The 144,179-nt window shown below is 38.9% G+C and overlaps 3 protein-coding genes across 7 annotated transcripts; all 3 read left to right on the top strand.

Annotated features, from left to right (window-relative positions):
* Positions 1-47,939: 47,939 nt before the first annotated feature.
* Positions 47,940-71,835, top strand: cpne1 (copine I). Of its 5 annotated transcripts, none has more exons than XM_017692852.2 (17): positions 48,022-48,071; positions 49,776-49,859; positions 59,920-60,051; positions 60,656-60,835; positions 61,075-61,149; positions 62,429-62,500; positions 62,953-63,036; positions 63,137-63,226; positions 63,919-64,017; positions 64,125-64,211; positions 66,754-66,813; positions 67,280-67,413; positions 67,774-67,828; positions 67,926-67,977; positions 68,325-68,458; positions 68,961-69,197; positions 69,811-71,835. In XM_017692852.2, exons 3-17 carry the CDS (start codon positions 59,920-59,922, stop codon positions 69,922-69,924), a joined length of 1,605 nt encoding a protein of 534 aa, XP_017548341.1. In that variant the 5' UTR covers positions 48,022-48,071; positions 49,776-49,859; the 3' UTR covers positions 69,925-71,835. The 5 variants fall into 5 exon arrangements, with proteins under 5 accessions (XP_017548339.1, XP_017548343.1, XP_017548341.1 ...); XM_017692853.2 differs by lacking the exons at positions 48,022-48,071; positions 49,776-49,859 and adding exons at positions 59,287-59,321; positions 59,762-59,815; XM_017692850.2 differs by lacking the exon at positions 49,776-49,859 and having other exon boundaries at positions 47,940-48,071.
* rbm12 (RNA binding motif protein 12) lies at positions 48,013-55,039 on the top strand. Its single transcript, XM_017692849.2, has 3 exons — positions 48,013-48,071; positions 49,776-49,859; positions 51,253-55,039. Exon 3 carries the CDS (start codon positions 51,275-51,277, stop codon positions 53,996-53,998), a length of 2,724 nt encoding a protein of 907 aa, XP_017548338.1. The 5' UTR covers positions 48,013-48,071; positions 49,776-49,859; positions 51,253-51,274; the 3' UTR covers positions 53,999-55,039.
* Positions 71,836-73,768: 1,933 nt separating the features above from the next.
* LOC108424672 (fer-1-like protein 4) lies at positions 73,769-143,441 on the top strand. Its single transcript, XM_017692848.2, has 46 exons — positions 73,769-74,112; positions 74,562-74,617; positions 78,501-78,589; positions 79,316-79,415; positions 82,068-82,162; positions 82,273-82,314; positions 82,610-82,774; positions 84,429-84,489; positions 85,120-85,251; positions 86,406-86,468; positions 86,563-86,647; positions 86,959-87,121; positions 88,398-88,581; positions 95,151-95,337; positions 96,147-96,425; positions 97,862-97,965; positions 98,682-98,790; positions 102,219-102,405; positions 104,268-104,388; positions 104,773-104,873; positions 104,980-105,067; positions 105,175-105,291; positions 105,497-105,649; positions 106,678-106,861; positions 108,582-108,706; positions 108,885-109,019; positions 109,555-109,728; positions 114,015-114,125; positions 116,485-116,646; positions 120,231-120,399; positions 120,899-121,011; positions 123,646-123,762; positions 125,144-125,183; positions 125,840-125,943; positions 126,856-126,990; positions 127,475-127,591; positions 127,998-128,125; positions 129,045-129,215; positions 131,947-132,101; positions 132,929-133,110; positions 133,607-133,692; positions 133,986-134,084; positions 134,757-134,998; positions 137,780-138,081; positions 140,726-140,826; positions 142,680-143,441. The coding sequence occupies exons 1-46, from the start codon at positions 74,034-74,036 to the stop codon at positions 142,858-142,860; spliced, it is 6,093 nt and encodes a 2,030-aa protein (XP_017548337.1). The 5' UTR covers positions 73,769-74,033; the 3' UTR covers positions 142,861-143,441.
* Positions 143,442-144,179: the final 738 nt, after the last annotated feature.

Genomic DNA, 144,179 nt, shown 5'->3' with positions numbered 1-144,179 from the left:
AGAGATTGGAAACCACCTACATAATTGAAGGAATTTGTTAAGAATAGTGGTGAGTTCCCCAGCCACAGGGTAAGAATGAGCCCTGGAATTCACTGAGACTGAAGGTAGTCTACCCTGATGTCTCTAGTATAAGGAAATTACAAAGCAAGGACATTCCTTTTGTGGATAGTTACAACACTTGTTTACGGACAAAACAAAACTCAAGTTTGTATTTGGAAAACTTTTAATCTCTAAGTGATATTGAGCACCTTATGCAAGGAAGGAATGTAGTACACTGCTCTTTTGTTCAGAAAGTAGAAACAGGCTATTTTGCTTATTAACCACAGGTGGCAGTATGTACCTTAGAGCAGAGCGAGTATGGAACAACATGGAGAGAGAGCTGTATTAGCGGGAGATTGAGCTTTGCAGTGGATGTGTGTGTAAATTGTCAAAAGACTAAAGATGCTTCAAGCTGCCCTCACTTTATTCTATTTAATGTGATGACTTCCAGAGCTGAGATTTTACAATCTGTATATGTTGTTTTTGGGCATCAGGGTAGTAGGTGGTACTGAGAGCCACTCTAAATGATGATCTCCATCCTCAGCATCTCCATTCTCCAGTCTCCTTCATCTTCCTAAATTTCGAGACTGGTGCTCTCTTCACACTGCTGGAGCACTGTTTGCCTGCACCAGCTGCATGGCATCAGGCGGAAAGGCCGCAGTCGACTGGTCAGCACTCTCTGCCCAATGGCTGCTGGAGGGGAGTTTGCTGAAGGATGGGAGATGAGGGAGGGGCAGGAGGAATCACTATAGCACGGCCAGAGCACATGACCTCCCCTTTTACTGTGACGTCCAGCGAGCTCTCTTGTAGTCTGCGCACAGGAGCTACAGCCTGGGACAACATTGACTTCATGGGCCTGGATCTGCTTGTTAGTGGATGGGGTTTCCTCAAAACAGCCTCATCATCCTCGCCTTGCTTTTGGGTAGTTAGCGCTACACCTACCACTTTCAGCACATGGGAGTCCACGGGACATTTTGTGCTGGTATTGATAGTGAAAAGAGTTTCTAACTTGCCCCTTCACAGGCAGCGGTGGAAACCTGATGGGACTTGAATAATTTGGAAGTCTTGTCATTGGTTTGGGTTATTTTTTCTGAATGTTTGGGGGAAAAAAGACACACTTCCACACACAATCACAGGGGATGTATGTCACCATCAGAGATTTCAGCAGCCGCCGTTTCCTCATTATTGGGGAAAAAAAAGTTGCATTCAGATGTACATGTTCTTTTCTATTCAATTCTTTTTTCAAAGCAAAGATGTGCAGGAATGAGCAGGGCCTATATTTATAACCTTGGGTTTCAGATGACGTCATCAACATGCCCATATTTGCATATCCTGTCTAACCTGCCAGTGACATCATAGTTAAATAGGCACAAGAAACAAAGCAGCACGTGATGAGTCACTGAACACACAGAGAGCAGTGATTTTACTCCAATTAACAGGTTTTTAAGGAATGAATCAAAATGAAGCAACACAAAATATGTATAGCCTAATTTTATTTTTATTTGTTTTTAATAATAATTATAGTAAGTAATTGTAAAGTCATTTTTACGCCAAGCAGTGTGTGTTAACATGCTTTGGCCTCCAAGCACTAAAACAGGCTAATGCAGTGATGTATGGTGGTTTGTGTTTATCCAGTATTTCACAGCTTTGGCTTTGATGATGGCTCAGCCAATCAGATTTACAACTGAAACTATCCTTTAATAACTTGTGGTAAAAACTTCACCCTGACATCATCGTATCTAATTTTTAGCTTAAATATTTACATAAGGTACATATGTATTTAGCTTATGAAGTTCTGTGAACAAAAGCGTTACAGCCAAGAGTTTAAACACAAAGCTGAAACTAGCTTGTTTTCTCCAGCTTCGTATTCATGCCACCTTAAATCGTCCATTCTGGTGCATGTTCCTGTAACGGTGCAACCTCCAAAAGAAGAGCCACCAGGATTTACGTGGGGCAAAGTTGGCAATGTGGGTGTGGATACGAGGAGGCAAGATTCCAAGTTCAAGTGATTATTTTATTGCACACAAAAACAAAAGAAAAACTGAATCAAACGGAAAGAAAACGAAAGATAAACTGGACAGTTACTTGAGGCTTCGCCGCAAGGCTAATCCTCATCACGCAAGTTATACCTTAGTGTTACATGCAGCTAACAGCTTCACACAGGGATTACACCGCTCCTCCCACAGGTGGCTGAGAAGACCTAGCTGACAGAACACTGAACGCTCTTATCATTGAAACCCCGCCCCGACTAAACTAATAAGACGCTCGGAGGGACGATGTCCCAAGGCTCTAATTTACATACATACACATACATATATACACACCCATCTACACAGCTGTTGACTAGTCATGACTAATATATACATATTACCGGTAAGTATTCATTTACTAATTAATTACTTCTATTGCAGGAAGCCTCGGTCCCCTTTACCTCCCATTTGCCCTCATCCCCTTCTACACAGGACATCAAGGTAGGTACATACAACATTACACAAATATTCCAATTGTTACTATTAATCTCACTGATGGGCATACACTGCACTTACGTCAGTCACTGTCCTCATGACGTGAGAGGTAGTCCGCTGTCACATTGTCCTGTCCCTTGCGGTAGCGAACCTGAAACCGAAAAGGTTGCAAGGACAAATACCAGCGAGTGATCCTGGCATTAGAGTTCCGCATCCGCCGCATCCACTGCAGCGCCCGATGATCAGTCTCCAAAACAAAGTCATGACCCATCAAATAATATTTCAAAGAGTCCAGAGCCCACTTAACTGTCAGAGCCTCCTTCTCAACTGTGGAATAGTTATGCTCCTGTGGAAAAAGCTTCCTGCTAATATACAGAATGGGCTTATGGTCCTTTTCCTCACCTTGGAGCAAAACCGCCCCCAGTCCATTTCCTGACGCATCAGTCTGCACAGTAAAGGGTTGGCTAAAATCAGGGCTTACTAAAATCGGGTCAGAACACAGAGTCTTTAAGGTCCTTAAAAGCCTTATCGCACTCCTCAGTCCATTTGACTCTTTGCGACTTGTCTTTACGGGTCAATTCTTTCAATGGGGCAGCACGGCTTGAAAAGGAATAAAACGGCGATACCAATCAGCCAATCCTAAAAACGACCTCACCCGTTTTTTTAGTAGTAGGTATCAGACTATTCCTAATGGCCTCTACCTTATCCACTTGCGGCCGGATAACGCCTCAAGCCGGCCCCGCGAATCCGCTTTAGCACTTCCCCCATGTGCTGTAGGTGGTCCTCCCAGGTTTCACTGAAGACCACCACATCATCTAACCATCAGCCTTTGGAATGTCGCTGCCGCTCCATGGAGACCGAACGGCATCGCCGTAAAATGGAATAAACCATTCGGCGCCCTGAATGGGGTCAACTCCTTCGCCTCCGGGCTGAGTGGCACTTGCCAGTAACCCTTACACAAGTCAAGAGTGGATAAAAATTAAGCTTTTCCCAACCTCTCGATGATTTCATCCATCCTTGGCATGGGGTATGGGCCGAAGACAGACACAGCATTCAACTTTGAAAAATCCACACAAAAGCGCAGTTCATCGTTCTTTTTCGGAACCAACACCACAGGGCTACACCATTGACTTCTTGATGGCTCAATGGTTCCTGCAGAAAGCATTTGTTCTACTTCAACCTTGAAGTCTGGAATCAGCCTAGCTGGCACTCGGAAACTGGTCTGTCTGATCGGCTCATCTTTCAGCAGACGGATGGAATGCTCAATCATTGTAGTCCGACCTGGCTCTCGTGTTCCATTGCAGGTTTTCCCCCTTTAGAACACTGAGGCCCCTCTCCCTCCCTGAAGGTGGATCGGTCCAACAGGGACAAGAAGCCTCGGTCCACTTCCCATTTGCCCTCATCCCCTTCTACACAGGACATCAAGGTAGGTACATACAACATTCACAAATATTCCAATTGTTGCTATTAATCTCAGTGATGGGCATACACTGCACCATCACAGTTCCATTTAAGATGGAACACAAAATTAGAATGAGAAGCTGTTGAAAAGGATTGCAATAGCCACATGAGTTAAAGCCAAAGTAAAAGTACTAATGTACTAAATACTGAAACACTGGAAAGCATCTCAAACCCGCACAAAGACACAGACACCCCATTTGACTTACACTGAGAACACCCTCGGAGAACGAGGTGGAACATCATGTACTAATATCTGTTGACGTAACAGTGACTGCAAAAACAGTCTGAATGATTTAAGCAGCTTGTTGTTGGTTCTGATATTTTCAGTGTATTAGATTTGTTTTTAATATAAGTTCTTTTGTTTTAATAATAAACATTTTATAAATGTTATAAATTTATTAAGAAAAACAAGATGAATTATCATTGTTTAATATTTTACTTTGCACGTGAAGGCCAGTGTAGAAGTGTATGTATTACATAATTTCATTCATAATTTCTTTGATGTGAAAAAAGGAAAAAAGGAAAAAGTCGAAATTCAAATGAAAAGACTGTAGAACTGACTAGAAAAAGCTCTTTTCATGACAACAGAGACATAAACACAATTAAGAGAACAGATTAATAACATGAAAAATCATCTCATCAGGTCAACACATCTGCATCAGAATAACATCTCCTATAAACACTCAACCAGAAGAAAAAAATATACAAATATACGTAAATAAATGAGACAAATAGTGAGAGTGAACAAGCAACACAAACGCTTTAATAATAATAATAATAATAATAATAGTAATAATGGGTTCAATGTATATAGTGCCTTTCACAAACCCAAAGGTGCTTTACATCATATATTTAAAAAAAAAATTAAGACTATAGAGAGGAAAAAGGAAGGTTTTTAGCAGGGATTTGAAGGAAGACAGAGAAGAGCAATTTTGAAGAGTGGAAGGTAGAGAATTCCAGAGTTTAAGAGCAGCAGCACTGAATGATCTGCCACCCATAGTAGAAAGTCTAGTTGAGGAACTGTGAGGAGTCCAGCATTAGAAGATTGGAGAGCACGAGAGGGACAATATAGAGAAATGAGATCAGAAAGATATGATGGAGCCAGACCATGTAAAGCCTTGAAGGTAAGAAGAAGGATTTTGTACTTAAGCATAGAACTAATAGGAAGCCAATGCAACTGTCGAAGAATAGGAGTGATATGAGCTGTGCGCTTGGTGGAGGTCAGAACCCTGGCTGCTGAATTTTGGACGTACTGAAGACGATTTGTTAGTTTAACTGGAAGGCCATAGAAAAGTGAGTTACAGTAATCGATGTGAGAGAAGATGAAGGCATTGATCAACATTTGAGCATCAGTGTCACTCAGCATATGGTGTAAGCGTGCAATGTTGCGCAGATGATGAAATGCAGTTTTAGTGACGAGCTTAATGTGAGACTCGAAAATAAGAATTAAGAAGACCGCCAAGGTTCTTAACCAATTGAGCTGGCTTAATATCGACACTATCAATGTTGACAGAAAAGTTCAATACCTGGGAAAGTTAGGTTTTAGATCCAACTAACAGAACCTCAGTTTTATCAGTGCTTAGTTTCAGATAATTAATTTGCAACCAAATGTTCAAATCTCTGACACAAGAACTGAAAGTCTGGGCGGAGGCAGAGAGGGAAGTAGTCCTGACATAAATTTGAATGTCATCAGCATAGCAGTGAAAGTTAAAACCATGGTTGTGGATGATCTGACTGAGTGGGGAGATGTAAATGATAAAGAGGAGAGGGTCAAGGACAGATCCTTGGGGTACACCATAGTCTACAGGAGCGATACCAGATTTGTGGGAGCCCATAGAAATGTATTGATGCCTATCAGCAAGGTATGACTGTAACCACTGAAGGGCAAGGCCGGTAATGCCAACAGATGACCGTCTAGATATAACAAGATTATGATTAACAGTGTCGAAAGCTGCTGTTAAATCTAAAAGAATCAGAATGTTAAGAAATCCAACATCTGTAGACAGCAGCAGGTCATTTACAACTTTTACAAGGGCAGACTCAGTACTGTGTAGGGTGCGGACTGAAAAGGCTCATAGAGGTTATTGGGGGATGGAAAGTCATGCAGCTGAGAGGCTACAACTCTTTCTATAATAGCTTTAATGGTTATTGGATTTTATTTGCCACAGTAGAGTGTTTTTTTGACTGAACTACTGTCTTGTGTACACAAAAACCAGAGTATTTATTCAATTTCCAGACCTCATACTCCACACACATAGTAAGGGGTCCATTTTTATTATAGAAGATGGGCAATGAATCATAAATTGATGCTTATGTATCAAGTTTTTATGTGGATACAATTGCTGAAATTGTTTGTGGTGATCAACAATCAAATGCTTTAAATATATTGTCATACCTAGAGTGAGAGAATGAAAAAACTATGTTCATTATTTGAAGTAACAAATTCCAGTTTTTGTTTCCTTCAGGAATAATGTCACCAAACAACAGTGGAATGTTTGTCACAAGACACAATATTTTAACAGAATTCAAACCAATGGCATTGCTAGTACTGTCCAAAATAATCTTTGTGGGATGCTTTTTTTGCTCTAAAAATCCATAATCAAAACTATAAATTCTGGAAAGTAAGTCCTGTTCAGAAATGAAGTGTTGTGTGAGATATTCAAAAAGTAATTTGACCTCGTACTGAGCCACACCCTCCAGAAATCATGCATTATATCAAATGAATAGTTATTGCAAACAACGAATTAAGTGAAGAATTTTTTTCAAACCGTATAGAGACTTCAATTGTGGACACTGGCAGTACATTTCAAACAAATCTTTGCCATGAAGGGTCACCTTCGGATCATCCTCACTGTATACCGTTCGAGAATTTCTTCTCAATCAAACAAAGGCAACAGAAATGACGACTAATAAACGACTCATTAATGCCAAGAACTGTGTGCATCCCTAGATTATCTCCAGTGATCTGTGAGATTGTACCATATACCGGTTCATCAGAAATGGAAGACTTAGCCTTTTGCTTTCAAGTATTTTCAAATCATTTACCAACGGTTCCCATACAACATCAAAACCATAGTTGTGCAGATCCTGTGTGTGAAAAAGTGATACCAAATGAATGTTCATCAAAACTGAATTCAATTTTAGGGCAAGTTTCTTACGACAAAATTAATAAAGCCAGTTTTGTGATTTCAACGTTTGGAGCCAAGAGGATTGGCTGTTTCAAAATCATCGTAGTAGAGCTGAATTTGCAATTCATGTCTTTTTGCTGTAAACAAAGGGTTACTTTTAAAATAACTTCCATCACAAATGTCTGGATCGGCATATATATAAAAGTATCCTTCACAGGTACTTGATCATAAGTACCACATTTCTGATTTCGCCTGCTGTCATATCTCAGTCCCAGTTTCTACACAGTAAAAATAGAAGTGTTACTTTAACACCTACAGAGTTGAATTTAACTCCATTTCAGGTAACATTTGGTCCCACTAAAGTTAACTGTTAAAGTTACTCTATGGACAGTGTCAAACTTTCAGAGTAAATTCTACTAAAAATGGTGTTAAAATTAACACCAAAATGTGTAAAAATATTTAACACTGGTTTAATCACACTTTTCAGAGTAATATAGTTACACTTTTCAGAGTTAACTCAAAACTAAAAAAATGCGTTGCATTTAACCCTGATGCACTTGCATTTAGTATTTTGTCTCTCTACAATGGTATTTTTAAATCTCAATTGCATGATAGTGTTACTGAATTACTGTAATGTAATTACTGTCAAAAGCAAACAAGCAGAATAACACAAGATGAAAGTACCAGTGTTTATTGTAAAGGTCATAACACTGAGCAAACGTTAACATGACCGATTCAATAACATGAACAATCTTGCTTATAATAGTAAGATCAATACATCAATGTCAAATGACAAATCACATGCTCACCAGAGAAATCAATATGGGATAATAAACAGAGCTGTTTCATTTGTTCCACATGACGTTTGTATGTCAAAAGGCCTATGATAATGCACGCTGTCGACATGAAAGAAAACAAAACCATGTTTTGACCTGGTCACTTCATATGCATGGAAATGTTCTTGAAAAGCTACTGTAACTAAAGGCACAGTGAGCAGCAACGGCTTTCCATGCATTATCAGAACAGAATCAATCTGATAGAACAGAGGCATTTCAGATTCAACTTTTAAAATTGGAACATACATGAATTTGTCTTGAACTACTACCTGATCATATGTCCCAGTGTTTTTGTTTCGTCTTATGTCAAATCTTGAGCCAATTACACATTCAACTGGTTCTACAGTTTCCCACTTGTCTGATAAAAATTTTGATCGCTTGTATTCAGAGTTTAAAACGGTGAAAGGATTCTCTAACTCCTCAGAACATTCCTCAACCTTCTTGCACATTTCGGTTTGTCTTTCCTCACAAAACACACGTTTAATGCCAGTTTCTTTAGCATGCTGATGGATATCTTGGACAATGTCCTCCATGGAAATCACAACAGAATTCACTACACTTTGACCTACACCTGCTGCCTTTAGATCAGCAATTACAGAAGCACAACTATTTACAATGTCTGGTAAAGACAGCTCTGACTCAGACTCTACATTTTCAGTTGACACTTCAACATGTGTGGCATTACAAGTATTGAGATTACTCTGAGGATTTGAAAAATAAACATCTTCTACAGAATCCAGTGAACTGCTTACATGGCACTTGTTAAGATGCTTTCTAAAACCAGAAAAGCTACCAAAAGAACGTGAACATCCCACTTGACCACATTTAAGATGAAGTGTCCTCCCTGTACAGAGTCCATGAATTACCTTAAGGTGCTTGACGAGGCTGTTTGGACTTCCATGGTCACTTTTGCAAAGAAAACATCTCATAGTTTCATCTCAACAGTTCTTCACTGACGCACCATTATTGCCCTTAGCTCTGCAACTCTGGGAGTTTCCTTGGTTTCCCCTATGTCAATCTTGTAGATAGTTGTTTGCACAAACATGAAAATGTTGTTCAAGCAAGAACTGTATGACGTACCAAAGACGAAATGGGCCTTAAAGAGTTAGTCAAAGGCTCCCACGGAACTTGTCGCCTTGCATGGAAGTGCATGCTGGTCAATCACAATGAAGTAGGAGTGAATGCTGCTCGTTGTGGATCCCAGGGCAAGAAGGTAGGGCTGACTGCTTTGGGTGATGGTATCTAGATGCTGCTGTACACTGGTTCCAACCTACAGGAGATATTTAACAGAAATATTTAGTGATTAACCTCTGATGATACATCACAACAACTCACACTGTGCAAGAGAGTGAGGTAATGCAACAGAGATTTCAGGCAACTGTTCAACATACCTTTTGAAAGCTGATCAGCTGATCTACTGCTTGAGACGCTGACATCTTTCCTGGCCTCTTTCGGCCTTGTGCAGAAGGTGGTTGCAGATGTAGCAGTAGCAAGATAGCAGACATGTCACTGTCCCAGCCTATTTAACAGTAAACCAATGTCAAGTTGACATAATACCACAATTACATTTAATTGAGAATTTGCACTATTACCAAAATGCATATTACGCACCTACATAAAACAGCAGTGACAAGATAAAACACACATACCATTCTCAACTTCAACAACTGATTCAGTGTTGCGCATCAAATCCAAGAGTTCTGTGGTGGGTTCAGTATTCACTCGTCCATGGCTTTCCTCCATTTTCTTTTAAAAGTTGTTGGCCACCTCTCCAGGAATTTGTTGCTTGTGACCTCACCAAACATAAGTCTGAAGTCTTGTTCTATCTTCAGTGCAACAAACAGACATGAAAAAGACAAAAAACACTATTCTCTTGAGTGATACCTCAGGCAGTATTGGGTATTTTGGTGATGTAGTGATTTAAAATGAAATACCAGTCCTGGTATGTCCAGAAATCATGGGAAGACCAAAACGACATCTGCTGATTTGTTTGCATCATTGACCATTGCTTGGCGATAAATGAAGGTAGTTTTCATCTTCGCACGGACAGTGTCTTCATCAGCAGAGTATCTCAAAACAGCAATGGCTGCTTCCACGTCCTCATTAGTTGGTACATCATCACTGGTGAAGGGTCGTCGTCCATGGCCTGGCCCACCAACTTAAGACAAAAGACAACTTGCACAGCTCATGATAATAATTGTTATATTAGTCAGTAATTTGTAATTGATGAGTGAACTTACCTTTGGGTGATTTGCTTCCTGAGGCACTTCTTTCCTCTGCAGTTTTTCTTTGTATGGTCTTCAATCGCCATGCCAGGTATCCAGACCCACTCTCTGGATCGTAGTAATGTTCCTACATATAAACATATACAAATACATCATATAAAGATTCCAAAGACTGAATGTGGGCCTAATGTTCCAATAACACATTTGCTTACATAGCCATGTTGTGAATATGGGTCTTCAAGATGAGGAAACAATGCAACTATCCCCTGTGCATACATCACCCTGACACTTTTTGGTGGGGATGTCCTAAGGAAGGTATATGAATTCAATGATGGTAAAATCATACTCATTTGCCATCAAACTACACAAAATTTAAATAATTGCTAACTGTAAAATACTAACATTATTTATTTACAACTTAATTATATGCTTAATGCTTACCCATGTGTTTCTGTCATCTCAGCAGTAAGGATGTTGATCATCTGTCTTCTGGTGGCATCTGTCAGAGTTTTGGTTTTTCCATACTCTTGTATAATCTGTTCACCACCAGGTTTTGATGTTAGGATTTTTTCAATCAACTTTAAGTGGAATAAAATTGTGCTATTAGTTATTTTAAAATCATATGTAAGAAGTAAAATAAAAAAAATAGCTCAAGAACACTCCCCATCATATGAAACAACATTCAGGCTACTACCTACCGTTTTTGCCTCATAGTTTATTCGGCATGGCCTTTTAGGTTGGCTTCCTTCACCAGTTTATTTATGAGACTTTTTAGAAAAGCAAAAACTTCTATTAAGAGTCTGAATGATTACCAAGTTCTTCATGGCACAGAGTGACCCTGAAGCTTCCAGGTGACACTTTTGCAATTTCTTCAAAAACCACTGAGTCAACTTCTGTGTCAGACTGGTCATACACCTTGATATCAGACTGTCTTTCTTCTGGTATGTTGAATTTTAGGAGCACTGGAAAAAGAAAAAAAAGCATATTGCACAAATAATGCGTTCTGTTCATTTAGTGGAGCATGTCTACTGCATATCAGTCAGGGCCACAACTTCACCAGCCACAGGCACCATTAAACATCTCACCCTGTTCCAAAGTTTGGATCGCTGTGCATTTCCTTCCCCAAAAAAATCAAAAGTCCACAATTGTTTTAGTTAGCCTCATGTCTTCACAAAATACTGATGAAAAATAAGAAGGCGTAACCCATCTTTATTTGATTTTATACTGCTATTTTTTGAAGATAGAAAACTCATATTAAAAATGAAAAACAATTGTGGAAAGTCACAGCAAACCAAACTTTGTAATATTGTTTTAAGCTAATGTACACTTCTTTCAAATAAGCATCAAATGTCAGCTCAGACAGCTTGACATACTTTTGCTCTCCCTCAAACTGAACTCGCAGCAACATGTTGCATCTGTTAATAAAATAATCATTAACAATCAAACCAGCTATCTCATCTTCACTCAGTACTTCTCTGCAAGGGAGAGACATCACAGTATTGTACAACGTCAGACGGACGTCTAGAATAGGCTATACTGGTTGAATGTGATTAAGTTATTCTGTGGAACTGTAACAAGAGCAAAGCAGCCACGTTGTCCCGTTAGGTGCCAACTGCCATTCATGTAGTTCACCCGGCACTTCTCATAATGTAGCTAGGTACTTAGCCATCCCTAACTATCTAAACTCTTGGCTCAACAAAGTTGATGTTGGCTTTAATGCTGGAGTTAAGCCATGTTAAACAAACCCATTATGCACTCAGTGAACTAGCTACACTACCCATTTACTTGCCATACTAACGTTACTATTATGAATGCCTCACTTTTGGGTGGAGACGCTAGCAACATAGCTAATCATGTTAGCTAAGAATAGCTAAAATTTCATCTACAGTGACCTACCATTTCAGTTCTTGCAGCCTTTTTACAAGTATTTGCTTATAACAAACTATGGTTAACTTACATATTCTTCGCTAAATATAACATTAGCAATACTGAGGTATTCGCAATAGCAGCTAGCTAGCATGCTAAATGGGCGTCGTGAGAGCCACAGTTGCGAGTTGAGCTGCTACCTAGCTAACATCAGTTAGCTAAAAACGATTTTCGTCACGTTAGCTAGCTACCAAGCTAAAGCTGTTTTAAGTGTCTACACTTTCTGTGTATACTAGCAGTCAACTCAAACGGACAAATGTTCACGTAAATTATGATAGCCAGCTGAGTTAGAACTAGCTAAGTTATTTGAACTGTTGCCGAAGATAATGTTAACTTGCAAGCACGCTATCTTAGCTAAAGGAAAGTCGTACCACCACATTGGAGTTCGGTAACATAAAACATAAACGTAACAATTATGACCCCAGTTAATATCAATACAATGCTAAAATGGTGTCAAGGTTAAAAAAATACTGTTTGCTGTTTACAACAAAGTAAGGTTAACTTAGTTACCAGACGGTGTCAGCACTTTGAAGCAGTTATACAAGATGGTGCATCAGCCAGCCTACATGCAGTGTGGTGCATATGTATCACTCTGTAGAGTAAAAATTTCACTGCATGTCTGCAGAATTTTACACTTTCTTTTAACTACGCCATTAGAGCCCGTTTACTCTCCACAGTGTTAAAAATACTCACTCTGGGTTTAAATAAGTCAACTCTGAAATATTAACACCCAGTTTTTTACTGTGTAGTGGCTCAACAACTCCACATTTTAAGTTAAAGTATTTATTTTTTTTTCATTCTGTATACAGATTTGTGAATGGGTTATCTAGTTTTTCAAAAGATTAATTTATCACAGATATGTTGGGGTCAATTGTTGGTAAAGGAGAAATAACGGTATGCTTTGCTTGTGAGTAAAACTCACCTGTTAGCTCCTCCAAATCACTGACAATTGAGGATACCGAACTGCTGGAAATCCCACTCCCCTGCAATTTCTTTGGTTGGAATTGTTGCTCTCAAAAGAAATACTAGAAGAGCTACTTTGACTTTGGGGATTAAATTGGTCCTCCAAAGCATGTGTCTGAGATGAAGTTGCAACTGGCTCATTAAAGGAACATACAACAGCTGAAGATGGAGCAATCTACTCAACACTGCTATTGAACACTATTTAGGTGCTTTCAAAAACTTGCATATGTTTAGAACTGATGCCTACAGCTTTGATGAGAATAAAACAATTTGAATTTAATCTATATTGCCAAAAGTATTCACTCGTCTGCCTTCACACAAATATGAACTTGAGTGGCATCCCATTCTTAATCCATACGGTTTAATATGATGTAGGCCCAAAGGTGTCCTATTGGGTTGAGGTCAGGAATCCCATGAAATGGAAACCCATTCCATGAAGCTCTCTATGCACTGTTCTTGAGCTAATCTGAAGGCCACATGAAATTTAGAGGTCTGTAGTGATTGACTCAGCAGAAACTTGGGGACCGCTTCACATTATGCTTCACACATCTGCTGATCCTGCTCTGTCATTTTTCATGGGCTACCACGTTGTGGCTGAGTTGCTGTTGTTCCCAATCGTTTTCTCTTTGTTATAATACCACTGACAGTTGACTGTAGAATATTTGGTAGCGAGGAAATTTCACAATTGGACTTGCACAGGTGGCATCCTATCATGGCACATTGCTGGAATTCACTGAGCTCCTGAGAGCAACCCACTCTTTCACAAATGTTTGTAGAAGCAGTCTGCATGCCTAGGTGCTTGGTCTTATACACCTGTGGCCATGGAAAAGATTGGAACACCTGAATTCAATGATTTGGATGATCATTGTGAGTGAATATTTTTGGCAATATAGTGTAGATCCAGGATGGTAACCATGTTCAACTCATAAATGTGAAATCAACTGTTGACTGCTGGGATAGAGTTTCTGACACAAAAAAATAGGTCAGCATTGTTATTGCCACTTACTCACAAAGAGAGAAGACTACTGGCTGGTTAAGGAGTCTGGTTCTCAAGTCTCTTCACTCTGGGTGACTCTTTCATTTTCCCCACATCAATGTTATACACAGCTGTCTGCAGAAATATGTAAAAATTCACAAGTGCACCATCATAAGCCAAATTCAACACAAAATGCACCTTAAAAAGTTCATCAATTGCCCTAAGGGAGCAGTTTGTCTGGCATGGAATGAGATGCTTTTCCATGGCGATGTAGAAGCTGGCAATCTCGCTCTTCTGACGCCCAACGGCGAGAAGGTACGGCTGCCGACCCTGCTGGGTGCAGAGATGCTCCTCCAAACTGCAGCATGATTAGAGTTGAGATAAGGACACTGGATCTTAGACAAAAGACTAATATGCAGCCACAGAAAAATGATAAAGTTATTGTTCAAACATCCTCTCACTGGCTAGTGAAAGACAGGAACACCTAATATGCCTTAATGTCATTCACTGTTTAACAAGCCATATGTACACATGTGCCTAAGAAGGGGACATGTGACAAATTATTAGAATTACTTTAATAATATAATTACCTTATGAAAGACTACAAGTCTCTCAACTGCATGACATGCGCTAATCTTTGGAGAAGTTGGCCTTCCTGGTGGTGGCAGAAGGAGATAACGGCAACAACAGGGAGGCCATGTCTTGGTCGTAGGCTGAGCACAACAGTCACAAGAATTAATTAACAAAAGCCCTTTAATTTTATTTTTCAACTTTCAGTGTGAACAGGGAACATTAAACAGTCATCCATCTACTGTTCATATTCATACAAAAAATCAAATCAACTTGCAGATATACACAGAATAAATGTAATAATTCCAGTAAAATCTGTCACAAGTGGTCTAATTCCTAATTCCTAATTCCTAATTTTAATCACATAAATGTTTATAAATAATTAATAAAGCAAGTGTAAATACAATTATAGCTTCTTCTTTCGGCTGCTCCCTTTAGGGGTCGCCACAGTGGATCATCTTGCCCTATCTACTGCCTCCTCTACTTTTACACCAACCATCTCCATGTCCACCTTCACTACATCCATAAACCTTCTCTGAGGTCTACCTCTTTTCCTTCTACCCGGCAGCTCCATCTCCAACATTCTTTGACCAATATATCCACTATTCCTCCTCAACACATGTCCAAACCATCTCAACCTGGCCTCTCTGGCTTTATCTCCAAACTGCTCCACCTTCACTGTCCCTCTGATCTGCTCATTTCTAATCTTGTCCATCCTTGTCACTCCCAACGAAAATCTCAGCATCTTCATCTCCGCCACCTCCAGCTCAGCCTCCTGTCTTTTAGACAGAGCCACAGTCTCCAAACCATACATCATAGCAGGACACACTACTGTCTTGTAAACCTTCCCTTTCACTCTTGCTGCTATCCTTCTGTCACACATCAGCCCTGACACCCGTCTCCACCCACTCCATCCTGCCTGCACCCTCTTCCTCACCTCTTTTCTACACTGTCCATTGCTCTGGATGGTTGACCCAAGATATTTGAAGTCATCCACCTTTACGACCTCTACTCCTTGCATCTTCACCTTTCCACCTGCCTCCCTCTCATTCACACACATGTATTCTGTCTTCTCTCTACTGACCTTCATTCCTCTCCTCTCCAGTGCAAACCTCCACCTCTCCAGATTCTCTTCCACCTGCTCTCTACTCTCACCACAGATTACAATATCATCTGCAAACATCATGATCCATGGAGCCTCCTGCCTGACCTCATCTGTCAACCTGTCCATCACCATTGCAAACAAGAAGGGGCTCAAAGCTGATCCCTGATGTAACCCTACCTTCACCTTGAAACCATTTATCACTCCAACTGCACACCTCACCACTGTCTCACTATCCTCATACATGTCCTGCACCACCCTAACATACTTTTCAGCTACACCTGACTTCCTCATACAGTACCACAGTTCCTTTCTTGGCACCCTATCATATGCCTTCTCTAGATCCACAAAGACACAATGTAGCTCCTTCTGACCTTCTCTGTACTTCTCTACCAACACTCTCAATGCAAAAATTGCATCTGTGGTACTCTTTCTGGGCATGAAGCCAAACTTCTGCTCACTGATCTGAACCTCTCGCCTTAGCCTTGCTTCAACAATTCTTTCCCATACCTTCATGGTGGGGCTCATCAACTTTATACCTCTGTAGTTACTGCAGCTCTGTACATCACCCTTGTTCTTAAAAATGGGGACCAGTACACTGCTTCTCCACTCATCAGGCATCCTCTCACTCTCCAGGATTTTGTTAAACAACCTGGTTAAAAGGTCCACTGCCTTTTCTCCTAAACATCTCCATACCTCCACAGGTATGTCATCTGGACCAACTGCCTTTCCATTCTTCATCCTTTTTAAAGCTGCCCTCACTTCCACCTTACTAATTCTCTGCACTTCCTGATCCACTATGTCTCCCCCATTGTTCTCCTCTCTCTCTCATTTTCCTCATTCATTAGTTCTTCAAAGTACTCCTTCCATCTACTCAACAATCTCTGTTCACTCACTAGTACATTTCCCTCTCTATCCTTTATCAGCCTAACCTGCTGTACATCCTTTCCAGCTCTATCTCTTTGTTTAGCCAAACGATACATGTCCTTTACTCCTTCTTTACTGTCCAGCCTCTCATACAGCTCATCATAGGCCTGAGCCTTTGCCACCATTCTTTTCGCTATGCGACTAGCCTCACAGTACTCCTGCCTACTTCCTTCATCTCTCTGGTTATCCCACTTTTTCTTAGCTGCCTTCTTCTTCTGAATACTCTCCTGGACTTCCTCATTCCACCACCAACTTTCCTTGTCTTCTTTCCTCTGACCAGATGAAACACCCAACACATTCTTGCCAGTTTCTCTCACCACCTTAGCTGTAGTTTCCCAGTCCTCAGGTAGCTCCTCACTGCCCCCAAGGGCCTGTTGCAATTTTTCCCTGAACTGCCTGCAACCATCCTCCTCCTTCAGCTTCCACCATCTAATCTTTGGCTCTGTCTTCACTCTCTTCCTCTTCTTTGTTTCTAATCTCATTCTACAGACAACCACCCTATGCTGCCTTGCTACACTTTCCCCTGGCATCACTTTACAATCTCCAATCTCCTTTAGGTGGCATCTCCTGCTAAGGATATAATCCACCTGTGTGCTCCTCCCTCCTTGTATGTCACCCTGTGTTCTTCCCTCTTCTGAAAATACGTGTTCACCACAGCCATTTCCATTCTCTTTGCAAAATCTACAACCATCTGACCTTCCGCATTTCTGTCTTTCACACCATACATACCCAGCACCTCTTCATCCCCTCTGTTCCCTTCACCAACATGTCCATTGAAGTCTGCACCAATCACTAATCTCTCCTCTCTAGGGACACCATCTACCACTTCATCCATCTTACTCCAAAATTCCTCTTTCTCCTCTAACTGACAACCAACCTGTGGTGCATATGAACTGACCACATTCAAAATTACACCATCAACCTCCAACTTCAGGCTCATGATCCTGTCTGACACTCTCTTTACATCCAGAACACTTTTCCCAAGCTGTTCCTTTAGGATTATCCCTACTCTCTACACCATGATAGAACAGTTTGAATCCACCTCCAATGTTCCTGGCCTTGCTTCCTTTCCATCTGGTCTCCTGAACACACAGAATATCTACCTTCCTTCTCTCCATCATGTCTGCAAGCTCTCTGCCTTTACCAGTCATTGTCCTTATGTTCAGAGTCCCTACTCTAACCTCCACACTCCTGCCTTTCCTTCTCTCTCGCTGCCTTCTAACCCGCCTTCCTCCTCTCCTCTTTGATGGTCTTCGACCTACAGTAGTCCAATTTCCACTGGCACCCTGCTGGTCAACAGCACCGGAGGCGGTCGTTGTTAACCCGGGCCTCGACCGATCCGGTATGGCAATAATATTTGTGATCCGCATGATAGCAAATACTTTAAAATAAGCAAAACAAACACACTTGTTGCCTCAAAATCGCTTCCTGGTGGACTTTCTGCTGACTGCAACAAGTGACGCAACTCTGGTGTAGAAGTGAGTGACATTTGGCTTGAAGAACACATCCCATTTCTGAAGCAGCCTGGAGGATGTCTCATCATCAAATAAGAGAGTGAGGTCTTGATCCTCCTTCAAGAAAGATGTTAAACTACTATTACTACAAGAAATACTTTCAAATTCAAGCCATTTTACACATCTCATTCCAAACCTTTTGTATCCAGGAATCTTGGGATGGTGGACAGGCTATCTGCACTTCTGCCTGGATCATTAACAAGCTTATGACTGTGCAGAAAGGTCTCTCTTCTAGAAAATCAGGGAATTGTCTGTGGCATGGTTGAGCAAAGACAGTGCTTCTTGGCAAGCATCCCCTTCAAGCTGCCTTTCAACATCGAGAGTCCCTTGGACATTTGGGCCTCCTGGAGAAAGGTCAATAACTATATTTGGTGGAAGTTCAGATCCTCTACGAATCTTCCTTTGGACTGTTTTTAGACACCAAGAAATGTACCCTGTGTTGCTTGCAGCATCATCGACATAAAATACTTTGTTAGAGACAAAAAAAATGTTTTAAGACGTTTAAGACAGAAATGTGTTAAGAAACTCATGAGAATCAAGCTTTGTTTGTTTGTGTCAAACCTGTTTAGCAGACATTAAATCTGGCGTATCCTCAGTTCTTTGACTAGGGACCTCATCTACAACTACAGTTGATGCAGTTGAGCTGAAGCTTGAGTCAGACATCTCAGAAGTGGAAGACAAGGAGCAATCAGAAAATTCTAAAGGAATAAAAACATAATTTTGTTGTGTAGGGTGTAGAGTGCTTAATTATACCTGCCTTTATATCTCTCACCACCTGTCAGCACCACATTGCCTTGTCCAACAAGCTCACTGAATGTTTCTGCATCAACTTCTGTTCCTGTTGCATCTTTGCATATAACTTTTCATGAGGCGACAGACAAAATATGTCCATGACTGGAAAAGATAGTAAGATAAAACTGAATGTGCTAGTCATCGTTTTTGGCCTCACAGCAAATGACTTCGCGTTAAATTCATTCATTCACTGCTGTATAATCATTAAATAGGCCTAGAGCATTTTTACCTCACAAAACTCATTGCCTCTCAAGCCCAATTTGACAGTTTGTGACTGGCTTAAAAATGACTGCTGACATGGAAAGACATCAGATTCAGTATTATGGAGCTTGCAGAATGAGGTTTTAAAAGAATATGGGTGTATTTTTTAACCTACCTAAACTTATCATGAGCCTAGTAAAAGTAAAATGAAACAAACCTTTTTCATGGAACTCCAGAAAGTCAAATTGTCCAAAAACCTCATCCAACTTCACATTCTTCTGCTGCTGGCTGCACTTCACCTGGACCAGCATTTTTACTGAGACATGCAAGAAATTTTAACGAAGTGAATTAACATTTAAGGAGTAGTGGCCGCTATGGGCAAAACTTTATATCACAGCATAATTAACATCACTGACGGTTTGCATATATATCACAGTACAGTGTACAGTACTGTGTGAAAGTCTTAGGCACCCAAGACATTTTCAAAATCTATTTATTTGTGTGGTATGTGTTTATTTGCTGAGAAAAGTTTTAATATTTGAATAAACAAAATTATAGAATAGTAATTCATGTTTATATATATATATATATATATATATATATATATATATATATATATATATATAGTGATTTCATGGATGTTAGTGTGTTTGTTTAACAATTTTCAAACCTCTCCTCGAGGAAGCCCAGTATTATATGTAGTTAAAAAGCTACTCCTGGTTTGACCTGGTTTTATTCTAATGTATATTGTGATAAACTCACTGCTGCGGTAAATTGTTTAAAAATTTGCTTAGATGCCTAAAACTTTCGCACAGTACTGTATTTATGCATGTTGTTTCAAATTAAAGCAATTTGAATGCTTAAGTAAATCATTCTCTAGATTAATAATGGCATATTAATAAAAATGAAGAGATCTTAAGAATAAGAGTCACATTTAAAACATTGAAGTAAATCTAGAATACTTTTACTGGGTAAAGGTTTTATTGCATTTTTAAGTACACACTCGGTTTAATATTACTACTTACCGTCTGATAAGGTGGTTCAAGCTATCAGAATATCCTAATTAATCTATTAATACTAGTAACATTTTCAGATAAGGACATTCTCCAGCTTCTTGTTCAAATTGTCCTGTTCCACCTTAAATGGAGCAGCAGACGCTGGTGCCTCAGGCCTTATAACAGTAACTGCAGAATCATTTAAGGTGGAACGGCAAAATTCAAATAAACTAACTTCAGCTTTCACTCCACTACATTTCAAAGTCAAATATCTGACTTTTTACTCCATTTCATTTTGAGAAATCTGTCGTTCCTTTTGGTTTTTGTGTGTATAAAAATGTAACATGAATAGACCACAATATAGAAATATGTACACATATGCAGTCGTGACTGGCATGTTTCTTTTTTTTCTGAATTCATACAAACACTTTCATAGTGAATTAGTTACGGTCAGTTTATGTTTATAAACAGAGACTTGCAGATCTCTACTGTGAAGGAAAACTTATTTGTGATCCTGAGTTTAATGCAAGTTTTTATTCAACTTGTAACTAATTTACAAAGTAATCTTAAACTGAAACTTTGTTTGTTTGTAAAAGTGATTTCAGAGCCACTCGGTTCTGCCTGATGGAAACTGTTTACCTTCAGTGTTTTGTGTTTATGATCATTTTAATCGACATCAGCGTCACTAATTAATGACATTCTATTAATAAACTGGTTTACCAAGAGAGACACTGGAGGATTTTCACCTAAAATGAGTTCATTAAGCGAGTCTTGTCACAAAAATGATAATAGGACATTACAGTCATAATTAATCTTTTAGAACTTTTACTTTTGATACTTAAGTACATTTGAAGGCAAATACTTTTGTACTTTTACTCAAGTTGAGGTCTAGAGGAAGGACTTCTACTTTTACTGGAGTAATATTTTACCTTGGGTATCTCTACTTTAACTCAAATACATGATTTGAGTACTTCATCCACCTCTGCTGCAGAGACACTGGAATTTCACCTAAATATTACTAAAATGTTTCAGAATCAAATCTTTACCATGCTCAAATAGGACCTCTTTCCACACCAACATTACACGTATGAATTTACTATAAAACTGGTATTGGAAAAAAATATCTAAATATACTTGGATTTTGGCTTACTTCCTTACTTACGCACAAAATAACATCACCATGTGTGGCTAAAGGATTTTTTCACATTCATATTTACACTTATGAGATTTAACATGGAAACAGCTGTGTTCTACACGGTGGCCTACTCTGGAGTGTAGCCATATATTGGCCAGTTAAATCCTTAGCCTACACATACTGATCACAGGCCTACCCAATCACATGGGAAAGAATATTTTTTTAGAGAATTACTTTAGTAAACATGTTGGTTTTATGTAATGACAAAAACACTGAATTCAAAACAGGCTGTTTTTGCAGCTTAGTTTCTATATGTGGACTGTAAGGACTGGGGAGTGAGGGATATGTCTTTTATTTCAAAAGATACAAGTTTTCTGTTATTTGAACCCTTAAAAAGCAAATGAATGCACAATTCAGTCAGAGTTTATTGCCTGTGCTTTTTAAATGATACTTTAATCAACAAATCCAATTCCAAAAACATGGGATTGTATGTGGAATGCCAATAGAAACAGAAAGCAGGAATTAATAAATTCGGATTGATCTGTTTTAAATTAAAAACAGCACAAAAACATCACATTGGATGTTTAACTTAATGACCACCTTTTGCTTTTTTTCTGTAAATATACACTCATTTCACATATGATGCCAGCATCTTTTCCCCAAAATAGTTGGCACAGGAGCATGTTTACTACTGTGTTACATCATCTGTCCTTTAAACAGCACTTAAATATTTGGAGACTGAAGACACTAAATGAACTAGTTTTAAAAGTGGATTTTTTGTCTTTCTTCAGTTATACAGATATATTAATATTATGAGCTTGAGTCCAGAGAAGCTACTGGACATTTCTGGACGTTGTTGACACATGGACTCCACCGTGCATCAGTCTTAACTTACATTACTAGATGCAGTGGCAGTGTTTATGTCAACGATTTGTCCAGGTATTCCTGAGGCCATGTGGTGAAATCCATCACAGAAGCACGATGATTTTTAATGCAGTGTCGTCTGAGAGGTCACAGTTAACAGGCACTCAGTCAAGGTTTTTGGCAGACAGTTATGTTGATAAGCTAAAACGCTAATTATATTGTCTTTGTGCTGTTGCTGTTTAAATACAGGTCAAAGTGAATTTACAAATCACTGCTCTGTTCTTACTCGCATTTTACTTATTGTCTCAATATTTTTGGAACTGGGTTTGCGAACTACGTGGCCTGTTAGCTGTGGATGTGGTGAAATGCTGTAGCCCGATGTTGCAGATTATTGTGCATCTCTTTTGTGCTCTTTTTCCTCTCTCTGCTCTTCCTGTTGCAGCTCACTGAGGACCTCCAGCATTTCATCATAGATTTGCTGTAACCTACAAATAAACACACATTCAGGTCATAATGTACATGCTGGAGCTCCTTGACACCACACTTCAACACGACAGGTTGAGATTCATATTACATATTACATAGTCAAGCTAAGTGATAAAACTATTTACATGGGAAAAGATAAATGAATCAAGACAGGATGGTTTTAGGGAGGAGTGTAAAACAGACATCAGATCTGAATGGTACGTCATTTCAAATGAAAGATAACTCAGTAAACAGATTTCACTATTTAACCATATAATTCCTGAAACAGAAAGCAGCCTTTTCTGTCTCTAAATTACTCTGCTCCTTTAATAACGTCATTTCTCAGTACTGCTGAGTGTGTGTGTGTGAGTGTGTGTGTGTTGCTCACTTGTCCAGGGTGGTGTTTTGGCGTCGCAGCGTGGTCAGATACATCTGTAGAAATGTCAAGCTGCTGTTCTTATCCTTTGTTATAATGTGGTCCGAGGCAGAGAGAGACATTCTAAGCTGCTGGATGATCCTGGGGAAATTCTCATCAGTCTTTATGTTCGTATCAGACCATTTCCTCAGTCTAGAGACCTAAAGGTAAATAATGTCAAACAAAACACTTCAGTAAATACACTTCTAAAGCAGTTTTCTCCTCAAGTCTGATTCCACCTGCTAGGTAGTTCTCCCCTTATCAAATGATGGTACAGAGCTGGGAGAGTGAATGACAGTACCTGCTTTCTTCTGAGACACGTGAAACACCACTACCTCATTTCAAAGTGCTATTTCATTTAAAAAGCTTATTGTTCTTTACAGGTTACAGGTTTCCCACTCAGTTTTGTGTAGAACTCTACTTGCATTCCCCTGACTCTAACTGCTCTCACATGACCCCCAATCAGCTGCTTCATTGTTTTTTTCTGCTTCTTTCTTTTCTGTGCTGCCTCCCGCTCATGCAGAGACTCCTCCTCACGGGCTTTAGTCATGCCCTGTTTGACATTAGGAAGAAGAAAATATACACATTAACATCATTTTTGGACTGAGGGTTAATGTTAGAATTAGCACTAAATTTACTAGTGGTGTTAATTAAAGCATCTGAGTTTAGGCTTAATAAAGGGCAGGTTAATGTTCATTTCAATGTTAGGGGTATTTATCATATTTAGAAGAAAATTCAAAAAACATTAGGATATGAATGATCTTAACTACCATGCAAGTTTAAGAACATAATGTCTTTCACACAAAAATGTCAAAGCAATAAATAACGCCAACACACTTTCTAACTACGTTGACGTTAACCCAACATGTCAAGGCAAGCAATGAAAAAATTTGTCTAACTACATACACATGCTGATTTTCTATATAAATATTGTAAATCAAGGCATTTATTAACTGCTAATTCCCAAAAGACGCAATTCTGACGCTCTGTGTTTATGGGTTGAAATTGCGCACCAAGAACTTTCTGGAACTATCAGAAGTCTACATCAATCACGTGACCATCAAGCGTTTGATGTTTAACAGAATATAATAATAAACTAAAACAGTTGTAATGTGAAAATATTAAAAACACAAACATTTAAGAGTTGAACGTTGTTTGAATGTTTTAACTGTAATGTTAAAACGATAAACGTTGGAAGTGATAAATGCTATTCTTGCTCAAATTTTCATGTTCCATGTAAATGCTTCAGCAGTTCCATTCAGGCGCCACCATTTAAGGTGGAACTGGAAAATGCGACTAGGAAGCCAGCTTCAGTCGTATCAGCTTTCTGAAGTCTGTCTAGCACTGAAGCGCATCACCGCCAACTCTAGTAGGTCTTTCCAGTGTTTAAATGTCAATGTCTAATCTGACAATCTTTCTTCTTCGTATCTTCTCTGCGATGGTGCTGTGTGGCGCAATGGATAACACCAGTGCCTGCCCAGTGAGCAACTACATCATGTAGGTGTTTGGGGTGTGATTCCCAGGCGCCTGAATGGAATTGCTGCACTGTTTAAGGTAGAACTGGAAAATGCGGCTAGGAAGTCAGTTTCAGCCATGTTAACTTTCTGAGATCTGTCTGCCGTTTAACCCCCTCACCGCCAAATCTAGGAGTTTTGTCCTAAATCTGAAATGCCTAATCTAATGAATAATCTGCTCTGTGGTAGTGGTTGGTCTGATGCAACGGATAACACCAACTGCCCAGTGAGGTTTGATTCCCAGTCTGGGTGACAGTGCTGTGCTACACTAATAAGAATCCTTGGGCAAGACTCCTAACACTACATTGTCCCACCTCTGTAATATGAATACAAACCTTGTTTAAAGCCCCAGAATTGTTCACAGAGAAACAGTCCAATATCCGGATGCTCTCTCATTGGTAATTCACTGTGGGTATTCTTGGGATCATACACACAACCCTTCTTTTTCAAAAAAATAAGCTGAATTATTGCCAGTGTTCTATTTTTGTTCCAAAAGCGTTATGATTTGTCTACAACAATACATGAACCTTGTCCATATTGATCATTACAGTGTCAAAAGGCATTGTGTGTCAATTTGAAGTGGATATATGCACAATAAGTATATTAAGTATCAAAAACAAAGGTGTCTGAATGCTTGTCTCACCTCAGTGTAGTACTTTAACATGAATGATAGCAGGAGTAAGACAGGAATTGTCAGTAAATATATTGGTAGAAAAAAGGAATAAAGAAGGTTCAATGAAAAACACCATTGATGGTTGTTTTTTAGAGGCTCGCTGAGGCATGCACCCCAAGGTGGCATCCAAGGTGTTTGAAGACTGCATTTGGGACAATAAAATATAATATGCTCCACACAGGGGATCAAGGGGAAGTCACACCTTTGCTGTTTCCTTTTTTCTAGAAACATGTCACACTCTAGGGTGTCCCTAAGTCTTTAAGGCGCTCTGGTCCTCGTCTTCTTATGTTCTATAGACAGATACAGACTGTCTGTCTGTACCTTTCTATAATTCAACTCACCTTTAGCTCATTCATCAATGGTCAGGACCACCAGCAGTTCACACTCCTAAACTGATGCGTGTGGCCGTTACATGCTCATCCAGAGCCAACTGTAACAGCCACTTGCTTAACCTCTTTCTCCAGTTCATTGTGACTGCTTTTTTTCTTTTTATAACTGGTCTAAATCTGCCATCAGAGAGGCTACTATTTAGACAAGACAATGAAAATGAAAGCTTCTACTCTTAAACAGCTCTTGTAAAAGATAAACAAGACCCACATTACTACAGCTCATACTATCACTATCACAGAATACTACAAATCATTCAGTCACATTACCACAATTCGAATACTTACCGGATTTCAATGTCAGATTCAATATATACATGTATGATTTGAACGATCGCATATGGGCCACTTTAATCTGCTGGGTTAGGGTTAGGGTTAACCCTAACCCTAGCCTATAACACTTCAGTGTGTAAGCAAACCCTCTTCACTGCCAGCTTGAGTCACTTGTTCACTAGCATGGCAGCATATACTATGCTTAAGTCACACGGTATCAGCTGGTACCAATGTATCTGATTACACCATGTAACAATTTTCAAAAAAAAATTTGTTCCCAGTTGTTAAGTGTGTTTTCCTGATTGTACCCTAAATGAAAAAAGTTATTATTCCCTGTAAACTTTGCTTTTGTGGTCAGCACAATGATATTTTGAAATTGATCTATTTTTAAGTATATTCGCCATATTTCAAGATACTTAAGAAGCTTCTGGAATTGTGAGAACTATCAAGAAGTTTCTAGAACTGTCCAGAATTATCTAGAACTTTCTGGGACTGTACAGAATTGTAGGTAGCTGTATAACTACAGTTATATAGGGCCACTATAGCCCTTCCTGAGAGACGGAGAGACATGATCTAATTGATTGGGATTGCATAGTAAGTGGGCAACAGCCATCACAGACAAAGGGTATTGACCTAGACAGACAGGTGTGAATTCATTCTCTATTCAGATTCTGATAACGACAGTATTCACACTTCACCCCACACCCATTACAGGAGGAGCTTAGGAAGGACCACTACTTTCAAATGTATATATTGTGTGTAGGTCAGACACCCAGAAAGATGTTGAAGATCACAATTTCTTTTCATGTGCAGATGAGGAGCGGAAGCCATACTACCCTAACCAAAAAGACCTCAACGATCTGATCAGAGACCTTGGTCTCACCAAGTCCAACGCTGAGCTTCTGACATCAAGGCTCAAGCAATGGAACTTATTAGATGAAAGCGTCCAAGTCACAGGTCAGAGGAAGCGTCACCAAGTTTTTTCCACCTTCTTCAGTCATCAAGACAGACTGTGCTTCTGCAACAATGTGGCCGGTCTATTCGAGGCTATAGGTATCACCTGTAACCCGAATGAGTGGCGTCTCTTCATAGACAGCTCATGCAAGGGCCTCAAAGCCGTGCTGCTTCACAATGGGAACAAGTACCCATCTCTTCCTGTAGCTCACTCTGTGCACCTGAAAGAGGAATACACCAGTGTCAAGATGTTGCTAGGTGCCTTGAAGTATGATGAGTACGGCTGGGAAGTTATTGCAGATTTCAAAATGGTGTCATTCCTGATGGGCCTCCAAGGTGGTTTTACTAAGTATCCTTGCTTTATTTGCCTTTGGGACAGCCGGGATACTAAAGCGCACTACTACAGGCGGGACTGGCCTCAGTGGACAGAGTTCACTTTGGGGAAGAACAATGTAAAGTGGGAGCCACTGGTGGACCCACGCAAGGTGCTGATGCCACCATTACACATCAAGTTGGGGCTCATAAATCAATTTGTCAGGGCTCTAGATAAGGAGTCGAGAGCTTTCAATTACCTCCAAGATCTTTTCCCTAAGCTGTCTGAAGCAAAGATCAAAGCTGGTGTCTTCGTCGGACTACAAATCAAGAAGATCATAGAGTGCAGTGAATTTCCCAAGAAGCTGAATAGGAAGGAGAGAGCGGCTTGGAACAGTTTTGTCGAAGTGGTTCGCGGCTTCCTAGGCAATCATAAAGATGAAAACTATGTACAACTGGTCCAGACTCTGATAAAGAACTATGCTGCAATGGGCTGCAGGATGTCACTCAAAATCCATATCCTTGATGCTCATCTTGATAAGTTCAAAGAGAACATGGGAGCTTATTCAGAGGAGCAAGGCGAGCGCTTCCACCAGGACATTATGAACTTTGAATGCCGTTACCAAGGACAATATAACGAGAACATGATGGGCGACTATATTTGGGGATTGATTCGTGAATCTGATTTGCAGTATAGTCGTAAATCTCGGAAAACCACACACTTCTGAACAGTTTTTGGTAATCTGTGTAAATTTGCAATGCCTATAGTGTTCTTAGTCTGACTGTATAAATGAGAAGATGCAAAATCGTCTGTTTCTATAATAAAAATTCATAATTTTCGTTGCCGTGGTCACAAAAGCGAAGTTTATGATGAATGTAAGCAATTTTTAATTTGTTTTAGACATAAGCAATTGGAATATAACATTAAAAAGCTGGGAACAAAACTTGTGTTACATAGTGTTACTTGTATGAGCAAGAGTACAAGAAATTGGTATCGATGATGCACTACTACACTCTCAGAAAAAAAGGTATGACACGGTCACTGGGGCAGTACCCTTCCTGTCACTGTGGTGGTACCGTCAGGTAACCCTCAGTCTCAGTACCTTTAGTCATGGAACATAACTGAACTATAGTCAACTGAAATGATATTTTCTAAGATGTATCGACTCTACACACCCTGTCTCATCGCGAGGCTTTCTATTAAAAGTTTTTATTATTTAATTTTTTTAAATTATTTTAATTTTTTATTAAAATTAGCATATAAAAAGATACACGTCAACTTTTCCACTGGGAAATACTTATTTAAGGTACACAATTGGACCTTAAAACTACTGTTGTACCTTTGAGGGAATGTTTACACTGTTTGTACCTTGATGAACAAATCATGTATCTGCATGGTACCTTTATTTCTAACAGTGTACAGTCTGCAGTTACATTAAACCCCTGGGTTTTTACAAAGAATGTAGGTAATTTTGAAAAATCTTTCCTCAAAATTCTGTTTCACTACAAATGAGGCAGCTTTTAAAATTCTATAAAACCTTAAAATCGAGATGTTCTCAGGGAACTTCACGACAGTGTTGAGGACCACCTCCCCAGGAACATATGGGATAGGTTTTGTGTAATTTGTACTGTTTCAGGTTTGAATAACATCTTCCCAAATGTCAGAATAAATAAAGTTTTATTATATAGTGCATTTAGGTTTCCATAAAATATTCCAATCAAGCTTTTAACAGGGAACTCCACTGCAAAACAAATTCAGACTGTGAAACTACATGAATCGCATTCTCTTTGTAGCCGAGGTGTTCTTCAACAATGCAGTGTAGTTTTCTGCTAACAGTTTGATTCCTTACATTTATTGAACTTTTAATAAAATTCACCCATGAAACTGATATTTTATGATTTTCAGTGTGGAAAAAACATGAAAACAAAACTCCGAACACTGTCAACATGCGTATTGTTGCTGTGTTTGAAGCGGTGTTTAATTACACTTAGGATTAATAATCTTCAAAATCTTTGTTGAAAGAGAGTTGCATACTGAAAGAAGGAGGAAGACACTTCCAGATCATCGCAGTACTGTTCTGCTGTAATCCACAGTATGCACATGAAATCCAAGTGTAGAGAGCACGACCATGCTTGGAAGTTTTTGTAAGAGAATACAAAACATTTGCAGGGGAACGCAACGTCAGTACTGTTTTTTTTTTTTTTAAAGCATTACCCCTAACAGGCTCTGTACAATCCTCGCATTTTATACTCTTAACTTTAAGGCCACTATACATGCTGATTCAACACCTTGAAACCTATTAGGCCCTCAGTACTTATCAACATTATTTAAATCCTATCACATGCGAGGAATTCAGCCATGAAAAAAGAAGAGCCACAGATGTCTCTTGTATACGTTTCACTAAATCAAAGACTGCAAATTAACTTCAAGATGGCTTTGTGTTTAGCGGCCCAGAATGGCTTGAATAGAGTGTAACAATGCTTTACATGAACTGATAATTGTGAATAAATAACTAATAAAGTTATTTGTTTACTTTGCAGGTGGGGAATAATGGACTTTTTTTCATGTTTTGTTCATTAATAATTTTAGTAATAGTAAACATTAAATCCCCTATGCTTGCATTGATTTTGTGTCAGTATTATCATAGTAGATGGGATTGTTTGAATTAGAATATCAGCAAAGAATGGGAATGGGAATCGAGACTGGGAGGGATTAACATTAACTAGACTGAGAAAATGTTAATGTAATGTTAAAGTAATGTTGAAAAAATCTGAGTAAAAAAATCTGAGACGCTGAGTATTGCTGGCTGCACAAAAAATATTGAGATGTTTTATGGTATTTTCTACCAACTTGCACCAAACATCCCAAGAAAATTAAGAAAACTGGAAAAATAACCTTTGAAGAACGTTTAAAGATAACATTCCAGGAATGTCAGGTCAGTGTATATAAAGCTGAGGTAATATTCTGGGGCAGTGGTTTTAAGAAAGATGTTATGGAAACAAGAAAAAACACCTTTTTTGAGTTTAGCAACATTCTCACAACCATAATAGAAAGTTATAAGAATGTTTTCACATGCTCAGTACATTGCAAGACCACATTCCTGGAATGTTAAATTGTTGCAAACGAGGTTGGGTTGACATTCTGGGAACATTCTCATAACTTATACAGAGCGTTGTGATAACATTAAGAAAACTGGACAGAATAACAGAGAACGTTCTAATGTAACGTTCCCATAACCAAAATTGAAATTAGGGGAACATTCTGAGAACATAATTTTGTTTGCGAGCAGTGTGTAGTAGGCCATTTGCTGTACCAAACAGACAAATTTTTTTTACAGAAAATGAGATGAAAGATTTCCATCAAATGTCTTCGAAGATTTAAGATTTTATTGTTCTTGGAATTGGAAATTGGAGTTGCATGTTGTCTGTCTGTAGTGATCTTAAATGGCAAACAAATCTCTAACAGGTTTTAGTACATAAAATACACAAAATTACACAATTAATAAATGCAGATTGAGAGAAAGTCAGAGCCTTTTGTTAGTTCTGCTCAATGTATTGAAAGATCTTTCAATTTCTCTTTGCCAATTCATTCCACACATGAATGATAACTGCAATCTCTTTTTCTGACACCCAAAGCCCCCAGTGAGCACGCCTTGGGTTACAATGACAAGGAAAAACTCCCTCTGCGCCAAATGAGGAAGAAACCTTAAGAGGAACCAAGACTCACTGGGGGAAGCAAGTCTTCTGGCCGGTGGGGTGGTCCAACTGACCTATCCACCTCTGCTCACAAATGTGTTCTTTCATAGAAACTGTTGTGAGGTTGAAATAGCTCTACAGAACATTGGAAAAAGTCCCATTCAATCAAATTAATTTAGGAGTTTAGATGCATTTCAAAAAGTTGAGTTTTCAATTTAACTCCAATCAAGAAAGAGCTATGTTGTTGTAGCTAATCTAAACTAGGCAAGTTGGAAAGGACAACAAGTTTGTCACCAAGCTAGTTTAAAGTTCATGTTTTCATTTTTAGTAGTGATATGTCTGAATTAACTAATCCATATTCATTTCACTAAATGCTTGGTCGTACCTTACTGTCCTCTACACAATATAAACCATGTCAGAGTGATCTTTCATGAGAATACAAAAATTAGTTTCATTTAGTAAGAATAAAACTCTAAATATCAGAATTTTGACTGAAACACGACAATTTCTCTTCAGGTGGAAAGGGATTTTTTCATAGGTTCTAACTATGGGGAAGGGCATTGGGTCATTCACCCTCTGCCAAAAAACTTAGAAATCTAAGTTAGTCTGAAAATAGCTGCTATAGTGAAACTGCATTAATAGTAAGTAGTTTGAGCTTCAGGGTCTGATCTGTTTTCTGTGCATGTTTCAATCATAGACCATGAAGTCTGACTGAAACCTTCCTAAATTTTTTCTTACATTTTTTCTTTGTTTTTTATCTCCCCCATTTAATGTTAATCACAATTTGGCCCCCATGGATTCTTGCCAGCATTCTGTAATGTTTGACCAACTTTGTAACAGTTGCTATGGAGGAACACATCTGTGGTCAGACCACGGAGATGTGAATCAGAGATTAGAGGTAAGAGCTGGTGTACTCTCCAGGGCTCAGAAACTGAGTGTGGCTGCAGGTGCTGTGGAGCTGAGGGAGGAAAGCAGGTTATGCATTATATCAAGTTCACTTTGTCTCATAGAATAACACATAAGTGCTGTGCTGCCTCTTCTTCATAACTTGCTGTCGTCATGGTGACACTCTCATCATTGTATGACAGCCACCAAAAGTCTAACAGTCACTCATGTAGGGTCCTGAGAGAGAGAGAGAGAGAGAGAGAGAGAGAGAGAGAAATGAGAGCATCATACTGTATAATTTAAGTTCCATTAAAACTCGAAAGCAAAACAGTATGAATCTGACTTTTATGAATGTGCAGCGAGGTTTTATTGTGCGTGTGTGAACTTACCACAGTGTATGCTGTGTCCAACATGGTTCAAGACACTGACTAATGAATATCTGAACACAGATTCACCCTGTAAAACAGAAACAGCCCTCAGTCTACACATATACAGACATATGATAGCTTCCTGATTTCTCTTCAGTCTTCTTCATTCTGTATCATTCTCTAATTCATCACTCTACTGTATCATTGTCATTCCCCATAGCATCTGTTTCTTTCTTTCTTTCTTTCTTTCTTTCTTTCTTTCTTTCTTTCTTTCTTTCTCTGCCTTGCCAGTTCATTTCTCTCTCTGTGTCTCTTGTCAGCTTTTCTGTCTTCTAGATTGTAACTGAAAAAACACAGAAAAGGTCTGGACTAGCGGTCAACGATGATGGATGGATGGAAACACAGAAAAGAAAGATTAGCTCTGATCAGTTGCTGAGTTGAGTGTGATGAATACTACTTCTCTCTGTAATGCCTGGTGTGTAGGTGAACAAATATAGCCTATTATCTCTGAGATAAATTAGTTATGTCTATATTGCATTTTACGTGAGGGGTAAAGTGGATATTGTGTTTTCATGACATACCATCTGGAGGGGACTTGGTCTCTTTGTGGGTGTGGTCTTCAGAAACTCTGTAAAACACAACAAAGTATAAGTTTCACAAAGTGTGTGTTTGTGTGAAAAACTGACAGAAATTTTTATCTGTGTGTATTTGTGGTCACATTTACACTGGTAGAGTCAGTTGTAATTCACTGTTGATGTGGACCCTATTATGCAGCTTTAATATAGTAAATGTTGAAGACACCTTCTTCAGCTGCAGAACCAGAAGAGAGAGAGAGCAATAGAAAGAAATTAAGGTTTAAACATGCATCACCATCTAATGTTGAACTGCTGAACTGTTATTTTCTATGTTTCAGCAGAATCAGTCATTGGTTTGATCAGTGGAGTTTTGCACATCCACACAGTGGAGAGGTTAATGTGGTACAAAGTTACACTTTACAGTGGTTTCTTTTTTCTGCATCAAACTAGTGTAACACGGTAAAGTTTACATTCTTTTCCATCTTTTTCTACTGAGTTTTCAAATAGGATTAGCCTTTCATCATTTTAATAAGTGTAACAGGCTATGTCTCATCTCCAAGGCAGGGATAGTGGAATCCCATTTAAATTATATTTAGCATATTTTGACTGTTTATTTGACTTTTCCTTTGTAGTTTACATTTGGTATAAAATTGTTTGTAAGTAATGAGCAGTAAGATTGCAGAGACTTTGCCAGGAAGTAATTAGTAATCAGTAAATTAATCAAATTAGAGTTTTAGTGAAATAATTTGTAATGGCTTACTTTCTTGGAGTAAATACCACAACACTGGTTATTCCACTCTATAAATCAATTAATATACCTTTACACAGTATTTCTCAATACATGTTTATAAACTTTTATAAAACAATCTGGATGTAACAGCTCACCTGGGCAGTGTGTGGAACGCCCACCTGCAGCTGGCAGAGTTACACTCGCACACCTCACACCTGCACTCAATTTCTGCCTCATCACACACACACACACACACACACACACACACACACACACACACACACACACACACTTAAAAAAACAATCCCAAATCATAACCACAACATTTCAGAAAGTGTGAGTGTGTAAAAGGCACATTGTCACAGACAGTTTATATGAGTGTGTGAGAGCTACTTACACAGAAGAAGAGTCTTATGCAGTCCTTTACTGAGCCCTGAGCTGGTAGAGTCAGAGAAAGGTGATTGAAGTCCATCTTACTACTTTTCTGAGCTCCACAACTGCACAGACACATACTTAAAACTTTATTTGTGAATCTTGACCAGACCTTAAGCATATGGTTGTAGTTTGGGAGAGACCGTATGACTGTAGGAGGTGAGAGAACTTGGTCTGGAGTTCTGGGCAGCAACTACTTTATGTTAGAAGACCAGACCCTCTTGTTTACCAGAGGTAAAACTGATAGTTGGGACTGAGGAACAGGAGACAGGGAGGCAGTGGCGTGCAACAACAGGAAATGTAAACCAGCAGAAATGGTCATTTACAGGAAGTTACATTGGAAGGAGGGATAACTTCAGGCAAACATTTAGTTATTTTATAACTCCATATAAAATATAGACACAGTATAGATTAAAATGTTTGTTTTGCTCGTGTCAAGGTCTCTTACCCGCCACAGGTAATGATGGATGTAAGCTGGAACTCAAAGTTTGCTCTGACTTCATAAGCCTCGCCTTCTGCATAGCTCAGCGTTTGGCCAATCTGCTGCATTTGGCTCAAAACACGCAACAGAAATTCATGTGCATCCTGCACAGAAACAGATACACACATGCACAATAAACAACTACAAATCATTAGATTACTGTGTCATGCGCCCGTGCCGTGGCGGCAGAAGAAGGAGGACCAGGATGCTGGTGCCAACCGTGAGAGGCACCAGTGCAAGAAGCGAGTCCCAAGCTCCGCAGCCCAGGCCCCGTCCCGTTACGCAGCGAGGCCGCTACGTTTGACCCAGGCGGCTAAGCTGCCAGCTGAGGGCGGTAACGGGCAGGTGGAGTGGAGAGTTCTCATTCCCTCTAAGCGCTGGTGCCTTGAGAGAGCTGAGAAGGAACAGAGCAAGAGGAACGAGCAGCAGCAGCAGAGACTGAAGGACCTGAAAAGCTCAGGGAAGATAGGACTGAAAAGTCTAGCCAGCTTGAGCCACTGAAAGGTGGCCAGCTTAGTTTTGGTTTTGTTTGTTGAGTTTATTGTGTGGCAAAATTAAAATAATGGCTGCTGCAACCCTGAACCCTGCCTCCAGCGTCCTCCTTGAGCCGGGGATAGCACATGCTGTGCTACAATTATCAAAACATTTTACATTAGTAATCACATCAGGAATGTGTCAGAGAGCTTTTTCTGTGCATGCTGTTTTTTCACACTCTCAAATTCTGGGTGTCCACAGTAAAATCAGGGTTGGCTGCAGCAGCTGCTTCAATCAACTCCATGAGGAGAGAGGCCTTCATCCCCCAGTCAGCGCTCTCCCTCATCCACCACAACTCAGTGAAACACCTGCAGGATCACAACGCTTGCTTAAAGCTTAATTAAAACCATACATGTGAAACTGGACATTTTGGACGATGAATATACCATTCACATACATCATGTAGTTTTGTGGGTTAGAACCATTGTGGAACAGAAGGGCACCAAAACACAAAAAAAAGCAAAATCTTGTGCAACTAGTTTAATATTCACATATTCAGATTTCTTTGTTAGCTCTCAAATGGTGGCTAAAAAAAATTTAATTTGTGTAAACTAATCTTTGCAACATGTACAATGCATTAACTTCTGTGGGATGTCATAACCACTATCTTATTAGGATTTCACTGATCCTAGATCGTTTGATATGCTTGACTCGGGTTTTTAGTGTAGATTATAAAACAACAGAGTTTGTGTTTGCAGTGTTACACAATTCATAACAACAAGTATTCCTTCTCTTCTTCTCGTTCTCTCAATACCAGCTGAGCTCATCAGCTGAGCTGTTGAATCATAAATCAAGTCGTTCAGCTGTCTGGAGACCTGTGTACAGAAAGACTGCACGGAACAGGCACAAACTACACATATACAATTTTCCATCAATGAGTTTGAGTTATTTGTCATTAGATGGAGTTTCAGGCTGACGCAGCACTCTCACCTGTCCAGAGACTCTGAAGAGAACTTTTCTTCGGCTTTTGCGAATGGGTATGGGGATTTCACTGATACATGCTGCTGACACATGAGTCTCTGTGGTTGCTGTAGAGATCTCAGTTGTGGCTGTAGCAGTGACCTGGCTGAGATCAAGGTTCTCAGTGTTTTCCTCCGAGCTCCTGAAAAAATAGAGGAAACCTGTGAGTCACAGAATGAACACATGCATGCACACATTCAGATGGTTTCTATGACTGGCAAACAAATGAAGTTCACTGATTCAAACACTAATTCACCTGCATAACAACACAATGTCCATCTTCATTACACAGACCATCCAGAACTACGGTAACCTGCATTATGTTAAAGTACCATCCACAGCGCATGGGTTTTATCTTTTGAACATTTTAAAGACACATTCTTAATGTATTTTAGGTTTTACAGTTTTGCTGAAGTGTGACCTCAATACAAAAAATGTGACAAAAACACTGTTTACCTTTCAGCGGCTCTGACAGCCTCTTTCGTTACTGCTGTTTTTTTCTTCTGTTAATGATAATACAAACAGACAAGGTCAGTTTTAGACAAATAACATCATTTGTCATTATTTGGTTTGCAATGTCATTGAGTTATTGTTGAGTTACTGAAACAAGTTCACAAAAAACAGTGAAGAGAATATTTAGTTTGTTGTTCTAACTCTAAAGAAATCATGTGCAGGTCACAGACAGTCTTACTCGTCTGAAACAAGACCACGGAAAGCACAGCATTGTTTTTGTCACTGTAGGCTGATAGTGCGACAAAACAAAATTCGCGCTTCAGTATCTTCTCCAAACTGAAGAACTACCTGCTGATACTTCAAACATCCATGAATGCCGTAATCATGATGTAACAGATGCAGAATGAAGTTGTCATAACACATTCGAACGCTACAGCTATATAAACACCCCCTTTTATAACTGTCAAAAGTATTAAAAGATTCCTAGCGTTTCAGTCATAAATAATAAAATACTCCCCATGCATCAGTCATAGCTCTGCTAGCTTCATTCGAGCTCTTAACAGAGCTGTGGATACGGAACTGTTAGCAAACGTAGCATAGCTATCTAGTAGTTTTACCGTTACTATTATGTGATTAATAACATGAACTCCACCAAAAGGCAGAGCTATCACTCAGTGGAATAAATCTGTTAAACTTACTAACATTTTTTCCGTCAGAAAATTGCAATTAAGTTTACACACAGCCAATTAGCCAACTGGCTAAGTTAGTTGTAATATTGTAGTATTGTATGTAAAATGTTTTTGCTTGTTATTTATTTTATTTTAATATGTACAGCACTTCAATCAGGACAGATGCGAGGACATCAACAACTTTCAGTAGAAGTATAACTGAAACATTAATCTGAAGCTGCAGTGGTGAGTCCCTTCATGTGGAAAGAGAAATACTACCTTTCAACAGCGACGTTACAGATGCAGGTTTTGCTCTTTTGTGTTTTTGTGTTGTGTAATGGCTCAATCTGCTGGAGCGGCTGGTGTCTCGCCTGCAGTCCTATTTAAAATTAGAATTCTGAACACTGTGAAATTAGACCTCATTTAACCCATGAGACCTGCATTTAACCCATCTGTGCAGTGAAACGCCCACATACATGCACACTAGTGAACACACACACACACGGGGCAGTGGGCAGCCCTATCCACAGCACCTGGGGGTTAGGTGCCTTGCTCAAAGGCACTTCAGTCATGGACTGTCAGCCAAGGGGATCGAACCAGCAACCTTCTGGTCACAGGGCTGGTTCCCTAACCTCCAGCCCACAACTGCCCCAGCTATTTTGCAGCTTAACAAAATGAACATTATATCTAAACTATGTCTTCTAAATGAAATAGCTTAACTATAGCTTCGTGTTGAAGGCCCTTCAGTGCAACAAGGACTAAAGGAAACAGCAATAGCTTTGGGTAAAATGAGTGTATGATTTATATGATTCATTATTATATAATTTATTTTTTATGAATACTATAAACAGAGAAAAATACATTTTGTCATAATGAAATCAAAAATTATTACTGAAAACATTGAAAATGAACTAGATTTCTCAATTAAGCCATCTATTGTCATGGTACACGTGGTGTAATGCTTCGCTCCACAGGACAGACTGTCTAATGTGTGTTATGTAGTAAAACAATGGAACCTAACAATGTACTATTTTACTAACTCTTAATTGGAAATTACTCATTGGAAATGAAATTACTGTCATCATACTGAAAGATGGGATGATATTTATGGTCAACAAGTTTTAATAGGTTCTGCTTAAAGGTACACAGTTAACACAGATTCAGAGAAGCTCTGAGACTTTTGTCAGTTCTACTGAATTTACTGAAAGCTCTTTCAGTTTCTTTCTGCCAGTTCATGCGACAAATAAATCTTTACACATTCTCAGTGAAGACTTCTGTACTTGAATTAAAGTGGAAAAATCTTGATTAACTATTGTTTGATTAAAAGTATAAGGCCTCTGTCCATATTTCTTTTTATGTTATGATTATAATGTACTGCTTATTTAAGCATCCAAAGTAAAAGGGTGGTGAGTCATTATTATTATTATTGTTATTATTATGAACAGTTTCAACTAAGGAGATCTGTACTGCAGATATAAAAACCTAACTCAGTAGAGACTTCTATTTTACTCATATAGTACTTAACTAAAAGTATTTCTCTTTCAGTCAAGTTCACAATTATTTTTTCTTATCATTCTACGGAACTAGTTCAAAGTCATAGCTGAAAACACATTTTTTCACACAGACTTTTAACTGACTTTGTCAAGAAAGAAAGAAAGAAAGTATTAATTAATAACAATAATAGACATTCTTAATAACCTCACATACTACATACAGACAAGTAAGAGTTTCCAGAACGCAACAGTGTTTTTATTTATTTATTTCATTTCTATTTTGCTGTTCCTCCGTGCTGATCTATATATGATGTTTTTGGACATCAGGGTAGTAGGTGGTACTGAGAGCCTCTCTAAATGATGATCGCCATCCTTAGCATCTCCATTCTGCAGCTAGACCTCTCAGTCTCCTTCATCTTCCTCGATTTCAAGACTGGTGCTCTCTTCACACTGCTGGAGCACTGTTCGCCTGCTACATGGCATCAGGCGGAAAGGCTGCAACTGGCTGGTCAGCAATCTCTGTCTGATGGCTGCTGGAAGGGGGTTTGGCTGAAGGACAGGAGATGAGGGAGGGGCAGGAATCACTATAGTACGGCCAGGGCGCATGACCTCCCCTTTTACTGTGACGTCCAGTGAGCTCTCTTGTAGTCTGCGCACAGGAGCTACAGCCTGGGACAACATCGACTTCATGGGCCTGGATTTGCTTGTTGGTGGATGGGGTTTCTTCAAAACAGCCTCAACATCCTCGCCTCGCTTTTGGATATTTAGCGCTATACCTACCACTTTCAGCACATGGGAGTCCACAATAGGTTTGGTGCTGGTACTGAGGGTGAAAACAGATGAGTTTCTAACTTGACCCTTCACAGGCAGCGGTCTTTTCTATTCAATTCTTTTTAAAAGTAGAAAAAAAACGACCTATAACCTTGGGTTTCAGATGATGTCATCGACATGCCCATATTTGGATGTCCTGTCTAACCCGCTGATTACGTCATAATTAAAAAAGGCACAAGAAACAAAGAGGCACATAATGAGCCACTGAAGGCATGCAGAGCAGTGATTTTACCCCAATTAACAGGGTTTTTTTAAAGAAAAAAATCAAAATGAAACAAATCACAAATTAATATGTATAGCCTAATTTTAATTTTATTTGTTTGTAATAATAATTTTAGTAACTGTAAAATGATTGTAATTTTCACACAAAGGAGTGTGTGTTAACATGCTTTAGCTTCTGAGCACTAATGCAGGCTAATGCAGTGATATGTGGTGTGTTTTTTTTATCCAGTATTTCACAGCTTTGGCTTTGATGATGGCTCAGCCAATCAGATTTACAATCGGAACTATCCGTTTAATAACCCGCGGTAAAAACTTCACACGAAACTAGCTTGTTTTTCTCCAACTTTGCATGGTCCATTCTGGTGCACGTACCATTTAAGATGGAATGGAAAATTAGAATGAGAAGCTGTTGAAAAGGATTGCAACTTCCAACAGCCACATGAGTTAAAGCCAAAGTAAAAGTACTAATGTACGAAATACTGAAACACTGGAAAGCATCTCAAACCCGCACAAAGACACAGACACGCCATTTGACCTGTTACACTGAGAACACACAGAGCATGCGGGAGAACGAGGCTGAACTTCAACATAACATGACCGCAAGAACAGTCTGAATGATTAAGCAGCTTGTAGTTCATTCTACTACTTTCAGTGAATTAGATTTGTTTTAATATTTCTCATTTTGTTTTAACAATGATAATAAAAAGAAGAAGAAAATTAAATATTGTCACACATGTTGAAGGCCAGTGGCTATGTGGACACCAAGGTCCAGATCTTGGGATTATTTTTCAAATTCATATTTCCCAACATGATTAAACTCTAGCTCTGCATAAGAGCATCTGCCAAATGCATAAATGTAAATGTAAAGATAGATTTACCTCAACCTCCATGATGACCAAACCCATGAACACATTGAAGAAAAAGTGACCTATCAGTATAAAGATGATGAAGAAGAGTCGACTGTAGGCCACTTTTAAACGATCTACTTTGGCCAACATATCCACCAGTCATCTAGCTAAAATATAAAAATAACAACAAAAAATAGCATACAGTCAATTATCATGTTTGTTATTGCAGAAACTTTGCTGCAGGAAAAAGAAAGTAGGGATGGAAATTTATACGGCACTTAGAGTGGAAGGAGGAGCGGTTTCATTCTAGAAAATATGAATGGAGCAAACATTTTAGAACCATTTGAGTGGAGTAGATCACTTTAGAACAATGTGAAAACAATTACAAACACTAATTAGTCTAATTATTATTACTGTTAACATACGTACTGGATATCAACGGTTTACAGGATACATGACCTAATGATATATTTAAGGAAATAACACTTAATTAACACCTTACCTGAACTGAGATGAAGATGATGGTCTCTAGGATCCAGAGGGTGCGGAAAGGTCAGCAGCAGAGACAGCAGCAGCAACACAGAGCTGAAGACATTAAAACCACTTCTCCAAAAGCCACATGGGTCCACATAAACCTTCATAAAAAACTCCAACACACAGAGGAGCAGAAACACCTCCACAGACACCTGCAGAACAGAATAACTACATTAATCACACCTCAGACAAGTCTCTGACAAACTCTCTCTCTCAGTCTGTCTCCTCCTCTCACTTTTTGTATCTCTTGTTCTATCTCTTGTATCTCAACTGCGGACAGGAAGAGACTTGACAGACTCATTTAGAGGACCAGCTCTGTCATGGGAAGCCCCCTAGACCCTGTGCAGGCTGTGGGAGACATAAGGATGTTAGCCAGACTAGCATCCATGCTGGAGAACAGCTCCCAAACCATGCATGAGACTCTAGCAGCACTGGGCAGCTCCTTCAATGACAGGCTGCTTCACTCCATCACAGGTCCTTCCTCCCTGCTGCTGTTAGACTGTACGACCAGCACTGCTCCCAGTAGAACCCACCTTCACCCCCCATTAGACCTCACACACCTACAGAACATAAACTGTGAATTCTTTGCCATTTCCTGTGCGCGACTTAATCAACAGTCCATGTGCAATATTTTTCAAATATCTCTTTGTGTTTTTTTTATAGTGTTAAGATTTTTTGCTTTTCTATTGTAATGTTTATATCACTTGTTCATTCAGTAATTAAACATCAACATATCGGTTATCCTACATGAGAAACTGGTCTTCAGTTTTGAGTTTGTCAGTTGGATGTTGTCATATTAACTGCAGCTCATGGAAGCCATTTTCGCTGCTGTGATTAGCTGAGGCAGTTTCTTACACAGCTAACCTGAACATTCGGCAGGAGACTGACAACAACTCCGCTAGGTTAAAAGAATATGGCTTATTTTCTAGCAAATGAGCATTAAAAAGTGGTAATGTGGTAATATAAAACCTTCTCCTCTTTATTTATAAGTGAACGAAGTCCCAGTCCAGCTAAAACTGTGCTTTTATTGCATCTTACCACATTTAAGATGAGTGATTTCATTTTCTCTCATTTATAAATAAATAAATCGTATTAAAATTAGATATCAATAAAAAACACTTACCTTTGCATGTATGACGGTGCTGTAGATGTTTACTTCTCGTTTTTTAAATTATATTAAATAGTTTTTTCTCCATTTTTTCCCTCATCTTTTTGCATTGATGCACATTCGCAAATATTGTCTATACGTTCAGAACGGCGGGTGCTTGCGTCATCGCGGGGCGGTGCTAAACGATCGCTAATTTGCATGATGTGACGCAACAGACCACTGTAGGTGGTGCTTCTGTCTGTAGTCCGCCTTGTGCCCGTATTAGGAGCTCTATGGCTGAATGAATGAAGTTTAGAAGAATCGCCTCTGTCGCACCCTGTGTTAACAAAACATGTTCAGAACCCGATACGTTTTGTCCTGTGCACATTGCTCCCCCGAACATCAATGGATCCTCTGAACGTCTTTGAAGAGTCTTAATACTAATATGGCATCATGCGAGCTAAAGCATGACTGCGCATCAATTTGATGTCACTAAGCTACATGAAAATATGGCGGGCTGTGCCGGTGTTCTGTCGAATTGTGCTGCTTTGTCGAAAAATGCTACCGTAGCGTTAATCGTTAGCAGACTCTATCGATCTGTGCTACTCCATCGAGAAATGCTACCTTATCGGTTTGCACTTCCAGTTGTGTGTTTCCCATTAAATAGAGCCTAACTCAGTATTATGACGCATTTAATTACAAAATCAAGTACGTGCACTGTATGGACAAGGGAAGCATGGATTTAAATCCATTATAACTTCCTTATTAAATATTTTCCATGTGTAGCATATCTCGATAGACTAATATCATATGTCAAATAGTGCATCCCTTATCGAAAAATGCTTCCAGTACAGACCCATATTTTTTTACATCACTACTTACTCTGTGTGCACTGTATGGACAAGGGAAGCATGGATATGCAGTTTATCATAAGTTCTTTTACACTTTTACACTTGTACACTTCTGTATACAAACCATATATATATATATATATATATATATATATATATATATATATACACACACACATATATATAAACTTTAAACAGTGACTATTTGACATTTTTTACATACATATGTAAGACAAGTGTCTTTGTTGTATTCAGCACATTCAAAATGTGCCCACCTACTGCAGAAATCACACTGCACCTACCCCCACCCCCCCAAAAAAAAGCCATTAGGTACATATTAGTACTCTACTCTAATACTACTCTAGTTGTCTAATAATACAAAGTATGCTTATGTTATACGTTACCATTTCAATCATGCTCTTGTCTGCATCATTTTCTAGCAAGGAGCATACCACACAGTACTCATCTGCATTCCCTATAAACGATGGTTTTAATATGGTTTTAAAATGTAGCAACCTCAACACTAAAATCCCACAACTGCTGGAATCGTGCTGCTTGTTGTGCAGCATTGTTTGAACTGTCCATTTAGGCCCCTGGTCTCCATGGCCTGTCATCCTTAAGAAGTTCCTAATTTTTGTTAAAAAAAATTATAAAAGAAGATCATGCCAGTTCTTTTCATATAAAAAAGCTCAAATTTGCACTGTAAAATTGCAATGTTAAAATGTTATTACCGCCAGTTACGTAGCATCTTGCGCTCGTGTGCACTTTCATTTGCCAGTGGATCGATCAACACAAGAACCTTGTCAGACATGTTGACAATCTAAAAGAAATTAGTGCATTTATGTTGTTCTCTCGTCATATTATAACATTCTGCTGCATCATAGCACAACTAGAATATCTCTGAACGATTCATGCAAATAATGTCTCTGATGTACACTAGCAGTCAAATGTTTGAACACAAAAAAAGACAATAAGACAATTTGGGAAGGTTGTTGTATATATGAATTAATTCTCAACCTAGTTCATTTTAAATGCACCCTTTATTTCAGAACTTTAGTTCCTCCCTCTACAAGGTCTCTGCATGTGAGAATTTCTTCAGGACTGATGTTAAAGCATCATAGGTGCTGCTTCATGAACAGGACAGTTACTTCAAAGAATCTAATATTTGTTTATTAGAGTATAATTAGAACATAACATTCATTCATTGCTTTGGCATCTTTCCTATTTTTTTAATGTTGAAAAGAATAAAAATAAGTAGGTGTGTCCAAACGTTTGACTGGTAATGTAAATAATCCTGCTCTGAAAATTAAAGAAAGGTAAACAAACCACTAAAACCCAGTGAGCCCCAATGTTTACAGGGCACATCCAGATTTCCTCCAGTGGAAACTTCATCTAAAGAATGTGTTGAATACAAAGTTGTCATTATTGTTACTGATAATCAATTCTGCTAGACTGTAATTGTGACAAAATTACCTTTCTGAGTCTCTGGAATTGTCCAGAAAACAATGAGGTTGAGCTGGCACAGAGCTGGTGAACAGGTTTCTGTTGAGAACAACTGAAACTTAATTTATGTTGCAAGAAATGCACAACACAGCTACATAAATATAATTGCCACTTGCCTGCTGGTTTTCAATGAGAGTGTGCAAGTACGCATCGATAACCTGCATTGTAAAATACACAACCATTAAAGAATGTTATACTTTCACTTGTAATACATTTTGACAGTGTGATTTAGTCTCTTACATCATCAGCAAGCCACTCAGTCCCATGCAGTGTATGGAAAGATGTATCATACAATTTATATGGTCCAACAACTGCTTCCACCCAACCACAGTCTTCTGCAGCCCACAGCATTCGAACTGAAAGCACAGCATGAATGTCAAAGCATAGATATTTGTTTTTTTCTAATCCCTGTACTATTACAGTTACATGGCCAAATGTATGTGAATACATGAACACCATACTCATTTCTCTTAGTTTAACGCCAGGGCTTTTCAAACCCAGGGCCATCTATACACAATTGCCTATGCCATTGCATGATGTAGAATTAAGATTTCCCTCCCATACAATGACCATGCCTGGCCAGATCAATTCATTAGAAGAGGTATGCACATACTTTTGGCAACATAGTGTATCTAACAAACTTCCAACATGTATAGTTTGAATAGGCCAATCCCTTTCATGCAAACAATAAACAAGGGTAGACTGAACAAATGACCAACAGGTCAAACTTGAACACAGAACTCATTAACCTCTTTCCTGTATGCTTTCCTTTATGGCTGATGAACCTTGGGGATGCTTCAACAGTCAACAGTGGTTATTGTCACATACACAGTTAACTGGTATACAGAAAGCTGTGAAAGGCTAACTTATCCTACTCTCAAAATTGTGCAATTGGATAAATGTCTGAATAAAGACTGAATGAATAAGAAGGAAAGGATCAAATAAACATTAAACAAGAGTCTATATATTCAAGACGTATAGACGTGTAAGCCTCAATTTACCTCTGTTGTTGCATCACAGACTTGAGTGTCTTTTTTAGGGGCAAAGTGGATAACAGATGGTCTCTGTGGCAGGGAAATGTCCTTAGTTATGCTTTCCAAAATCCCTTCCCATGGTCAAAGAGTTGGAGCCATCAGAAAATTTCCTGGTCTAATTCTCTTTGGGGATCTTGTGGGATTCCTGAGTGGGGACTTGCCTGTCATCATTTTGGCTTCTTCTATATGGCTTGATGTGGTTGACACTGTACTTGTTCTTTAAAGTAGCCCCATCAGAATTAGACAGTGTAACAACCTTGCCACATATTGACCAGATGACATAAGGTCCAGAAAAGTCAGGCTCAATCCTTCCTCCCTTTCTTCCCTGCTTTCTCATATTGAACAGAAGCACCTCATCTCCAACATGATACACTGTATTTCGGTGCTTTTTTTGGAGTCGTTTGGCGTATGCTTGCTTCTGTTTTTGCTGAGAAATGGAGATGTTTTCTTCTCCATTAACTCTTTTTTTTCTTTGCAAAATGCTCCATAGGTGTTCTCCTCTGCAAGAATTATTGTAGAAAGCTGAAATGAAAAACAAGATTGAAAAATAGTAACTTGATTCCAGATTAAAGTATGTTTATATTTATGCACAAAGAAAAGTAACAAAAAAAAATATGTGAAGACAATTTGTCATTTTGCAACCAACTTTTTTTTTTTTTTTTATAAAGGAAAACAAACTGACCGGCATTTCCACAGGAATTTCTGAGGGGAAAACTGCCTCCCTGCCATACAGCACAAGAAAGGGAGAATGTTTTGTTGTTGTGTTGATCTTTGATCGCAGGGAAAACAGTGTAGCATCCAAGAAGACATCCCAGTCATCCTGCTTCTCATTTACCAATTTTGTGAGAGCTCTAAGACATAAAATAAAAATCACAAGATAAACAAAATTAAGTCTCTAATATTTCCTGCTCCAACAATGCACTACACAACATAGATATTAACACATGTAAATGACCATGATTGTCACAGAGTTTGAATTTATTGGATTAATTGGTTTGGGTTGTTTTGTTGTGTGTTGATGTATTTATATTCTGTGAATGTTTGTGTGTTTGTGGATTTGTATAAATAATTTGTCCTGCTGAGGATGCCGTGGATTGCACAGGGCGGAGAACCTCCAATCGGAGAGGCGTGAAATTCCCTAAAGAGCTTTCTTGCATCTTCTTTGGATTTAATGGCTTTTCTACTTCCATAGAAAAGCTGTCCTTCTGCAGTGAATATTCATTAACATTCATTAAAGTCTTATAATAATTAAAGAGCTACCTTACTAGGACACTGGCTACATTTAAACGAGTAAATGCTCACCCTTTTCAGTGAATTTGGAAGCATACCTCCTCAGATTTAATTTCTGGGATTTATTATACCCAGATGGGTATGATCCCAGAGAGAGGAAGTTAAATACCTCGTCCCACCTGTTCTCCATAGCTATATGTGTGTGTGTGTGTGTGTGTGTGTGTGTGTGTGTATATATATATATATATATATATATATATATATATATACATACACACACACACACACACACACACACACACACACACATATATATATATATATATATAGAGAGAGAGAGAGAGAGAGAGAGAGAGAGAGAGAAATTGGATAACTTTATAAATTGGATAAAGTTAAATTGGATAACCAGCTTTAAAATAATAATTAGGATATTCTGATAGTCTAAATCAGTTTATCAAAGGGTGATATCCTGCTTAAGGAGCCTGCCAGTCTACGGAAGTGAATTTAGTGTGCAGTAGCATTAGCTTACTACCAGGTTAAGCTACTAGGCTGAACTTAAGTTATTTTTGTTTGAATGTTCCCATTCCACCTTAAATGCAGTAGTTTGTGATTTATGTTTATGCAATGTTTGTGATAGCAAACGCGACAAAACAATACTGACCTGTCTATTCCGTGAAACTGCAACACTTTACTCTACTGTTAAGCGGAAATAGATAAACCTCCCCATATCATGCCTTTTAAACCCCAATGAAGCTTGGTCGACTTTTCCCGTTCCACCTTAAATGGCGCAGGAGTTCAGAGCGTAATTGCTTCTCCATTTAAGGTGGAACGGGAAAAGTCGACCAAGAAGCTGGCAATGCCCTGAGAAAAATGTCTTCAGAAAATGTTACCGGCATTAAACTAATAATTAGGATATTTTGATAGCCTAAATCAGGTTATCAGGAGGTGTGCAGTAACAGCTGAGTCTGTACTGGATTAGCCTGAGTGCAGGTGAGTGTGTAGCGCTTTTCATATCAAGCTAAAAGGAAATGATTAAATCGTTTCTAAAGGAGCCGTTAGCGGGCGCCTGGAGCTCTAACACTATAGTATGTCCAGGATGGCGGAATCTCAAATGACTCCCAATCCCCAATATACTGCAATATTTAGGGCATGAAATATTTCCTTCCATAGGGCATTGTCTGTCTAACAGACAGTCGTTTGGAACAGAGCATTCAGGATTTAATCATTTTTAAAAGAGTTGGGCGCACAACTTATTCGTTACTAATCGTAATTTAACGATTGTACGAAAACCGTACGGCCGATCAAAAAGCTGTAAGTTTAGCGCTGATGTTTTTATTGTGAGAGCCGGCAGGGGGCGTAGTTCACTCCCACTGGGCTGTACTGTGTTTTTCTGAGGCGCCATTGCTGCTTCGGTCTTGTCACAGAAATGATAGTTACTGCTGGCGGTGGGAAAAGAAAGACGAAACAGAGGAGACTCAGAACGCCCCGACGCTTGCTAGTAAAACAAAACCAAAAAACAAAGATCTGTTAAGGCAGATACAATCGGTAAGGACACGCAGAGTGAAGCAGATCACCGAGTTTTTAAACTGTAACGTTAGTTGGTCATGTAACGCCATTTGGGGACTGAAATGAATCTGAACATGTCTGCTGTTAGAGAGAGGAAGGCTAAAGATGAGGACATTTCGTTTTTAAAATAAGTCCACTGGCGATTCTCAGGTTCGGGAGATACGCATTTACTCCGTTGCTTTGTGTTAAGCGCATATCTGTGGCAGTGTTTGCATCGTGGTTAGTTCGATTTAGCCCTTGCTGAGATGCATTGATGCCACTCTGCGCCATTTTGTCACGCCATTTGGTAGCGTTAACTGTAGGCTGAATCTGAATGGCCGCTTCACCCTCAGGTTTATTTCACGAAGTTTTGCTTATTGCAAGCGGTTCTGTGCGCCCAGTTTGACAATGCTGTTGGGTTGAATTTTGTTTTATGTCTGTTTGTTTTGCCCCCTTCTCATCCTCTGACTGTTCTGCTCTTTTTCTGTCTCTTTTATTGTTCTGGACGCCTCAGTTGTTTCTCGCATACAATCACGCTGCACTCGCCTCTGGTAGTGTCTAATTCGGTCTGGCTTCATTCTCTGGCCACAGGGTTTGTGTTTGTAAAAAAATGGTCTGCAGATTTACATTTTTCATATGTGTTGCTTGGTGGATAAATATTTTGCTATTAACTAGTGCTGTGTATAGTAATCTACTCTGTGACTTGCATAGTATGCCCGTCACAGACTAAGCCATTAGTTAAGCCAGAAGGTTTGTTTTTGGTGTTTTGTTTTGGTTGGAACTGTTTTCTGATGGTCACTTTTAAACAAGTATAGAATAAAAGTCTGTTTTGCTGAGAGATGGTCCAAAGCCTTGGTTCTGGGAAAATTAAAAATTTAAACGACTGTTCTTTTTGCTGCACTAATTCCTACCATATGTAAGTAATAGAATCATAACTGGCAATTTTTTTGGTGTAGATTTATATGGTGATCACGTGCTGTTCTTTTTTTTTTTTTTTTTTTTGGAGTTATTGTATTTCAGATTTGGTGAGATGAGTGATCTGGTCTTGTTGGTTGCTGTATCCTGTACACCTTTAGTAAAGCATATGGTTTGCAACTGGGATTGCCTAGGGGAAGCCTAAAAGATTAATAATAACTCATAATATAAAGAAATCTTTCTACGAATATTATCGCTTTTTAGCAGCTTGTTTAGGCCAAGTAGGTTTATTTTGAGTACTTGTGTGTTGTACCTTATTCAGCTATGTGCCCAGTTCTGCTGTAAAGATGTACCAATGAGCATTCTGATTATACTTCTCTTATAATATTTATTTGGGTATATCTAAGAAATTGAGACCGCACATTGATGTTTGTGAAATAACTCCTTGATTGTTTCATCCCAACTATTGTTTTTTGCTACATGTATCATAGGAAAAAATGTTAGATTGTTTGATTTGTTGTCATACATGACTGATTATGCTGGGTTCAGTATGAAATACATCATATGCATGCTTTTACCAGTTTCAAAATAGGCGTTGGCTTTTGCAGCTATCTTAATATCTGGTGTGAAATGATTGGTGATCCAAATGATTGCTGAATCTGACCACATTGTTCTAAAAGCTGGAAAGTGCTGGTGCTGACTGGTATAGTACAAGATGCATACTGGGCGTTCCTGGTTTCTTTGCTGTTTGCATTGATGTTTTTGCTTCCATTTATTCTTTTATTACAGTCGAGAGTTGATTTTAAATGCTTGCCGTCAAGATTGGCTTGGGTTTCGTCCACAACTAGTAACGAAGCGCCACTAATTGCACAGGTAAGCATTTGCGTAGCCTTTAGTTTAGGATTAATCTCTAAGTCTAAACTGCCTGTTTTCTTACACTTCAGTACAGGGTTTACTGGGTGAGCTTTTTTAAGTTTGCCAAACATCTGTTCAATGCTACAATTGACAGATTTATTATTCATTTGAACACAGTATTGCCAAAACAGTGTGGTGATCATGATATTGCATTTTGTTCACACTGCAATATAACATTTTGACCGAATTGGGTATTATAGAAGCATTTGGAAGCCTTATAAAAATTCACTTCTAGCTGTATCATATTGGTAATTAGGGCAGTGTAATTATGAGCAGCGAGATTGGGCTTGTGTTTATGCTGAAAATCAATTGGGCTTAAAAATGTATTACATTAATATAGCAATGGGGCATTTGCATTGGTTTATCATGGCAACACATGTAAAGGCCCCCTGTGTTTGTAATATGTCGGTCTTACAAAAGCACTCTGTGACAATCATTTGAAATTAAGGTGTGCTAAATAAGACTGTGTTCATGTTAAATGTTATTCCTTTCATTAAATATGCAGCAAGGATGAAATTGGGCTTGGGGTTGGAAGTTGATTTTTGGGGGAATAACAGTTGGATATAAATATGGGCACTTTCATTGAAGTTTGTAGGTAGTGATATTCTAGCAATTCTGTTTGAGTGCATTGTGTGAACCAGATTTCTTTGCATAAAGTTTAACTCACTGTATCATTGAATTTGATATGCTGGTTCAGACATGTTTTGTGCACCCATTTTGTTGTGTTGTGGTATGTTGCCTTGCCGGACCAAAATAAATGCCTTGTTAATTTTGTTTAAAACTTAAAAATATGCAGTAGTGTGTTTTTTTTGTTTGTTTGTTTGTTTGTTTTTTTTTATAAATAAAGCGAGGCTATATCTTCTGGTTTGTAGATGTTTGTTTAGATAGTTGCTATTCAGCTGGTTTCAGTAAATTATTTTAAAGGGGGGTGTTACGGGTTGAAGTTTGTCATGTGGCTTTCAGGTGAGTTTCAAAATTTAAATGTGTCTTGCAAGGAAGAAAAAAGTGAAGTATGCATTCAAATATTGAAAATACTACATTATTTCCAGCATTATTGTTTATAAAAGCTATGTGTGGAAGGATTATTGTGTTTTGGTTTCTGAAACAAGTCATTTTATGTAATTATGTAAGTTCTGACACTGAAGATTGTTTGTGAATGGCTTTGCTCATCAAGAGACAAGTGCATTTGTTTTGCTGTTGTCTTTTTGTGAATGCTCAGATTCTTTGTGTACAATCACACTCATCCTTCTCATTCTAATGCTTTGTTGTGGAGTCTTGCTTCTGTTTGACTTTTTCCTGTTAACCATTCTCTTGCCATAGCCTGACGGTCGTTGCCTTCTTTCATCTACAGGTGTGTGTTATAGCACCTCAGCATGGCTGTGGTCATCCGTTTGCAGGGTCTCCCCATTGTGGCGGGCACCATGGACATTCGCCATTTCTTCTCCGGACTGACCATCCCGGATGGTGGTGTGCATATTGTAGGGGGTGAACATGGTGAAGCATTTATCGTGTTTGCCACTGATGAAGATGCAAGACTTGGAATGATGCGAACAGGGGGGTCGATCAAAGGTTCCAAGGTCTCGCTGTTGCTCAGCAGCAAAACAGAGATGCAGAACATGATTGAGTTAAGCCGTAGGCGTTTTGAAACTGGTAGTGCAGAAGGGTCTGCAGGAAATGGCAACAGATCAGGGCCACCTACGTCTACTGGGGGAAGTGGAAGGGGTAGCTTGCCAACCACTGCACAGGGTTTTAGTAATACCGCTTCGACCACAGCCACCACAGCTGTTTCAACAAACGAGCCTGTGAACAACAAAAATGCCCCAGCTTTTGCCTCTACAACCATGGGCAACATGCCTGCCAACTTCAATAATTTCAGCAGCCCAAGTCTTAGTGTGGGGTCCACTATGACTACTGCCATGTCCTCTTTAAGTTCTGTACCTCCTCCCATACCTCCCTTGCCCACTATGCCAACCTTACCACCCATGCCACCCATGCCAGTTCCACCACCAGTGTCCACTTTACCCCCAGTACCAGCTGTTAACCCTCTCACCTCAGTGCCTCCAGTCCCTCCCATGACACACATGCCACACCTCTCTGCTATTCCTCCTTTTAATCCAGGTGTTCCTCCTCCAGTTGGCCCTGTGACCGGTGGTCTTGCTGCTTCAGGTCCACCACTGTCTCTCGGAAACCCAAATCCAATGTTCCTGAACCCACTGAACCCTCTAAATCCCCTCAGTCTCCAGGCTCATTTAAAGTCAGCAGTGGGCAACCCAGATGAGTTGTATGTACAGCTTCAAGGCCTTCCTTTCAGTGCATCTGAAATTGAAATTAGAGACTTTTTCCATGGATTAGGGGTTGACTCTGTTAGAATACTCAGAGACAACCTGGGCAGAAGCAATGGCAGGGCTTTGGTAAAGTTTTTTACACCCCAGGATTCCTTTGAGTCTCTCAAACGAAACAGTGGAATGATAGGCCAAAGGTATGTAGAAATATCTCCTGCTACAGAGAGGCAGTGGAGAGATAGTCAAGGATCAAGCATAGGACACGATAAACTGGGTAATGACTCTGAACATAATCGGCATCATCATCATCATCATCATCATCGTGGGAGTGCCAGTTCAAGTTCCCCTTCAGGTCGAGAACGTGCTAGGTCCCGTTCACCTCACAAACAGGAATTCTGTGTGTATTTAAAAGGGCTTCCATATGAAGCAGAAAACAAACAGATATTTGAGTTTTTCAAAAACTTAGACATTGTTGAAGACAGTATTTATATTGCATATGGACCTAATGGCAGGGCGACTGGAGAGGGTTTTGTAGAGTTCCGAAATGAAATGGACTACAAAGCTGCCCTTGGGTGCCATATGCAGTACATGGGTAGTCGATTCATACAGGTGCATCCCATCTCAAAGAAAAACATGTTTGAAAAGATAGATACAATCCGCAAAAGGTTGCAGGGATCTCAGGGTGATCAGAAAGGTGGCTCATCTGAGGGAGGAAGGGGTGCCAGAACTTGTGCTCACATTACAAACATCCCCTATAACGTATCAAAGAAAGACGTTCGACTGTTTCTAGATGGCATTCAGTTGTTTGAGGACAGCCTCAAAGTACTAGTTGACGGCAATGGTAATGGCCTTGGCCAAGCTGTGGTGCAGTTTAAATCTGAAGAGGATGCCCTAAAAGCTGAGCGATTACACAGGCAAAAGCTAAATGGCAGGGATGCCTTCGTCCACTTGGTCACGTTTGATCAGATGAAAGAGGTTGAGAGAAACCCTCCCCCACAGACCAAAAGAGGACAGAAAGCACAAGCAAATTCCCTTGCTCATGCACATGCCCAAGCCCAGGCCCAGGCCCAAGCACAAGCCCAGGCCCAGGCCCAGGCGCAAGCACAAGCACAAGCCCAGATCCAAGCCCAAGCTCCACATGCTTTTCCTGGAATGACTGGGGAGGAGTTCAGTTTTCTTCGAAATGCTGTAGGGAGCCTTGGTAATGGCCCTCCTTTTGTCAATCCATTTGCTGCTCCAGGTAACGGACTGGCAGGTCCACCACCTCTGCCGCCATTGGGCACCACTTTGGGCGATGTTGCGCTTCCTGTTCCTCCACCTATGGTTGGAGGACATTTACCAGGGCCTGTGTTAGAGCCCCCTGTATTCCGGCCTAGTGGAAGCAGTGCACCTCCTGGCTTTGTTGGTGCACCAGAGAGCCTGCGTGGCATGTCACCTTTCGATAATGGATCATCAAGGAAGAGTACAAGTCAGAACCGTGGTGGGAGCCAGGGGCGTTCAGGAGGGTCTCAACCTGCTTTTGGGCCATCCTCTGAAAATCTCAGGGGATCATCAAGTGGTGGTCCAGGTACTCCCAGGCCAACCATTGTCAAAATCCAAAATATGCCTTTTACAGTCACGGTTGATGAAATATTAGATTTCTTTTATGGATACAAAGTGTTGCCTGGCTCGGTATGCTTGCAATTCAGTGAGAAAGGACTGCCCACAGGGGAAGCAATGGTTGCATTTGATTCACATGATGAAGCAATGGCTGCTGTAATGGACCTGAATGATAGGCCAATTGGTGCGAGGAAAGTAAAGATCACTATGGGGTGAAAAATCTGTTTCTCTTTTTTTGAAACAGACATACATGATTTTATTTACAGAGAGTAGGGTAACGGTAGATCTTATTTTCTCTCTTTGATACAACATGCTAGCTAGGCTTATCAGTAAAAGTAGTTTGGTTAGGAAGAATGCTACATTGACTATAAATGCATGATTCTGTTGTTTTTAAGAGGTGGTTAGTATTTTTTTTGTTTTTCTCTCACAAGCTTCAAGGTGCTTGAAACTGAAGTTCAATCATGTGAGAGTTGAAGTGTTGTACATTGTATTTAAAAACATAAGAATACTTTTGCTAAGAACACAATTGCTATGTGTGTGCGCAAGTGTAAGCTGATTGCTATGCTGGAGCGTCTTTACTGGCAACCATGTCTGATCATTATTAGTTACTCTTTCTGTTAATATTCTGTACGCAAGTCAAGTTTATTGAAGATTTTGCACTTCTTTATGTGTATTCTCTGCTTTCTCAGATGGGGTATACACCCAGTGCTGCCGTGCATGGTGTGTGTGCCCACACGTCCAAATATTTTCTTACTGCTCAGTTTTTCTTCATTGGCTATATAAGTGCATGTCAGTGTTCTGTCAATGTATGTTCCACTGCCATTCTAAAGTGTATGGGATGAAGCTTACCTGTGAGAGACAAGAAGTTAAACCAATGCGTCAGCACCCCCACCCACTGTAAATGGATTAGCAGTAAATGCGGCAGCGTAACGTTTTGTATATGAAAGCTTTTCATTCTTCTCTTTATTGTGCTTTTTTCACAATGTCTGCTTTGATGTTTTTGCTATGATATGCAGTAGCGTAGTTGCTTTTTTTCCCCTTTTATTTTTCTTAAGATGTCAGCTCTAAACATTTCACTTTATTTTGGTGTTCTGTTTATTTGCTATTTGTTGTTGTACATATTTTTTTTCCAGCTCAACTATTTGTCAATAAAATGACATTCCTGAAATGATGAATCTGCAAGGTATTGTATTTTATCCTGTCTTCATTTCTCTCTTTCAGTCAACAAATGAATGAATAAAGTTTGTTTTTCCTCTGCTGGATTTCATGTTTCACATGGTTAACGAAGAAATTATCATCTTTTGGCAAAGCAGCTGTTAAATATTTTAGCATCTTAGTTTTTCCTTTCACACAAATTTATCGGTGCCATATGTTTGGCCCTGTGCAGCTCAGCCTCAGACACAATGCTAGCAAATTTAGCTTAAATACTGGAGGTCAGTGTCGGCAGTTCTGGTGTTGGTTGTTAGCATTTGCTTATTTGTTTTCTGGTTACTTTTACTGTACTTTTCAGTTGGTAGAGTGCAATCAGCTATGTGAAGGCAAGGTTTCGTATTCCACAGCAAACAGGTCATTGTGCCCTTTGAAATGACTTGTTCAATAAAGTTTGTATAGTGCTTTTTACAATCAAGGTTGACATAAAGCAACTTTACAAGAACTGGATCGGAACCCAGATTTAGGAACTGAGCGGTTCTTGTGAAAGGTTAACTTGGACAGAGATTTTCTCTTTTCTGAGGTAGTATTTCTTGCCAAGGATATGATCCCATCAAGGCCCGTCACACTTATGGCAAATGCATTGTATACGTTTCAAAATACTTTGTGTCAGTAGAAAATTTGTGTTTTTGGTTGAATATGTTGAGCAAAGAAATTTTGTTTGGCTGGTGAATGATGTGGGTTAAATGCTGTTGATTTTTGTGTTTTGAGATTTTGTGTTTTGAGCCTCGTCCTTGATATTGGAACATGATTTGATCATATTGTAGCAGCAATAGGTCAGCAGGGTTATGGTTCCTTGTTTAGAGAACATTAATCTTATTTGAAAACTGATGTAAATGTCTGTTACAGATTCGGATGAATGTTTAATGTTGTACCAAACCAAAACTATCACTTTGTTTTCTGCTAGGGATGGACTATGATGAGAGAGTTGTCATGACGGTCTGTTGTGAGAATATTGTGGGTAATGTCAGTAGTAAAAGTAGCTAAACAATGATTTGCTGCATGTTACATTGTATGCTGCTTAGCGTTATTGCCTGATTGTCAAGAGATCATGAGTCTGAAACGTCTGTACTCTTTTTGAGCCCTTTTTGAAATTTGGCATGGTGTCCGTTCCAATGGATCAAAAAAATTTGTCCATATGTTGCCCGTTTCTAGACAAAATGGTATACTTGTATTCTGTTATGAAAATGCTTCTCTTCATAAAGCATCTCTTGAGCATTATCTAGATTCACTTCTTGTCTTGCTTACTGTCTGACACAGACACAAACATGGATGCCTTAATCCTAAAAGGTAGTGTGTGCATACCAATTTAGAAACCAAGATGGAGAGGTGGATTGTTATAGATATGACCTTCCAGCTTTGTTGATCTGGTTTATTCTTTGCCTTTTGACCACTTTGTGACTAAGAGCTGCTTGATTCCTTTTAAAATATTGATGTTTCAAGGTAAGTTTTGGGGTCGTTGACCTGAAATCTGCTTTTCAGCCCCTTTTATGTCTCAGATCCTGTGTTGACCTGCAAGTAAATTCAAAAAGTTGCACACATAGGTTTTATGAGAGAGCTGTTATTGTCAGCCAAATCATTGCCGGTGGACCTTAATGAAACTTATTTACTCAGCCGTTCTTTGACTTTCTTAATAGTAGCAGCTACCTTCATCCATATCCATATCCATGTATTGGCTGGTACCCAGATCCATAGAGATTACCGGTGGCACTGTGTAGTCTGGCACTGTAATCCGGACCAGATGGTGCAATAATTGTGGGTTTGGCATTGTGATTCCAGACCTGAATTGCATTTAAGATCCTGTTGACTGCATTGTTTCTCATTGATAAGTTTGGCAGCATTTCAGAATTTTAAGGCCAAGTAGAAAGCTTTACAACAGCTGTCTTTCATTTACCCTGCTGAAAAAAGAAAAGGAAAAAAAAAAGAATTCCATGCTGGTCTAAACTGGTTTATGCTGGTTTATACTCGTTCTTGGCCTGTTGAGCTGGCTAACCAGAATGGCCAAAACATACATATGCTGGTTTTGGTGGTGATTAGCATTAATTAATTACCATTGCTGCTAGCATACTAGTATCCAAAATGCAACATGCTGGTCTATGCTGTTTTTTTCTAGCAGGGAACTGCACTGATGCTAAAGTTGCTGATGCAGTTTTGAGTAATGATAAGCTCAGCAAAACGCCAGTAAATAAAACTGTGATTTGATGTGCTGTGTTTTGTTAATATTCATTTCCAAATGCCTCATTTTGTGAAACTCTTGCTACTAGCAATGTTTTTAAATGTTTGGTTTTAAGAACAATGCTAGCATCTGTTGTTTTCATTCTCAGCGCTGTCATTTATTTGGTTCTTGCGTTTAGAGCACTGCTTGACATTTTGATTTGAGCAATGCTGGATTGCTGTGCTAAAGCGTTTTGGATTTTATTTATTTTACTGTACTTGAAATACTGAAATAGAAATATATGCTTTATTTCTCCATAAAGTGAATACAGGCAGATAGTTCCACTTTCTACATTTTGTAAATATTTTTATCAGCATCATCAGGTAGAAAATATATCGAATATTATCACCCCATATTAGCATTATCACCCCAGAGTATCCATATTGGTGCATCCTCACAGACTTATTTGTGGCTGGGCTTTATTTATTTATTTTTTTTAAACAATATGTGCACTTCTGTGGCTGCCCCAGTACCATGCTGTTGTCTAATGCAGCTCTTAAATGGAGAAGGTATTACTAGTTGCCTAAGATGTTGTCAAAGCTTTTTCAAATTTGGTGCTCCACAGCTGTACAGTCCTCTACCCTGTAAGAGTATGTAGGCTTGGGTGTGTAACCAGTGAAGCTGAAGGTTCAAAAGTTTTTACACTCTTGAGTAAAATGCTTTGATGCTTTGTTTGTGCTAATGGTGCTCGTATGCTATAATTGAGGGTTTGGGGGCCAATGTCTCTTAGTACTAACCATGCAAAACACGTTTGGAATCACTTTTGATTGAGTGTGCTTCACACATAAAGGAAATATCAATGGTATATTATGGTTAATATTGCTTTTATTAGAAAATGTGTTTCCATTATGTCAGCTGTAATTCTTTTCAGAAAACATGCAAATTGATTACAAATTGATGGGCAGCATTTTAGACATGAGCTCTTCAAGTACTACATCTAGACACCAGATGTTAAGGTTGTATTTTTGGGATACTAAGAAGTTAAATGATTACTGTAAATGCATAATTATAGCATATGGATAACTAATCTGCATCAAGCATTGATCTTTGCATTTTAAATATGAGGCATTCTGGATGTTAATTTCATTAGTCTTGAATGTCTTCATAGTCAGTTACAGAATCATCAGTAGTTCATCTACATCATACACGTCTAAAAATCTATTCTCTGCTAATTATTTGACAGGTGCAGTAAACTGAAATATATAGTTGAGGAGCTGTAGCTCTCTCTCATGAATTTCCACTACATTCCTGATTCCTGAAAACAGTGATTCCAAACTTTTGAGTGGTAGTGTATTTTCTTTGGTTGCCGTTTTATGGTTTCCTACAATGCCTGTAGGTACCAGAGTTGTCATGATTGTGTGATTAGAGGGAGGTTCTTTTTTAATTGCAGAGCTAAAGTAGGGCGCGGTTCTATACAGAGAATATAGAGAAGTGCCTGCAGATCATTGGGGAGGGCGTGGCTTGGATTTCATTTATTTGCTGTGAATTGAATTGTTGTAAATGTGTACATGTTTTGAACTTGCTAGAGGCTCTACTATGTCCAAGTGCCTGGTGGTGGTTTAGTTTGGACTTCCTGCTGAATGTACGTGCCTTGTTCGCAGACCTATTTGTGACTGATCTGTCCTAATTTGAACCATTTTGAGTTGGCATGTAGACGAGCTACAACGCCTTCAGCGCAAAATCTCTTTCAAGCCAAAACACGTTTGCACACCGCTGCAGTAGAGAGCATTGCTTACACGCTGTCATGTTCAGCTCACATTTCCTGTGTTGTGGGTTTTACGTTCTGTGTCAGTTGGGTGATATTTGGAGCAAAGGAGCTTTTTAATCATTTAATTTCGATCTGCATTAATCTTCATTTAATCTGTGTGGCTGTGAAAAATCGTGTCGTATGGAATGTGGCCACACCGCATTATTGCTGTACGCTGAACCTTACGCTGCCTACGTACTGGTGTGATTGACAGGCGCATTGTCCAATAAGCAGCTTCGTGTTCGCCCTCTCTGACTAATGGCGTTACTCGTCGTCCTTGGCCACGCCTCCTGGTTTTACCGTTTGAGTTTAGGCTCAGAAGTCTTTCTGTTTTTCTGAAGGAGTTCTTGCTGCTGTAAGCTGTCCAGGTGGGGTTAAACTTGTTTAATTGTTCATTTGTGCTGTATTACAGTTTTTTGGGGGCTTGTGTTTAACAGTTCGCGATTATGGAACAATAACAGTAACGGAAATGTTCTTATGTTCGTGTTTCGATTGGCAAATAAAGACAGGTCTGTTAGCTTCGTGCTCTTAGCTTGCCTTCCCTCTGTAAACAGCTGTATAGAGCGGATATTGCGCCGTTAGTAGCGGCTCATAAAATCATTCATTAGTAGACGAATGGCTTTTATAAATCATGGTTTTTCATCTTCACAGTTTGGTGTAACGTTGGCAGTTGAATTTTATAATGCTGAGTTCGAAGGGTGTGGTAACGTGGGCTGTAAGATATGGGCGTATACAAACTATAAAGTTTCATTGCTTTCACTCATGGCGTTTTTGTACTGATGGGTTTCTCTTCCCGTTTAAATTTCAGCTTCGAGTCGCTCTCTGCTTAAAGATTCTTCCTCCCCAGTTGAGGCTAATTAAAGTAACTCAAAGCTAATTTGCTAATAAAGTTGTCTCTTCCTTGTTTAATTTGTATGTCGAGCTCACGCTAAAATTAGACTTTTTTTTCTCCTATTTTTTTCTCAGATGGCGAACCAGTGTGTGACCAAGATCGAGCTTTCCATATCCTGTAAAAATCTCCTGGATAAAGATGTGGGCTCTAAGTCGGATCCCCTGTGCGTCCTTCTGCAGAGTGTGGGCGATGACAAGTGGACGGAGGTAAGAAACCAAGTCTGAGCAGGTTTAACTTTCTTTATTTTTAACGCACAGCAGTTATAGTGGAAAAATGGAATATAAACACTAATTCTAGACAAAGGGAATCACTGTATAGTTAAATATTAAACATTTGTTACACACACAGTACACAGCAGTGCAAACAGTAGCTGTAATTTTCGTTATTCTTCTAAACCTGCTAAACAGGGTCTACGCAGTGTTGATGCTGTTGTGGCTAGTCTGTGCAATATTACAAAGTTTTGACCATACTGCTTAGGGCTAGAAACTGCTGTCTCTGAACTTGCCAAGGAAGATAGGAGATTTATGGCCATGACCAATGTGAAATTCTTGCCGACCAATCAGATTAATACAGATTAAGGAATTTGGACAAAACTAATGGATAAAATTGAAGGCTCGAATAGTTTATTTGTTTTTTTTTTTTTGTTTGTTTGTTGTTTTTTATTTAAGTAGTGCTGTACTGGTTGATATGTTTCAGTTGTAAACTGCCAAAGATTAATCATCAAAGTTTGGCTCATTTTTGCTTTGATTAATTATTATTTTCATTTAACTATTTATTTCTTATTTTTATTCTTATTTTGGTTTCCTGCAGGTGGACCGCACAGAGAAAGTGAAGAACTGCCAGGATCCAGAGTTCTCTAAGAGGCTATGTATTGACTATTATTTTGAGAAAGTGCAGAAGCTGAAGCTGGGTGTCTACGACATTGACAACAAGTCTGTAGACTTAAAAGATGATGACTATTTGGGAGGTTATGAGTGCACCCTTGGCCAGGTATGAACAGTACCTCATAAAAAGTCCTTGTGTGTGTTTATTTATTTATTTATTTATTTATTTATTTTTAATGCAGTTGGCACTTAAGGTATACATAGAGTGTATACACATTCACCTGTATGCATACAAATTTTTTGTGGTGTCCACAGCACCAAGAATATTGCTTGTTCTTGCGGTTAAAATGGTTGGATGGGTTGTATCACCTGAGTTGTCCTTATTTCTACTTCTGTCTGTCATAGATTGTGTCAAGTAAGAAGATTACTAACCCCCTTCAACTTAAGATAGGCAAACCAGCTGGCAAAGGCACTATAACGGTATGTGTTGAAATGCTTGTTATGCTTATGTAATATTCTTTAATAATAATGTGATACTTTTACTAGAATGATGAGCAGCTAAGTTTTTGCTACTTTTGTGATGACTTTTTTTTTCAGGTCTCGCAGTTCTTAAGCACACTATGGTAATTCACTTGTGGCATTTGCATGTTTTAGTGTGGCATCCTTATCAGTGGGACAGTTAAGGTTCCTCTCTAAAGAAGAGCCCGATGAAGCTGCTGAATTTTATTTACAAATTCTTCCAGTCAAGAGGACTGGTATTTGCCTGTAGATGCCAGTCTAAAGGCAAATATATTGAATTGCATCGCCTTGCCTAATAGGTGTTCACCATCGTTCAGCATCTGTTGTAGTTTTCTCATCTTCTCGTTTGAGTCTTGTGTGCTGTGTTTATTGTGAGCAACTTCATTAGTAAAGATGTGTAATATATTTTATTGTTATGGAATTTCTGTGCCGATAATGATAACCGTTAATTTACGTGTTATCTATAGCAGTGACTGATAATTTTAATTTTTCGTTTTTTAAAACAAGTTTACACTACAGTCCACTCTTCAAGTGAGGTGGAGTTAAAAATGTAAAAGCACAACAAGGCACCATTTGAATTGAATGAATAATCTCAAATGTGTAAGTATAGTGATCCTTATTAGAGTAGCCATGTATCCATGCTGCCTATGATGCCTGACTTAGTCACATAACCGGAGTAACTAGAAACGAACTAGAAGCTAGGGGGAACTCCCTTTCGTTTCTAACTACAGTTCTACAGCTGGTTTAGAGCAGCCTCCATTCAGCATGGGAGTTCTTCTATAACTACCACACTGACAAAAAAAGTAAATTGTTATTTTAATGATATTTCAGGATGGTGTAGAAACTGTGCGTGTAATTTGACTGGATCTACATAGAGTTTACGCTTCACTCGCGTCACAGTTGGCGCTTGTTTTAACAGCTTTTTAAGGGTGATACTGAGAGCGAGGATTTGAGTACTTGTTTAGTAAAATCAGCGAGTATTTGAAGCCTATAAAGAGCTGGTATTTAGCCCAATCCTATCTGATAAGCAACGCAGCACCAGTGCATGCACAAGAAAAAAAATGTCATGACGGGTTTTTAGTCATTATCGGCTGCAATTCCAATATAAACTGATAGTAGTCATAATTAATTTTTCCCATATATCAGTCAATAGTAAAAGCACCTGTATGTATTGTATACATTTTAAGTATTGTGTTTTTTTTTTTTTTTTTTTTTTTTTGTTTTTGTTGTTGTTGCACAGATTGTGGCAGAGGAAGTGAAGGATAACAGAGCCATTGTGCTGGAGGTGGAAGCCAGAAACCTGGACAAGAAGGTAGACTGATGCTAATATCATGTATTAAACATCAATGGCTGTGTTTACATGCAAAGATTTTTGCCTTTTAAAGATCAGAGCATAAACTTCGTCTTCTCTGCAGACCAGTTTCTGCTCCTGCCATGTTGAATGTTATAAACCTTTCACTATGACGTGACGCACATGCGCAGAACATATTTGCATGTTCTGATTGGAATGTAATTGGATACAGGCGTTTACATGGCTATTATTCTTCTATTTAACAGATTATTTAGAGGTTTACCCACCTTGTTCAATCGGATAGAAAATGTATTCCGAATGGCCTCAATAGGAATACACTGTTCCGATTGAGGTGTTTACATGAACATGATCTGTTCTGATTGAGCTATTAGCCGGATTACTAACAGATCATTAAGCTGCATGTAAAAGTGGCTATTGTAGCTCAAAGAATAAACTCTTTCCCTCTTTGGTAGGACTTGTTTGGTAAATCTGATCCTTTCCTTGAGTTCTTCAAGCAAGATGACGATGGCAAATGGCTGCTAGTCCACAGGACAGAGGTGTATATATTTAATTTTTCATTAATTTCTTCTTATTGTCAACATTGTTTATGTTGCATTTTAGCGTATTGCCACCTAAGCTTTTTTCTGTGTCATTTAGGTCATTAAGAATAATTTGAATCCATCCTGGAAAAAGTTGACTGTTTCTCTGCATACATTCTGTAGTGGTGACTTAAACAAACCAATCAAGGTAAGGCGACCCCCAGGAAACCTGTGTGCTATACAGGGAAATTATTATGCATTTTGTTTATTATTATTGATTGTTTACCTTGATTGTTTTTAAGCGGATGCTTTTAGAAATCTTTTGTATCAATAGACTTTTAATTGGTTTAAATACTGCAGTACAGCTGTATTTGGAAAAAGAAAATTGGAATAAATATGTACATAAAGCATTCAAAAGAGCTAGGCTTACTTGCTTACTTTATATGTGATTTATATTGAAGTGAATAGTATCCGTATAACTTTATAGGTTAAAGTACACCAATAATAATGATAATGCATTATTACTATTATTATTACTATTCTTTTTTGTACTAGTATTAGTAGTAGAAGTGATAATAGTAGCAGCCAGATCTTAAATATACTGTTGAAGTTTTACACATGCAATTTACAGTTTGTGTTACATGGAACATTTATGCAATTTGTTACATACAACATTTATTTTACTTAAACAGAATGGTTTTGACTGTGTTAACCTCAGTTAGATGCTATGTGTCTTATTGTTAGGTGGCTTGTTATGATAAGGATGAGGACACCAGCTCTGACTTAATAGGAGAGTTCACTTGCTCCGCAGCCAGTCTGTTGCAGGCAAAGGACCAGGGGGTGAGGAGGAATCAGCCTCTTTATGTTCTTCTAAACTTCTCTCTAACTTTGTCCCTTTAGGTCCACTGCTCTGACTATGATAATGATGGCTCACATGATCTGATTGGCGTTTTCCAAACTAATGTGTCCGAGCTTCTGAAAGCAGACAGTGGTTCTGCGGTGAGGCTGTCTTTACTAGCAGCTTGCTTTATTTTACCCCTCCTGACCCTCATGTGCTGTTCTTTCCTTAGTGTAATTAAAAGCTAAACATTTTGTTACTGTTTTAGGTGGAGTTTGAGTGTATTCATCCAGAGAAGCAGAAGAAGAAAAAGAGCTATAAGAATTCTGGTGTGGTCCGCATTAAATATTGCAAGGTATGTATATCTGCAATGTGTGTATTTGGTCAGTTTTTCTCATATGTGGAGTAGGGATGCAACAATTTTTCGACTTAGATGACTAAAATCGACAACCAAATTAGTTGGCAACTAATTTATTAGACATCATTACGCATCTTTCTTGCGCTCACTAGGGACGTTTCCACATTACCGCTTACTGGAGAGTTAACAACAGTATGATGGCAGCCTCAAAAACAAAATCCTGAAAAGCATGGAGTTAAACTCAGAAAAAAGGTTGTTGGTTGTTCTATTTATAAAGCTGAGCTCAGATAGGACAAGAGCATCTGAAGAGGAAACTCGTCAGCTCACTGGGTGAGGAAGATTCAGCTTGGTAAGATGCGCATCATCCCAAACCGCATACTAGCTCATTAAATAGTGTGTAAAAATAGTACACATACCATTAGAAGTGTATTCATTGGTGTAGTATGTAAAGTACAGCAGTGTGTGGTTTGGGATGCAGTGATAGTTGTGCTAGTGAGCTAGTTAGCTAATGTTAATGCTCTAAGCCGTCCTACGTAATGTTATGAGCTGTAACATTTTCTGTTCTGATGTGCGGATTCTCTTGAATCGTTAATGGAGTTGGAACAGAGAAGTAACTATTATTCACAGCGACCCTGTTCACTTTCCAAACGACGCTTAGTTTTAAACTCTGCATCGTCATCTTAGCGTCGAGACCACTGGTGTATTTAAATTCAGTGAACATGGGGGAGCGACTGTAAACAGTTTCCTGTTTTCAACGAATGCTTGCCACCATTCACGAACAGTTTAGGTAGCTGGATAAAGGATTAACATTGAAATGAAGCATTTACATGGAATTGTTCAATTTTAACATCTCATCTCAGGGAAGTTTGCCACAAACTTTTGACACTTTCCCATCCGCTTCTTCTTCCCTGCTCTCAGAGGAGAGCGAGACTCTCACAAGAACTTGCAGAGACAGTGACTTTCCTCACTGATTTAGTTGTTATTTTATTGCTGCATTTTTTTTACACATCTTTAGTTATAAAATTTGACAGTAAAAGTATATCGGAATTAAATTTTTTTATCTTTTGTTTTAGCAGGAAAGTTCATAACAGTGAACAAATCTTGAATGATATTCATCTTTTTTGTCTTCATTGATAGTGAATACATAAAAAGCTAATCTCAAGCTAAATTTAAAAGCTAATAGCTACATAAGTTAGTCAGTAGATTATTCGAATATCAAATTAGTCATTTGTTGCAGCCCTAATGTGGAGTAGAGGTATATAAATCATAGTACCAGGTTCCCGAGTGATGCAATAAACTTTAGCCCTGTCAATAGATCGTGAGTTTAATGCCACAGCCATCGGTGACCAGGAATTCAAGAGAGTGTAAAGTAACTTGAAGTAAAAAGTATATCAGCACTGATCCCACGAACGCAAGCTAAACTTAATGTAAAGAAAAATAAGTAGAAGGTGAAGAGCTTAACAGCACAATATGTAGCAGAGATAACAGCTTCTTATCAGCTGTCTCTCTCTCTCACTCTCAGCACACTTCTGAACCATGAACTCTACGTTCCCAACACATTTACATATTGTTTAATGGTAAATTAGTCTTTCCTTGATCTCACACAGTTCTTTTCCCAAAACAACAATTGTCATTTTTATGATTACCATTAGGTTGCTTGTCCATCAACGCTAATATCTGATCTTTAACTTTATCTTTATATGACTTTGCCACAGAGTACGGGTTCTGGTTGTAGGTCTGTGCTGCTCAACCTGCAGGAAATAATGCATTTGAAAGCACATCTGTGATATGTACACGTTCACTGACAAGGCAGCTGTGTTCAGATCATGGAGCGCATTCCACAGAAAATCTGTGTGTGAACTGTAAGGAATCTGCACGTGATTAGTTTTGAAAAGCTAAGAAGGAGCGGATCTTTATGTTAAACTCCAGTTCACACGTTCCTAAATAGACAGACTAAAGAACTAGCACTTAATGCCCTTAATTTTGCAGTTGAAGTCCACATAGGCTTAATTCTTTCTACTTCGCTCTTGTGAACATGTAGTAATGTTAGTGAATGCCCTGAACTCCACAACCATCAAAGTGACACAGCATCATATTTCTATGTTAAAGTAAATTATTCACCAAGTTGCGATGGTGAAGGGTTCTCAAGATTTTTAATCAAGCCTCTGACAATTTCTAAGATGGTATATAAGCGCATTAATGTGAATTAATATTTATTTTCTGGCTGAGACATTTTTAATCTCAGATGTAAGCAAAACCGCCCTGTACAACCTGCATTGGCTATCTGGTTCGGTTTTACCCTCCATCTTTTTTGATGAGCTACCTCTTTAAAAGTGACACAGGATAACTGGAGCTTTCAGTTGAAGCAGAGACAGTGATCATCACCACTGTCATAAACAGTTGTCACAAAATAAAGTTTGGCAAACTGTGTCCCCTAATTTTGTGTTAAATTTGCTTTCCTTTTTTTGTGTGTGCGTCTTCTCTAGCTTTTACCCTTCTTTGTAGTTCATGTGTGTTTACCCTTTACATTTGATTGCAGATTGAAGCCCAGTACACATTCCTGGATTATGTGATGGGAGGTTGCCAAATCAATTTCACGGTAAGGTGAAATGTAGAGGCTAATATGCTAATACTTGAACTAGGCCAAAAATGTATGTAGTAAACATGTTACCCAAATCGAATGCATTTTAGAATTGTCATGCTTGTGTGTTGTTTGGGTCTGACCAGTTTGAAAATGTACATTGAGCCAAAAATAGCCATTATCAGCTATTTTGAACTTTCTACGGTCAAAAATCAAACAGTTTAGTTTAGTAACAGTGCTTTACTGACTGATATGGTTCAGCTGTGCAGTGTGGTTGTCAGTTCTCAAATGTACCATTTACATAAATTTAACAGCAGAGACTCTCAAAGTCTCAAAGAATGTAAACATGCAGGGGAGGAGTAATATGTCTGGATTTGTGCCCACCATAATGTCAAACAAGTCAATATGTGAATTGTGATTGGAGATGGGTATACATTTCACTGGCCCTAATCAAGATCAAATATGTGAATTGTGATATTTGTAGGTGGGAATAGATTTCACTGGCTCTAATGGAGATCCTCGCTCTCCTGAATCTTTGCACTACCTAAGTCCCAATGGCGTGAACCAGTACCTTACTGCCATCTGGTCTGTGGGCCAGGTGATTCAGGACTATGACACGTAAGTGCAGGGCTTTAGATATATCAGATGTAAATAAACGCATTTATATCTTCACTGTCATATGAAAAACATTTTTTTTTCTTAGTAGCTGACCTTTGCATTTAAGATTTACAATAAATGGACCAGTAGAAACAGTCTAAAATTAAATGGAGTAAAATCTTGTTACATTGACCAAGAGCTTTAATTATTTAATTAAGCGTTGTCTAAGAGTATTGTTATATTTTTGTTGCCTTCTCCTCTTAAGTTGGTAAGGACGGAAACTATTTTTTTTAAACACTTGCCACTAGGTGTTGCTAGGTGGCAGTATGGTTCTTTTAATGTACTTTTTTTTTTCTTTCTTTCTTTTTTTTTTATAAATAGGGACAAACTATTTCCTGCTTTTGGATTTGGTGCTCAAGTGCCTCCAGATTTCAAGGTTTGTTTCTTAATTTCAAGGCTTGTTTATTATTTTAATTTTCACAAATTGTCATGTAATTTGAGCTTCTAAAAATACAGTTTATCTTGTCCCACAGGTGTCGCATGAGTTTTCTCTGAACTTCAACCCCAGCAGCCCCTATTGCCAAGGTTGGTTTGTATTAGGGATGGACTTTTCATCCATCTTCTTGCTGTTTGAGTATGCACTTTTTAAACAAATAATTTTTAAATTGAATACATTTTTAATTGAATACCTTTATTTTATATTATGAGTAAAAGTGTATATAGTGTCCATAACATGGACAGCTTTACACTAATCCTATTTTGAGTATTTTCATATGTAACTTAATTTTCATATATACTTACATGAGAGATAATATAAGCTGCTTATATGATCATATACATTTGTTTTTTGTTCAAATATGCAGGTAGTTTAGGGTAATACACTGATAAATGAAACTGTATTAACTACTTCCATCTGTTGTGTGTTCATGCAGGAATAGATGGAATTGTGCAGGCATATCGCATGGCTCTGCCACAAGTCCGACTTTATGGCCCCACTAACTTCTCCCCTATCATCAACCATGTAGCCCGCATCGCTGCCACAGCTGCTCAACAGCAAAACGCAGCGGTGAGTCTGTAACACAGCACAGAGCAGTATACAGACATTTTAAGATTTTTGGTGAAAAAAGTCAAACCTTAGCCCAAATGTAGTCTATCAGAGAGACATTCACTGCACGAAAATGATTTTGCAGTAAAACTACAACAAGCAGTGGAAGTATTGCATCGATTGCATTCATAATCTAAGGTAGCCTTGCTTTAGTGGTTTCTAACATTGTTTTCTATAAAGAATTCAAAGAAATTGCATAGTGCAAAACTAAAGAAGCAAATGTTGGACATTTAACTTATTCACTACTTTTGCAAGTATGCAGACAATTGCATGACTTTGAAACTGTTTCTTTAATACCATAAGTTTCTAAATTGGGGTTCAGGTCTTTTTTTTTTTTTTTTGGCAATGTCTTGCTAGTAAAGCTGACCCACAGCACATATATAAATTACTTTCAAACAATATTATTTAATTAATCCCATGTCTTCTTTTCTGTCTTTTTTCTTTTCGGCTTTCCCTACCTCAGCAATACTTTGTGCTGTTGATCATAACTGATGGAGAGATCACTGATCTGGACCAGACAAAGCAAGCCATAGTGAACAGCTCCAAGCTGCCCATGTCCATTATCATAGTGGGTGTCGGAGAAGCTGACTTCAAGGCCATGGAGGTTCTGGACGGTGATAACGGTGTGCTTAAATCTCCAACTGGAGAGCCAGTGGCCAGAGACATCGTTCAGTTCGTACCTTTCAAAGACTTCGCCAATGTATGTGTCTCCCTTTCATTCAAAGACAATAAACTTATAATTAAGGATGTGCCAATGTTCATTATATCAGCAGCTAAAATATGTTCAAAGTATATTACAAGTATCAGAAATAATGATATTAAAGTGTTTTGTTGTTAAAATAAATTGAAAATATTTTAAGTGCTTAGCACACATGGAAATTATCTGTATTTGATAGACTCTCTTGAAGCTGTAGTATTTCTTTATAACACCAAAAATCAAATACATTTCAAAACAATCAGAAATTATAAACAGACGTGACTGTTTACCGTTTAGATTATAACCATGTAGAAGTGTCCTGATTCGTGCCTTGTAGAGAGACTGTAGCAGTGATTCTGTCCCTTTTTTTTAAATAATGCAAATACAACACAGTTATTGGAATTATTACTTTTTAAAACTGTAATATTAGGTGTTGCATCTCAGTAAAGCAGTAACTATGGTTATTGTCTTACATTTCCTAATGTATCTATTTTTTTTTAATTTATTTTTTTTTTTTTTGGCACTTGATTTGACAAACACCATAAATTTTTCTCTTTGTTTGTTTGATCTCTCATTTTACATCTCTCTCTTTCTGTAATTTTGACTCCCTCCTTAGGCTACTAGAGAATCTCTGGCTCAGACAGTCCTAGCTGAGGTGCCCAATCAACTGGTGTCATACTTCAAGATGAGAAATCTCAGCCCAGTTAATCCTCCTGCTCCCAGGAAGTAGAGGCAGATGTCTGCAGAAGTGGGAATGGCCACTAGAGGGCTTTTAACAGGGAAGAATATACATGAAGACTGGTTTTGTATTATGATGTTCAGATCTTGCCAATTATGCATGCTATAGTAACTTTATCTTTTAGAGATCATATCTTATTTTTACAGTTCACTGCTTTCTCAGAAGCATTATAATTCAAAAGTTTGAGTGTCACTCAAATTTTATTATTCAATGATTGATTTTGAGATGTATAACAAAATTATTATTAATATTGGCAAGATTGGGCTACAAATGACAGTGAATGTAATACATTTGAAACAGTGAATGCAGTACATTTCCAGTGGACTGACAGAACTATAATTCATTTTATACCACTGGGCATTCTCCTTGTGTGGCTGTTGATAGGCTGAATGCAGAAGAGGGAAACATTGTGATGATTTAGATTTTTACGAGTATTCCACATCTCTCACTAAATTAGCTTTGCAGTGTTTGACACCTTTAAGATAAGACATTGTTCACACATGGGTTTATGTACCATTAACTATCATTTGTGGCTTAATTAAGATAAGGGACTAAATGCACTCCAAATCATTAAACCTTCCTTATTCAATTAAAAGCTCAAAAACCTATAATGCCTTTGAGAATGTGCAGTTCTTAACCTGAATTCAGCAAACATATGAATGACTTTGCATCAGCCTGTTACACATCCGTAGAGCTTCCGAGCCACCTGTCTATGCAGTGTTAGAATGTTAAATCACCTCATCCCTTAATTGTGTTTTAATTGGGGTTGGATTTTGGCCTTTTTATTTTGTGGAAAGCTGTTACAGCCTTCTGTTTAACAGTAACATTTTTGCACTATTCAATGAACGATGCTGATAGATTACAAAGCAAATCTGTACTTGAAATCAAACAAGTAATTTTGTTTGACCCAGCAGTTACCAGATACTGGAATTAATGAATTGGAGCAGGTTTTCCTGTTTTTCATGTTGAATGCTGTTGCTGTTCTGACAACTCGTGCACTGTGTTTTGTTCTGTGCAGTGCACAAATATTTGTTAAGTGAGAAAGCATCTCATTCACAGTGAAACAAAATGAAAGCAAGTCTAATTTTAAGAAATTGGGAATGAAAATAAATGATAGATACTGATGTTAAACTAATTTTTTCTAGTTCATTTATAGCATCAGGGAGAGAACATCCTGACATAATATGTATAGCTAAACAAACTGTTGCCTAAGACTGATATAGTAGTGGGTAGTTTTCTGAGGAGTCTAACTTAAGATCATGAAATGCCTCATAATAAAGCATTTGAGGTTACATCATAACAATAGCCGCTTTAAACTGGAAAACCTGATATTGCAAACAATTCTCTGCAGTGAAAGACTATAATTATATTATAATAATATAATGTGTAATTAAAGAGTAGCATGTAGGTGTACTGATGGGAGCATAATTAATCTCCGAGTTGACTAGAGCCATTACTTTTTTTTTTTTTTGTGAAATTGCTGGATGTTTTATTAGGTTTCCTGTTCTACCGACCAACCACTTGCCCATATTGCACTTTTTATTGAAAGTTCAACGAGAACCGAATACTATTAACAGTACGATAGTAGACATTTAGTAAAACATTGACTTTTGCCAAATATGCAGCTGTTTGCACCTTATGTCTTGGAGATAAACTACCCTCAGTCAGAAAGCCTAAATACAATATCATCGAATTTACCATTACTACATAATGCCTTATGGGACCATTGCAAAGTGACAATGAAAATATTTCTAGTATCTCTACTGGAAATCAGATGAATAAGGTTGTTAATAATCAATTTCCAAATATTGTCAGCATTTGCTTCTTCTGTTTTGTTGTTCATCTTTTACATACCACTTTGTAAAGTGCCCTTTATTTTTACAAGTAAAAAATTTAATTTCATCCGTGTTGGATGTTGACTCTTTTTGTTGCCTCTTTTACGCTTCTCAATTTTACATAACCTGCATTGCGTTATGTTACATACATGGCCTCAAAAACTGGTACATGTATCAGAATGGGAAGTATCTATCTGCCTGTCCATTATACACAATGCATGTCTGAAAGCTTGTACACACTTCCTTATCCAATGCTTCTTCTGAAGTCAAGGATATGTGTATATATACAGTGCCTCCAAGTAGTATTCAACCCCCTACAGATTTTGCGAATTCAACAAGTTGCAAATAAGTTGGCCTTCGAATGTTGAAGAGAAGCATTTATTAACAGATGCCTAAATATTACAAAAAATATAAGTTGCGTAATTACATTGTAATACATTTTAAACATAGAAATTAGGATCAATTACTATTCAACCCCTAGGATTAATACAGTATTTTGTGGAATAACCCTTGTTTGTAATTACAATTACAGCTATGAATCATCTTTTTATAAGACCTGATCAGGCTGGCACACATCTCTGGAGTAATCTTGGCCCTCTCCTCCACGTAGATCTTCTCCAATTCGTCTAGGTTCTTTGGGAATTCTCTTCTGGACTTTGATATTAAGCTCCTTCCACAAGTTTTCAATTGGGTTAAGGTCAGGAGACTGACTAGGCCACTGCAACACTGGTTTTCTTGGCCGTGTGCTTTGCCGGGTGCGTTGTCCTGTTGGAATATGAAATGACAACCCATCTTAAGGAGCAGAGGTTTTTGGCCAAAAAACATCATTAATCCAAGTATGTGAAATATAGTGTATTTAGAGAAAAAGTAGCCTGGTATTCACAGTTACTATCCAATACCTGCTACAACTAATCAATACTTCATTAAGTTCAATCAAGTGTGCTGCAGTTGGAATTTAATAAATTCATGGAGTGCACAGAGAAATTAAGACTACTTTAACTATATGTTTAAAGAATTAAAGCATTTTAATTAAAATGAGTATTTTTAAATTCTAGTTTATTATTCTATGTTTATTGTAACGTCATATGGTGTTGCTCCTAGCAAAAACACTATTACTGTAAGGGGAGACAAATATTCAGACTTTTGTTTTTGTTATTAAAATACATCCCGTGCATATATCCACTTCAAATTTATAAGTTTCTCCTTTCACTTTGTACTTACAAATATAAACATAAAAGTATGTTTCCACAAAGGGTAAACAATGATGTTTTAGAAAAAACAAATTTGATAGAGGAAAAAAAAAATTTAAGCATTTTTGTTCAGTTTTGGCCCATTCCTGTCTGCATGCCATGCTCAATTAACCAAAGTTATGAGGGTCCCTCTAATGGACTTCCATGAATTTTCAATGTTTGGGAGAAATTTGTCTTGCATCTGTCTAGGGACAACTAGTTGTGGTTCTCTGAACTCTAAACTTGCACATTATCTGACCATTTGTGCTAACAGGGATGTTTACAGTTCCAGAAACTCCCTCACCTTCACCATGGTTGCTACTTGTGTGAAATCTTCCCCGCCGATAGTAACGTCTTTATAAATATATACAGTTATATGCAAAAGGTTGGGTACCCCTGGTTAAATTACATTTTGTTCACTTTTTCAAAGTGGAAAAAAAATAGACATCCTCTACAGAGAATACACTTCTGCACATTTTAAAGCACAAATACTGCTTATTTGCTGAATTTAACATACTGGGGAAAAAAAACTATGCAGTGCACTTTATCCTGTTTTTTTTCTCAATATAATAAACTCAGCAAATACATACATATCTGTCTTTTCTGTAGAGGATGCAAAACATGTAATTCAAATGTTTGCATGTGATTGTATATATACGTCTTGTTCAGCTCCATTTTAATGTCTAAAACGTTCTATAGTTTAGCCGGGAAAGTTCAGGTTCAGTCTTTTATTGATTTTCTTAGCACTTCCTACCTGTCACATTAGCCTGTGCAAACAGTGGAAACTAAAACTGCACTTCTGCCTGAATGTGCCTCATTCAGGAGACACACCTGAGCACCTACGGCTGATAGACTGAACAACTGCGAAATTTAAACTCTTCAGCCCATCAGACCATCAGCCTGAGTGGAAATAGCTGTTTCTAAATATTCTCATTGCTGTTCCAATGTACACTGGATTTCTGGAAGAAACATGTTAACTAGCAAGACATTCAAGGACGTTTTTCAAGAGTGAAGGAAACATTCCAATCACTGAAACATGTCAATCACTGTCCATTTGAAGAGGATATCTAACCTGCCGGGGAAGTATGACAGGAAAGTGGAACTGTCTTTTAGAGGTAAGAATGCAATTTATGAACCATGATTTAGGTTTAGGCATACAAAATGAATGTCAGTTTTGAAGAGTATGTTTTTACCCATCAGTTTTGGTACAGTGAAATCTTTATAGCTAGGAACTATTATTTTCTATTTGTTTGTTTGTTTTGTTTTTTGATAAAACTCAAATAAATGTCTATAATGTAAAAGAAAAATAAAACAATAGTATAATCCAATTATTTGTGAACCAAACATTTCTCTACATATCTGATTTTAATCCTACGTAAACGATCAGTAAAGGGGTGTTTTTGCTTAAATTAACAGACATCAGACCTCTTATTCTATAAAGTGATTTTCTCATTCTTTCTCATTGACATGCCTTCAGAAAATATTTGACTTTTTTTTAACCCTTTGCCTTTTATATTGATGTGAACTATGTCATAATTAATAGAAAACCATGTTTATTATCCAGATTTTACACACAAAACCAAGATTTTTCAGTGTGAAAACATCGCCATCTTCAATGAGGTAAGAGGAACCTCACAGCTAGTCAAGTTCAAGGCTGAGGCACTTATGATTAGTGAGATTTTGACCTCCGGGTGACCACAGTAACTTCTGATACGTCTATATGAAATCATTACATGGTGATCATCTATTGTTGTTGCTGCTTCTGTGGGTTTTTTTATGAAGTCAAGCTTTTCAATAGACATTTAGTTTTCTTAATACTCATTTTCCCCAGTATTTTGCCAATATTGCCTTTCCTTTTTTGTATTCAGCCCTTTGCTTCTGCAATCTTTGTGCACTGACCTTAAGTATCTATTGGTCCACTGTTTTAGAGTGACAATTCCTCGGACACTTTGTCACACACACTCTGTGTAAGTGCTATTACCTACCCCATGTTTCAATACTAGTTTGAACAAACCCTTGACCACTTGGCCTCATTATTTCCCCAGCAGCATCTTAAAGGTTGTTCCTTAACTTTATTAGTTCAAATGAAGGGTGTTAGATGAGCCTTCAGAAGGGCGAGGAATTGAGTGAACACCATTGTTGACTTCAGCAGTAGAACTTCAGTATAAGAAACCTTGCCGCCTGACACCTTTCCCCTTTCAAACCCAAACCCCTCTTTATCACTATAGCAATAAACTAACATTAAATACGTTTAAAATTTCCAGACTATAACATTCGATTTGCTGGGCTTTATGGTCACAAACTAAACATAACATGTTATACATGACTGCTGATACAGCTTTACTTTCCTCTGCTAGCTAGCTTGTTAGCATGCTAAAGGCTACATGGCTAACAAGAGCAAAAAGAAAGACATTTCACCACAGTTCCAGACAAACTAGTTACTCAAACGTTATTAACTACTTTAACATGCTTAACATCTCTAAACCATAACACTCGATTTGCTGGGTTTTATAGTTACAAACTAAGTATAACATCTGTTATACATGACTGCTGATGCAACTTCACTTTCCTCTGCTAGCTGGCTTGTTAGCATGCTAACAAGAGCAAAAAGGCATTTTATCACAGTTTTGGACAAACCAATTACTCACATTATCAACATTACGCTCAAACTTCTTAAAAACGTTTTGATTGCGAAGTTTGCATGGCTAGCCATTTAGCTCACTGAGGCTCATCTGCTAAGGGTGAGTGTGTTCCATTAATAACAATGTGCGCTGTCCCTTTATCCTCTTCTCCTTCTCATAGATGCGAATGGTGAGTTGAAGTGGGTGAGGGCATGTTAAAAAAAATAAATGAAACAGGTTCCTAGTATGATATTGCACTAGCATGCCAGATTTTAAAGCACTCTCTTGCGTGTTTCATTCAATTTATTAATATAGTACAAGTGCATGTTAAACAAAGCTGTGGGAGGAGATTTTGCATCCATAGCCATGTTGCAATATACTACTCTGTCAAGAGTGCCATGGATAACCATAGAACCCAGTACATAGAGCACTTTCAATATTTTTCTGTTTAAAGATGAGGAAAACCGCCTTCTGATGACGTATGCAGAAGTTAGGAGGAACCTTGTAAAACTTACAACTGCTTTGGTGGGATTATTGGGGTTGGACTGTTCTTTTTTTGGTAGCTGTTGAATGCAGAACGAAGGCACATAGCGAATGTTACTGCTAGGAAGCTGAAAATATGACTGCAGCTGTTTAACTGTCTACAGCTCTACAAATAATCATTATGATAAGAAGTACTGAGATTGTCTGAGAACGAATCACTCAAATGAGAGAAAGGACTCAGTTGTAACAGTTTAAAGAACTGTGCAGGCATGAACAGCAGTGTAACTTGGCAGGCCGACTGCTTTCCTTTGTACTGCGTTTTAATGGTTTCAGTGTTTAGCTTTTGGCAGGGAGGAGATGTGGTTTCTGTTCACAAACCGCTCCCTCCAAGCTTAGTCATTCCTCAGCCGTTTCAACTCACGTTTACAGAAACACACTTATAGTTACAACATTTACACTGCTGTGTCTGCCTACAGTTAATCATTAACTCCTGTTAACAAATACTAAGAAATTACTGAAGGAAAGGCCTGTATGCTTGAAGAGTGATCAGGTTTTGGCAAGGTGAATCGATTGCTGTGTCTTAATTGTAAACACTAATTTTAATTGCTGTTCATGTCCCATTTTAAATACTGACCAAGCTGAAATAATACATTATTAAGATTACTTCATGTATCTACACTGTCCACTTTATCACCTCTAGTTATCATGTAGGTATCATGTAAGCACCCTACACTATACCAATAAGAGTCCTTGGGCAAGATTCCTAACACTGCCTTCACCTCCCAGTGTAAAATGACCAAATTGTAAGTCGCTCTGGATAAGAGCATCAGCCAAATGCCATAAATGTAAGTATAAAATGTAGGTGCACTTTGTAGTTTTATAATTACAGACTGTAGTCCATCAGTTTCTCTTCATACTTTGTTAGCCCTCTTTTTCCCTGTTTTTCAATGGTCAGGACCCCCAGAGGACCACCACAGAGCAGGTAGTATTTTGGAGGTGGATCATTCTCAGCACAGGAGTGACACTGATGTGGTGGTGGTGTGTTAGTGTGTGTTGCGCAGGTACAACTGGACCAGACACAGCAGTGCTGCTGGAGTTTTTAAACACCTCAGTGTCACTACTGAACTGAGAATAGACCTCCAACCAAAAGTATCCAACCAGCAGTGTCATGTGGGCAGCTTCCTGTAACCACTGATGAAGGATTGGAGGATGAGTAATACAAACTGTGCAGCAACAGATTAGCTATGTCTCTGACTTTATGTCCACAAAGTGCACCAACGAGGTGGGAGTGTCTAATAGTGTGTACAGTTAAAAAACTCCAGCAGCACTGCTGTGTCTGATGCACTCGTACCAGTGCAACACACAGTGTTACTGCAATGCCGTAATGATGCACAACTCAAATAATGCTTGCTCTGTGGTGGTCTACAGATGGACTACAGTCTGTAATTGTATACTATAAAGTAACTATAAAGTGCACTTATATGGTAAGTAGAGCTGATAAAATGAATAAAAACAGAGTGCAGAAACAAGGAGGTGTACTTAATGAAGTGGCCAATCAGTGTACACCTCAGAGTCTAAATATTTATACAGTTTGGGCACAGTGGATGAATTTCTAGACTTGTATTTGTTAACCCCTTAAAATCCCACGCTTATTACATGCTACATTTTATTATTCTGTAAATAAAGGGAGTTCAGTACAAACTGGTGGAGCTCTTTTTAGATTCTAGAATTGTGCAATAAACCTCTGGCCATTGAAAAGATTAAAGTGAGAATTTTCATTTGTTTTAGAGCTTTATCAGTGAAACTATGCTTTTTTTTTCTCTGATGAAATCTATTTCAGTGAAATTGTGTATGATTTACAAAATCGTAAGCAAACTGGATTTTCCCTGTTTTTAGGAGAGGAAGCGAATCAATTAGTCATTATATTGTGTTTAGATGCTATTTTTGTAATGTGGCAGTTGCTGTGGCAGTTGGCAAGACATTTTGACATATGATTCTTTGATATGAAGAAAGCTGCAATTGTTTTGTCCATTTATCTTTTTGTGGAGAGGTATGAACTGTTTTCATAGCAGTTCTCACATCTCTCCTTTTACCCCTTATTATTTGCTAGTAGCACAACAACATTTCACATACAGAGAGCCAACAGTGTCTTAGTTCATCTTTTAACAGTTATAGGGAAAAACCTTTATTTGATCATGTACCAAATAATTACTATTGTTACAGCATCAATAAGGCCCCATCATGTGCAAACTCTTATCTGTCTAAATAGTTAATCATAGCCCCTCCTACTTTAAGCTATGTGATATGAACTGAATGATTCAATTAGCAATATTTTTGCAATTCTCTATAACTCCTTTTACTGAGATTAGTCACCTAAAAGTGTATGTGTGTGTCTCTAGCACTTCAGATGGCCACACTATGGGAAGATCTTGAAGGACGAGGCACTGTCCATCAGTGTATACAACTGCAGCAAGATGTTCAGTAACAGGTCAGTCTTTGGGTCATAAGGTCAGTCACAGAGTTTTCTGTGATAGAGCTCAGGACTCAACTGAATCAAACTGCAGTTGTGATTTAACTGATATACAGCCATATGCAAAAGTTTAGGCACCCATGGTCATTTTTGTCGATTTTAGAATTTTATACATTTTTATACACAAATACTGTTTGTTGAAAATAACACATTGGGGGAAAAAAACATAAAACATAGCCTGTGCAAAGGTTATGGCACATTTTATGTCATGTTTTTTTTATTCCCAAGATATTAAATTCAGTAAATATACAGTATGAGAACCGTACAATAAAATTAGCTGAAAATGCCATGCTTAAGTTTGTCCTCCATAGATAATGTGTTTCATTTAGAAAATCAACAACATATGAGTGGGAGTGACTGGGGGTGTTCAAATTATAGTGTTCATATGACTGTATATGGTGTGTACTAGAGGCATAAAAGTGCACTGTATAATGATGAGTTGATTTGAAGAGTCACCTGCTTCGATCTAGCTGTGTTAGAGTCTATTATAAAAATATTCAATAAAATCAATCAAACCTATTGAATCATGGTGATTCATGCCTCTTATACCACCAACTGTAGCCTCTTATAATTTACTAGGATTATATGATTTAAATTCAACCCATTTACTGTGGGTACAAATGTGTGCGTGTGCCTGTGCGTGTGTGTGTGTGTGTGTGTGTGTGTGTGTGTGTGCTCTAACAGGCTGTTAGGGAAACTGGTGGTCAGCCTGCAGCATGTGGTGACAGCGGGGAGGCTGGTTCTGAGAGAGCCGCTTACAGACAGCAACTACAGCTTGACCAATGTGAGTTACTGAAGCTATTAACCTCCCATTAACCAAACTGAGCTTTCATTAATCATCACGGCTAAACTCCACTATGTCACATCGGCCAGAAACTGTTACAAAATCAGATACATGGCTGTATACAGTACTGTGTGAACATATTGACAGATATGAAATTAATACTTACTTCAAGATTAAGTGACCCTTATTAGTCCCGCAATGGGGAAATTTCACCTCTGCATTTAACCCATCCGTGAAGTGAAACACCACATACACTCTAGTGAGCACACACACACTAGGGAGCAGTGAGCACACTTGCCCAGAGCGGTGGGCAGGCCCATCTGCAGCACCCGGGGAGCAGTTGGGGGTTAGGTGTCTTGCTCAAGGATACCTCAGTCATGTGCTGTCGGCTCTGGGGATCGAACCAGCGACTTTCCGGTCACAAGTCTGGTTCCCTAACCTCCAGCCCATGACTGCTCAATTTATTCTGATATTACTGTTTTTTGAGCAATTAAATGCTTGCTGCATTGATAAATAGCTAGTAAATATTACTTTCTCAGATGCACAGTATTTTATGCCTCTACATTTGGCAAATAGATATGTCACATGATTACTGTCACGTGAAAACCTGCATTTATTTATTTCACTGTAACGTTAGCTGACTTTAACATTATGTAAATATTTCATTACAAATTGACTAATATAAATGATCCAAAATTATTTTAAAATCAGACTATGTTACATTAACCCACATTATAGTTAAGAACATTGACATTTCTTTTTTCAACAAGTTTTTTTTTCTCATATAAAAACAAACTTTATTAATACTACAATCAGGATTCCTATAAGAATCTCACAGTAAAACAAATGTTTACAACAGGAAACTACACAAGCACTGACATAAAATAGTACTACAGTAATATTATATGTAGGTGAAAGTGTTGCAGATTATTATAGTAAGATATATTGTAGATAGATGTCCATATCAGTTTGTAGACACCTGCTCATCCAGGCTTTCTTGTGAAATCTTGTGTTTTTCCTACTCTACTCCCCTGACCCAGCACATGAAGAGCTTGTTATTTAGTTTATGAGTTGAATCAGCTATGTTAGATGACAGCACAAAACAGCAGGGGTCACCAGTACTGGGATTAAGAAGCCCTGCACTAGATGTTAAAACATTGCTGTGAGGATTTGACTGTATTCAGTCACAAGAGCATTAGTGAGGTAAGTTACTGATGTTAAATGATTAGTTCCTGATCACAAATTAAACTCTAACCATCCAAAATGTATTGGATGGAGCTTTATCACTCTGGAGAATGCAGCTCAATTGACCCCCAGTCCAATGCTGTGGGCTTTATATCCTTCTAGGGGATGCTTGACATTAGGCTTGGTGACCTTAAGCTCATGGCTTATTCTATCAGCCATGCTGTTCTGTAGAGAGTATACCAGCCGTATGTGTGCAGTTGAAGGTTAAATTCAGTAATTAGAATACTTGGACAATGGATATTTACAGTGTACTGAACAGGTCTATAGAACTCATAACTTCTTAAGGGATTTGACATCTTTATAGAGTTACATGTGAATTACTTACTTACAGACATATGCAATAGTTAGAACACCCCTGGTGAAATGACATTTTGTTAATTTTCTAAGTAAAAATAATTAATTAATATTTGTTTATTTAAATTAAATTCAGGAAATAAACAGTAATTAAGTTGATATTTTGTTTCTGCTAATTTTAGTGCACAATTTCTGTTTATTTGCTGAATTTAACCATTTGGAAAATAAATTAAAAAAAAACCACAATGTACGTGAGAGAAGCAGGACAGTGGGAAGATGATGAGGATACAAGGTTGGTGGAAAAACGTCATTAACCTTCATTATGCAGATGATATTATGCATTATGCAGACTCATTGTGGAATATCTAGTAGTCCTGAAGGCCCTTATAGGAAGGTTAAAGAACAGAGTGAAAAGATTGGACTTATATGAAGAAGAATAAAGTTATGACAACAGACTACTAACCTTACCACTGGTGTAGAAAATGTGGAAATGGTGGACAGCTTTTTCCTACTTAGGTCAATTACTACAAATGATCCAGCACTCAAGAAACACAACACAGATTAGCATGAACAGGCATGAATGAGCTTGAAATGATCTTCAAATGCAAAGATTTATCTGTGCAAGATCAGAATTGTCCAGGCTGTGGTCTTCTCTGTGTTTTTATTGGATGTAAAGCTGAACAGTAAAGAAGTGAGACAGGAAAAACACTGATGCCTTTAAGCTCTAGTGTTGGCTTGAGAGACTTGAGAGTAGCTTGGACAGCAAAGAAAACAAACAATTGGGTGCTTGACCAAATCAAGCCTCGCCGCTGACCCAAAACCCAGTTAACCAAACTGACACTGATCTTGTTTTGGACATGTTTTCAGTACCAGTTAATTGGAAAGCGCTTTTATGCTTGTATCAGCTGAAGGTAAAAGAGGAACAGGACGACCAGGTACAAGATGGTTGGGTGACAATCAGAGGAATCATGAACCAGCCATTCAAAATCCTAAACCCCCAAACAGAAGACTACTAGTATACTGGTCACTTTTGGCCATGAACGGCTGCAGTTTATGAATGTTCCTGTGCAGTTTTTCCTAACTCTGTGTGTGGTGATTCATTGCTGGGTTTAGATATATGTGGAGCTGGATGTGAGGTATAATCCTGTTCAAGGTGCAGCAGGAGACTGGAGCAGTGAAGATTTCACTCGGTTGGAGGACAATGATGAGTGAGTAACAGACCAAAAATATTCATCCCATTCATCACCTACGTCTTTAAAAGAAATCTTATTTCCACTCTAATTTCTATAAATCTGTTGTTGTTTTTTCATCTTTACAGATCAGGTTTTGTCATTAAAAATTCAGGCTTTCTTGAACCTGGGTATGTACAACCATTCCAGTATTTTCCACATAGCAAATATAAGTGTGCAACATTTAAAATCAAATTAGGAATTGTTTTCAAATATTTCTAGTTCTTTTGACTTTTTAGCAGTTATGCTTTTGCCTCTCTATTGCTCATGTCAGAACTTTGGATGGTACAAGTTTTGCTGTTAACATCAGGCCTGGTTCTGCAGAATTATCAGCCATTTTTATTACCATATTAAGCCATTTTTTACTTTGTCAGTAGAATCAACCCTAAATCTTCATGATCATATGATCTGTTCTTTGGTTGTCAGAAATCTGCGGCCACAGCAGTTGGACCGAGATGCCAGGATGCTTGGACGCAGTCTGATGAAGATAGACAATGAAGATGGAGATGAAGATTATGACGATGACTATGATGATGATTATGATTTTGCAGACCTGGAAATTGCAGGCATGACATTCACCCCCATCTTGAGGTGAGTTTTTGTAACTGTCAGCTATATTTGAGAAACATCCTGAAGAGCTTACATGTTAGTTTATATGTGTATAAACAAGAATGTTTATGGTTAAGTTTGAAAGGATCTCTTAGTCTTTCTCTGTGTTTGATTTTCCTCAGGACAAGAAATTTAAAAATTTGGAAAATTACATTTTCTGGGTTAAAATAACTGGCCATTTCTTTCTGTCTTGATGCATAAAGCATCATTCTATAAATGTAGAGACTCTATAAATGGATAAAAATGTATAATTTTAAAATTCATAATGTCATAATTTCATAATTTTTGAAATTTCTAATTTTTTTTGTATCACTTCGACTTATCGCAGATATTGCTTTAAATGTTATATGGTCATGATGAGTTATAAGTCATGATGAACAGAATCAAATCAATGAACAATTTTGAGTAAAAAGCGCACATGCACACAGACAAACTTTCTAAGCTACTCAACCTGCTGGGTTGCGGGGGATGCTGGAGCCTATCCCAGCAGTGATTGGAAACACCCTGGACATGTCACCAGTCCATCCCAGGCCAGACACACAGGGCACACTCACACCTGGGGCCAATTTACCTTCTTCTATACACTTGATTGCATTACTTTGGACTGTTGGATAAAACCCAGAAACAGACACAGAACACAGAAAGAACCCTCCTCGCCCAGCAGGGGGAAATTAAACCCAGCCCCTTGCTGTGAGGCAACTGTGTTACCCGCGCCACCACCGTGCTGCCCTAAGACAAAATCTCATGAAAGAAAAGTTACATTTTTTGACTTTCAAGAAAAGTTTCAAGAAAAATGCAGGAAAACAAACATTGAAAATGCTAGTGAGCTAATCACAATTAGCAGTATTAAGCTTATTGAGCCATCTGTTATTACTACAACCAAGAATTGTTGGTAACTTGCAGTTGAAAACTTGACTAGAATTAATTGTTCTGTAAATCATATTATACTGTGGTTCAAACTAAATCAGCTTTGCAGCTAGCATTACTAGCTAATCCTGCTTGGAAACAAATCAATTACAAGCAGATAATTAAAGTCAACCTGAAATGAAAAAGGACATATTTTACCTTTTCTAAATAGCATTCAACATTTTCCACATCCCCCACCCACCACAGTGGCGCTGATTCTAGCTTCAGTGGCACCAAAATGTTTGCTTTAACAGTTCTTCTTCTGGAAATTCTCTTTTATAGTTTGCTAATGCACTCCTCCACACATTAACTGAGATCTTACACATCTCCTCTTTTGTCTTCACTCTTTCCACCAGTCTGTTGGGAAATTGGGCAAATCTTCAGATTTACAAACATGCTATGGCATATTGTAAAATTTTCAGGAGTTATCCAGGGCAAAGTTACAGTTGCTAGGCTAGAAAGAAACAACTGGGTGAGTCTGCTACAGCCCTACCTTGAGGCAGATCATTGCTACACTACTAGTTAGTTAGGAATACCAAAGATAGCAGCTCATGGGTGGGTGTATGGAGATTGTGGGTGAAACATCTAAACTATGACCTGTCCATGAATTTCTTACATTTTTGAACCTGTATTTTTCTGTAACGTAAGCAGTATAATCATAATAACATTACATTATCTCTGGACCTAAATATTAATCTACAATATCTCCTGTGTTGGTTTTCTTATTTAGTCGTTGTAGAGCTTTATCGAAGCATGAGCTTGCAGCTGCCCCCAAAGTGAAGACTTTTCAGGTAAGTCAATAAAGCACCAAAAAGCCTGTGCTACTCAGTGTGTGTACAGCTTGCCTAAATGTACTGCATAACTTAGGATATGTGGAGGTGAGGCAAGTAGCCATATCCCTTACTCAAGTACAAGTTATTAATGGAATTAAATAAAGACACAAATAGAAGTAAAAGTAGAAGTAAAAAGTGGTCCTTTGAGTTTATGTGATTCAGGTGCATCAGTTGGTTGTACATGTGTAAACAGTTTACATCTGACACATTTGAATCATACATCACTTTCACATTGAAGCAAATATTGATATATATACAGTATTAGTTAAAGAAACCTCCTGACAAAGTGCCGTATTAAACTGCAGTGGAAGTTCTTAGTACATTCATCATCTATCAGAAGTTTGAAGGCTCGGTTCTTCTCTTTTGGGATCCTTTTGGTCCCAAATAAAGTGCTAGAGCTCCAAAGTCAAAGTGAACAACAGCAAGCAAAACAGAAGCTGAACTAATCGAACAGAATGATATTAGACCTAAATCCTGAACATGGAGCTAAATGTGAAGGGCAAAAGTGAAGCACTACTCACCGATATACTGTAATGAAACTTGTCGCAAATGCTATTGTAACTGGTAATTGTCTAATGAATGATTTAGGTGAATGTTAACGTGATTGAGGCCCAGAAGTTGGTGGGTGTGAACATTAACCCAGCTGTGTACATCACTGTGGAAGATGAAAAGAAGCGCACGTCCACTCAGAAATCCACCAACTGTCCATTCTACAATGAGGTAGGAGCACTGGTCACATTGTAAACAAATGTATAATGGGGATGGTGGGTCCAAAGGGAGGAGATGTAATGAAAGATGTGAGTAACCCTACCAGAGATACCAGAAGGTGTTCTGAGATATTTTTATTTATTATATTAAGTTTTATGAGAAATGCAGGAAGTTATTAAATGCTAAATAATACATTGTAATTATTTATTTATAGTAACAAGTTATGCCTCGATATTTCAACATCTTGTTAGGGAATCACCCACAGCTCTGTTCATAATTCTCAATACGTCTAAACTGTTTTATTTTTAAAATTTTCATCTAAATTTGCTGAAGATGTGGCATAGTAATCATTAGTAGAATCATTGTATACATGTATCTCCAACAAGCTAGTTTTACATTACTGGAAAAGGTGGTTTTAATATTTGAATTGGTAATGTATCTATAGTACGATTGAAAACCTTAGCTATTAGAGCTAGGTCTTCATTTCAGGCCATGAATCTCAAAACTAGGTCAAAAACAAGGAAATAATGCAAATTATTGCTAGTGCCCCAATGCGATTCTAGTAATATGTTAATGCTAAGCTAACAGCAATTCATATGAACATTTTTTAAGGTTCTAGATTAAACACAAACATTTAAAGATATTGCATGTTTCATTTGACATTTTAAATTTTATCTTGTATGTTGCCATTTTACAGTGACTGTTCAGTGACTGGTCAGGTTATCACTTATACTCATAGTCAGTGACGCATCTAGGACTTTTAGAAGGCCATTTGTTTCTCACAAAATTGATCCCAAGCATTTAAAATCAAAACATATTTGGCTGATTCCACTGTTTGTTCTTTAGTATGCTAGTGGTTAATCTGGCACATTAGGTCTTCAGTTCCTGAAGTTTTAAACAATGGAAGAACTAGCTTGGCTGTGTCTACCAAGATACCATGGAGGAAAAAAACCTGATTGTGTCATTTCCCATTGGGTGTTTGAAGATATTAACTTTTTTTGTTTCCAACCAAAACAGGAATATTACTACAATACTTGAAGAGTTTAAGTACAAGTGTGATAAACAAATAAAAATGAATTAAAACTACAGACATATTTTCACAGGAATCATTAGACTTTTTTTGTCCACCACTGTCTAACATGTTCTGATGTTTTCTTGTCTTTCAGAACTTCATGTTTGAGTTTCAAGAGACACAAGATGTACTCTTTGATAAAGTTATTGAGATCTCTGTAAGTTTTTCTTGCAAATGAAACTGTAAAGAGCTGTCCTGGTTTTCAGCTGTCTCATAAAAACTGATGTTAGCAAGCTTATTTGAACTTTCAGGTGGTTCACAAGAAAACTCTGGCATTTTTGATGACACGCATCGGTACCTTCAAGATAGACATCAGCACAGTTTACCAGCAGCCAGGTACCATGACTGTGTGAACAAATTCAAAACAAATAGCAGGTTTCACTTTGTTAATGTTTATTAATTGCAGTGACCCTAAAAAAGGCCTTAAATGAATGGAGGGGTACATAGCTGTGTGTCGCTCTCATCCCATTTCCACTAAAATGTAGCACATTTGTACAAAGATGATAATGGCATGCCGCTGCCTTAATGATGGTAATTAAGTCATCACTGCTTGTGCTTTAGGCTAATTACAAGGCTCCATAGAGACAGCTCTTTAACAGTAATTGTTAGAGACATTGAGCATGTTCATACTCTTCTTTTCTCTGTAGATCACCGCTTCTATCAGAAATGGGCTCCACTCACAGACCCTAAGGACACTCGCTCTGGCATAAAGGGATATGTGAAATGCACGCTGAGTGTTATGATGAAGGGCGACTCAATGGCCATCGCCAGTCTGCCTTCAGTCTCCAGCCAGAACGATGACATTGAAAAGTGAGGAGGCCACTGTACTTGTGATTGCTTTATCCTCAAGGACAGATCTTTAACAACCTAGTTACTGTAGGAACAACATTATTATGGGGGAAAATAATGTTTATTGGTATTTTGCTCCTGTGCTTAAAATAACTTTTACATTATTTTCTGTTTGAGTTCATCAACACAGATGTTATATAACTGGGATTTGTGTCAACATAAATGACAAATAGCTCATTGCTAGTGCGTTAGTTTTGTTGAATGTTGAATCCTCCAACACACTAAAATTCATTCATCAAACATTCTTAAGAAGAAATTTCTTCTCAAAACCCACTTATGCAGCTCTTGTGAAGATTCTGACATTCACCAATGTTTTCTTACTGGGATTTGTTCTTAGGTGAGAACATAATCTACACAGACTCTTTAGAACAAAGGCATGTACAGATCTGTGGGTTGAAAACGTCATTAATCTGATATAGACTTATTCTTAGTACCTTTCTCAAGAACAAATTTAAGAAAAAACTTAGGAAGATATTGGTGAATGAGGCCCATTAATCATAGGAGTGTTACAATACACAGCATTGTTTAGTATCATTTAATACAAGTCCCTCAATTTACTCACGCACATATCAAACAATACATTCAAAATTGAGCTTATGGAGAAATAGCACCTTCCTCATAAGCATATATTAGCTCGGGTCTAACATGCTAGCTTGTGGCCAGCACATTATTATAAAATATTGTTCTTTTAGAATGTTGGATACTCTAATAAACTGAAAATGAAAAACAAGATTTAACAGTAGGCAGATTTTCAGCCACTCTGTATTTTTGTATACATACATATTGTCATAAGTCAAGCCTTATTTTTGCTGTAACAAAAAACATAAGACCACTGTATTAAATTGAACTAAATAATGGATTCTGTTAATCATTACATCTCTGCATTGGACCAAAAGAAATGACCTAAAATTACTTGGAAAAAATCTGGTTCCACTGACTTACATTAAAAGCAGAGTAAGTTTTTACCTTGTCCTGTAAAGTTACCATTTTGGAGATACGGAGTTTTGATCCGACAACAGCGATATGTGCATTAATAGCATGTTTTATTATGAATATGATCTGTATATACAGTTACATTTTGTACTTCAGTGGTACATGGTAAATATGTAAAGTTAAAGATGTGAAGCAGTTGATACACAAATTAGCATTCAAAGTCACTGTGCCATGTGCTCTGTCAGTGCTTTTCATACCTGTACATGGATTTAGGCTGTAAATGTGCTTTTCTCTCTCTAAACAGGAATCTGCTGCTCCCCAAGCGGATGCCAGCAGAGCGGCCGTGGGCCAAGTTCCTGATAAAGATCTACCGGGCGGAGGACCTGCCCAGCATGAACGCTGGATTTCTGGGTAGCTTCTCCAAAATGATGGGCGAGAAGAAGGTTTTCATTGACCCTTATGTGCAGGTCACGTTTGCTGGCCAGCAGGTGTGGTCATTTAGGTTCTCATTTTAGCACATACAGAAATGGTTATATGAACATGGATTTGGAGCTGTAGTCAAAATGTAAATATAAATGGTAAAATGATAGCTAGGCAAAAAATCACATTCATTCAATTTTAACTTTAACACAAATGTGTTCAATCAAGAAAAATACATGTTTGGTTTTTGAGGTTTGCTTCTGTAGTTTTCCACTCGAGCTACAGGGCTAATAGGAGTGTCTGAACATATGCCTTTTTTAAAAAAGACAGCACATTTTGGCATTTTAAATCATCCATAGTTCCAGGCTGAAGCTCAGCAGATGCGGTGCACTGTTGCTATGACTTGGTGACTGTAGCCCTCTTGTTCAAACACAGCTTTTAAATGGCATCTTCAACTGACAGCTCCCTTAATAGAAGTTATTTCAAGCTACTGCAATGCCATGCATTTGTTTATCACTGAAGTACATTGAGTCTAAAATATTATTTACAAGTAAAACACATCGCTGATGCTGGCAATGTCAGTAGTTCTGCGCACGGAAAGACTACGGATAAATCAAAATTCATGGGTTAACAAAAGCAATAGCAAAGTGGAAAACTACACGTCCCCTGTAGCAAATCATGACATAGTGGCAGAACAATGGTGCTACAAATGCTGAGGAGTTAGAAGATGCAGCCACTGAAGCCACTGTCAGCGATGAAAATTGAAAACTTCATGTACACCCTGCATTCATGTGATTTTATGTTCAGCTTCAAGTTGAATTACTGAAAGCAATCAGTACATTCTGATAAAGCATATTTTGTCATCCACTAATATACAATCATATACAAAAGTTTGAACCCCCTCAGTCAAGTTGCATGTTTTGTTATTTTTCTAAGTGAAAACAAGTTTACACATCCTCCACAGGGAACATACAGTGGGTTGCAAAAGTATTCATACCCCTTGAACTTTTCCATATTTTGTCACATTACAACCACAAACATAAATATATTTCACTGGAATTTAATGTGAAAGACCAACACAAAGTGGTATACAATTGTGAAGTGGAAAGAAAATTATACATGAATCAAAACATTTTTTACAAATAAAAAACTAATAAGTGCGACGTGCAAAAGTATTCAGCCCCCCTGAGTCAATACTTTGTGGAGCCACCTTTTGCTGCAATTACAGCTGCAAGTCTTTTAGGGTATGTCTCCACCAGCTTTGCACATCTAGTGACTGAAATTCTTGCCCATTCCTCCTTGCAAAACAGCTCAAGCTCAGTCAGATTGGATGGAGAGCGTTTGTGAACAGCAGTTTTGAGATCTTGCCACAAATTCTCAATTGGGTTTAGGTCTGGACTCTGACTGGGCCATTCTAACACATGAATATTCTTTTTTTTAAACCACTCCATTGTAGCTCTGGCTTTATGTTTAGGGTCGTTGTCCTGCTGGAAGGTGAACCTCCGCCCCAGTCTCAAATCTTTTGCTGACTCCAACAGGTTTTCTTCCAAGATTGCCCTGTATTTGGCTCCATCCATCTTCCCATCAACTTTGACCAACTTCCCGGTCCCTGCTGAAGAGAAGCACCCCCAGAGCATGATGCTGCCACCACCATATTTGACAGTGGGGATGGTGTTTTCAGAGTGATGTGCAGTGTTATTTCTCCGCCACGCATAGCGTTTTGCATTGTGGCCAAAAAGTTCTATTTTGGTCTCGTCTGACCAAAGCACCTTCTTCCACATGTTTGCTGTGTCCTCAACATGGCTTCTGGCAAACTGCAAACGGGACTTCTTATGGTTTTCTTTTAACAATGGCTTTCTCCTTGCCACTCTTCCATAAAGACCACATTTGTGTAGTGCACGACTAATTGTTGTCCTGTGGACAGTTTCCCCCACCTGAGCTGTGGCTCTCTGCATTTCATCCAGAGTCACCATGGGCCTCTTGGCTGCCTCTCTGATCAGTGATCTCCTTGTTCGGCCTGTAAGTTTAGGTGGACGGCCTTGTCTTGGCAGGTTTACTGTGGTGCCATACTCTTTCCATTTCCGGATGATGGATTGAACAGTGCTCCGTGAGATGTTCAAAGCTTGGGAAATCTTTTTATAACCTAAGCCTGGTTATAAACTTTTAAACTTCTATAAGCCTTTAAACTTCTCCAAAACCATATTCCTAACCTGTCTGGTGTGTTCTTTGGACTTCATGATGCTGTTTGCTCCCCAATATTCTCTTAACCAACATCTGAGGCCGTCACGGAGCAGCTGTATTTGTACTGAGATTAGATTACACACAGGTGGACCCTTTTGAGTCATTAGCAGTCATCAGGCAACTTCTGAATGCAATTGGTTGCACTCAGGGAAAAGGGGGCTGAATACTTTTGCACGTCGCACTTATTAGTTTTTTATTTGTAAAAAATGTTTTGATTCATGTATAATTTTCTTTCCACTTCACAATTGTATACCACTTTGTGTTGGTCTTTCACATTAAATTCCAGTGAAATATATTTATGTTTGTGGTTGTAATGTGACAAAATATGGAAAAGTTCAAGGGGTATGAATACTTTTGCAACCCACTGTATATGGCATTTTATATGGCATTTTTCTGTAAATTAATAGAATTATGGAATTACGGAATACTGAAGCTTGGTTGGGAACCATGCATCTTTCCTCCTTACAATCTAAAGCCCTATAAATACAAAAAATCTAGCTTAAATTTTTTGTGATCCCGCCACCATCCCATCTTTTCCCTGTTTCTCTGTCCTATTTGTCAATCCTAGCACAGTTCAAAAGGGGGCATCTGGCCTTCTAGCTCCAAGAAAAAGCCACCCAGAACTCCAACTCAAGTTCTCAGAGTTGTCCCACCTCTCTCAGTCACACTTTCATCTTATAGTGCCACATACAGCAGCCCATGACTGCCCCCATAAAAAAGGCACTGCTTTTTAAGTGGAAAAATATTTCTTTAGAGTCAAATTTGGGTAAGACAAATGCGATTAATCACAATCAATTCTTTTAATTGATTGATAGTCCCAGTTAATGTTAATATGTTAACGTGCATGTGCAGTAGTGGTGTAATGGTATAAATATTTTCAAACTTGATATTTACATTTTTGTGGTCAATATTTGTTCTAAATATTTTGATATTTTATGCACTGAAATAATCTTGGTTCTACAGACCTAAATATATACTGCACAGATTAGACTCTATTTATTAGATAAATAAGTTATGGTTCTCCAATTCATTAAAAATAATTTAACAGCTGCCATACCAGCTCTCTAACAAAATAAATAAAAAAAATCACAAACCCTTAGAATTTATAGGCGACATTAGAAACAAAAAAACAGTCATTTTAGTGTGGGCATGTCCATGTCATAAGACCTGCCCCTTCCCCATCTACACTATCCTGATAGGATACAAAAAGATGGCTAGTTTTGATCATTCACAGTGTTGATACAGTTTCAAAATTTTATGCAGTTTCTATTTGTTTATACTCTATTGAAGTCGTTAAACCTTTGACAATGCACACACTGCTAATTAATAGAGTATATGCTTGCATGAGTAAATGTTTGTTTTCCATTTATATTTAAACTAAAAAGCACAAAATAAATTGAGAATTTATCAGAAGTAGAAATATTTGGGGTCATGATAGAGCTTGTGTACTAACATTACTTTCTTAAAGTTCTAGTAAGAAGAGCTGTGTGGCTGTAGACATGAAAAACATGTCACAGACATGTTTGTGTGTGCATTAACATCAGTCTCTTAAATTGTCAAAATAGACAATTTAAGAGACTAGTGTGAAGAGTACTTTTACTTTTGATACTGCAATACAAGCAAGTAATTTTGTACTTTTACTCAAGTAAAAATATAGATATAATACTTTTACACAAGTAACACTTCACCTGGAGCATATAAGCATTCTACTTGTTGACCCGTACTTCCATTACTTTATAGCCATGTTAGTCCAGTAGCTCCTGTGCAAAACTACAAAAGCCAACTACATTTGGAGACAGGGTAAAGTTGTATAAATTATATTTTTCACAGATTGTCTTAGGTGAATGAGAAACAAGTTGTAGCATGGCATGTGCTGCCCTGGGCTCAAGGAAGATGCTGGAGGCAGGTTTCAGGGTTGCAGGTTTTCAGCCATCTTTTAATTCATCCAACCTCAAACAAACCTAAACTAAACCTACACAGGCCACTTTTCAGTGGCTTCAGACAGCTAGGCTTTTCTGTCTTTTTACTTTTCAGCTCTTCCACAGCCTTTTGTTGCTGCTTCTGCTTGTCCTTCTCTTTCTGCTCCCTCTCAGCTCTTTAAAAAGGCGCTCACCCTGCCAGCCAGATCAGCATCAGCTGGCTCTCATTAAGGGCAGCGTGAGCACCCGAGCTGCCTCCTCGTCACCGCCCCCAGCTGGCAGCTCGCTGCGGAACAGGGGGTGCGGCCCGGGTGGCAGAGCTCAGGACTCACTCAGTGCCCTGGTGCCGCTCATGGCTGGCACCATCGTCCTCGTCCTCCTCCTCCTCCCGCCGTCATTCATGTCCCTCAGTGGAGCTCGGGCTTTGCACTCCACCCCCTCCACACTAGCGGCTTTCTCCCTGCTGTCTTCGCCGAGGTTCGTCGCCACTGCCACATACCTCCACCACCCAACTCAGGGAACGCGGCCTGAGCCATCGCACCCTGCCTGGGACTGGAGGTTTGAGGGGTGGCCAGAGGGAAGCTCCTGCCCCCACACACACCAAGGGTTGCCGCTCCAACAGAAGCCTCCTGACCATTTGACAGGTTGCCACCTGCTGGTCCTCAAGCTGCTTCCAGTGCTTTTCAGCATCCTGGAAGACAGCCTGCAGCTCCCACCAGCCGGCGAGGTACAGGTAGACCAGGGTCTTGTTGGCCTCTTCCTCTGCTGTGAAGACTCCTTCAGTGTGTTGGCATCCTCCTCCCAGGTTTCGGCACCACTGTAGCATGGCATGTGCTACACCGGGCTCAAGGAGGCGGAGCAGCGGAGACTCACTCCTTGCCTTAGTGCTCCTCCTCCTCCCGCCATCATTCGCATCACTCGGAGCTCAGGCTTTGCCCTCTGTCCCCCACCCACTTGCGGCTCTCTCCCCACCGTCCTCGGCGGTGTTCGTCACTGCTCGATGTTCATGCTCAGTGTTCTTTTGACATTGTGTATGTCAATATGATATTTTAAAAATAAAAAGACAGAACTGAAATATTGCTCTCAGCAAACTGTCTTCAATTATCCAAGGTTACGTGGCTACCTCTCTGACGGAATCAAAATTTAAAATCCTCCAGAAGTGCTTCAAGGCAGGAGACTGGCAAGGATATGCAAAAACCTTCACCTTCTTTTTCAGAAACCACCCATATTTTGGTTGTATCTTTGGGTTAGTTGTCTTGAAATGTCCATACTCTTCCCAGATTCAGTTTTGTGGCTGGTAAGATTAAATTCTTGGTACATCCCGTTTCCTGCCATGACATGTAATGCTCCAGTATCATTTACAGAGAAGCAGTCTCCCCTCATGCTCAGACCTTTGTACTTCAATGCTGCTGTGGAGTTCTTGGGGTCAAATTTGTTTTTAAATATATTTGTTCCCACTGCCTATACAGCACTGCACTGGCCCCCCATGCTGGAACTTGGTCCCCCCACATTGCCTTTTCAGGCTGAGCCTGGCCGGGTTATGTGGGCTGCCCATACACCAGCCAACGAACACTACCCTCAAGCCTGGCTCCAGGGGTGGATCCTCCTAACCCTCTCACAGACGGAATACATGACCTCTTGTGTCTCTTAAAAAAAGGGGATTCTGCATTTACTGCGACCCTAGTCTCTACCGCAACACTGGTCTGGATTAAGCGATAAGATGAAAATATTTGTTCAACCTCAATAATACATACTTTTTTGATCTTATTTATGCTTACAATAAGCACACATGGATGTGTATTAGATAACAAAGCCAAAAGTTTCTGAGTACTTGTTTCCTCTCACTGTTTTTTTTTTTTAATGCTTCAAGGAGGGTGCAGTGAGTCGTCTGTCCAGTATGACGTTAATGTTATCCGTGTCTGTTGCCTCTGGTTTGAGTGTTAAGGAGTGCTGTGTTTGTACAGTTAAATTCTCAGAATCTGAAGTCTTTCACTTATTGGCTTCACCTTTTCTATTATGAAGCCCAGACAGGATAATTATTTTCATCTTTTCATACACATGCATGCATCTATACATACACAGGGTCCACTGGCAGATCATAATCTGTAAGCTCACACAAACACACACCCACACCTTGGCAGCAGGGTGTTTGCTAAATAGTTTGTGGCGCATGTATTTGAACTGTTTGTTAAATGGGTTGTGGTGCACATATTTAAACTTCTGTCTACGTCTTTCCTCATGAGCTCACAGCAAATACGTGCAAAACAATAAGTAATGTACTCAGACTTCTTATCTAACACTAAGTCAAGGAACCAGCCCTCCACCCACAGGCAAAAGAGAAAAACTTTGGACTATGCTCTCTTATTCACTGTTTGATCTTAGCATGAAGAAGCCACAGCTGTCTGTTACAGTTTCCACTCCACACAAGGTTTTCAGATCATTGATGGCGATGTTCTAACTGAAGGTTGCTTTTTAAGGGAGAAACGTCAGTGGAGAGCAACACCAATGCTCCAGAGTGGAACGAGCAGATCTCCTTCATAGAGCAGTTTCCTCCCCTTGCTAGACGGATCAAAGTCCAAATCCTCGACGATTCCAACATTGGAGATGTAGCTGTGGCTACACACTTTCTGGACCTCCAGCAAATATCTAACCCCAACAGAAATGGTACGCTTTAAAAGGGACTGTTGCAACCCATACTGCAAATTTAATGTGTGCACATTAATACACATAAAATTTTTTATATTTACATCCATAGTTATATGTCCACAAATGTCTAGACACCTCTTATACTTAGTGGATTCAGCTTCTTGTTGGTAATAAAACTGTTGATAAAAATGAGCACAACCATGTAATCGGCATAGAAAAGCATTTACAGTGGAATGAGATGTTCTGGAGCCAAATGTCAGCATGCTAAAGCATTAGCTGGAGTGTTGGTGTAGTAGTATAATTTCCCCCAGCAACGGGCTATGGAGCATAAGAAACATATTCTCCTGATTAAGCTCAGCTGAACACTTTAGCATGAGATGGAGTGACAAACCTTCTCTGAACCTTTTTAGGATGAGATGAAGTGATCGTTTTTTGAATTAGAACATCATTAGATATGCAATGGAGTGATGAAGCTTTTTGAGGAACATCCAAAAGCTCCAATTAAAATCTTTAAAATGAGTTGGAGTGATGAAGCTCCATTGAACACTTTTGGGATGAAATGGAATGAAGGTTCATGAACTCCTTTTAGTTGAGATGGCCTGATGAAGCACAGTTGAATGCCTTCAGGCTGAGGTAGAGTGATGAAACCCTTTATGATGACATAAAATGGTGAAATACTAAGGAACACCTTTAGGATGAGATGAACAGGTGAAGCCCAATTGAATACTAGAATAAGTTTGAGTGATGTGCCTTTTAAGCCTTTAAAACTTAAAAATTGACTAAGGCATGTGCCTTTGCTAATCAGATTTCCTCTGTTGGTGTTTTAGGGTTTAATCCCACATTTGGTCCTTCCTGGTTGAACCTGTATGGCTCTCCTCAGAACTCCACTCTGCGGGATATCCACCAGGACCTGAATGAAGGACTGAGTGATGGTATATTCTACAGAGGCCGTGTGCTGCTGGCCCTGTCTGTGGAAATTTATTCCTCCCCTGCTGCTGCGGTGGTGGAGAGCAAATCCATCGTTAACATTAAGAGTCCACTCAACAAACTGACATTCAAACGTAAGAGCAAGAAATCCAAGGAAAAGAAGAGGAAGGACACTGATGGTAAAAAAAAAGAATTCTTTAAACTATAAGGGTCTTTATGTGGACACACACTTTAAATTCCACACTCATAAGATTATAATTTTGCAAAGTAATCTTGAATACAGTTCTCAAAATAACAGTATCAAAAGGGGCTCTTTGGAGTGATGAAGAAATCATTTTTGATTCCCTAAAAACATTTCAGTTGATTGTTCTTGAAAGAACTATTTTTGTATAAGAACCTTTCTTAAACATTAAGAAAATGTATATGAAGAATATGTATATGTACACCAATCAGGCATAACATTATGACCACCTCCTTGTTTCTACGCTCATTGTCTGTTTTATCAGCTCCATTTACTATATAGGTGCACTTTGTAGTTCTATTACAGACTGTAGTCCATCTGTTTCTCTGCATACTTTGTTAGCCCCCTTTTACCCTGTTCTTCAGTGGTCAGGACCCCGATGGACCCTCACAGAGCAGGTGCTATTTGGGTGGTGGATCATTTTCAGCACTGCAGTGGCACTGATGTGATGGTGGTGTGTCAGTTTGTGTTGCGCTGGTCTGAGTGGATCAGACACATCAGTGTTGTTGGAGTTTTTAAACACCTCGCTGTCACTGCTGGACTGAGTACAGGCCATCAACCAAAAATATCCAGTCAACAGCATCCTGTGGGCAGCATCCTGTGACCATACTGATGAAGGACTAGAAGATGACCAATACAAACTGTGCGGCAGCAGATGAGCTATTGTCTCTGACTTTACATCTACAAGGTGGACTGACAAGGTAGGAGTGTGGACAGTGAGTGGAAAACTCCAGTGACACTGCAGTGTCTGATCCACTGGCACCACTAACACACCACCATCATGTCAGTGTTACTGCAGTGCTGAGAATGATCCACCATCCAAATAGTTCCTGCTCTGTGAGGGTCCATGGTGTCCTGACCACTGAAGAACAGGGTAAAAGGGGGCTAACAAAGTATGCAGAGAAACAGATGGACTACGGTCTGTAACTGTAGAACTACAAAGTTCACCTATATAGTAAGTGGAGCTGATAAAATGAACAATTTTACAACAACAGCTCCACTTATACATGTATAATGTATAATATGTAATATGAAGGTTCTACTTTACTGTTCAAATGTTTGGAATTTTTTCATAATGCTTTTCAATGATATAAAAGAAGTTTTTATATTATAATTATACATTCATAAGTATTAATATATTTATATTCTCATTATAACGTAAAGAATGTTATTGACCAAGAATACCTCAGCCAGTTTGCATTGAAGCCCCTATAGTTGCTGAATAATATGCCTTAGTGTGTAATAAGGCTGGGATCTGAATGGATTAGGGACCATTACTCTTATACCATATTTTTATATAGGCAATTGTAGTTGAAATTCTGTCTCATGTTTGCGTGTCAAACATCACTGGTGATCTGTGCTGATTTTTCTCAGGTCCTCAGGGTCACAGTGGCCCTGCTGAGGAACCTGAAGACTCAGCCTCCGAGGTTCCTGAAGCTGTAACTGTGGAAGTAGAGGAGATCCATCCCCTTCCAGAGGTCAGAAACATGCCTGCTATAAACCAGATAGCTACAGTTCTAAAATCTGATTGTAAAATATTGTTTGTATGTGGAATATAAACGGCCAAAACTATTCTGTTCCTTTTATATACACCCTTTAAAAAGATGGTTCTTCAAGGGTTCTTTAGTAAATCAAATGGTTCTATATCGAACCATGAACACCAAATAACCCTGATTAAAGCATTCTTTGTATGTTGAAAGGGTCTCTTCAGATTGATGGAGAATGTGCTGTAGATGGTTCTATACAGAACCTTTTTGAAAAGGGTTCCAAATAGCACCAAAAAATTCTATTTTTATGATGTCAAGCTTGACACAAAGTATATGCACAGAGTATAGAACCATTTACAGCACATTCTCCATCAATCTGAAGAACTGTATCACCATACAAAATCCCTTTATTCATGCAAAGGGTTCTTTGAGAGTTCACAGATCTATATAGAACCATTTTCTTTGCTAAGGAACCCATGAAGAACCTTAATTTTAAGCATGTAAGCTATGGGAACACCTAACAGAAAGATTTGGTGCCTGCAGTATAAATATGGCAGATATCCAACAAAAAATAATAATAAAACAGATTACATTGGGCCCTACTAACAGCACATCTTACCTATGTTGAAATCACTGCTAAATGACAAATCTTTTTTATTTACACATGTCTCCTACTGATGGTAAGTGCTGATGGTTATATTTTACAGAATTTTGCAGGGGAGAAAGAGGAATTCTTGCTGTTTGCATCATTCTTCGAAGTGACTATGATGGATCCGTCTATTGGCTCCAAAAATGTCACCTTTGAGCTGTCTATTGGTATGACTGAAATATTCCAATGTTTAAAACAGAAATGTACAAAGAAACTCATCAGTTTTTTAAAGAATGTTAACATGTTCATCCACTATGATTTGTTATTATTTTTCTCACTATGTAAAGTTCTAGCAGCAGCTGACATTACTAACCTTTGGTGTGATTAAAAACAGAAACTAATAAGAAATAATAGACATTTGAAGAAAAGGCACAGGGATTATACACCTAATGTTATAGACATATAAACTATCCATCCATCCATCCATCCATCCATCATCTTCCGCTTCTCCGGGGTTCGGGTCGCGGGGGCAGCATCCTGAGCAATGAAGCCCAGACCTCCCTTTCCCCAGCCACTTCCACTAGCTCCCTGGGAGGGATTCCGAGGCGCTCCCAGGCCAGCTGGACGATATAGTCACGCCAGCGTGTCCTGGGTCTTCCCCGGGGTCTCCTCCCCGGTGGACTTGCCTGTGACACCTCCCAAGGGAGGCGTCCAGGAGGCATTCTAACAAGATGCCCGAACCACCTCAACTGGCTCCTCTCGATGTGAAGAAGCAGCTGCTCTACTCCGAGTCCCTCCCGGATGACCGAATTTCTCACCCTATCTCTAAGGGAGAGTCCAGACACCCTGCGGAGGAAACTCATTTCGGCCGCTTGTATTCGCGATCTCGTTCTTTCGGTCATTACCCAAAGCTCATGACCATAGGTGAGGGTGGGAACGTAGATCGACCAGTAAATCGAGAGCCTTGCCTTATGGCTCAGCTCTTTCTTTACCACAACAGACCGGTAAAGAGCTCGCATCACTGCTGACCCAGCACCAATCCGTCTGTCAATCTCCCGCTCCCTTGTACCATCACTCGTGAACAAGACCCCGAGATACTTAAACTCCTCCACTTGAGGCAAGAGCTCATCCCCGACCCAGAGAGGGCTCTCCACCCTTTCCCGCATGAGAACCATGGCCTCGGATTTAGAGGTACTGATCCTCATCCCGGCCGCTTCACACTCGGCTGCAAACCGATCCACTGAAAGCTGAAGTTCACGGCCTGATGTCCCCAATAGGACCACATCATCCGCAAACAGCAGAGATGTGACCCTGAGGTCACCAAACCGGACACCCTCCATCCCCTGACTGCGCCTAGAAATTCTATCCATAAAAATTATGAATAGAATCGGTGACAAAGGGCAGCCCTGACGGAGTCCAACTCTCACTGGGAAAAAGTCTGACTTACTGCCGGCCATGCGAACCAAACTCCTGCTTTGTTTGTACAGGGCCTGAATGGCTCGTAGCAAAGAGCCATGTACCCCGTACTCCCGAAGCACCTCCCACAGAATACCCCGGGGAACACCCCCGATGTCCACGCAATGTTGAAAAGGCGTGTCAGCCAAGACAGCCCCACAACATCCAGAGCCTTGAGGAACTCGGGACGGATCTCATCCACCCCTGCAGCCCTGCCGCCAAGGAGCTTTTTAACTACCTTAGCGACTTCGGCCTCAGTAATGGACAAGCCTATTCCCGTGTCCCCAGACTCTGCCTCCTCACTGGAGAACGTGTTGGTGGGATTGAGAAGGTCCTCAAAGTATTCCTTCCACCGCCCAATGACGTCTTCAGTCGAAGTCAGCAGCACACCATCTCCACTATATACAGTGCTAGTGGCACACTGCTTTCCCCTTCTGAGTCGCCTGACGGTTTGCCAGAATCTTTTCGGAGCCGACTTAAAGTCACTTTCCAAGGCCTCACCGAACTCTTCCCACACCCGGGTTTTTGCCTTGGCAACGACTGAAGCCGCAGATCGCTCGGCCTGTCGATACCTGCCAGCTGCCTCTGGTGTCCTACAGGCCAACCATGTCCGGTAGGACTCCTTCTTCAGCTTGACGGCATCTCTCACCTGGGGTGTCCACCACCGGGTTAGAGGATTACCGCCCCGACAGGCACCAACTACCTTGCGACCACAGCTACAGTCAGCCGCTTCAACAATGGAGGAGCGGAACATAGCCCATTCTGAGTCAATGTCCCCCACCTCCCCCGATATCTGGTTGAAGTTCTGACGGAGGTGTGAGTTGAAGATCAATCTGACAGGTTCTTCTGCCAGACGTTCCCAGCAAACCCTCACTATACGTTTGGGTTTGCCTGGTCTGACTGGCATCTTCCCCCACCACCTGATCCTACTCACCACCAGGTGGTGATCAGTTGACAGCTCAGCTCCTCTCTTTACCCGAGTGTCCAGTACACATGGCCGCAAGTCCGCTGACACGACAACAAAGTCAATCATTGAACTGCGGCCTAGGGTGTCCTGGTGCCATGTGCACTTATGGACATCCTTGAGTTCAAACATGGTGTTCGTTATGGACAAACTGTGGTTTGCACAGAAGTCCAAAAACTGAACACCACTCGGGTTCAGATCAGAGAGGCCATTCCTCCCAATCACACCCCTCCAGGTCTTACTGTCATTGCCCACGTGAGCGTTAAAGTCCCCCAGTAGGACAATCGAGTCTCCAGGAGGAGCACTTTCAAGCACCCTTCCCAAGGACTCTATGAAGGCTGGGTATTCTGAACTGCTGTTCGGTGCATAAGCACAGACAACAGTCAGGACCCGTTCCCCAACCCGAAGGCGTAGGGAAGCTACCCTCTCGTCCACCGGGGAAAACCCCAACATACAGGCGCCGAGTCGAGGGGCTATGAGAAAGCCCACACCTGCCCGCCGCCTCTCACCATGGGCAACTCCAGAAAAGAAAAAAGTCCAGCCCCTCTCAAGGAGATTGGACCCAGAGCCCAAGCTGTGTGTTGAGGTGAGCCCGACTATATCTAGCCGGTATCTCTCAACCTCGTGCACCAACTCAGGCTCCTTCCCCGCCAGTGAGGTAACGTTCCAAGTTCCAAAAGCCAGTTTCAGCAACCGAGGATCAGAACACCAAGGCCCACGCCTTCGGACACTGCCCGATCCACAATGCACCGCACCCCTACTACTGCCCCTCCCATCGGTGGTGGGTCGATGGAAGGGGGGACTCACGTAGCTCCTTTGGGCTGGGCCCGGCCGGGCACCATGAGTGAATGCCCGGCCACCAGATGCTCGCTGGCGAGCCCCTCCCCCAGGCCTGGCTCCAGGGTGGGGCCCCGGTAACCCTGATCCGGGCAGGGTACACAAGTCCTGCTTTGTTGTCCTCATAGGGGTGGTTATGGATCACACTTTGTCTGGCCTGTCACCTAGGACCAGTTTGCCATGGGAGACCCTACCAGGAGCTTTTGCTCCAGACAACATAACTCCTAGGGTCCTTCAAGCACACAAACCTCTCCACCACGATAAGGTGGTGATCCATGGAGAGGACATATAAACTATATAAGTTTAAATGTGTATATAACTTTTTCTAGTTTGTTTAAAGTAGCATTTGCTGTATTGCTCTGTTATGTTAACTAGCTTTACTCTCTTACACTCTTCCAGGCAACTATGGTAAAACGGCCGATGTGGTGGTGAAGTCAAAGAAGAGTGGCAGTCGTGAGGACCTTGCGGAGGACAGGCAGGCGCTGCTAGAGTCCGAGGATGAGCTGGAGAAAGAGGAACCTGTCCCGGGAGCCCAGGACAAATCTGTTACTGCACCCAGGAGAGCTCAGCCCACTGAATACGATGGGTAACAAAGCAGAGTTTCTCAGTAAAATTGGAATATTTAAGCATAAAATAATTTCAGTAGGAACATCCCAGACCTCACCTCCTATTGGACTGGACTAGTGGTAGCAGAGTAGCCTAGAAATGTACTTGAGTAAAAGTTTGTCAGAAAAGTACTTAAAGGGGAATTTAACTGATTTTTTAAAAATGGTTGGATTGTAAACAAAATCATTCTGAGTGGTTTGATGTGAAGTGGTTCATTGTGGAGAAACCTGTGGATTAATATTTCTTTCCAGTGGGGTTGATGGGAATGTCTATAATACTAATATATGCATTTTATTTATTATTCAAAATGACCAGTGAACCTACATGTGTCCTGTGTGTTCTATGTGTCCTGTTGATAATGAAAAAATAGTGGTAAAAAACTGAAAAAATATTTTTTTCTTTAGGGACTATTTTGCCTTACAGCACCCTACATGTACCTCAAGCCAAAATATTATCTAAGAACTATTAAAAAAAATAAAGACATCAGGCAGTGTATTCTTAACCATTTTGCATAATGACTTTCTATGAGGGAGCTATTAGGGACATTGAAAAACTTTTTCATCTTATTTCTCTCATTTCATTGCTGTGAACAATTCTGACTGAGCAAGTTTCTCTAGAACAGAGCATTTCACATCAAACCACTCTGAATAACTTTTTTTTTTACATCCTAATGATTTCATTATGCAGAAACGTTGCAAGATTTAGTGAAAATTCCTTTTATGTATTGAATAAGTTTTGAATTCTTTGTCCGTCCAGCATCTATCAGTGTAGCAACTGAATTTGGAAAGAGCTGTTCTTCGCCTTTCTATGCACTCATGGTTCAAAACGATTGAAAAACCTTAAAGTTAGAGTTGTGATGAATCCCAGAGCAGCACATATACTGTCACCAACACCACATAATGAAATTGTACAGATATAAAGGAACCAGCAAGTCTCCAGAATATTGCCATCCTATCACCTATAAAATAATAAACCATATTAAATCTGTTTTTACGAACACTTTTGGGATGATTAAGCATGACGCATGCTGAATTTGGATTGTGGGGTGGCTGACACAATGTTTTGGCACGGCTCAGAAAAATGTTTGTCTGGAGTAAAAGTATTAGCATCCAAATTTCATTCTGGACAGCCTTAACTTTTGTCTTAAATTATCTGGCTAACTGAGAAATCCTGCCCAACTGACCTCATTTCAGAGCACACTTCATTATCAGTGAAGACTGTTCCACACCTAAAACACATAGCAACAAACACAGGCTTTGAGAGTAATCATTGGGTATTTAGCTCAACGTTGCCACCTTTGGTGTGTGTGGTTTAGTGTTGGCTTCTATGTACTGACAGTTACACTGCCTGTTTCTATATATAATGTTGACAATGGTAAAATAGTGGTAAATCCGAAGTCATTTTTTTATGTTGGGGAGGTGTGGGTTATTTTGCTGTCTCTCCACCATAAATGAATTAAAAAAATAAAACAGGATAAAAAGGCCAAAAGCTAATCCCAAAACTATCATAAAACATGTCTCAGACATCAGTCGTATATTCTTAATCATTCCATGTAAAATCTTTATGTGAGGTAAATGTTAGAGGCTTTTAAATTCTTTGGATGTCTTTTTCCTGACACCACCACTGTGAACATTTCTGCCTCAGTACGTTTCTTTAGAGAGGAGTATTTCGCATCAAACCACTTCAAATGACTTTTTAACATCCAACATTCTTCTAACATTTTAACATTCTGCTAACTTCATTGCATCAACAATATCTGTGCAGTGTTACAATTTGTGGACCATAAACACACAGCAGTGTTTCCCGTAAATAATAAAAAAAAAACACATTCTCCTACTGTAGGTCCTTCAGCTGTATTCATCTCCTTCATGAAAAACCCTGCATCTATGTGTGGAGCTACTTTGAGGATCACACCTTCCGTTACCAGAACTGCAACTGGCTCACCAAAATGGCCGACAGACTGGCAAGTACACTTCAGCTCAATTGGCAGTCGTAGTGGTAATAATAACAATAATAGCTAACTTTTTACATAATTTTTTTTTCATAAATGAACTGCAGCTCAAAGTGCTACACATAAATCAAAGAAAGTGTGTAGAATTTGGAAACATCTTATACTCTTGGTTATATAAGAAAGATATTCAATAAGTTAAAAAGTCAAGTTAGAATCATATTTAACAGAATTCACCATTTTCTAACAATAGAAAAAAAATACAATAATATCTAATGAAACTCTGTAAGGCAAACTAAAGTCCTGAGCAATAAAACCTTCTCATGTTTCCGTAATATTTACTCATTCACATCCAATTCTTCTTTTGTATAAATGTTATTTCGGGTTATTTTGTTGTAGGATTATGGCATTGATGAGGTGGAGATGCTTCTGAAACGACCAAGAAGTCATGCTAAAGAGCGCCTGATGGAAGTCACGCTGGAGTTCGTTTCCACGTGCAAGTAAGCTCCATTCGGATAATGTAATCAGTCACTGCTCTGACTCACTTATCACTAGTGCAAAAATTTACACTACAGATAAAACATAGGCTCTTCTTCCTGACTTCAGGCAGTACAGTGCAAGCTTGGACAGGAAACGACAGGCTCGGCCAAACAACCTGGACAAATGTCGCACGACCTTCATTAAGAGAAATATAGTGAGATGGAGATGTTTATCCTTTCTGAACAAATGCACACAAACACTCTAGACTCTTCAGTTTTACTCTGTTTTGTTGTCATTCAGTTGTGATGTTCCTGTTTGCAGATCATTCTGGCCAAGCAGGCTCTGAGGGTGCGAAAAAGAGTGACCAGGAGAACGGTCAGAGAGAAGCTGGCTGATGTTAGACGCATTCTGAAGAGATTACGCTTTCTTGCTAAAGAGGTAACATTACTGTGACCAGTGCTTTTGCTGCCTTAATATTATAGTGCTAATATTTTGTCTGTTATTTTTCTGTTTGTTTGTTTATATATACTATATACTAATACACATGCATATGTATTAAATTTGATGTGCCAGTGTATTTAATACATATGCATATGCATAACCCAAACAAGACCAAATGCGTGCTTGTGTTGTGTATCTGTAGCCCCAGAGCACACTACCAGATGTGTTCCTTTGGATGATGAGCGGAGGGAGACGGGTGTCCTATGCCCGAATTCCAGCACACTCTATCCTCTTCTCCCTTGTGGAAGAAGAGAAGGGCAAAGACTGCGGTAAAATCAGCACCATCTACATGAAGGTACCTCTAGGTCAATGTTTCTCAAGCATGTACATGTCAAGGCTGAAGCTTTAAATTTATCTAACAACAGTCTTATTAGCAGCAACAGATTAGCCTAACTAGATAGCAATAGTTGCAAAAAGTAGTTAAAGTAGTAAGTAGTAATACTTTACTACTTTACGAAATGATTTCACGTTTGGAAGTTTTGTTGATTTTCTAAGTAAAAATAAGTTAATGCATCCTCTACACTTCGGTCCACTTTATGCACACTAACTTTTTAAGCTGAATTTAACATGGGGGGTTATGGTGGAGATAAAATGTAGCCTGTGCGACACAGTTTTGCAAGTTTTTCTTTATTTTATTTTATCAATTCCAATCTATTAAAATAAGGCAAAACAAATGCGCATAAATAGAAATTATGCACTGAAAAGTACATTCATAATTTCACCATGACCAATGCCATGCGGTAGCTAGAGGGGTACCCCCCCAACAGCACTAGACTGAGGAGCAGCGGAACTGCATTCTCTAGAGTGATGGAGCTCCATCCAATACCTTTGGGATGTAGTTGGAGTGGTATTTGTGATCCAGAACTAATCATTTAACATCTGTATCTGACCTCACTAATGCTCTTATGATTTAATGCAGTCAAACCCTCACAGCAAGTTTCCAACATCTAGTACAAAGCCTTCCCAGAAGAGTAGAGACTGTTACTGTAGAAAAGGGGGACTAGCTCCCTATTAAAACCCCGATTTCTGTAGAAATGTTAGATGAGTGGTGTACAAAGACATATAGAATAGTTTGCTGTACTTGAGACATCCCACATAAACAAAGGGTAGGTAAAGGTGCAGTGGCTGTGACCATAATATACTGCCTAGAATTTGAGGCTAAGGTTCAGTCCACTGAGCTGAATTATTCCATCCTGATGATTTGCTTACAGCAAGTAATATCCATCTCACACCATTTCAGAACCTTAATCTTTGAGAAGAGTTTAAAAACATCAACAACATCATTTCAGTGTAAACAAGTGAGTGTTCAACATCTTTCTCTAGACTCCTGGAGGCCCGCTGGGAGAGATCTATGCCAAGCTGGAAGTCTACATGTGGCTTGGCATCACCAAGTACTCAAAGAACTGTGTCACGAGTCTCCCTGCAGAGTTCAGGCCCATATATGAGGGAGCAACTTTTGGTACCCCACTACCTCCAAATATGCCCCCCAGCAAATTAGCAGTGGAGGGTAAGTATGTGAGATAATTCACTTAATAAATACATGTTTTTTTAACAAAGCATTATTCTCTTAATAATGGTAGCACTAATATCACTTCCTGACATAAAAGTCATAAAAGATTGTCTCATTTGTTAAAGGGACAATCTAGCCAAAGTCAAAAACCTAACCACCATTTCTGTTGTAGGTATGTCTACTCACCTCTTACAGTCATGCCACAATAGTAAATAGACTGAGATTTGCTGGTTTAAAGGGAAAAAAACACTTCTGATTATGTATTTTAAAGATGGGAGGAAATCTTGAAAAACTATAGACACTTTGCCTGTAGCTGAATAATGCAGAAAGAAGCCAAATAACTAATGTTTCTGCTAGGAAGTGGCAGATCATGTGTGTAGTTATTAGCCTGGTAGTGAGAAAACATTGAATTCTATCAGAATAAAACAGAATTCTATCAAACCAAATAGTTTGCCACTTCAGTAAAATTGTTTGGTCTAACCTGGCCACCCCATTACAAAGGTTCTGGCTATGCTATGAACAGAAAGCACAAAAACGACCAAAACCTAAAAACTAAATACTATATGCTGTAATTTTACTTACAGGTCCAATCATCACCCTGGTCTTAACACTAACTCAGTGAGATGCAGTACCTGCCAAAATGTATAAACTGATGCTACTGTCATGTCAGATGAGCAGAAACCATTGTTTAAAAACTGCACATTCGGTCAGCACAAGGAAATATTAAAGAATGCGCAGACAGTGGTTACAGATGATCTGTACACAGTTGTATGCACTCTGCTGTACTGGATATCTTTTCACAATACAAAAATTCAGAGCATGCTGCCTTCGCAGGTTTATCGTTCGGTTCTGATCATGTTACTGTCATGCTACAGTGACATACGCATTTGTTAGTAGGTCCTAGTGAAGATATGACATACGGATTTGTGGTGTCACTGAATTTGTAAATGGTTAATTTGGAAATAACTAGTGTTAACTACGGTCTTTGTGAAGACTACACACAAAATTAAGTACATATTTGCACAAAACCAGTGAAACCCAGTCCAGGATACTAAATATGACAAACAACATTAAATGCTAGTATTAAGCTGGAATGCCTTTCCAGGAACTGTGGGCAAATTTAGATTCTGTTGACCTGGACATGTTCCATCCACAAAGGATTTTTTGGTAGAAACTGTTACAAGGTTAGACAGTAATTACTTTACACTGGTAAAATTTCCATTCGCTCCCATGAATTGGATAGGTTAAAGTTAAAAAACAAAACAAAACAAAACAAGCAAAAAAAATAGCATATCTATTGTATCATGGTGCCCTTTCACATGCATACAAAATAAAAATCACTCAGAATACATAATGCCTTCTAAAGGTAGGTCATTTCACAAACAACTGACTTGTATGCTAATTTCCTATTAGGCTAAATTAAATTTTAACACATTATCTGGAAATCTTGTTCAAACTTACAGTGGTAGATATGAAAGAATGCCTTTGTGGGTGGAGCTTGAATAGATCAAGTCCTTACTCTTCTAGTACATAACTTACATAATAATTTGAATCCTGAATCGTTATGTTCTTCATTTTAAGTCAGAAGATGAATAACTGAACAATAAGCCCGCAGTTGAAGGAGTTTACTAGCATAGAGCTTGTGTGAAACATATTTAATTTAACTTTGTGTCATGGTGATAATGTTCAGCTATGCTGTGTTCATTGTTTTTTGCAGACAGTCGATATTTCCAGCTCCGTGCTCACATCTACCAGGCGCGAGGCATCATCGCTGCTGATGACAATGGCCTCTCAGACCCTTTCACTAAAGTTGTGTTCTCCACTCAGTGCCAAGTTACACGGGTGAGTTTAACTCACTTTACGCAACTCATGTACACATACGTGCATAAAGACTAGTTCATAGTATCTACAAAAAAGAATGTGCTTTTTCAATAATAACAATAATAGTAATAATGTAATTTTTTAAATGTAACCAGATATAGAAGTATATGTGTGTGCGTGTGTGTGTGTGTATGTGTAGGTTATGGAGGAGACTCTGTCTCCCACCTGGTGTGAGTTGCTGTTATATGAACAGATCCTCATGGAGGGCAGTAAGGATGACTTTAGGGACGACCCCCCTGTGATCATCATTAACATCTATGACTATAACAAACTAGTGAGCTCTTCTGCACTATCACACGTACAAACATCACCAACAGTACACAAATGCTGGAGTTTGTTTGCCTGTATACATATATACACATACTGCCAAAATGATAACAGTATTAAAGGAATTAAAGGAATATGATAGTGTTGCATATAAAAATGGACAAAACAGCACCATATAGCTAATAACCATAGGTCATTTCAAAGCCTTAATTTTGTCTGTACCTTTGTCTATGTTTATAGATCACAGTGCATCATACAATGTCAGAAAATCTATAAGTATACATATTTAAGATGTGGTTTGAGGTAAGACTGTGATGATTTATTTGCGCAGCTGGCACAATGCTGACTGGTGAAAGACACCTTTCCATTATTGTTCCTGTGCAAAGCTAAAGAATAACCTTCAGACACTAAACATGTTTTAGTTGATTAACTTCTATTGTGGGTAAAGTGGGGAAATTAATTCATTTAGTTAAATACAGGTAAACACTTATTACAGCAGATGTGGCATGTTTTTAATTGTTGTGTTTTGAATTTTAACCAAGGGGAGCCCACAGTCTCTGGGTCGAGCATTTGCAGAGCCAGAGCTGAAATTCGTGGAGGAACCGTACAAGAAGCCCATGCTGAAGTTCTTTGACATCAGCAAAGGGAAGAGCAAAGCAGGAGAGTTACTGGCTGCCTTTGAACTAATCGAACTGGATTATTCTAGCTTTGGAGAGGTCAGAAACTCTTTTTGCGACTGCTAATATAAACAGAATCCAGATTGCTTAGATAGTCAAAAGCACGACAGTGACAGAACAGTGCTTAGTATTAGAAATTCAGTCAACAAATTAAAGTCAACATGAAATATCTGAATGAAAGTTGGGGGGAGGTGATATTATTGGTTAAATATTGTTTTTCCATGCCTACTGGTGCTTGCTGGTGTAATCACAAACCAGACAATGTTTTAAAAGTAGGCAGGAATATATTTAATTACACAAGAATTTGGCCTTTTAAATTATATAATTAATTGTGCTTAATATGAACAGGAACCCTCTCCTTGGATCACCACCTTATCGTGGTGGAGGGGTTTGCGTGCTTGAATGATCTTAGGAGCTATGTTGTCTGGAGCAAAAGCTCCTGGTAGGGTCTCCCATGGCAAACTGGTCCTAGGTGACAGGTCAGACAAAGTGTGATCCATAATAACCCCTATGAAGACACAAAAGCAGGACTTGTGTACCCTGCCCGGAACAGGGTTACCGGGGCCCCACCCTGGAGCCAGGCCTGGGGGAGGGGCTCGCCAGCGAGCGTCTGGTGGCCGGGCATTTACTCATGGTGCCCGGCCGGGCCCAGCCCGAAGGAGTTACATGAGTCCCCCCTCCCATCGACCCACCACCAATGGGAGGGGCAGTAGTAGGGGTTCGGTGCGTTGTGGATCGGGCAGTGTCCAAAGGCGTGGGCCTTGGCGTTCTGATCTCGGTTGCTGAAATTGGCTTTTGGAACTTGGAACGTTACCTCACTGGCGGGGAAAGAGCCTGAGTTGGTGCGCGAGGTTGAGAGATACCGGCTAGATATAGTCGGGCTCACCTCAACACACAGCTTGGGATCTGGGTCCAATCTCCTTGAGAGGGGCTGGACTTTATTCTTTTCTGGAGTTGCCCATGGTGAGAGGCGGCGGGCAGGTGTGGGCTTTCTCATAGCCCCTTGACTCGGTGCCTGTATGTTGGGGTTTTCTCCGGTGGACGAGAGGGTAGCTTCCCTACGCCTTCGGGTTGGGTAAAGGGTCCTGACTGTTGTCTGTGCTTATGCACCGAACAGCAGTTCAGAGTGCCCAGCCTTCTTAGAGTCCTTGGGAAGGGTGCTTGAAGGTGCTCCTCTATTGTCCTACTGGGGGACTTCAATGCTCACGTGGGCAATGACAGCGAGACCTGGAGGGGTGTGATTGGGAGGAATGGCCTCTCTGATCTGAACCCGAGTGGTGTTCAGTTTTTGGACTTCTGCGCAAACCACAGTTTGTCCATCACGAACACCATGTTTGAACACAAGGATGTCCATAAGTGCACATGGCACCAGGACACCCTAGGCCGCAGTTCAATGATTGACTTTGTAGTCGTGTCATCGGACTTGCGGCCATGTGTTTTGGACACTCGGGTAAAGAGAGGAGCTGAGCTGTCAACTGATCACCACCTGGTGGTGAGTTGGATCAGGTGGTGGGGGAAGATGCCGGTCAGACCAGGCAAGCCCAAACGTATAGTGAGGGTTTGCTGGGAACGTCTAGCAGAAGAACCTGTCAGATTGATCTTCAACTCACACCTCCGTCAGAACTTTGACCAGATATCGGGGGAGATGGGGGACATTGACTCAGAATGGGCCATGTTCCGTTCCTCCATTGCTGAAGCGGCTGACTGTAGCTGTGGCCGTAAGGTAGTTGGTGCCTGTCGGGGCGGTAATCCTCGAACCCGGTGGTGGACACCCCAGGTGAGAGATGCCATCAAGCTGAAGAAGGAGTCCTACCGGGCATGGTTGGCCTGTGGGACACCAGAGGCAGCTGGCAGGTATCGACAGGCCAAGCGATCTGCGGCTTCAGTTGTCGCCAAGGCAAAAACCCCGTGTATGGGAGGAGTTTGGTGAGGCCTTGGAAAGTGACTTTAAGTCGGCTCCGAAAAGATTCTGGCAAACCGTCAGGCGACTCAGAAGGGGAAAGCAGTGTGCCACTAGCACTGTATATAGTGGAGATGGTGTGCTGCTGACTTCGACTGAAGACGTCATTGGGCGGTGGAAGGAGTACTTTGAGGACCTTCTCAATCCCACCAACACGTTCTCCAGTGAGGAGGCTGAGTCTGGGGACATGGGAATAGGCTTGTCCATTACTGAGGCCGAAGTCGCTAAGGTAGTTAAGAAGCTCCTTGGTGGCAAGGCTCCAGGGGTGGATGAGATCCGCCCTGAGTTCATCAAGGCTCTGGATGTTGTGGGGCTGTCTTGGCTGACACGCCTTTTCAACATTGCGTGGACATCGGGGGCGGTGCCACTGGATTGGCAGACTGGGGTGGTGGTGCCTCTTTTTAAAAAAGGGGACCGGAGGGTGTGTTCCAACTACAGGGGAATCACACTCCTCAGCCTCCCTGGCAAGGTCTATGCAGGGGTACTGGAGAAGAGAGTCCGGCTTATAGTCGAACCTCGGATCCAGGAGGAACAGTGCGGGTTCCGCCCTGGTCGTGGAACACTGGACCAACTCTTCACCCTCTCCAGGATTCTGGAGGGTTCATGGGAGTTTGCCCAACCAGTCCACATGTGCTTTGTGGATCTGGAGAAGGCATTCGACTGTGTTCCCCGGGGTATTCTGTGGGAGGTGCTTCGGGAGTACGGGGTACATGGCTCTTTGCTACGAGCCATTCAGGCCCTGTACAAACAAAGCAGGAGTTTGGTTCGCATGGCCGGCAGTAAGTCAGACTCGTTCCCAGTGAGAGTTGGACTCCGTCAGGGCTGCCCTTTGTCACCGATTCTATTCATAATTTTTATGGATAGAATTTCTAGGCGCAGTCAAGGGATGGAGGGTGTCCGGTTTGGTGACCTCAGGGTCACATCGCTGCTGTTTGCAGATGATGTGGTCCTATTGGGGACATCAGGCCGCGAACTTCAGCTTTCGCTGGATCGGTTTGCAGCCGAGTGTGAAGCGGCTGGGATGAGAATCAGTACCTCTAAATCCGAGACCATGGTTCTCAGGCGGAAAAGGGTGGAGAGCCCTCTCTGGGTCGGGGATAGGCTCTTGCCTCAAGTGGAGGAGTTCAAGTATCTCGGGGTCTTGTTCACGAGTGATGGTACAAGGGAGCGGGAGATTGACAGGCGGATTGGTGCTGGGTCAGCAGTGATGCGGGCTCTTTACCGGTCTGTTGTGGTAAAGAAAGAGCTGAGCCATAAGGCAAGGCTCTCGATTTACTGGTCGATCTACGTTCCCACCCTCACCTATGGTCATGAGCTTTGGGTAATGACCGAAAGAATAAGATCGCGAATACAAGCGGCCGAAATGAGTTTCCTCCGCAGGGTGTCTGGACTCTCCCTGAGAGATAGGGTGAGAAGTTCAGTCATCCGGGAGGGACTCGGAGTAGAGCCGCTGCTTCTTCACGTCGAGAGGAGCCAGCTGAGGTGGTTCGGGCATCTGGTTAGGATGCCTCCTGGACGCCTCCCTCGGGAGGTGTCACAGGCGAGTCCACCTGGGAGGAGACCCCGGGGAAGACCCAGGACACGCTGGCGCGACTATATCGCCCAGCTGGCCTGGGAGCGCCTCGGAATCCCCCTTGGAGAGCTTGTGGAAGTGGCTGGGGAAAGGGAGGTCTGGGCTTCATTGCTTAGGATGCTGCCCCCGCGACCCGAACCCCGGAGAAGCGGAAGATAATGGATGGATGGATGGATGAACAGGAACATGAGCTCATGTAAAAAAATATGTCAGTTTTGATTTCAGGTTAATTTTAAGAGAAATCTGAATTTGAAATTTGTAAATCCAAGATATGCTAATGTTATGTGTTTGTTTAAGCCAGAAACTTTTAAATAAAATAAAATATCAGGAAATGATGGCCATGAACAGCACAAGAACATAAACACTGACTCAGACATTAAAGATGTTACAGTGATTTATAGCCTTTTGGCTACATTTGTATGATGTCATTAAATCCTATGATTTAAAAAATGTCACGTCCAGCTATTTATGTTTTCACATTTCGCATTGATACAGAAATATGACCATTATGACCAGTGACATGGCTGGAGACATGTCAGGAGTCAAGTAATATGGAATTGGCCCACATTTACTTATTGTATTCGTGGCTTTGTCAGTCACTTGAATGCTGCTTTCTTGTGGTAAATTAAAAAATTCAGTGCATTTGCCATCTGAACACACCTTTTAATTCCACACAACATAAAACTCTGCACTCTAGACAGTGTTGTCAGTCATGTTTTAATGTATATGTGTTTTACTAGCCCCTGTTTATGCGCACTACATACAATGTGGATAATGTGTATATATCTCCAGCCAACCCTGCCGCAAGATGTGGACCCCAGAGATCTGGAGTACCTGGAGGAAGAGGGTCGTTACATCATCCCTGAGGGAGTTCGGCCTGTTCTGAAGAAATTCAGGATAGAGGTACAGTAACAACAACATGGACAAACATAGACTGGTCCAGACCACCACACAGTGTCAACGAGCACCACTCATAATATTACTATTACTGCACATTCTTCTTATGTCTTACTTGGCTTACAACAAACATGAAAACTTCAATAAATGATCTTCAATCACATTCTATTCCATTAAAGGGCCCATATCATATATTTTTCAAGTTGTATTTTTCCCTGAGGCTCACTTAGTGTGGGGTTTTACGTACCAAAAACAGTCTGTTCTGATTGGCTCTCTGTGTTGAGCCTCACCTGCTGTAGGCTATATACTGTATGTGGATATATGTAAATGTTTTTTGTGAGATCACAAAACAGTGAATTCAAATTGAGCTGTTGCTGTAGCTTAATGCTGTGGCTAGACAGCCGGATAGTCCTCCTCATCTGAGTGTCATTTCTATAATCCAAATAATTCAAGGCTCTCCGCTGTAATTATGAGATACAACAATTACCAAGATATGGCTTCCTAGCAGTTGCATTAGCTGTCTTCTGCAATTGGCAGTTTGGGAAAAAGAAAAGTAGTTGTATTTATTCAAAAGTTCCTCCCACCTTTATCATAAGATTCTTCAAATTCAAACATCTCAACATTATTCATATTTAAACATCTCACTTTGGAGAACACCAGGAAGCGAGGAGGCATGTTTACAACCCCAATACCAATGAAGTTGGGACGTTGTGTAAAACATAAATTAAAACAGAATACGATGATTTGCAAATCCTTTTCAACCTATATTCAGTTGAATACACTACACAAACAAGATATTTAATGTTCAAACGGATAAACTTTATTGTTTTTTGCAAATATTCACTCATTTTGAATTTATACCTGCAACACGTTCCAAAGAAGTTGGGACAGGGACATGTTTACCACTGTGTTACATCACCTTTCCTTTTAACAACACTCAATAAGTGTTTGGGAACTGAGGACACTAATTGTTGAAGCTTTGTAGGTTGAATTCTTTCCCATTCTTGCTTGATGTACAACTTCAGCTGCTCAACAGTCCGGGGTCTCCGTTGTATTTTGCGCTTCATAATGTGCCACACATTTTCAATGGGAGACAGGTCTGGACTGCAGGCAGGCCAGTCTAGTACCTGCACTCTTTTACTATGAAGCCACGCTGTTGTAATGTGCAGAATGTGGCTTGGCATTGTCTTACACTAACACACCCCCACACCATCAGAGATGCTGGTTTTTGAACGCATTGCATGGCAGAGTTTTAACTTGCGCTTGTAGATGGAGCGACGAACTGTGTTCCCTGACAGTGGTTTTCTGAAGTGTTCCTGAGCCCATGTGGTAACATCCGTTACAGAATGATGTGGGTTTTTAATGCAGTGCCACCTGAGGGATCGAAGGTCACGGGCATTCAATGTTGGTTTTCTGCCTTGCCGCTTACTTGCAGAGATTTCTCCAGACTCTCTGAATCTTTTGATGATCTTATGGACTGTAGATGATGAAATCCCTAAATTCCTTGCAATTGCATGTTGAGAAACTTTCTTAAACTGTTGGACTGTTGCTCGTGCAGTTGTTCACAAAGTGGTGAACCTTGCCCCATCCTTTATATCCATGCTCCCTTTATTCTCAATCATGACACTCACCTGTTTCCAATTAACCTGTTCACCTGTGGAATGTTCCAAACAGGTGTTTTTTGAGCATTCCTCAACTTTCCAAGTCTTTTATTGTCCCTGTCCCAACTGCTTTGGAACGTGTTGCCAGCATCAAATTCAAAATGAGTGAATATTTGCAAAAAACATCCATCCATCCATTTTCTAAGTCGCTTCTCCGTCAGGGTCGCGGGGGGTGTGGGGCCTATCCCAGCAGTCATCAGGCGGAAGGCAGGATACACCCTGGACAGGTTGCCAGTCCATCGCAGGGCTTGCAAAAAACAATAAACTTTATTAAAATAAATAAATAAATATCTTGTCTTTGTAGTGTATTCAAATGAATATAGGTTGAAATGGATTTGCAAATCATCGTATTCCGTTTTTATTTATGTTTTACACAACATCCCAACTTCATTGGAATTGGGGATGTACAACAGATGTTTTTTTTTTTTTTTGGCCAGACTGTTGCTTTCATTTACACCATTTTACGTTGCAAAATAATTTTTAAAAATGTAATTGTATAGATATTTGGCACAGTTTAATAAAGACTTGTACTGCACATCCTGTTCCTCATCTGCTACTCCAGCAATGTTTCTTAGTGCATGTTGTCCATATAATCAAAGCACTGACAAAATGTACCAGAAGTATTAAAGTACCTGCGCTCTTGAGCGCCTTTCTTCTTAAGTGTTTTTGCCTTAGTGCATCTAACCTGCGCCCCCATGCTGCAGGTGCTGTACTGGGGTCTACGTGACCTGAAACGTGTAAACCTGTTCGAGGTGGAGAAGCCTCAGGTATGGATGGAGTGTGCAGGGCAGATGATCGAGTCAGAGGAGATTGAGAACTACAAACAGAACCCCAACTTCAGTGAGATTGTCAAACACTTCGATGTGGTAAGATTGTTAACTCAGACTAATTTATCAAGCTAGGAACTGGTGATAATGTAGAGGAAGAGGTCAGTACTCACACAGTGCAGTTAAAGGTTTGCATAAAAAATACATTTACATGCAAGTCAATGGTATTAATAGAGAATTTGTCCACATTGCTATGAGTATTTGATTGCATTGGTTCAAGTGAGTCAGGTACTGATGTTGGTTGATTACTTGTGAACCACAAACACCACTCTAACTTATCCCAAAGGTATTGAATTGGGCTCCATCACTCCAGAAAATGCAGTTCCACTGCTCCACAGACCAATGCTGGGGGCTTTTATACCACTCTAGCGATCCCTTACGTTGCATCCACTCCAGTCTCAGTAGAGTCTCAGTCTACTGGCGGTTCTTTTCTGTGAAGATTTTACAAAGCTGTGTGTGCAATTGTCACAACTTTGTCATAAAGGGTACATCCAAGGTTTGAAATACAGGGGGTCCTGGGGAATTTGGGCCCCCCTTATTAACTTCTGACGTTATGCTGTCCATTAGGGGAAACATGCTCAAATTCAGGGAAAGGACATTGTTTATTATGCTTCATTAACAAAACAGCAACCTTCCGTCTTTGACATTCTTAACTAACTAAAGCTGCAGCACTGGTCCGCCTCAGGGTGGCACTGTTCCCAGTTGGTCCTTCATAGCCTATCAACTGTAGCTATGCCCAGGACAACTCTGAAAAACTTTACAATGTGCTGTAGCATAATCACAAATCTGAGAACTTGTCCAGTCACCCAAGACATTGTTAGAAAGAATTAATTGTTACTCATTTCTCAAACCGAAGATAAAAGAGTATAGGAAAATCTTAATGTGTGGAAGATGGCATTACCAAATAAGAAAGGAGCATTTCCAGAAGTAGAATTGTTAATCCAACTATTTTGTTGCCACTGAGACTAGCATCACTACCACCATAGCAAGTGAGGCAGCAGCCAGCCAACACTGGAGAAACCAGATATCATGGGACCCCTCCAAATATCAGGGAGAACTGTATGCATTGGATGCAACTTAAAGTAGCTGAATTCACTAATTAGAAGGGGTGTCTGGATACTTTTGGACATGCAGTGTCTCTTTTCTATCTAGTATCTAAGATCCATTAAGTCTTAATTTGTGTTATCTCTTTGATGTTATATAATCAAAATTCCTATATTTCATGTCCTTGTAGTGTAGTTTTATATAATTGTATGAAAAAGTTTGCATCCTTTGATGCACATTATAGTTTGTTTGCCGAATACTGACAATAACATACTGAAAAACCCAAATGAAAGATACAAGAAGCCTGTGCGAAAGTTATAGCACAACTTATATCTTAGGTTTTATTTATTTCCAATACGTTGACCTCAGCAAATAAATTGAAATTGTGATTTGAAATTGTAGTAAAGAGCCATATTTAATTAAGTAAGTAGAAGATGTATTCATTTTCACTAATACCTAATAGTCTTTTGTCTACTAATTTGGTGTTGTATTGTTTGTTTCATAAAGCTGCCTTGTGATACTTTTAAAGTACAAAAAGAGTTATTGAGAAGAAATCCTATTCCCCATGACGTGATGGACTGACTGAAGGTCAGTGTATTTGGATGCATAACGTTGTTCTGGAGATTTGTGTTCATTGTGTGTCTGCCTTCAGCAGACAAAACAATATGAACAAACTTCAGCTACAAGCAGAATCTACAGAGAACAAAGTGTAGTGTAGCCTAAATCGTAAAAAAAATTAAGATAGAAAGAAATTGTAACTTCGGCATGGATTAAAGCTGCTTTACACACTACTGTCTGTAGATTTTAAATTAAAGCTTTGTTCATGAACTTTAAAGTTGCCTTGTTGAGTAAAAGACTCTGAGTTCCTCCAATACTGATTTGCCTGCAGAATACAGGAGCTGTAGTTTTCTTATTTTTGGGATCCTTTTTGTTCTAAAGTCAAAAAGCTAAATTGTATTTTTTTATGTGTGAGCAACAGCAAAGCAGCAAAAATCTAAACAAACACATCAGAATGAAAATAGCAATAAATTAATTATGAACTAAATTACTAAAATAGAGCTCACACTCATAAATGAAAAGAAGTAAAAGTTTTTTCATGTGACAATAGTCAGAGATGTTCAGTCTCCTTGAAGTTGTACTTGAATACATCTGACTGGCTAGTGAAATACAGCTAACTGAGCTAGTGAAACTCACCCTATTACCCCATTCATGAGCGCATTTCATTTAATTTTTCCATTGGAACTGTTACGCAAGACATCATTTTCTCTGCCATATAGAGCTGTTTCATCATATAGATCATATAGCTGTACTTTTCTGGACATTTCTCTCTGTAAGTGCTGAAAATGGGCAGCATTTGGTTTTAAAATGGTTTCGTCTCCTCCTCAGTCCACCTATACCTCAAACCGTGACTGTTGGAGCTAGACCTTCAATTTGCTTGAGTTTAGTTCCCTCCAATTTGGGCCATAAATGAGAAAACTCTCTCGAAACCATCCTATATGGTAATTCCCTGAGGGACAGTAGTTTATTAGTGTTAAGCTAACAATAATTCACATTAGCATTTTTGTTAGTTTTTGATTAAACAGAGACATTTGATAGTTCTAAAACACATTCTGTGTTTAACTTGAAGCTTATAACAGACGTAGTAGCATGTTTCACGTTGTGGCAGTTGCACAGTGATTGTTTCAGTAGAGAGGCTTGTGTAGAGCAACCGAACCCACTGATTAAGGTGCCGTCTGTGGAGTCTTTTTTCTTTTTTTTTCTTTTTAATTTTTTTTATTAACATGCATATAATATTACAAACAAGGACATCCATAATAAAGATAAAGTATTGACATATATATTCAACAACATGAACTAAACACAAGGAAAAGGATAGTTAGTCTGTGGAGTATTTAAACTTTCCAAAAGGCCTGGAGTGATGTTTTCTCATGATGTTGGACTCTTGGAAGTCAAAGTGTGATTGGTTGATTCCTTTGGCACTTCACAAATTTGCAAATAGGAAAATTTGCTTAGCTATATGTACCTAGATACCATGGAGAAAAACACTTCCTGATTGGCCAGTTTCCCTACTGGGTGTTTTAAGAATTTAACCCTGTGTTCAAACTTGGTGTTTGTTATGAACAATCCATTCCTGGCACAGAAGTCCAATAACAATTCACCATTTCAGGCAGGCTATGAGGCTGTGAGTGCACTTTTCATGGAGGTTGTTGGGTCACGTTAGTCTGGGTGTTCACTCCAGACCTGTTCGCCCTGGGATATCCTACCAGGAGCATATTGCTCCCAACAACTTAGCTCTGAAGATCCCTAGACCACACAAGCCCTTCCGCCATGACAAGGCCCCAATCCAGAAAGGGATTTTTCCCTTTTCATGAAAACCTTTTTGGGTGTAAACGTAGTCAGTGACCCAACTTTACAACATCTGGCAGGGATAAAGCTGAAAGTGACGTATTTTGAAGTACTGCTCACATATTCAGTGGTTTATGTATAATTTGCTGAAATCTATGAAAAAAATATATGTTCTAATCAGTAGACGTAAATGAAGAATTCAAATGTATGTTTATGTTTGTTTGTGTGTTCAGGAGCTTCCTGAGCTGGTGTATCTGCACCCTCCTCTCACCATCTTTGTGATGGAGCAGCGGGCATTTGGTCGGATGGTGCTGGTTGGCACACATGTCGTTCAGAGCCTAATGCACTTTGCTCCCAAAGAGCTGGATGAATGGAAGGATGATGAGGAGGAGGAACCTGAGGGTATGAGAGTGGAACTGTTCCTGAAAAAAACATGCCAAAGCCCAGATACTGTGTGTTTTAAAGTGTCTTCAGTTTACAATAACTTAAGCATATTAAATAGATCTAGTCATTATCTGTGCCAGAAGCTAGAAACTAGCTTAGACCACAGGCCACATGTTGTGATGTCAACTCATTTGTTTAAACCATCGATGGGCTACAAGACTTTCAATATGTGCTTTTTACACTAGTTTAAACATTTATTAACTGTCAAGTCATTATTTAGGCAAAACCTGCTTTTCATGTCAGAGAAGATGCTTTAATGAACATGAAGCTGAATGTTAAATATAGATAGAATATATAGAGGCTTAATATACCCGCAGTATTAGCAAATGGCTTTTTTATACAAAACCTTTGCAGGAATTTTTTTATTTAGTAACTGGAAGAAAAATCAAAATAAGACAGGGTGTCCCTACACTTTTGATGGCCAGTCTGCATAACAAAATGTTTATATTGATTCCAGAGAAAAAACCTCCAAAACGGAGCACCCCTCTGCAGACGGTGATGAGCATGGACCTGAGAGGGCTTCCACTAAAGGACACCAAAATACCCATAAATCCTCTCAATCTGGTCACTGTGAGTTTTAAGACTGATTCTAAGTTAGTGTCCTACCATCCTCAGTAAAAATATGTACGAGTGTTCAACCACTTGTAAAACGTCCTGTTTTACTAGTGCATAGCTATGAGGTAATGGAGCCAAAATTCCCTTTGCTACTTGTCAACAAGGTGAAGATTAGAGAAAACACAAATAAAATGAGGCAAAAGTGTGTTCTGACCTTTGTGATAGGCAGTAAAAAGAGCTACACACCTGAAAATGTCCATATACAGTGTTAGGGTAATAATTAAGAAGTTTAAAGCAACCGGAATAGAAGTAAATCTGCCTCAAAGAGAACACAACTGTGTTTGTATGCCAAGACAATGGTTAGAGAGGTCAAATTTTCACAGATGGAGATTTGCAGAATATGGAAGCATCTTGAGGTCATCATGTCCCCCAAAATTAGAATTAGATGCCACCTCCATATGAAGAAAAATATTTAGGAAGTGTGCCCAAAGAAAACATTTTCTGTCAACTAACCACAAATGTAAGCACCAGGAGTTCACAACGTGGTACTGGAACTTTGACTAGCACTGGATCCTATGGTCAGTTGAGACATACGTCAAGCTTTTTGGCAGCAAATACTCAAGGTGGGTTTTACAGGACAGGTAGACAGAAAGGACCTCCAGTGATTCTGAACATTTCTCTAAAAAATCCGCACAAAAATGATTCATTGACCACAGAAGGAAACTTTTGACCTGGTCTTCTAGTCCCCTGACCTGAACTCCATTAAAAGCCTGTGGGGTGAGCTGAAGAGGAGAGACATAAAGAGAGGACCTAGGATTGATTGACCTCAGATTGGTCACTTTGTATTAATCTCAAGTATTACAGGAGAAGACTCATTGCTATTATTGGATTGGATTGGATTCAATTTATTGTCATTGCTTTAACCGAAGCAAGCAACGAAATTCATTTATGAAAAAGAAACAGAATACATTGGGTAAGAGAGGATAAAAATACCCCCCCAAACTGAGTTCCTAAGGAAACTCAGTTTGGGAACAGGGAGAAAAAAAGACTCATTGCTATTATGTTAGCAAAAAGAAATTTAATACTGCACACAGTATTAAATCCAAGATGACAATGATTCTGATATGTAATTATGACATCCTTTGATAAAGGTTTGCTTCCATTGAAGGTTGGATCCCTTTCATATTTTCAGTTCAAGATTTAGCTAAATAACTCTACCTTTTTCTTTTATTTTATCTATTAATTGCCATAATCCTAATAATTATGGAGCTGACTATAAGTCAGCCTTGCTTCCATTTATTTATTCCAACTATTGCACTGAAACTTTTGGTCTTCCAAACAGTAGGTTTGTCCTAAATTAATTTTCAAGTACATGGAAAAAAAGAATGCATTAAATATATTTATTATTATTATTTCCATATGCGTAAAAATACTACAGCAAAGCAACTCTGTCTTACTTTTGTTATTTGTAATAAATTCTATTAATGTGGAAAGGATGTACACATTTGAATCAAGTACATTTAGTGTATCAGTTTTTCAGTGTTGTTTATAAGTGGTGTCTTTAAAACTTTACTCCCATTCCGAGTTTAGCTTGGCAGATATACAGTATGAAGCAGGTGGCCGTTGGGGAACAAGTCTGGGTGCAGTGACGTCGGTTGGCTTCTTTGGGATATTAAAAATAGCTCTTAATGAGTAGTTTCCATGTGTTTCAGCCCCCCAACCATTAAGTATGTGTGTAGCCCTTTGGACCTTTGATTGCAGCTTAAAGCTGGGAGTTCACTTAATGCTTCAGTTTGCCTCTTTGCTTAATCTGGCATCAAGCACATTAGCAGAAACCCTACCATGACTGCCCAGCAGGAGATTTTCAATCAGTGTGTGTGTGTGTGTGTTTGTGTGTGTGTGCTTTGCAATCAAGGCCTTTTTAGTGTTCACTGTGCTCTGTTTATTCAGGACAAAGGATTGTTTTTTGTTTGATGATTAATCAATATATTTGCACATTCATTTAAATATGCATTTATAATGAATGACTTTTGAAGTTAAAGGCCAATAGTTTCACCAAAAATCAAACGTAGCCATTCCCCCTACCCTAGATATAGTCAATCAGCCAAGGCATGTTTGGAGCCGAAGTTTGCTTCCTTTGTATTGGAGCTATGAGGCTTATGTAGCTAACAAGTGATAGAAGGTTATACCCCACCAATTAGCATTTTGCAAAATGTATACCTAAATTATCACATTTGCCACAAACTGTTTGACATAACATTGTCTAAAAAAGTCACAGTGACATAGCTAAAACCAATATTAGTCTTAAATTCTGAATTTTGTCTACATTTTGCCCATGTTTAGATATACAAACATAGCATGCTCAATATATCACCACGTAAGTCTTTTTAAGTATTTATAAGTCTTTATAAGTATTTAACCTCTCCACATGGCTAAAAACAAGTGTGTGTTGATTTCTGTATGCAGTGCTTATTGGTTATTCATATGCATACATTACATTAGCTTTATAGCTCCAGTGCAAAAATACCAAACATATAATTCTGGGTATGTTTGGCAAACTGTTGCTTTTATTTTTTTATTTTATTTCTTTCTGTCCTATTCTTTTTAAAGGATGGTTGGCAATTGAATGGTTTGTGATTAATATTTCAGGCTCCGCTGAAAACAGTGATCAAAAAGGAAGAGGAGCTTGAGGAGGAGGAGCCAGAAAAAGAGGAGCTTGATTGGTGGTCAAAGTATTATGCATCTCTGGCAGAACTTGAAAAGCAGGTGAGAAATGCATTATTTAAGCAAGGGAAATTAACTTAAATACATTAGCTGCACTGTATAACAAAAAAATATATTAAACCATATGTAATTGGCTTTGAAGGAATATTTTGGTGAAAAATCAAAGTTACATGTTTTTTTTTTATGTAGCTAACATGGAAGTATAATGGAAGCATATATTCCACCAATTAGCATCAATCTATTAAATCATCACATGCTTGCTTTGAGCCATGTTGAGCTCTTTTAAGTAGTGTCAAACAGACTTTCTTATGTGGTTTTGGACACTGTATGAAACAATGTTGTCTGTAGAGATTAACAAAAGTAAGCCCTCAATTTCTTCCATTTGAGCCATTCTTTGATGGATTTTCTTATGTGTTTGAGATCATTGTCCTGTTGGAAGGTCCACTTCTTTAGCTTCAACGTTTCTGACAGACGGTCTTACATTCACCACAAGTGCTCCCTTGTATGTAAGATAATTCATAGCTGGTTCTATAATTGCAAATTGGCCAGGCCTTAAGGCAGCAAAGGAACCCCCAAACCATTTCCACCACCATGCTTTACAATCGATACAAACAACTCTATTTTGACTCTTCATACTGTAGAACATTGTTCAAGGAATCCAAGTCATTGTCTAATATTCATTAACAAACTTTAGTCTTGCCCTGATGTTTTTTAGACAGCAATGGCTTTCTCCTAGCACATCTCCCATGTGGATCAAATTTGTACAGTCTTCCTCTACTTGTAGATGTACTTTTACATCAGCATTGGCAAAAGCTACCTGCAGATTCTGTGATGAAAGTTTAAGGTTTCTAGAGACTTCTTTGAGCATCTTATGGTCTGCTCTCAGGTTAAATTTGCTGAGACAGTCTGGTCCGGACTGGTCCATTGGTGTTGGTGGAGGTTTTATTTTCCTAACAATGGAACCATTGATTTCCAAAACTTAGGAAATCTTCTTAAACCCCTTCCCAGACTCATAGGCATCTACACCTTTTTGAAGGCCTCAGAGAGCTCTTTTGATCTAGACAAGATGATACCACACATTCCAATGAAAAAGAGAAAACCAAGTTTAAATAAGATAGTATTCTCCAAGAGCGTCTAATTGGGTGCACTCAGTTTTAATTTGACACAATTGAAGTATTGATGTTTGTAGAGGTGTACTTACTTTTTCCATGTCAGAAATTTCACCTTATATCACCTTTATCTGTCTATCTGGTACTTACTTCTTCACATGGCTGTAACAGTATATCATGCAGTGTCTGAATGCACATGAATAAATCTATTTACTTGCTTTGAGGAATAGGTGGAAAATGGTGTAAATTAGATTTTATGCCAACTTATTCTTTACATAGTAGGTGTTTTATAAAATTGTTTTCTTCTGTTTCAGGAAGATAAAGATGATGACATGGATGATCCACAAGATGGAGGTAGTGTACTTTACTATTTATATTACACATTATCAGGAAAGCAAATAATTTATTAGCTCTAATTGATATGGCCATGTTAAGGGCCAGTTGTGATAATGGGGTGAACGAAGACGACACAAACTCACTGTTGTGTTCAACCATGGCGCCATTTTTGTTTATGTTTATTCATGTTGGCTGTAAACAAATATAGGGACGTAGTTACATGGAGACAGAGTGATCCTAGACCCCTCCTAGATTTCTGATTGCTCTAAAATGAAAGAAACCATAAACAAATCCTCATTTGCCAAAAACAGTGTTCCAAACTCTAAGGTCTGTTATCTCTGATTTGGTAATGGATGACTAATTCTACGAAATGTCACAGCTACAGTAGGCTATCTGGTGGTTATCATCCCCACTATAACAATGTCTCTGGGACATAACGCTCAAACTGTAACCAAGAACTCTGAAAATGCTATTCTGACTCTGCCACTGGCAAAATCATGTTCATTATCAGTGTTTAATTTGACTTTTTGTCATTTGTGTATGGCACACAAGGTAAGTGCACCAAAATGTCCTATTGGGAAATTGTGGTTAAGTGGTTATTCAAGCCTGTTTGCATGATCTTTGATTGTCCTAAACATCTGTAAATGCATCTTCAATTATTTCATTCACTCCAGAGGGTGGGAACTTTAATATGGCTACTTTAGAAGAGGAAGATGATGCTGTGATTGTTGAAATAGAACCTCCAAAACCAAAGAGAAAAAAGATTGCTACATTACAGGTTTGCAAAAGTATCTCTTTGTGTGAACAGTATCAGAGAAAGGTTTGGACTCACCTTAAGTATGAAAGTATGGCTTTGGTAATTCTAAATGCTTATGCATGAAAATGTATTGAAGACAATGTATGTGTTTGATTGTATTTCCAATTTTTGGTCACTGTAGAATTCCATATTTCATGGTTTGGATGTCTTCATTAATATTCTAAGATGTAGAAACAATCCCTTCATAAATACATTGTATTCTACACTCGACATTCAAGCAGCTTCATGATGAACCACTTGAGATATTTTTCAAATAGACTTGGAAAAGATATGCACATGCTCACACTGCGCTGATCAAGAAACAACTTAGAAAAAAAAGTATGCAAATGTTTGGGCACCCTGATCAAATGACACATTTTGTTGATTTTCATAGTGAAAAGAAGTTAACACATCATTTGCAGCACATGTGTCATGCTGAGGTCCTGGTGGGCCAAAACACTGCACACTGCAGCATGCTACCTCATTAAACACACTTGATTCAGCCCATCAGCTAATTAGCAAGGCCTTCAAACGCTAATCTCAGCAGCACTTTGGCCTGGAAAGTTCCCAGTTTGAGGGCCCTGATCCACAGAGAACACCGACAACAACAACTTCTGCCCAATTACTGCTTATTTGCTGAATTTAACTGGGGAGAAAAATAAAAACATAAAATATGTGGAACATTTTTTCCTGTAGAGGATGTGCTATTTTCACTCAGAAAATCAACAAAATATGTCATGTGTCAAATGTCAAAATATTTGCATCCCAATGTTACAGCATTTTACAGTTGTTTACATTGGGCATTTTGTTTCATTCAGTAGTCTATTACAGAATGATTGTGACTGTGTTTGTGACTATTAAATCATGTTTATTTGTCTTGATTTCTTGCTTCAGCTTTACAAGTCAGAGCTAGAAAATGAATTCAGTCAGTTCATGGACTGGTTGCACATATTTCCCATATACAAAGGCAAGTCGAACTTTGATGATGAAGATGAGGATGAAAGTGAGAGAACCATGGGCAAATACAAGGTGAGCTGTGCATGAATATAATTAAAAAAAAACTAATAATAATAATAATAGTCTTTATTTCTATGACATTATAGCTACAATATGTCAGCATGCTTTACACAGAAAGATAAGTAAGACATTAGAAAGACACAGAATTGTGGCCTACGTACAATAATTGCACTACAAATCACAATACACTGGGCATCTAACCTAAACAAAAATTTTAGAAGCTATATGAGAAAATTGTCTTCCACCAGGTGAGCTGTAAGTAATCCCAGCAGCTTGCAGTAGGCCAGCCTCAGCTTAATGAAGAAGAGTCTGGAGGACAAGCTATAAGCTTGACTATTGTAAATTATATTGTAATAATCACAAGGGCTTTATACCCATCTACACAACTTTTGCATGAGACATGCTTGCATATATGCCTCAGTTAGGATAAAGAGATTATCTGCACATATGAAATAGTGTAATTGTGGACCTCACTGATGCTGTTTTGCTATTGCAGGGGTCATTTCTGATCTACCCCATTTCACCTGAAGAGGAGGATGCAGACTTCCAGATCACTAAAGGAATCCCAAAAAATGCTCCGATCAAAGTGCTTGTCCGACTGTATGTGGTGAAGGTAAAAAAAAAGATATAAGATAAGATATAAAGATAAGTTTATATATATATAAACAGAAACGAGAGGAATCAAAACAAAGAAGCACATGGACACGTAGACAAACACACATGGAAGACTGGAAGGGGCCAATCGTGACATGCAGTTTAGTGAGCATTTTAATTTTGTGTCTGATCTACAATAAAAAATGACATTAATACAACTAGTTCATGTTAATTGTTGTCACACTAATATACAGCTTCACATAAAGTGTCTTTATAAAGTTATACACAAAGATAAAAAGACAGAAAGAAAGAGGAAATTTTAATCTCTGCTGGAAGTTCTGACAAGTAAGTCAAAATGGGTGGAGGGACCTTATACATAAAAGTTGGAAATGAAATTTGTTTCTGTCCTGTTCTTTTTCCTAAAGGCCACGAATTTGGCCCCAACAGACCCAAATGGAAAGGCTGACCCATATGTGGTGGTGAAGGTGGGGCAGCAGCATTTTGACTGTAAAGAGCGCTACATTCCCAAACAGCTCAACCCTGTTTTTGGAGAGTGAGTACCAACAGATGTTTATTTATTTATTAATTTATTTATTCATTTGCCCACAGGACTGGCTTTATTGTGTGTTTTTGTTTCTTTGTTTTTTTTATTTTACTGATCTTCAGAATTATAATTACGAATCTCTATCTAGAGATAATCTATCTGTCTATCTGTCTATTGTTTGTTTGTTTGTTTGTTCGTTTGTTGTATGCAGAAGTGTGAACATCCCTGGTCAAATGTTTTTTTGTTTTTTTTTACTTAATACACTGTGTACAGGGAACAAATTTACATATAGTGTTTTTCTGCTTATTTTACTGTACAATTTCTATTTATTTGAGTTTCATATATTGGAAAAAACAAAACTTGGATATAATGTATGCCATAACATATGTAATATCATTACATTACATAATGTAACAAAACATGTTAATTGATCAGGAGTGTCCAATCATTTGTATCTCACTGCTTCTCAGTACTAGATATATTTTCTCATTTTCCCAGACAATTGTAGTTTGCAAAATGTGGAGGGAACAAGAAACTTGCTTCCTTCTAAGATTAATCATGGCATACCTCAAATGAAAGCTAATGAAAATATTTGATAATTGTCATGACTTGAATTAATGAAATGTTAATTAATTTTTAATTAAAGTTAATGGTTTTGTTCTGCTCCTTTTGTGCCCTTATCATCTGATTTCATGTTCACAGACCTCACACTGTGTACTTGTAGAGTAGGGCAGGGCAAAATCTTATGGTGATATATCATTATATACTGAGAATTATTACATGCATAATTATTGTGTACACTGTACCAAGAATTCAGGCTGGTTCAGGCTTATTATTAAGGTTTAATTTATTATTAAAGTTTTATTGCCCAGCCTTTTTTGGCAGATGTTTTTGATTGGCAGTTTGTGTGTCCTACTGTTTTGTGCAGAGTATTTGAGCTGACCGTGTCATTCCCGCTGGAGACAGAGCTGACCCTCAGTGTGTTTGACCATGACCTGGTGGGATCTGATGATATGATCGGAGAAACCCGCATTGACTTGGAGAACCGATTCTATAGCCGCCATCGGGCCGGCTGCGGACTTGCGTTATACTATGACAAGTGAGTGACCACTGTTCTGAGCAGTATCATCATCAACATCATTATCCTTATCACCATCATCTTTACTGAATGACTTCTGGTCAAATGTGACTTATACAGTATATATATATATATATATATATATATATATATATATATATATATATATATATATAAGTCAGTTATAACCCATAATAACACAAATGCCTGTATACTTATGTCTAATGTCTTGATGGAACATCAAACCCCTGATACAGGCATTCATTTTAAATCTAATTATTCAGTAAGTGCTTTAAATTAATCAGTAACTAAATTTAGTCAGTGCCATAGAAATAATGTATGTTATGTAATTATGAGAATGAAGAATGTAAATATGAACCCATAAACAGGCCTCTAGAGTTTCAGGGCAGTGTCCAACCCATCGTGTTTGGTGTGGACCAGTCGAACTTTCTTTTTAAATCAGTCTGTTCTGGCTGGTGTAAACACTCTTGTTGGTTCGCTTCCAAATTAATCCTCATTCAATATCACTGCTAATGGAAACACATTTTTGTGATGGCCTGCACCAAATGAGGGAATTCAACATGACAGCATGGTTGCTGTTACAGCAGATGAGCAAATAAATAATATGAAGCAATGCGTTTGATTTTGGTTGTTTTACTGTTGCCTATATATATATATATATATATATATATATATATATATATATATATATATATATATATATATATATAAATAGACGTTAAGCATTTCTGTTTTCATTCAAAGGAGGTTTTTGGCTCAAATGATGGCAAATGAATAGCAGAGCACTACAGAATTTCTGATCAATAACAAACATTAACATATGTAATTTAATGTAACCAAAATTAATGAAAAAGATACAATGTCGCAAAAACCCAAACTCTGATTTGGATTTTAGCAAACAAACTAAGTGTGAAAACAGCAACGGGGAATAAGGAAATCATTATTTTATACAGTTTTGGTCACCCTTTACTGTAGGTCATGTTCATAAGGCTACATGAAAATTATACAAACATTTATGACAACTGACACAAACCAACATAAACGTTTATAAATGTTTATTCTACTAAGTCTCAGTGGTTATGAAGGCTGATTTTGTCAGGTGTGTCAGGTAACACATGGGTTTTTGCTGACATGAGTTTGTGTCATAACACTTTTTGAGGTGAAATGACAGCATTTTGTGATGGCTGATTTTGTGGCTCAGTGTATTTGTGTTATATCAAACCCATGAAGTGAGGCTGAGATGCTTTTACACTTTCCGATATCACTGAAATGAACATCTACTGTAATTACATTGTGAAGGTTTTGATATTGGTACTCTGTTATGACAGAGTTATGTATATTTTCTCTGCCTCAAAGTAAAATGAGTATTATATTTATGCTCATACAATCTTTATGAATCACCGTGACATTACCATGACTGCACTCAGAGTTACGCATTTTTCTCTGACCTTAAAGTAAATTGAGTTTCATTCATTTTTTTAAGAAAATATTGTTGAATCCTAATGGTACTGCCAAAACGCTGAAATGAGTTATGAATATTTTATTTTATTTGGCTCTTAAGTAAAAAGAGTCATCTGTGCAGTCATTTTTTTGTTTGCTGAATATTTTGTGCCGCTCAAAACATTTACTTCTGTCACGATTGGCCCGTGTTTTGGTTTAGTCCATGTGCATTTGTTTTGGTATCTGAAGTCCTGCCCCTCGTTTTGTAACTCCTCCCCTGATTGTCTCCACCTGTTTTCCACCTGTTCCTTGTTATCCCTGTTGTATTTAAGCCCTGGGTTTGCACATTGTTTTTGCCAGACTTTGTTTGATGTATCGGTCTCTGTCTGATGTTTTGGTCTGTTGTTAGAACTGTTTGCATGCTTGTCACGTTTGTACCTGAGTCTGTCCGTATTGACTCTATGACCCTGGACCGTCTTGACCACGACCCTGGATTTGCCCCTAATAAATCTTGCTTACCCCCCCGCACATGCGTCCGCTACCTCGCTCCGCGTTACAACTTCATGGAGTCGGGACTTTCTCTCTTGGAGTTGGTGCTGTTAGAAATCGTTTTCCTGTACACAACATTCAGTTGAAAATCTACCTTTTTGTGGGACAGTTTCATGCCATTTCATCATCTTTGAGAATGACTTGGGTTAGAAATTTTGTCAGGATTAAATTGTCCAGTACAGTATTTTAGGAATTGCATGTGAAATGGACATTATTAGAAACAGGAGGAAAACTGTGAAATACACACATTGCCAATAAAAAGTCAGCTGTAATTACAGTTATAACAGTTTTCCCTCTTACCCTAAATGTAGTCAATCAGCAAATACATTTTGGTGTTAGAAGTTTGCTATTACATGTAGTTAATCAATGTTTTTAAAGATCATAATTATATCTTTGCCTCACACAGTGCTTGCTTATGTGGTTTGTGACACTGAATGACTGGTATTGTTCTAGAGAAAAATGATTTTCTCTGTAATTATTCTGTAACACTATAGAGCTTTACAGCTGTTTGTCTCTGAGTGACAATAATTCAGAATGAACGTTATTTAAACTGTCACTTTAATCTTCACTCTCATCAGTAGTTATCTTATTGTACTCTTTCATCTTAATGATTTTTCTTGCACACCTTTTGATGTTGAAGATGCTGAGCTGCAGCTGCTGCAGACTGCTTTTCATTTCTCTTTGTGCTACAAGATTAACTAAATGAGATTAAGCTGCTGAAGCACGTGTCTTGTGATGGCAGGGACGGCTATAATAAATGGAGAGATGCCAAGAAACCCTCTGCCATCCTGGCTGAGCTCTGCCGAAAAAATGGCATCCCACCCCCAGAGTACAGAGAGATGGAGGTCAAAGTTCTCAATAAAATCTACAGGATCCCCCCTGAGGCTTTTCCAGAAGGTCTGTAGCTTTTCTTCTAAACATACATTTTAATTATCTTTAGTGCACACATTCAGTAATAGCCATATATATACATTGTTGTGGTCTTTTGGGGTGGGTTGGGGTGGGGTTAGGGGTTAGGGCACCAGGGAAAATCATACTGTAGGATTAAATTAGTAGTTTTGTGAAAAGAAAAAAAAAGAACTTTGGAAAACCCTCCAAAATGTGGTTGATCAGCTAAGACATATTTGCTGGCTGACATGCACTGGTAATGTAGTGCTAATGTAGCTTACAAGTAAAGGAATCCTATATCTCGCCAGTAAGTGTTCCATACCTAAATCATTGTGCACTTGCCACAAATGACCCTGTGTTAAGTATTCTTAAATAGACTTGCTTGGTGGATAGATAACGGTATCTTTATAAATGGACGATTACAGATCAAATTCAGGGTTCAAGATTACTGCTACTACTGTTTTTAGCATGTGCAGTGTACTTTTGTCAATCAGTATGTCATACAGTGTCAGAAACCACGTAAGCAAGTCTATTTGGGATAGCTTAACAACTCTGTGTGGTTTTAGGGAAGCACAAAGCTAAACTGGTGAATATATGCTTCATTACTTGTTAGCTACATTAGGCTTATAACTTTTTTGAACATCTAAAGGAGCAAAAAGCAGACACCAACTTGCACTTGGAGAAAACATAAGGGGAAAACTGAAGGTTTAATATTTTGCCAAACTATTCCTTTAAAATAGGGTGAAACATTAGTTACTCAACAGATTCTGAAATTCTGAATCCCTGTTGGTGTATTTAGGCAGATTTCTGATAGTGAAACTGTTCTCTTCCCTCAGAACTGCTAAAGAAGAATAACAAGACGGAGGCGGATTATGTGGAGCTGGATGAGCACCGGGCCCTTAGTGTGCTCCAACGGTGGGTGGAGATGAGGGAGTTCACTGTGGGAGCATGTCCATTGGTGCCTGAACATGTTGAGGTCCGATCATTGCTAAACCCTGACAAACCAGGCCTGCCACAGGTTAGCATCTAAGTTAATAATAGACATATTAAGCCCATGCTTGGGTCAGAACACTACTTAAAGGAGTAGTTTGATGTAAAATGTACAATATTTTTCAAATTTTACAAAATTTTCCCCATACCCTGAACTTAGATAATCAGACAAGACATGATTGATCTTTAGTTTTCCTCCTTTATTATGGATTCCAGTAGGTTAAACAGTGTGAGAAACCACATGAGCAAGTCTGTTTGAGATTACCCAACAACTCAACATGGTTAGAAACAGGAATGTAATGATTTAGGCATGCAGTTTGCACAGTGCTAAGTGGTGGGGCATAAGACTTCTATATACATTATGGCTCTAGAGCAAAAATGAACTGACAAAGTATTGAGACCATGTCTTGGCTGATTTGACAGCATTTGGGTAAGGGTAAAAACTGTGTAAATCAGTTTTTCTTTGCCAAATTATTCCTCTAATCCTGAGGAGCAGTTGGTTGATTTTTGTATCTGTGTGGCAGGGTTATGTTCATATGTGGATTGACATGTTTCCTGTGGATGTTCCACCTCCTCCACCCATCAATATCAAACCTAGGCTGCCCATAAGGTACCATTCAGTCTCTAGGCTGCAGTTCATTCATTACTACATTACAACCAAAATTACTCAATTAGCCAGCTGTGATTACAGGGTGTTGGTGTCATCACTATTTTTTTTTACAAAGCAGTGACTAAATTCTAAATGTATACATTTACAAAACAAACAAACACTGATGAAAATGTGAATTGAATTTCTTCTTTCATATGTGTACAATCCATGTAAATGACTGGTGTATGGCTAATATTGTATACTGTAGACTTTGTAGACTCTCTTTCTCTCTCTCTCTCTCTCTCTCTCTGAAGCTATGAATTGAGGGTGATTATTTGGAACACTGATGATGTTGTCCTGGACGATGTGAACCCCTTCACAGGAGAGCCGTCCAGTGACATCTATGTTAAAGGGTCAGTAAGAAAACAACATACATCAACACTTAAGCTGTATGTAACTCAGACTCAAATTGAGTTGAGTTGTTAAGCAATCTCAAATAGACTTGCTTGTGTAGTTTCTGACATGGATGCCATACTGTACATTATCTGTAAGTACGTCACATAGCTAAAAGCAGCAGTGACAGCCATCCTGAAGCCTGAAATTTGGTTGTACCATATATATATATATATATATATATATATATATATATATATATATATATATATATATATATATATATGTATGTATCTCATACAAGTTTGAAGCAAGTATTTGATGATTTAGGCAGTTTGCTTAATATTATTTTCTATTTTGTGAGCGTAAGCTTCCATTATTTGCTATCTACATTAGCCCAGTAGTTCCACTTCAAAACTAAAAAAGCAAACTTTAGACACCAAGCATGCTTCAACTGTATTTAGAGAGAAGGGGAAAGTTTTATACACTTTAATTTTTTGATGAATTGTCACTTGAATAGTATCACACAGTTTAGCCTTCTGCAGATGTTCTTGTCATGACATGCTTTAGTAGACACAATCAGCACAACGACTGCTCTTCATGCCTGACTGTCTTTTCTCTTTATGTCCGTGTGTGTGTGTGTGTGTGTGTGTGTGTGTGTGTGTGTGTGTATTCACACGTGCATCCACCAGCTGGATTAAGGGCCTGGAGGATGAGAAGCAGGAGACCGATGTGCATTTTAATTCGCTGACTGGAGAAGGCAATTTCAACTGGCGCTTTGTGTTCCACTTTGACTACTTACCCACAGAGAAGGAGATTGTGTATAAGAAGAAGGAGTCAATCTTCTCTCTGGAGGAATCTGAATTCCGCCAGCCCGCCATGCTTGTCCTGCAGGTTTGGGATTATGACCGGATTGGCTCCAATGACTTCTTGGGTCAGTTTCCCTGAAAAATCAGAGGTTATGAGAAGTACATCTATTACAGTTTAAAAAAAAAAAAAAAACACAATCACAAGGTTTGTTCAAACATCTAAATATAAATTCCAAAAATATAAATTCACCAAATTCACCCAAATGCATCTCTGCCTGGCAAAAACAACCATTTTGGTTAAATGCATGTTAACTTTGCTCATAATGAAATGCTGCTTCCAAAACATGCACAAACCTAGCCACATGTCCCTCATACTTTTACAAGTTACATAAGATGTTAGCAGGATGTTTGTCAAAAAAGTGCATCGCTTATATTATTGATATTTTCGACTAAATATACCACACCAATCATATTGCATTGCCCTTGAAACAGAGGACGACAGCGTCAGTGAAATGGCACCACACACACTAAGTTGAGCCACAAAAGTCTCTGTGAGTGAGCTGGAGTGATAAGTAGGGTTGAATGATTTGAGAAAAATAGCTAACTTTGATTATTCTGACCGATATTATGATTATGACTTAAGTACAGTTATATATCTACTTTTTCTGGCTTGAGGCTTGAATGCTGAACAGACCACTAAACAATTTTGGTTGTGTTGTCATGTACACAACACATGGGTGACTGTAAGTCACTCTGGCTAAGAGTGTCTGCTAAATGCTGTAAATGTAAATGTAAAATGTAAATGGTTACTTCTAAGTAACCTACAATTGATCTCTAATTAATCTATAGACAGTTATAGTTCAGTGTTCTTACGTTAAATGTCTCCACTTAAAATGTAAGTCAACATTGTTGATAATGTAGGCTATGATATAAATGGCACCTCTTGTGATTTGAAAATTGCACACTTAAAAATTGCACATTTTTATTGCGATATTGAAATAAAAACTATTAGTCTTTCAGCCCTAGTGCTTAGTGAAGTAGGTAACCCAACAGTTAACTTCACTACCTTTTATTTGTACTAAAATTATTTGATCATTATTTATCTAAATGAAAGTCCTGACTGACGCTTATGGTGTTACGTGTTCGCATTGAAGAAACATTGTTCTGTGACTTGTACTGTTATTACATGCAGCCATGCAAACTGCATTTTATCCCACATGTTTTTTGAGCACACGATAATGTTTCTAATATTGTGCTTGTCATTGAAGTTCAGGACTTGATTCATAGGAATAGGTTAACTATGACCATAAAATAAAATAACTATGACCAGAAAAAAAAATCCATATCTGGTTTATTCCACAGCTGCAGCCAATGAAAAATTTAGGAAAATTGAACTCTTGACGGAACATTCCGCTTAATGCGGCAGTCAGTGGAATGTTGCCTCAGGTAGCGGCTGTATTTTCTGTCACTGCTTTATTAAAAACAATGGAATGACTGGTGCCTTTGTGCATCTATTCTCAGCTTGTAAACACAGCATTAGCATTATCAGTTGCACACATTGAAGTGTGATTACACTGTTACATGATTTAATTATGTAGTTGCACAATGATCCTAATAAAAACAAAAAAGAGAGATCACATCACTCCTGTTTTGAATAAACTGCATTGGCTAGCTGTATCAATTATATATGTTGATGTTCTCCAGCAAATCATTTAATCGTTTCTTAAAACAGAAACCCCTAAAATTGCAAAGCGTAATTTGAGTATTATTGGTGGCAGTAAGGTATAATTTCAGGCATTTCACTTCATATAAATACCACTTTTGACAGCAAAAATGTATGTATTAATGCATTCTTTGCTGATCAACTTCAGTGGGAAACTAAGCTGCAAAACAAGACCATTTTGAATTCACTGTTTTGTGTGCTGTCAATCCAACATATATATATATATATATATATATATGCCTGCACACCAGTTAACAATAACAATAAACACAAAATATTGTAAAACTGCAGGATAATACACAGTTTTATAAATACATGTTTCAAAGACAAAGTTGAGTAGACAAATACTAAGAAAAGTTTAAAAACAAAAACATCCTGAAAACATCTGTGGATTCATTCAGTCTACCGCGGAATGAGCATTTGTACATTTTAGGGTTGGTTTTTGATATCGATTAATCTACTGACTGATATTCCATCATTCAAAGTTTCATCTGCTTTGCAAGTTATTTCTTCTTTTATAGTGCAGGGAAACCACAGAAGGAATATGGCCCCCTACACTTCCTGCAGTGTATTACAATCAGTCAGAATATCTGGTTGGATCATAGGACGTTATGGAAAATTCTAGAGTACATTTAACCCTTTATCTTCTCCGTCAAAAAAGCCTTCAGAGCAAATGGCTACTGCTTTTTTATTTTTATTGCTGTTTTCTATATGTATTATGAATTACAAATTGCACCGTCAACGCTAATTTCAGGAGCTTTGTCTCTTACTGTGGTTTCTAATTTCCATGCTTCCTATATCTTTACAACTAGACATGTTACAATGTTGAATTTGAAAATTGATCAAAATTAGATTTTCAATTTGTTTCAATACTTAATACCAATGTGAGCAAAAACAAAGTAAATCAAAGTTTGTTTCAATCCTTTCTGTTAATGTTAGCATACCGTAATACTGTAGTGCTGTAGTGTACTGTTTCTGTTTACTGTTTTTATTGTTGTTTGATATTTTGTTACATAAATGTTACTCTTTGAAAAACTAAACAAAAAAATGAACCACGTTGTGACGAGGTGTAAAACTACAAATGTAAATTTCTTTAAGCATTACACCCTTAACTGAAACTCATTTTTTTCTTCAATCGCAGATTCTACCAAGTTCTAAAACTCCTGCTTATCCATTTCATTAGGTTCCATTGAGCTGCGTCTGAGTGACATGGTTCGTGCGGCTAAGTCCTCAGAGCAGTGTAGTGTGAAGATGGCTAAAGACAAGGCCAGCCCACGCTTCTCCATTTTCCGCAGCAAGAGGATGAAGGGCTGGTGGCCGCTCATCAAATTGAAGAGTCAGGAAGACATTGAGCGAGAAGAGAGAGAGGCCGAAATGGAGAAGAAGAACAAAAAGAAGAAGAAAAAGAAGCAGAGCAAACGCAGCAAGATGAAGCCAGAGGACCTGCAGTTCGTGGACAGCAGCGGGAACACTTTCCTCTTAATGGTAATGAAGAGCGCAGTGACACTGGGCAAATTTTTTTCATTTTATTTTGGTCAGTTTTTGGGATAAATAATATACGGCAGGTAAGTGGGCTTGTGCTGTATTTGAATGCTGCTTCACTTACACCAAAATGTTGTGGCATAATTACACATGACTCACTATACTAAACAGCAAGCTGCCTTTTACCATAGCATATCATTTCAGTCTATTAAAGTATAAATAATGTATTTATATTGTGACTTTGGCTGATATAAAATACTGTGTGCTTTAATATAAAGATTTTCATTTAGCTTACATATTATGAGCTTTGTGTTTAAATCATTGGCAAATTTGTCTGTAAAGAAATTGCAATTGGCCATAAAAATCCATTATCATTGCATCCATAATACTAAGGTATTTTTGACTATTCATATTGGTCCACCTGCCAAGACTTGTAAATGACAGCTGGTGTTTTAAAGTGGTGCTAAAAATAATATAAATAAAGAATTGTAAAACCAACACCAAAACGTTGGGGCAGAATTATGAAATGCATATAGAAACAGAAAGCAGTGTTTTATAAATCTACTTTGTCCTGTATTTGAATGAAACACTACAACATTACAAGATATGTATTATCGTCCCCTATCAACTTCATTACATTATGTAAAAATATGCTCTTTCTGAAACTGATACCAGTACAAATTACAAAAAAATGATCAATTATTTAGAATATTGTAAAGTGTTCAAAAATCATCTTAAACAGGTGATACAGTTGTTGCTAGGTATAAAAGGAGTGTCCAGGAAAGGTGTTTTATGAGCCATGATGGGTCGAGGCTCTCCACTTTATCAAAAATGAATAACAAAACTGAATAACATTCCTAACACTCCATAGTGCATAATATGATCAAAAGATTCAGAGATTCCAGAGAAATCTCTGTGCATGAAGGGCTAGGCCAAAAACCACAACTGAATCTCCCATTACCTTGAATTAGGGCGGTATGCAGGTATAAAAGAGAATACTGGTATGACATTCTCTCATGATATGAATTTTGCTGTACCGTGTCTTTGGGGCTACAAAGACAGTAAACCACAAAGAGCACTGCTCCCAAGATAAACTAAACATGAGCATAAACAGCTTCAAATGTTGTGTTATAAATACAACAAAATGGTGTTTTAGACAAAACTGCACTGCCGAGTGCTGCTTACAGTCACTCCAATGATTATAGGTTCACGCAGGTGCATGCACAAAGTGAGTGTATTGTAGATCGCAGACACAAGCAGTGGAAAGAAACTTTCTTCACAGGCTGCACTCTATTTGATAGGATGAGGAGCTCAGTCATCCAGGGGGAGCTCAAAGTAGAGCGGATATTCCTCCACATTGAGAGGAGCCAGTTGAGGTGGTTTGGACATCTGATCAGGATGCCACCTGCCCACCTCCTGGTGAAGGTTTAACAGGCACAAATGACTGGCATGAGACCCCAAGATCGTCCTAGGACATGCTGAAGGCAGTATCACTCCAATTTGGCCTGGGTGTGGCTTGGGGTCCCTCAAGAGGAAGTTGAGCTGAGGAAGTTGCGGGGATCAGGGTTGTCTTGCATTCTCTGCTCTTCCAACTGCTACTGTGACCCTAGTGAAAGAAAATGTTTAACTAAATACCCCCTTAATCAGTAATCAAATAGATTAGATATTGGAATTAATAGGTACTACTGGCTAACAGATAAGATTAATTCTTTAACAAAGGGCCATAGTGTGTCTGCATAGGAGATTCTAGACACTGGAAAGCCCCTGGGTTCAAAGAAAGGCCTGTGTGTACATACTGACCCAGTGAAGAGAGGTACAAGTTGACCTCGAAAGGTAAAGCAGACAAGTTTTTAGGAGTGAGTGCAACATGCAAATTGATGGATGAAGAAATGCAGCTATTAGAAAATAAACTAATATCAATATTTGATAAGTAAGGCGGGGTGGGGGGGTTATATGAACTGTTGTTTGGAACACAGTATTTGCGTAGTTGGGTCTCTCGAGACCCTGTGCTACTTGATGCTGAATTAAAGAAGAAGACTTTTCACCCCTTCCACATTATTTATTAGCATTTCACATACTACCCCATCTTTTTATGAATAGGGTTTTTACAAGGATTACATTTTCAACAGTAGGCACCAGAGAATTTTTCTGAAATTGAGCAATGTCAACTGAGGAATTCTATTTAATTCTCTTCAGAAAGTGAAATTATTATTTCTCCACAAACATCAAGAAACCTCGATGCTGGATTAGTGTGAACAGCCTGGCAGTTTCTAGAATGTTCTTTCTTTCACGGTGGTTCATCATTATTGTAGCTTTGCCCTGTGGAATACTGATACTGCAGAAGACTGCAATATGCAAATGAGCCCTCGACCCAATGAAAAAATGAATGTCAAATTAAGGAATTCATACAGCCCAAGAAATGACTACAATTTTCTAAATAGTAGGCCAGTCTGTATTTAATCCATCAAAAACTTACATGATGTTGTAAAACATGTTGTATTAACAATAACTAAACAGAAACATATGTGTTATGTATAAACAATGGATGATGTGGGTGGGGAAACTACCAACCAGAGGAAAGCATTCAAGGGTTGAAGTTGCTAATTTTGGCCAACTTTCCTGTTTAGTTGATTTTTATTTATCTCAGGGTAAAGTGGAGGCAGAGTTCCAGCTGGTGACAGCTGAAGAAGCTGAAAAGAATCCAGTGGGGAAAGCACGCAAGGAGCCAGAGCCACTGGACAAACCAAAGTAAGAGAACAGTACATAAAAGCTACTTATAGAACCCGCAGGAGGGCTAGTTTACCCTTCCATATTCAAAATGTTGTAAATCAGACAAGACACATTTTTCATCTGACATTGCCTTTTTTAATTTTTTAAGTATTCAGTATACTTTTTATTCAATCTTATTGATAACAGTATGTCATACAGTATCAGAAACCACAAACAAAGTTGTTTGAGATTAGAAATGAATACATATTCATACTAGATAGTTTTAGATCCCCAGGTGAAATGTAATATAAGACAAGGAGAATGTGAAAAAAGACAAACATATTTTAAATAATTTCTTCCACTGAAGGTAAAAAAACACATTCAAGATAAACTTAAGCTTGATAACTGGTTCTGCCACCAATAACAGCAGCAACTGCAACCAAACACTTCCTATAATTGGAGATCAGTCTTTCACATCACTGTAGAAGAAATTTAGCCCACTATTATGTGTTGCTTTAATTCAGCCACACTTGGAGGCTTTAGATCATGAACTGCCCATTTAAGGTCCTGCCACAGCATCTCAATGGGGACTTACTCTTGTGTATCATATTGTTGTCTTGCTGCATAACCCTATTATGCTTAACATAAAACTGATGACTGCACAAGCTAGATTTTCTGCCAGGAGAGAGAATTCATGGTTCTATCAATTATGGAAAGTTACCCACACCCTAAAGAGGCTTTTCAAAGGGTCCCATTCCAACAAAAAAACATTGCCACCATCCCTTATTAAATGCGGCCACATCCCACAGGAATACATGTAATATATGTATTGGTGGGTCAGGTAATAAAACCATTACAGCCTCAGTCTGGTAGACATGAACATGACCGTGTAAAGCCTGCTTTATGCTGGGTGATTAAGATGATCTTGTACGTTTACTAATTGTTACACAAGATGCTGCAAATAAAATCTTGGCCAAACTCCATATCAGACTATGTCAAATATGAAGATTTACAATGCAAAAAAATTATGACACTCTTTATGTACTTTTATTTTTTTATCTGAAAAATTGAGCTAAGCAAGCTAATAAATCCTTGGCATAACACCGGCAATGCTTTATCTGGGGGAAAGAGAAAAAAAAACGTATTAAATACCTGAGAAGGAATGGCTGGAGCTGTTCTTGCCTCAGGGACATGGGCTACATGAAATGTTCATTCTCCAAAGTGAACTTGAGGTCAGCAGGCTAATCTTTCTGTCTGCCCGCTATGTGGGAGCTAGCACTGCTATTTCACTGTAGCTCACTCTATTTGTGAAATGAGGGCAGGGCCAGACCACCAACTGAAGCTAATATTTTTAAACCTATTTGCCATAAAGTTTTGAGCTTAATGTACAATCTCTCCTTCTCGTACACACACACATCACTTAATGCTACTCCTTACTGGTTGTTTTTATTCGTGTGTCATAACATTGGTCACATTGTGAGATTTTGGACCACTGCTGGAACTTCATTGTTTAATGTGTTCCATCACAGAGGCAGTAAATCAGTCATCGTGGGCACATCATATTAAACATTCAAAGATCACAGATCAAAGAATTCCTTCATGATTTCATCCCAATTAAGCAGAAACGCACCTGTTTCCTCTTGTTTCATCAGTTGGTCCCAGTCAATTGATTAGTTATACTCTTTTGTACTTTTTAGTTGTACTCTTTTTTGATAGCAGTGAAAACAGTTATTTCCTGAACCTAAATTTCCCTGTCAGCAATGTTATGTTGGGATTTATTTGTGTTTAACTGATTGCTGACTACAATGTTATATACTATATATATATATTAAGTATTATTGTGATTTTGATTAATTACATTATTAATGTAATTATTATGCTGTCTCTTACAGTCGCCCTAAGACGTCCTTCAACTGGTTTGTGAACCCAATGAAGACCTTTGTGTTTTTCATCTGGAAGAAGTACAAGAAGTACATCATTGCTTTGATTATTCTGGCTATTCTAGCACTGTTCCTTTTCCTCATCTTGTACACCTTACCCACACACATCAGTCAGCTTATTGTCAATGGCTAAATGGCAATGGCAGTGTCTGGAGAAGACAATAATAAGAATCAAATGGCCAAACTAGCAATAATGCATTGCTTAACATTTCAGCTTTGCCTTGTTAACATGAGCACTGTATTTGGATCTTCATTTTACTTGCTGAGTAATTGATTGTGCTGCCATTATTTAGTATACAGAGGCATTTTACTTAAAAATGTTTAACGAAATAATATTTGTTTTAGAGGAAAACACTTTCAGCAATATATCAAACTGATGGTGGACTCCTGATGTGGAGAAGAGGCCTGTACTTATAAATAATTATCTGATGTCTTATAAACATGTTGTAACACATAGCACTATACACTGTAATGTCTTTTAAATGGATAATGATCTGTACATAATTATAAAGCACCTATAATAATTAGCAATAAAAAAGCATTATGAACATTTAAAATGTTAGAGTGCTGAAAAATATCCATATTTAGTCTGAGTTATCACTGATAAATCATTGTGATAAGTCAGTTAAAAATCTGTGTTATTGAGCTCTGCTAAAACCTGAGTATACTGAAAAATGTATGTGATGGTCAGTTATTAATCTCAGTGTTACTGAGCTCTGCTAAAGCCTGAGTAGACTGATAAAGCAATGTGATCAGTTATTAATCTCAGTGTTACTGAGCTCTGCTAAAGCCTGAGTAGACTGATAAATCAATGTAATGATCAGTTATTAATCTCAGTGTTACTGAGCTCTGCTAAAGCCTGAGTAGACTGATAAATCAATGTGATCAGTTACTAATCTCAGTATTACTGAGCTCTGCTAAAGCCTGAGTAGACTGATAAATCAATGTGCTGATCATTTATTAATCTCAGTATTACTGAGCTCTGCTAAAGCCGGAATAGACTGATAAATCAATGTAATGATCAGTTATTAATCTTAGTGTTACTGACTTCTGCTAAAGCCTGAATAGACTGATAAATGAATGTGCTGATCAGTTGTTATGTTCATGAGTGACAAGCTTAGCCTTGGTGTTGTACTGACACGTGCATACATGTCATTATCTAAAAAATAAGATAAAGTAACATGGTCAAATTTGCAAGATTTTGTTACTGGAAGATGTTGAATTGTTTGCTTAATTACTAAGATGGCACTGGGATTATTGGAGCACCAGTGTGCTAAAGCAGGTGATGAGGTTTATCTAAATTAGTGAATTTTTTCGTGAAACATGTTGAAATATTACTTACTGTCAAAAAAACTGCTGACCACTAACAGCAAGGAACAGTGTAAATGATATAAAAATTACAGCAGAGTTTTGTACCAAATTAATGAGAGTTATACATGCAGGTATAATGGT

This window comes from Pygocentrus nattereri, chromosome 21 (genome assembly GCF_015220715.1).
Source record: "Pygocentrus nattereri isolate fPygNat1 chromosome 21, fPygNat1.pri, whole genome shotgun sequence".
In the NCBI taxonomy this organism is placed as follows: domain Eukaryota; kingdom Metazoa; phylum Chordata; class Actinopteri; order Characiformes; family Serrasalmidae; genus Pygocentrus; species Pygocentrus nattereri.
The sequence above is the reverse complement of the archived record's forward strand: the minus strand, read 5'-3'. Positions and strand labels throughout refer to the sequence as shown.

Bases quoted from the DNA above. Each gene is read 5' to 3' on its own strand.
- rbm12 (XM_017692849.2), top strand. From the start codon at position 51,275: ATGGCTGTGGTCATCCGTTTGCAGGGTCTCCCCATTGTGGCGGGCACC.
- cpne1 (XM_017692850.2), top strand. From the start codon at position 59,920: ATGGCGAACCAGTGTGTGACCAAGATCGAGCTTTCCATATCCTGTAAA. The intron at 64,018-64,124 runs GTGAGGCTGTCT...TTACTGTTTTAG, and splicing joins AAGCAGACAGTGGTTCTGCG to GTGGAGTTTGAGTGTATTCA. The intron at 66,814-67,279 runs GTAAGGTGAAAT...TGATATTTGTAG, and splicing joins GTTGCCAAATCAATTTCACG to GTGGGAATAGATTTCACTGG.
- LOC108424672 (XM_017692848.2), top strand. From the start codon at position 74,034: ATGTCAATCACTGTCCATTTGAAGAGGATATCTAACCTGCCGGGGAAG. The intron at 105,650-106,677 runs GTACCTCTAGGT...ATCTTTCTCTAG, and splicing joins TCAGCACCATCTACATGAAG to ACTCCTGGAGGCCCGCTGGG. The intron at 123,763-125,143 runs GTGAGAAATGCA...CTTCTGTTTCAG, and splicing joins TGGCAGAACTTGAAAAGCAG to GAAGATAAAGATGATGACAT.